Source organism: Acipenser ruthenus, chromosome 28 (genome assembly GCF_902713425.1).
Source record: "Acipenser ruthenus chromosome 28, fAciRut3.2 maternal haplotype, whole genome shotgun sequence".
Lineage (NCBI taxonomy): Eukaryota > Metazoa > Chordata > Actinopteri > Acipenseriformes > Acipenseridae > Acipenser > Acipenser ruthenus.
The window spans coordinates 25,057,792-25,175,372 of record NC_081216.1 but is presented as its reverse complement, the minus strand read 5'-3'; the positions used below and the strand labels follow the sequence as shown (position 1 = coordinate 25,175,372).

Here is a 117,581-nt window from a genome sequence, read left to right as displayed (position 1 = left end):
TCCTCATTTTAAGGCAGACTTTTGTAGCGTGGAACCGGTTATAAGATATGGTCATAACTCCCATTTTCCCCATAATGCCGTTACACTAGCACATGCATTCTCATTATGAGGCAGATCATAAACATGATGCTTCTGACTGCAGCATTGAAAAGGAGGAGCAGTTGATATGCAAAAATCAAATCCCAAATATGAAAATCTTAGACATAAACATCCTTATTTTCAAATTATTTCGTCTAGTTTTTAACTCATCTAGTTTTTAACAAGCAACCTAAAATGTACACTGTAAGAGATTATAATACGTAGATGTTTGGATCTAGGGCTGAAGAGTGAGCAGGTATTTTTTAATCTTTGAAATATTAAGGACTGGAGTAAAAACTGTGAAAATATGGTCCAAGAATGGTTATATCTATTCTAATATTTGGTGTTCAAATATGGCCTCTTTTATCTTAAATATTTTTCATAAAAAATGTACAAAATTCAATTCTGTACTGTCAGTCATCTACAGTGATAGGCAGCACATACATTTCTATAAATACTTTACAAAGCCAGCACAAACAGATGCATTGCTTGTAGGTCAGTATGAACTAATTTCCTATCCTTAAAACCAGGACAGTAAGAACAAACTACAAGGTTTTCTCCAGCTGTTTGGCAAAAGTACATACTTTTAATAAATTAGCCATGGATAATGGGCTTATCAGAAACATGTAAATGAGCTCTATACCTAATTAGTTACAAGTTTAAAATCCCTTTGTGTTCATTATACCGTATCAACAGGATCAACAAAAATGTGTAGAAAAAATGCACTTGAGAGTTAATTATTTGACAGGACAGGAAATATGTAACAAGACTATATTCATTATGCAGTAACCAAAGATATTAAAATGTGTTGGGGGTTTTACAACTTAATATACAAGGTTAATAAATTATGCAAATCCAAATAAAGGGCAATCTACAAATAAAATAACGATGCAACTGAAACTCTAAGGAGCAGGCGAGTGTTGCCCCTCTTCTTGGTGATGCAGTTCCTGCAGTCGCCACATTATTGACTTTGGGTGTCCCCAAAAACAAGATGCTGGTTTCTGTAAAAAAAAAAAAAAAAAAAAAAAATCAACTCTTATGCTTCCACCACAATCAAATTTGCACAGCCTTATGGTTCACAGTTCCTACAGTAATTATTCCATTTTATAATAAACAAGAAAGGAAGAAAGCAATTGAATTGACACCTAAACTAATATGAACACATAATTCATAGTCTAGGAGTGCTTAACCAGGAAAATACACACACACGCACTTGGATGAATTTACATCCTTTATATGTACCTGATTAGGGTTACTGATCTCATTGTACAGAACATAAAAAGGGGAAAAACCCTGATTAAGTCTGTCAAAGGAAAGCTCTGAGGATCCACGTCCATAGATCTCCACATTGTGACTGAAATGAAAGTGAACATAGTCTTCACTGACCAGGCAATATAAAGACTGGTCTGAGGGGATTGACATGTTGACACATGAAATTCCACTTCTGCGCCTTCCGTTTAAGCCACTTGCTTGCAAGACTATATATATTATAATATATATATATATATATATATATATTATTTTCAGATGACACTTATTTCCTCTGATAGCTTCAATTGAGAATCAAATGGAAGTATCAGCCTACAGGGCTTGGAAATTCAGAATGCAAATGTGAATTAGCCCACTGGGCTGTAAGAAGAGAGGGGTTATGCCGCTGAGGTCTCTATCATTCAATCAGCCAGTTTCTTTATTTCAGCAGGTTAGATGCTATTAAGAGCAGGATCTTGTTTGAAATGGGGACCTCGTCAAGAGACACGCGAACGCTGCAGGACTCCATGGTAGATCATAAATGTGCTGTTTGAATACAATGAAACAATTAAGAAAGTTAACACGAGTGCTCCAAGTTATATCCACGCAGTTACTTGTGTTATTTCATCAATACACAGATGTGGTGCAGTTCAGTTTGATAATTGGAGCACATGTTTACTCTCTTTTCTTTCTGTCCTCTTAACATAATTAGAATAATTTGCTTAATTATAACCTCCAAAGTCCTCCAGAACAGCAGACAGCATCCAACCTTCCTCCTATTATTTTTAACATTTTCCTTGACCCACTGTACCATAACACTGTAATACAGATAGGGATAAACAGACCATTTACAGAGACCTCAACAAGTCTACTGAACGGAATGTGAACATTCATCATGATATGCTGAATTGAAACCAGGCTTGACAATAAAAAGCATTAGTTGGCGTTATATTTCCTCTTACAAAACATGATCCGTATCTTTTTTTTTTTTTAACTTAATGTTTGTTAAGTTGTTTCCGTTTTCCTGCTTGGATTGATGTAATCAATAAGGAATTCTATGGTTTATTTTCATCTCTTTTCATGAGATGACATGCTTAAGAGATTTAAGTGTAATTGCTACATAACTAATAGGGGTGTGACTTATAAATCAAGGCTATGCTTCAGAAATACATTTATAAAACGTTCAGGTGCAACGAGTTATTGCACTGTGTGGAATCTGGATAATTGGATGTCCACTGTAACATTGCTCATGACACCTGGTCATGGCTCAGGTAAAATGAGGTCTAATATGTTTTCTAAGTAATGTATATAAAAAAAAAAACATGAATATTATACTAGGCATGACATATTGTATTTGCTTAACAGAAGTGTAGTTATCATGGCCCATTTTGTGTCAGATTTAAAGCTATCATAGCTTTGGTAACTAATGCAAAATGCAAATTAGGGACAGCACCCTCCAGATCGCTGAAGCATCATTCAAAAGTCTCCTAGGGGGAGCCCAATTAATAGACAATTTACATAAACGACTTTGTCCACAAAAAATAAAAGTCTGCATCACAATCTGCTTAACCCACACAATGTCATCCCACCTTTCTGTTGTAACATAAACTACACAGCTGCTTAACAACATGAACCACGCTGTAAGAAACTATGATTTGTTTGGCACTTGCAAAAAAAAAAAATCATGACTATTAATGAAAATGCCACTTTGTTCATTTGCATAATGGTATGGTCTTTTAAGAAGCATTGCTTCCTTTATACTAATTTCTTGCGGCACCATTGTTTCCTCGTATCCTGCCTCATCCTCTGTGGTCACAGCAGGATTCATTTAAAATGGTAGCCATTGGTCAGCATAATCAGACAGCTTTTACCTAGGGGTTAAATGGGGTTTCTGGAATATTTGTAAGAACGATTTATCATATGAATGTTTCCTTTCACGAATAATCAGCAGTCGATCCATGAAGCCTGCATGGAGGAAACAACATGGAAATGTAATTACAGATTAGCTCAGAGGAATGGTATGTGAATGGGTTTTATCAGTGTTTTCCAAATTGTCACAGCATGCTATGCAGTGTCTACACTCATTCTTCATCTTCATTTGATAGATTTACCTTTTTCACCAACTGCTCGATGTGCAGTCAATTAGCAGGCTGTTTAGTGGTTGTGTAAACATGTTCGAACGTGTAGTGAAATGCAGTGAATTATTGTTTTCATTTTATTTATTTTTTTAAATAAAAAAAACCCACCACTAACATTAGAATAAACATTTACTTTACACACATCTTTCTGTAGTAATGTAGTGCTCAACTTCCCACTAGGTCAAAATGCTTTATTCATAAGGGATGGTGGGGTCCAAAAAAAATAGTTAACACTAGTGGGTCTTTTTAAAATAGTCCCCGTTCTTGAATCATTAACATAATATTTGAGACCTGACAAAGAAAATAAAAAATCAGTAAGCAGGAAAAAATGCATAGAAAGTAATGACTATGTACTATAGTATTATGTATTTATTTTAAATTAAAGCATGCTGATGAGCAATAGTAAAATGATTGGCGTGCCATCTGGTGGACAAGAGTTGTAATTGATAGTCAAATCAAAAGTAATGTTATATACAGCAATAGTCTCCCCTACTGCACTACATCCAATGACCTGTGGTCCTAAAGCTGGATTAATCTCTAGTTCATATTCCATTACAGTATTAGTACCAGCAGAACAGCAAACAAACCACAGTCTGCTAAACAGGCTCCAGTCTCTGGATAATGTTTCAGAGGTAATTAAAGTTGGTCTAAAAGGGGGGTTCAAGAAACAAAAACAAGAATGACATATGTACAGAGAATAACTGCCTCCATTTTGGCAATCCTACTCAGACAGTTTTACATGGCAATACTGCATTATAATTCTTGAAATAATGTAAATTGTATATTTGGAACAGTATTGAGAACAAAATACTTAGACTATTCCTCTTAATGGAATACTTGTTCATATTCCAAATACCAGCTAGATCATGGCTTGACTTTGTGAATATATGCTTGACGCCACTGTGTCTGCGTAAGTAGACAACACTAAATATTTTATTTGATTATTCAACGAATAAACTAAATATAATAGCAAACACAGATAGTGTGTCCTATATGTTTACTCTTACAAGAAGTAGTGTAGCCATTAACTAAATGACACTAGATTATCCAAAATGTCACGTTTCATCGCTATGGGAAAGAAATACCCTCAGTAAAAGGTCACACGTTACTAAAAACAAATGGAAAATTTTTCTGCGACATGAACTAAGGATCTGTTCCCAGTGACTAACATACCATTAATTAGGTTTGCAATTAGGCAACACATTTACCTTTAATTCTTTTTAAAAAAAAAAAAAAAAAAAAAAAAAAGGTTTTGCTGCCACCCAGTGGTTACATTTCACCATTGCTACATTACTTGCTCTTCTGCTGCTTCCAAAAAAAAAAAAAAAAAATGAATGACTTGTTTTACACTTTTGATAATAAACTATCGTTTGCAAGGGGAAAATTGAAATTGGACAGTCGGATTTCTGTTGGCTTGTAATCCTCAAAACTTCTTTGATGGAAATATACTGAAAAATGTCAATCCAAAAAATACAATATATAACTAGTTAATGCAACCTTTATTTACAAAACATTTATTACTTCATGCCATGCTTCATGATTCCTTCACAGAACCATTGCTTCAAGTACAGGAGTTCACAAAAAGGAAAAAAAGCAAGCGAACAGTTAACATTATAGGTTTAAGAGCTCTAGACAGAAATGAGATAAAAACATCTTACTAACAATCTTGAAAAAGATAAACAGAAACAGCTAAGAAGTACATTAATATTACAGCGGTTTGCACAGAGAAACTGTACACTAAAACATGACATTTTTGAATGCTCAAGTGGTTAGGAAGCCTGATGTATGTACAAATAATTGTGCCACAATACTTAACAAAAAAAATAATAATAAGTTGTCCACTGTATTATATATGAAACATGTTTGTTTTTACACACCAAGGGCCAAAAAAGGCAGCCAGTAGCTATGAAGGTATCTGCTTTAGGTAAGTGAGCGAGGCTGAAAGCGTTTTTATTTGCGGTTGCTCTTTATTCTTTCTAGCCTCTTTTTCAAGTCATCGAGGTTGGTGGCAGAGGACGTGGTACTCATGCTGCTCTGCATGTGCGATTGGTTAGATTCAAGTTCCTGGTGGTAATGTTCTCGGGACTCCTTTAGTTGTGAGAGTTTACTGTGCAGCATGTCTGTTGAGGAAGCGACAGAAGGGGCCGACGGCTTTGAAAGCAAAGATGTAAGAAGCGGTCTCTCCTCTTGTTGCTATGATGGGGCAGGGGAAAAAAAAAAAGTTTTACAGATTATATTGCGAATACCCAATGAAACTATACAATGCATCTCAATTAAATGTTGAAAGTTAATGGCAGTCAGTAAGTGCAAAATTAGTTCGCTGTAATATTTAAAAGATATTCATTGTCTTGCAAACGCCGCAAGTCAGTTATTTAATCTCTGTAAAAGCCAACTTGGTTTTGATGAGACGATCTGTTGCTCCAGGGCTATAAAAAATGTTGCCACAGGAGGGGAATCAAAACTAGTGAATACCTTTGAATTATTTTCTAGGCCATGTCGTTGCCGGAGAATCTTTAACCTCTCCAGATACACAGCAGGTTTAACCTCCTCTCCGTTGGTAGGGATTGATGGTGCAGTAGTGGTTGAGCTGGGCACAAATGTATCAGCGCTTTGTGGGCTAATTCCTGTTTATAGAGGAAACAGCACATTTAGAAAAGAATCCGACTTTCACAAGAGAACCAGTTGAAAATAGTGCATTTAACTGCATAAACCACCACCTTGTAAGGATGCTACTGTATTTGTGCAGTCATAGCTTTACCTGAACTTGAGGACTGAACTCTTCCCTTGCCCTCTCTTTCCAACTCTATCATCCGGAGACCTCGTTCTACATAGCTCTGGAAGAACTGGGAGGTGTTTTTCAAAAAGGGATCGATATCTGCATCCGAGTACTTCTGCTTATATTCATAAAGCTCTGTTAAACCCTTTAGAAAAAAAAGATACACTGTGTGTTAAGAGTAAGGATTTGTTCAAATGCAATACAAAATAGAAATCTGAAAGCGATGAGAATTTGAGGTTACACAGGTCCAGCACCTCTATGGACAGATATCAATTCAACATGTATACTTCAGGTGCTGAAGCTGGATAAAGTAAATAAACAGAAGCAACAATCAGGAGGGAAACAACTCCAATTTACACCAAAACAAAACACAGACTTAACACATTTCATCCCAGGACAATTTCTGGAAATAGGAATAAATTCTTGCCTATATCCTTACTCAAGATGACCGTGTTTATTTGTTTTTTTGAACTCACCTCATCTGAAGTCTGGGGATGAAAAAATACAACGCAAGACTTATCCGAAAATGTTACTTTTATTTTCCCCCTCAGGACTTAATTTATCAGAAATTGGTTGTGGCGATTTATAATGAATTTTATGCTTGCAGCTATAATAGTTTAATCTTATTTGAACAAATTCGTAAAACACTATAGTAAAATGCCTACACCTCCACGAGTCATTACTTTAATTGTATACTGTCCCAGCTCAAGCTGAAGCAGTGTTTTATACCTTTAAAACAAAACAAATTAATAAAACGTAATACATGTATTATATCAAGTTAATTTCAGAATTCAACTCCAGCTTCAACTAAATTCACGAATCATTAAGTGCACGGATTAGAAAAAATAGATAATACAAGCTGAAGTATGATTGGCATCTGCTGGAAAGACTTTCATAACTGCCCTCTTTGTATAAAGGGATGTTCACAGGACTCTGGATAACAGTGAATTAAATACAGTCCACCAGAGAATCGTTTACTCACTTGCTTGAGTCAACATTAGTTCAAAAACTTGTCCCATATCAAAACAATGTTCACACAGACTGGATTCTCTTCATGGATGAAACAGTGATGGGAATAGCTTCAACAGCCAGAGCAGGTTGACAGAACAAGTATGAAAGATACCTAATGGTCCATTTATACAATTCATTCACTTTACCAACTGAAGTTAAGCAGTGCTACTGCTGGAACACTAAAAATCCAGTAAAAAAAACAAAAAAAAAAAAAACACACCCCACACACACCACAGAAAACTTACCTCCTTAGTATTTTCCTTGGAACCTATCTTCTTAAAGATTTCAGCCAGGATATCACTCACTTTTGATTTAGAAGCCATTTCATCCTACAAATGTAATGGTTATATTTATATTTTTTCTTAGCATCCCAGGAAAAGTGTTTTGTACTTTGAAAGCTTTATATTGTGCAATCAGTAAAGCCAATGGACCGAGTCTGGACACACACAGTAGTGCCCCTCCTACTTTACGTGTCATAAGAATTCTTATCTCTTAGCTATAGGAACTGAAAACCATCTTACTTGTGTTATGTACGTAAAGGGACAGTATTTTCATTTAAATAGCTACTAAGTGAATACAAAGATTGTAGATTGCCACAAAACAGGCACAATGTATAAAGAAATGCAAACACCTCTATAGCTATAGACATAAGACACCAATGGTCATTCTCTATTGGAGGACATAGTACAACAAATTGGCTTCAGTGTGCAATATGAACTAGTAGACATACCATTCCATTAGCTCCTTTTTCTGTTTCTCTGTCAGACTTTGAGCTGGTCTGATCCAGGGAGTGTTTCACAACCCGTCTAAGATGCGTTTCCAGCTCGGATTCATTCTTGTTTTCTATCATGGTCATGTGATCCAAGATCTGTATACACAGAATTAATTTGTATTCAAGAGTAAAACAATAATTCAGGATTAATTAATCATTCATGCTGCTGCTCAAACCTATTTAATTAAAACTCAATATTTATTAATGCTCATCTGTCATCCACTAAACCTTTCAAAAGTAGTTTCTTAAAAAAAAAAAAAAAAAACTTTACAATTAGTTTCCTCGGACATACCTTTGGTCCTGTCAATCTGCAGAGAGTGTGCAGCAGTGTTTTAAGGGTCCTCAGTGGAATATCACTTTTTAGTTGTTTTAACTTATCCTTTGGAAATATTTTCATAAAGTTGTGGATGTCCAGAAGGATTCGGTCTAGATTGATGTTATTAACAGACTCTGGAAGGAGTCGAACCATACGCCACAGACACTAAAAAAAAAAAAAATAAATAAAAAAAGTCAGTGGGGAATATCCTGGTTTAGACAAACTCATTTTAAAGTCACAATACAGCAAATCAGTTTACATTTAAAAAAAAAATTATATATATTACACACACACAATAAAAAAGCAAGCAACAGATTACCTTCATGACCAGTTCTGAAAACTTTGGAGAGCTTGCAGTGGCAAGGAGGCTGTCTTGTAGAAGCACAAGGAGAGCACTATAAAAAAAAAAAAAAAAAAAAAAATGAATGTAAATAATGAAGTGTTAATAAAAATGGCCTTCACATTTATTTTTAAAATGTGATTTAATAGGATTTTCAAAAGGAATCCTTTTTTGGATATTATGCTGTACTTGGGGTGGGGTACAGGGCAAAAAGAAACAAACACTAATCATCTCTTACCTTAATATGTTGGTCTGATCTGACTTTTCTAAAACTTTAACAACAAGCAAATTGACAGATCTGATGAGCTGCTGCCCATCCTCCAAGTCCTCCACTCGAGAATCTAACATTAGAGTAATCAGTCCGTGCATCAAGTCCTTCAGCACTCCCATCGATGCCTCCCGGGCCAGCATTTCCATCTGGAACAGCTTTAAAAAAAAAAAAAGCAAAGCAGGAGCCATCAGTTAAGGCCACAAATAGCTCTACCAGGCAAGCCTTCCAATACAATGCTCGAGTCAGATGGCCCCTGTGCACTTTGGTCTGTCAACAGGGATATTCTGATTGAAGCTGCTGTGCCACTGCACTGCTGCCCCAACAGTCTGTGCAACTCATCACTCTCAGATATATTATGTACTCAAGTATTGGAAGAAAGCCATCTCTGGCAAAATACAAAAGCCTTTAGCTCATATTGCATCAGGTCAGTATTGTCATCAGATGTACTTTAAATTATATTGTGCAAATTGAGTTAACATTACATTTAATGTGTCACTCATTAGGGATAAACTGTTACAACTTACTGAAATCATATTCCCAATAATACAGCTGTAAAGTTTGACAATGTCATCTTTGTCCAGTCTTTCATCGGCCATGTGCGTGCTGTAGATAAGGCGAAGCTGCATAAACGTTGCAATCAGGAACTGATCAATGTGGCCAGACATAGCTTCTGCTTTATCCTCCTGTCGCAAAACCTCATCAATCTATGGGATAATATAAAATACAGAAGTACATCAAATCACTATACATTTTGCATTTCCCCCAACAGAGTCATCCTTATCCATGTTACAGGCAAGTGAAAAATTTTAAAACAAAACTATGAAATGAAAGTGCTAAGAATTGGAGTACAGGTATTCCTAAATGGATACTTCTTATGTTGCAACTAGTGTAGTTTAGGATAGGAGACTGAGAAACAGGTCGAGGACAGAAGAAATCAATTTACACAGAAACATTTCTGAACACTCATCCTCAAGTAGCCCATATCCAGTACAGCTATTGATTTTCTGTGCACTCATGGGTGTAATGCAAGTTTAGTTTCTCTTAAATGAAAAATAAACACATTTGATGGAGTAGTAGCCACATTATTTTGTTTAAACAGGTAACTATCAAGTCAATTAATTCAAAAGGATGCCCTTATAGTTTAAAATAATGGTCTTCTATACAAGTCAGATGGCCCCAGGGCACTTTGGTCTGTCATCAGCAATGATTGAAGCAGCTCAGTCTATGCAACTCTCCCTTTTACCTGCACTGTTTAACAGCATAGCATAGCAGCAGGGGCAGGGGGCATTGCCGTGGTCCTTGTGTGTGTGTGCCTTTATTTTACAGCAAGACCTTACAATGTTATTATTTATTCTAAAACCCATTTTGTAAAAGCTCATATTCACCTACCTGTGCCAAGGCCTGGATACTGGTGTTAATGTCGCCACTAGCTACCTGTGAGATGACAAAATTTATGGTGGAGGCTATACTGTTGTGCATATCATCGAAATGGGGAGAGACAGCACGGATCCTGAAAAACAAAGAAATTACCGGTTTGCAATAACCATAGTGTCTACCTTCTAGGTAATTTAAGCTACTGAAAATGATTGGAAACAATTTCAAAACAAACTTCCTGGGATTGCCAATGTCAAGATAACAAGACCATGGTCCATTAACATACTAAAAAAACCCAGACGTCAACAGTTTTGTACAATTATTGTAATCAAATTAATCCTTATAAACAATGGAAATCCAACAAGATATTCTGTAATTTAGCCATCTAATGTTTTCTTCCACAATATCACTTACTTGGGCTCTGGTATTAAGACAGGCTCCAACAGTTCATCAAGTTTATGCTGTACCAAATCTGGCATCTCACTGACTCTAGTATGATCATTTTCAATGATATCAAGGTCTAACTGGAACTCTCTTGGAATTGAAGGAGAAGATTGCTCCAGATGTGCATTCTGAGATCTAGACTGGCTGTTGAAGAGACAAAACATATTGGTTTAAGATTGCACATTCATTTTAAAATAAATAGAATGTGTTAAGACTGACGGATGCAGAAAAAAGACAGACTTGTTTCACTTTGCAGAAATGGATTCAGCAATAAAAGCACTTAAAGGAAGTTTTTAAAATGATTGCATTAACAAAGCAATATTCTGAACCTTAAAATAGTACTGTATTGTCAAACCGTTCTTATTGCCAGAAATGTCAAAGGGATTTTCCACCACTATAGATTTTAAATACTTACATCCTATAGGTACGATACATTATTCTGTCCATGGGAAAGCAGTGAAAGAAGTCAGAAAGCACACTTAGAAAGAAGCAGATGTGAACAATGTAATGTTAAAAGTAGTGAAACTAAGGCCTAAGCGTAATTATTTGAACTGAATCACTGTTAGGACGAGGGATGTCACGATATGAATTCTAAACTATTATTCTGTGGGGGTATTATCACGATATGGCACAATATTTTATAAATAAAAATTAAGGATTTTAAATGTTAACTATTTAAGCTAAAATGTGTTTCACAACATTGAAATTGAAAAAATTATGGTGCTTAATACAACAGATATTTACAAAACTATTTTAAAAACAGAAAAAACAGATATCAATTACTATAGATAAAGTTCCATTTTAATCAAGATTAGTCCTTTAAAACAATATCTATCTATAGGCATATGTATTGGATATTTGTTAGAAGAATACTTCCAAAATTAAATAAAAATGAATGTTTTTGGAAGGAGAGATTAGTTTGGGTGTTTCTCATAATAGTCTGATTTAAGGAAGTTAAAGTCTTATTCCCAAATCAAATAGCTACTATTAATGGGTTAAAACGCATTTTTTAAATGTAGCTGGTCACATCAGCCTGCCCTAAGTTATAGATAGATACATAGATAGATACATACAGACATATATACATACATAGATACATAGATAGATACATACAGACATATATACATACATAGATAGATAGATACATACATAGATAGATAGATACATAGATAGATACATAGATAGCCCATTACTGTGTTAAGACAACAGATTGTAGGACCATAACAGCGCTAAGAGTCAGGACCCAGGGGGGCTTTGAAATCTGACTTTACAAAATCAACAAAATGTTTTTGCCATTAATGTCTGAAAACACCAACATTTAGTTAAATTAGAACAGGGGGGCAAGGACATAGCGAGTGTGGTGTGCGCCGAGAGTTTAGGGAGTAGCCTTTAAATATATATCGGTGTTCCTGTTCAAGAACACACACACACCACACTCGCTATATCCTTGTGTGTTTTAAAAGTGTAAAAGTGTAAAAATGTTGTTTTTGTCTACATTCTGTCTAGTTGATGCATCTCAGGCAAAATCATAAATAAATTAAAAACCAACCACGATATGAACGATAGAATAATTGTTAGAAATTATATAGCAGTTATCTTTAAGAAATCGGCATATCGCAACACCCCTAGTTAGGACCCAAAATGATAGCCAGAGACCTGATAAGTGTCTTGAACCATTTCTTGGAAACAAAGGGGGAATACTTTTGAAAAAATGACTAGGAAATGTGAAAGTACAATGGATGACCACTAAACTACACATATGGCAAAGTTCTGAATCACCTAGAATTTTAGGATTGAGACATATTATATTATATATACATAAAACCCATATGAACATAAATTTAGATATTTCAGGCAAATCAAATAAACTACAAAATGATATCACAAAAAGTCTACTGGAAGACATAATAGTAGTACAGTATTTTGTGCTAGATTATGAAATGTACCATTTTTTCAATTTTTCAGTTTTTCATAAAGTATATGAAAAACTACAAAGCAGTATGTAATTCAATATGTTAACATAACTATTCAGCAGGTTGCATTCGACTGTAGCAAAATTAGTTAATTATATAGGGTGATGCAAACCCTTTGGCCATAGCTGTAGAAGACAAAGTAATTCTGCTAATTTCCTCCTTAAATGCAAGTAATTTACACATACTTTAATTTTGAAGGCACTTCCTCCGAGGGTGGCCTCCGCATTAAACTGGCATTAGGATTTCCTCCTTGTGATCTCTGTGGTTTTTCCTCTACTTGTTTAACAGGTGCAGCTGCTGGTTTCTTGGCAGAACGTTTAATTCTTTCTTCCAGCATACTCATCTCCTTCTCTGAAAGCTGGTGATCAAAATAATGGAGTTACTGACATGCCTTTTCAGGCTTTGGTATATTTTACATGGACAATTGATGCAGAATTTAATCCTAAACGTAATGGTACTTACATTTCCTATTAGTTTGAAAACCTGGTCTCCACAGACATTATATACAACAACTACAGTGTTGAGGGCGGCATTACGAACAGAGTTGTCCCGATCTCCAATATGAACTGCAATTTCTTTAAGTGCTTTTGCTGCTGTAGGCTGGCAAACATTCATCCCATAGGATTCAATTAAACAGCCCAGTTCCTCCAGACATTCTTTAAAATGAAAAAGGGGTGGGTTCATAGAGAATTGGTTGGAAAACTGTTAGTTTAAAATTTTTGTAGACATGGCGTTGTATGTTTGACAGATATATCCTGTAAGCATATTTTGTTTTTATTTTTCTAAGAGCGAGTTCCAAAAACTTACCAGCTCGTTGTTTTGAGTTCTTTGATTTTGTCCCATCCATTAGAAAGGTGAAAACCTTGCTTGCTGGATAGACCTTACACATCATATTGAGAAGTGCACGCACGTCTTTACGTACAACATCTTTTGATTCTCCAACCTTGAGACAGAAACATTTCGATTTAAAGCCAAAACAGCATGTGATGAATGAAATAAAATCAAACAGAAAGCAACCAAAAGGGTCTGCTTTCACTCGAGTCAGATGGCCCCTGTGCACTTTGGTCTGTCATCAGGGATAGTCGGATTGAAGCTGCTGTGCCACTGCACTGCTGCTCCAACGATCTGTGCAACTCATCACTCTCGTTTGTAGGAATTATACACAGCAAATTAAACCCTAATTTCCACATTTGGATGGAAGCAAAAAAAAAAAAAAAAAAAAACAGACCTTGAGTATAAGGTATGGGATGAAGGAAGAAGCCTCATATTCATTAAGGTGATAGTCCTCTCTGCTCAACATTGTGAAGAGCATCTTCAGGTATTCCAAGGCCTTCATAAGGACACTGGTGTTAGTGTCAAAGAAACGTAGAGTAAACCACTTCAAAACCAGGTCCAGGCAGCTTATAGTGGCATCTTTTTCGTCTTCCAAGTGCTATTTAAAAAAAATATTTATATATATATATAATTTGAACAACAATTCTACCTCTGATCTACTGTACTGTGAAAAGTCAAAATCTGCTTTTAAACAATTACCCAATCTGGGGTATGAACAACACTTAAAATGATACAACATTTAGTATTGATTTTTCCCACAATTAAAGTGGCTGATGCTCAAAAAGCAAAGCCTTTCAACATTTTATTAAAAAATGATCCCTATTTGTGTACTGGGTAGTCCAAAGTGCATTCTGCCAGAATTCAAGGTTATCTTTATTGAAGAATGTTTACAAGTATATTTATCATTATTACACAACACTACCTCAATCATAGCTGTTAAAGCTTTGATGTGATGCTGGAAATCCAAATGGAAGAGCTCGTCCTGTAACCACTTTGCTGAACAGCTTGACATCTGAGTTTTCAACTGCTCAATGTACTCATCTCGAGGAGTAGTAAAGTTCCACTTAAGCACCTAAAAAAGGAAAAATTTACCTTTTAAAAATTCCAACAGTATTAAGCAAATATTTTTCTGAAATGGAAACATTAAACTGTACATTCAAGGAAGAAAAAAAAAAAAAGTACCAATACAATTTTGCTCAGTAATGGTTATTTAAATGTAGATTTACCTTCAATCCTTTTTCATCCTTTATTCTCTGTTCTTTTCCATTGGGAACATGGGTGAAAATGGGACCAGATTTGTCCTCCTCATCCTTGGCATTTGATTTGATTGGTGCTTTCTTACCAAGGACACCCTAGAAACATAAAAATTACACATTACAGATGAGCAAACATGAAAATAACCATGCAATAGGATGGTGAAGATAGTAAATGCACTTCATCGAAAAGGACTTGTTTAAGTACTGTGTTGGCTCTCCACAAAAAGGATAATGTGCCTTCACCACCTACTGGGTGTATGCTGTAAACCAAAGATGGTTGGAAGAAAAAAAAAAAAATTCAAGGGTTAAAACATTTCCCCCAGGTGAAGACAATTCTAAACCCAGGAAAACAATACCAGTATCTTCGTGCATAAAGTGGTATAGACACCCTCTGTTATAAAGTACCTGTTTACTTGACTTTCCTTTTGTCTGGTTGTTGGGTTTAGTGAGGCTTGTATTAGCCTTCCCCATACTGTCATTAGCATCTGAAGATTGTGAAGTTGTCTAGCAATACAAAAGTTACCATTGAATGTGTTATTTGTGACAATGTAGTACTTAAGCTTTGTTAACCGATTTTAGCACATTCTGCAAGTGATGATAAACTCAACCATCCACGACAGTGTACATTTAAAACACACATTCAAAAACTATTGTTTTTGAAAACTTAATTGTAAGTAAGACAAGAGGACAATGTATGTTGTAAAAAAAAAAGTGTCAAAGTTTTAACCCAAAACCTGCAGATGGCGCTGGGAACCTGAGGCTCTACTTGAAACAACTGAACAGCTTGAATCATGTTTCTGGGACCTAAAATCAAATCAATAATCTATTGTATTTATTGTAGTGTGTACCAGAGGGTTACGTGGTAAAAATAAAAATCGGTAAAAAATTATAAAGTTAAAAGTTCATTAAATACATTAGCTGTTGGACAAGAGATTACATTTTCCGGTTTTTACCTTTCCTTTGGCAGCAGCTCCAGCTGATTTGGCTTTCTTGGGATCCGGTTTAGAATCAGGAACACTCTCTTCAGATTCATCACATGCTGGAGAAGGCTGAAGCTTTGCAGAAGCTACAGTTAGGAGACAAGTTACTAAGGTTAAAAACAAAATAAATATGACCCACACCAATGTATATTAAGAGATCCACAAATATGTTCTTTGTACATATGCAGCGATAGGTCAGGTAGTGGAAACATACTCGATGTGCAACTTACTACAAAGCTCCACTGGTAAGACATTTAGAAAACCTAAGGCCATATGTTAACAGCTATTGTTAATACATGAAAGGGTAACATGGACTTTACTGGTATAAGCAAATATTCTTATAAGTTAACTGCTCCTTAGTCGAACCCCGCTTTAATATGCAATTACTTACTGTATTCTCTATTTTTTGCTCTTATTTGAATCTGATCTTTTGCTATTGATTTTATTGTACTTTGTACTTACAAATTATAAGTTGCCCTGGATAAGGGCGTCAGCTAAAAAAGTACCTGGTGTAGACTTTACACCCCCTGCTGGTTTAGAGGCAGCAGCCTTAACAGGAGCAGCAGGCTTAGCTGGCATGTTGGTCCTGGCTTTTTCCAGCAAAGACACCACCTGGTCCTTGGATGCAGTCTAGTTTTTAAAAAAAAAAAAAAAAAGGTGTGTCAGAATGTTTAAGCGGATTCTCAAATCTATATGCTAGGATTTGAAATTAACTGCATATTATGAAGCACCTTTGGTTTTTGTCTTCATATCTCACAGCAGAATTTAAATAGCAGTACCTTTAGTTTACTTGTAGCCTTAAACATCTTTTCATATCCAATGTGCATCATAAATGTTGGAAGAGCTTCCTGAGCTTTCTTTCGTACATCCCCATTCCTGTCTTCTAGACAGGAGTACAGGTGGGGCACACATAGCATGAGGTCTGGGGGCACAGTGCGTAATGTGGGTAGCTTTTCTGCCAGCCAACCTAAAACCTGTTGCAGGGGATAATGTGAACAAATGAGAATTTAATCTAATCAATATTTGAAATGTAAAAAAAAAAAAAAAAAAAAAAAAAAATCTAAGAATTGTAATGCATCTTACCTCTTGCCTCAAGAAGGGGTTTTCCTTCTTCAGTTCCTCAGACAGCTCCTCTCCTTCCAACCACTCCTTCATTCCAGTTTGTTCAACCCAGGCATTGAGTGTTGCGAGGGCAGCAGCTCGAACATTACTCTGCAATACAGTACAAAGCATTGCTTTGAGGTCTTAGTTACATCAAATTAAATTCAACAAATTCAATAACACTGCAGACAAAAGACAAGCACATAATTACATCTTTAGAAGGGAACTGCAGATAAACTACAAAATTGGGTGGTTGTCACTTTATTAACGCACAACAATATTTTTGCAATATATTAAATTGCCTTTGAAGTTGCACATAAGTTACCTTGCTGTCCCCAAGCACTGTAATAATAAGAATCCCAAGATTCTTAACATGTTGTTTGATGTTGGGGCCCATGGCTGTAGCTATCTGTTGCAGGATCGTCAGTGTTTGTTGTAGCTTAAAGAGAAAAGCATTGCATTTAAGGAATTTGGTAAACCTAATCTAAACAGACACAGTGAAAATAACCAACGTGAGACTGTCATGTACTTAGGTACATCCCTAAACACATTTTAACATAGGATTTTATGACTAAGGCAATACAGGCTATATCATCACCACCCAGCACTGTAGCTGTGGTGTGATATTTCATAAAGTGCATGATGGCAAGCTTCCATTGATCAGTTTGTGACTTAACTGGATCTTGCTAGATAAGTAAAAGTTCCATAAATAATGCTAGTGTCTAGTACAGTAAAATCAGCAGCTAATCACAATCATTGCATTTAGAAATATTGCAGATATTGTACCAGAATCTTATTGGAGTCCCCAAGCCGCGCTTTCAGTGCTATAGGAAGCTCTCCGATATTTGGCTGAATAAATTTGGCCTCATTAATCACAGCCGCTACTTCATCCAGTCCCTCCTTTCTGATCTTCCAGTTCTTATCACTCATCTTTGACACCATATCAGATGTAATCTTTTCGCTGAAATAAAAAACGACAACCGATTCAACCCAAATAGTGGTGGTGGGGGGGGGGGGGGTGGGGGCACAAACTGATAATGCTTTATTAACTCCTGCAGCACCAAGTAACATTACAGAAAGATACATCAGTATTTCCGACATACCGACTTCAACACTAAATAATGCATCTGTAAACCCTGGAGTTACTCAGCCAATACATAAAATAAAAAGTGGTACAATTCAATCAACTTTCAGCAGGGGGCCATTACATTGAGCCATGAACTGCGCAAGTAGGTTTGTTCAATGTATTTGTCTGGTTTCTTGCTCAATGTTAGAAAGATACATTTTATATGTATTGAGAAAACTGGGACCGATATATGAAGACTATTGAATAGAATCCCAGATACTGAAAATATAGAATGCATTTTGTCACGTGAAACTAGTGAAATAAGACAAACCCAATATCAGATCTTGGCAAAAGATCCATGACATCATTTCCACCTTCCTCATCTGGTTCCTCTGCCTCCTCACTTTCATCCTGTCCTCCCTTCTTGATGGAACCCCGAAAGGGAGCTGGGGGTGTCTGGCCTTGCATCTGGTACACAAATATACCAACATTCAACATAGTTGCTGGTAAATAGTCACTTAACTGACCAATAATGGATTGTCTTACTACTGTTTATTTAATCTGAATCCCCCAGATATAGCAGCAAAACGGTCAATTAAATTAAATTATTTTTAAAAATACTGCATATCCATTCATAAAGTACTGGAAATTGACAGTGTTATAGCAGCAGTAATTTCACAACAAATTTAGCTGAATACAACTGCACTGTACAAAAAATATCAAGATGCAAAAAGGCTATGCAAGTTATCAAGTCTGCAGACAATTTAACACAGCTATCAAGGGTACACATGAACCTTACCTTTTCAAATTCTGCATCAATTTGCGTTAGCAAGGCTGGCTTTTCATCTTCAAAGAACATACGTAGGGGGGCTCCCATGTACAGGAACATAACACCGAGCAAAGCAATAGCAGAGGTTCGTACAGCCTATAGGAAAGTACAACTTATGAGTTAGTAAGTTAAAAGCACTAACTCACAATTGGCAGAATTCCCTTTAAATCAGCGTGGGTTATGTCAAGGTCAAAAACAGTTTGCATCTGCAAAACATTTTTATCCACATTTAATTAAACACAATTAATCTCAATGGGCAATCACACATGCATGGACAATTCCTCCAGGGCAGTGCCGAGGTATAATGATTAGAATGAGACAGCATTTTCAATGTGGACCCATTGAAGTTTGTAAAGAACTGCACAGAATTTAACCAAAAGTGAAATGGCAGAGATTCAACTTGTCATATAAAATTACTTGTAACCAGCTTCATTAGCATTAAATAAAAGAAAACCTAGTACTTACAGGATTAGTTGCACCCAGGGCAGTCTTGACATTATTAATAAAAGCCTTTACATTGATCCTGTTTAAAATAAATAAATAAAATTACAAGCTTGACACATTTTTTTCAATAGTGTACCAAAAAGTTAGTGTGGGCTTTAGCAGATTTAAAAATCCCTTTAGCTTCAGTACAATTAGTTCCCATTTTTGTCCAGATAACTCCCCCCACCCCACCATGTATTAACTCAATTTTCATGTGTTAAGACCAATACAATCCATTGTACAAACTCTACAAGCCCAAAAAACATTTAACAGTTACTTTGCGTTCCATGAAATCTGTTTTCCCCAGTGAAAATGTTTAGCTTACCCAGAAAAACCAAATTCTTTCATTGCATTTGCCAACCAGTTTAATGTCTCTGCTTGATTTTTTGGATTCTTCTGTGCAAAAGCCATTGACACAACCTGCAAATCATCATAAGAGATTGTATTCTATTTTTTTTATATAAAAAATTGAGCTATAGATGAATTATCTAATTGGTATGCAAATAAAATAAATGGCATCTTTTACTGTAATTACTACTTCAAATGTTTGCTGTCTTAGGAATCTTTCTTCAATACAAAACTACTATTAAAAAAAGAAAGTGCACGGTTTCTTTAATACTAACATGTTCAGCAGTCCATGGCAATGAGCATGCCTCTCCTATCGCAGTAAGGGCCTCTTTGGATTTAATTCCACACTTCACATCCCCTATTTTGTCGACCAAACACTCCAGAACAACGAGCGCAGAGGTTTTAGAGAAGTTTCCTTTTACAGCAATCAGTCCAACAATATGAAGCTTCATCTGCATCACCTACAAAAAGACACCCACATTAATTCTAGAAGCACTAAATCAAGTGTACACAAGGTATGCAAAGATAACCCCACCCTTCACAGTACCTGAAAGTTTGTCTCTTTCCAGCCTGGTTTCTTTGCCAGCATCCGAACCAGTGCCTGGCAGGGCATCTCACTTTTCTCCATCTGCTCTACTGCCTGAGGAATACATACCAAGCAGAACCAAAATTAGAGAACAAATTTGCAGGATTAAAAGTTAATTTCAATCAGATACACAAAGTGTACAAGTTCATATTACACTGGGCACTGAATTGACAAAGCATGTTATAGCACACACAAAAAATGGCAGTTGGTTTGCTTTATTGGGGATCCAAACTTTTGAAGATTTCAGAACAGCATACAGAAAAGACCAATACTGACTGTGACAGAGTGAAAACAAAAGAGAAACACACTGCATCACGAAGGTCGTACATCATTTTTATAACTGAAGGACATTATCCTAAAGACTGTCTTTATTAATTGTTGTTTGCGATTAACATTGAAAATGTAAAATAACAAAAAATTGCTATGAAAAGATACAGTAAGAGTTAGTTCTGAGACCACTGCTGTAACTATCTGTGTTTGGTAATGAACAGGTGCACATATGATTTACAAGGATACAAAGTGTTTCTAGCGAGTTGCTAAAGCTTATTTTAAAGCTCAAGACTTTTTTTTTGTTGGAGAAGTGAAAGCACTTGCACTTTAGAAATTAACATTTCATGTTTGAAATAAATGCAAATAAATGCAAATAAATACCAGCAAGCTGGTGTAGCTCTGAGCGCAGCCATCTTGGGGAACACGCGTTGATGTCAGGCTTTATTATAGCTGTGAGCGCACGTAACAATAGTTAATGTGGGGGGACATAAATCCTTTAGCTGGGTTTTAACTATACAGTATGCTTAACTGGTGAGAGTGGGTATATAATGGTTTTAAACAAAGCGAAATTACCGTAACATTAATAAGTGTGAATCAATTAATGCAGATACTGTAACATTTATAAGACTACACTTTAACAAAGGTGTAGTGGATTAGTCCTGGGGAGGGGCTAGTGATAATGGAGGGTATAAGTACTGGTGTAGAGCTCATTTTAGGTGGACTAGATTTGAGACTCCAGTGAGGCTGGAGTGATTGAGTAGTTGTGCACTTGGTGCATAAAATCTGTGTAAATACAAGCTTGTGGATTTGTTTTTGTTAATTAGTGTTTTGTTCTGCCAATTTTCACCTGAGGCTTAAATAAAAGCTTACTTTCGGCATTTTAATCTCGACTGACTGTTTCCTGCCACCTGCAATAGGGACTTGACCATGACACTTTACACTGACTAAAAATAAAGTTCTTGATTAAGTTAGATTAACAGCTATTTTCACAGAGCCCATTTAGAACAATCCTGTTAATTTAGATAACGTACTCCAAGACTAGAGCTAAAGCAAGGTCTGTGAAACTAGCCGTAAAAATATGAAAATGTATATATGGCCCCACATTATTAAAACTGTACTGCTCATTAGTTCCAGCAGCATGGGTGGCTTACAACTTGACAAATCATTACATTACCTTCTGGAACTCCTCCATACTAGCCAGCCTTTCCTTCCAGTTACTACTGTCCAAAAGCTGCATACAGGAAGCAGGAAGCACAGCCGAAGCCTTCTCTTCACATGCCTCATCCTGTGGAACAAATAAAATGTTAAATGAAAGGTCTTCAGGTCATACAAGGTCACAGGTTTGTTTTCTATGAAAAAAAATAAATGACTTGCAAATGAAAACAAACAAAGTTTAAAAATGACTCACTATAATGTAAATGCTTGAATTGTGTTGTATATAATTGTTCCATCCATTAGCTACTTACAGAAAGTTCAGTCTCCACCACGTCTTTAGTCTCAACGGCTGCTTTCTTCCCTTTAGCACCAGCTCCTCCTGCTACTTTTCCCTTCTTGGGAGGCCCACTAGCCTAACATGGAGAGCAAACAAACAGTTAACATCCATATTGATGCAAAACACATTAGAAAGTACATCAACAAAAAAGGACCCAGAATTAAGCCAAAATGTGTCCACATTCCATAACTTGCCAAATAGTTGTTAATTTGGATACCTGAAAAACACCAAGTTCCATGGTACATTTGAGGTATATTCTTACCTTGCCCACCGGAGCCTTTTTTTGAGGGGCCGCAGGTTTTGCAGGTGGAGCCTCAGCTACCGGTGCAGTCTTTGTGGCAGATTTGGCATCTTTCTTTTCTGCTCCACCAGCCACTTTCTTTCCACCAGGTAACTCAATCTTCTCGGCGCACTCTTTAATCTAGAAAGAGTAGACATGATTCAACCAAAAAGTCTTAAGAGGTTCCAACAGACAATTAAAATTATCATTCCAAGTAAATAAATAGAAAACATAAGAGGTTATTATTTATTACTTAACAGGAAGTATGCATGCATAAATATCTAGAATCTATAAAAAACAGTAATCCCATTTGTATTTAAAGTGATCATCTACAATGGATTTGAGCACTGCTGGGCAGGGTCCTTTACTAATCTTACCCTGTCAAGTTTGAGCTTATCAACATCAGCCAGGAATGGATTCACAGCTTTTTCTCCAACCACTTTCAATGCAGTACCGAGTGCTTCAAAAGCAGCATCTCGTACCTCAGGGGCTGAATCGTTAATTTGCTGTAAGGGATGGCAACGCATTAGAAACGAAATCCTATAGCAATTAAGACCAGTCTTTCACGATAAAAAAAAAAAAAGTTGTTAATTATTACTTCTACAAATTAATGCCATACCTTCAGCAGTGCAGCACAAAATGGTTTCAAAAGACTTTTTGGCAGCGTGGAGGGAGTGCAGTGGCGAAAGCTTCTTGCCAGAAATAAAGACGACTGCTGTTTGATTGAAGGATTCTTGTTGTCCATCACAGCCAGAACATCTTCAGAAACATTCTGCAATGTAGTCTTAAAAAAAAAAAAAAAAAAGAGAAAAAACATCTAGGAGTTTGCTGTTGCTAACAGATGGCCACCAAGTGTTTACCCAAGACACTATAAAACTTGCAATTTACCGATCAGTTCAGACCATAAGGGTCCAGATTAGTCGAACAGCATATTACATATTCGAGTACAAAATAAGCGCCTTACATATCAGCTACTAATAGGAGCAAACTGCGGGTTTTTAAATGCCGATGCTTAAGTTTAAAAGTCAGCAAAATTCTACAGTAAGCATATTTTGTTTTTAATTGTTGCCTTGTTTTCAGTGAATGTTAAAAGATCCCCGCTCGAGTTGCCCTGCAATGACTGCACACAGCAGCTTCTGCGCTGTTGCTGGGCACTGAAACAATTTCTGGAAGCACAGCCCCAGCGAACTAATTTTGTAAACCGAAATAAAGTTAATGTTAGTGCTGGAACGAACACAGGATTTTCATGTTCGGATATTAGTTAGTTTTTCAAAAAGTAATAAATAGGAAACTATTCGAAATTCCCATCCCTAGTATTAATAGTAAAAATAAATAAAAGGTCTCTTGCATATACATCAAAACATTTCTAATTTCGCCCTCACTTACAGTAAGGAAGACCGCATCAATTGCCTCCTGCAAAGCCTGAACCACGTTAGGTTTCTTCTCTTTGAATTTTTCCAAAATAGTTGGCACCACCTTAAATAATAAAAATAACTTGTTTACTTTGACTAGTTACTGGAAATGTACAAAGTTTACTCCTTTAAAATCAGCATACAATGGCACCTAAATATATACATACATTTAAAATATTTTAGATTCTCAATGCTAATTAAAAGGAACATCTGCAGATGACAATTTCAAAATGAAAGCATTTAACTAGATATGTAGAAAAGTAAAATGCATTTAGATGTTTATTTTAAAATGATAACATTTCTATCAAAGGTAGTAATTTAGATTTAAAAACAATCACACTTCCCCTAGTATTTACATAAAGTAAAATGACAAACTACACTAGTCTGTATTACAATGTACTTAAAGTAATAATAGTACAACAAAAAGGTCAAAAAGATGAACTTACAAGGCATGCATATGTCCCAAACTTCTTCCTCAGCCCAGTAGCCAATCCAACAACACATTTTGCTGCTGCTGCAACAAGCATAACATTTGTATCCTTTCCAATAACCTGAAAAATAAATGTGAAAATCTTGAGAACTGTCCAAAAATGAGTCTAGTATGCAATAAGCAGATTATATTTAACCTGCTTGTGTTGCCAAATACATACCTTTTTAAGTGTTCTGACCACATCCCCAAAGTCTCCAGCTTCTATTTTAGGATTTTTTACTAAGACTTCTAAAGCTTCCAGAGCCTCTTTTCTTTCCTGCCATTTCTTTGCTTCCTACATTACAGAAAAAAAAGACTCAGCAAGGCATGTTACAATAGGAAAACAGCAGCTGAATAAATGTTAGCTTACATCTGAACATTAAGTAGATCACATCCTTCTGTTATACCGCAAGTTACAACCTTGGAGAAAAACACTTACTATTCACTGTGTTTCATTAGACATGTTCAAAAGCACTGTGCACAAGTGATTTTCTAGAAATAATTTATTGAAGATGCAGTGTCCTACAATAAAGCTTGTGATTAAAGAAACATTTCAGGACAGAAAGCCCTGGTCTGTTTACATTTTTCAAAGATGGTACAATAGCAGGGTAACAAGGCCACCATTGTCTTGAAACTACAAGTCACTATAAACCAAACTGTAGACACTGCAGCAAGTAGAGACAGGTCAGGAATATTATACCATCACCATTTGGTGAAATAAATGTAAAAGGTCATTTTAAGGGGCAGTCTAATCCCATTCCAATTTCAACATCATACTTACAATTTTTTCATAGAAATCTTTAGGTAATTTCGAAAGAATCTCAACAGCTTCTAGGAGCTCATAAGCATCCACTTGTGGGGGAGCTTCTTCATCTTCATCCCCTTGAGAAGGAACACACAAACCATGTCAAAAAAACAAGTCACAGGTCATTGACTAGCACAATATATTCCAAGGCTTCATAACATGAAGAGTTATCACCATTAAGAATTCACTTGATGGATACACCACAGGAAAAAGCATGCACCCTAGAGCCTTGAAACTTTTGAAGACAGAAACAGTAAAATACAGTGAAAAACAGGAATGGCTGACACCTTGTGTCAGTGGCAGTAGTAGCATTTCTATAGGTGGTCAGTGCTACCACCATAGCATGTATTTATGCAATTCCATTACCCAAAATGGAAAACAGCAAGTCCAAATGAATTGCAACAACTTCATTATAATTTTGACAGCTCTTGTCTGTTAATTGAATCCAGGCCAATATGCAATGGAAATTATATGACAGTAGCCCATTATTGCACAAGGTTTTAACCACGCCACTCTTCCTCATTGACAACTGCCATTTCACAGCTGATTTAGAAAGCACCGACCTGAAAGACAACAAGTGTTTACAGTACATTGTATACACCGTACCATCAACTCCATCTGAACTCGCTGCCTGTTCAAACTTAGTTTTTAGATCTTGTTGCGAGCGGAGGAATCGTGTCTGTTTTGGGGCTGAAGGTGGCAACTTTACCCATTCTTCTTCCAGCTCTTTAAACTAGAAAAAGAAAGAGCAAACAATAGAGTGAATTAACAATTTAAGGGGTGGTGTTGTAAATACAGATATCTGGTACCAGTACCAAATTATTTCACAAATTCTGATATATCCCTTACCTGTACAGAGTTAATGTTCTGGAGTGGAGGTCGCAGAGCATCTCTGATCCACCTATACATCTCCACCGCTAACAATCTGGCCTCATCTCGAACAGCTTTCTCTCGAGATTCAAACAATTTTGGCAACACTTTGACAATTGGCTTCAAAGTAACAATTTTCGAACCAAATTCACTAGAAAGGTGGACAAAAAACATAAAATGAAGCACAAACTATAAAGAAAAAGCTAATCAAAAAAATCACTTAATGTTACCAACAATAGTTTTATACTAGTACAGTTCTGAGGCATATAGCTACTGCTTTTCACAGATTTAACAATTGAATTTTAAACTCAGCAGGACTTGCAATAAACAAAATTAATAATTATTGTGTGGGACAGTCTACAGTTTCAAGTAAAACCAATTCACACAATGTTGAAACTTATCTGCATAGGTCACTGCTCAGTCACATGCAACATGTTTAATGCCACAACAGTAACTCACCTGAGTGCTTTCCTTATTGTTTCGATGCACATTACAATAATTTTGGGATTTTTGTTGTCCAATCCTTTTAATAGTTCTTCCTGAACTGCCTCTGCTTTTTCTATCTCTATGTACATCATGCAGATTTCTAATCCTAGTTCCTTCGCCCTGGCTTTGGGCTGATTAAAAACTTTACATACAACACCAGACACCACCTCTCCAGTAGTTCTAAAATGAAAAAGGAAAAACCATGTTACTTATTACTTTGAGAACCTTAAGGTTAATAACTATGTACAGTAAAACACGATTTGCATTTGTTGTTGTTAGTCAGGAAAATAGATTTGCAAGGTTTCCTTACCTTCCAGCCACATGCGCATTTTCAACATAAGCAAGAACCGCTTCCAGACCTTTCAACTGAGCGACAGCATTGGAGTCCGTAACAAATTTTTTTATGAATCCAAGGTATTTTGACCATTCTGGACTTTTTTCATCTTCAATCCTCTGAAATAACTTTAGAGCTTCCTCGTAGCCATTTAATCTTGCTTTCCACAGCTATAAACAGAAAACATGTTGAGTGAAGGAAGAGGTTTTTTTTTTTTTTTTTTTTTACTAATTAAGGATTAATAAAGTTTAAGACAGACATTTAATTCTTCTCTCCCTCTAAAATTTTGACCAACACCAAAAAAAAAGACAACCGTTTAATATGCCTCTGAACATTTAGTAAAAATAAACACATTTACAAATGCACAGAAACTTCTCTACAGTAGAATGCATTACTTATTTCATACTTCATTTAGCCTATGCATCCTTTGCATAAGGATATTTATTTTTATCATTTAAAATGCAGGACTTTATGGTCATTTTTGCATCTCAATACATTTCAAGAGTATTTGCATAGTAAGTTTTTATCCCTGGGCATACTTGAATAAATTCTCTACCTAAAACAATTGAGTCAGTAGCAACTTAACTGGTTACTGCATTAACATATGAAAAAAAACAAATGTCATATATATATATATATATATATATATAATTTTTTTATTTTTTTAATCACCTTGTGTTCACATTTCTGCTCAATGGGCAACTTCATCCATTCACTGTCGTCCGCCATGGTGGCATGTGTTGTCTTAAATATACACCTAAAAGAACAACAATCACATGTTAAATCTAAGAATCCTGGGGATCTGCTCTTTTCCAAATGCTACTGTGTTTGCGTGTTGTAACAGTTTGACAAAGTATGAATTATGTTAAACACAACCATGATACTGTGCATATCAATTCTCATGGAAGGATTAAGAATCCACATGGAATTTTATTCTGTAAAGCACATTTCGCTGCAAAGAATAAAATCAAAAAACAGGCATAAATGAAGCACGGATCTTATTGGACACATTAAATCTCCCCTGAATGTAAAGTAGAGGAGAGTCAGTATACTGGTTTACCACGGTTTAGGTACATTACGGTTTTGTTATGCTACACTGCAAATATAGTAATTACGGTATACAACTGATAATGCTAGGTTTGTGTGCCTATTAAAGTGAAAGAAAAGGCAATTTTTATATGAGCATATGCAGGGGTTCACATAACTGGTACGCATGCAAACCAATAAAGAAATGTTCTTTAAGACGCAAAGGCGTACTGTATGTCAGTACATTTAACAGGAAAGCATTTTTCATAAAGGCAGCGAGGGTGCTCACGCTTGCAAGGTGAGCCATACCTGCCTAACCTCCAGTTCCAATTTAAGCACTTTGATTGGCTGCTTAATGTTTATTAAAATAAATCAATTTAGATTTTTTTTTTTTTTGTATTAAACAGGGTTGGTTGATTTAAATCAAGTCGATTTAAAATCACTTGATTTTTTAATCATTTTTTTCTTTTACTACCTATTTTACTTAGTTTCTCATGGAAAAGGCATGAAAAGTATCTACATTTTGAGGAACAACATTTGGAAAACACAACCCAAGACAATTGGGTTAAACTGGTAAGAATTCTCTATAGAAGCCCTGATTGTTTTGCAGGCTGGGTTTCACAATTCCTTCAGAATTCAGCCTTATGTGCATTTTATTGTATCAAAGCAAGTGTTTAACACAATAAACGTTGTTTGAGTAAAGCAATTCTGCCTATTGTGCTACTTTCAGCACTAAGATATTTTAAGATGCGATATGTAAACAAGACAAACTGGAAGACTTACAGGGTACATTTTACACCTAGGTGCAAAATATAGCAAACTACTATGTAAATTATATATTTAAAAAAAAAATCAACATACACAGAACACACTAACCTACAAGTTGTAGTAATAATAATAATAATAATAATAATAATAATAATAATAATAAATAATTTCAAAACACTCAACTGACAACTGAAACATTTAAAAAACAACCCCCCCAAAAACTGGTACTCTCGATAAGCAAGGACCACTGCACTGCCGGTCTTAAAATAAAGGGCAATTGAGATAGAGGGATTTTTTTTTATATATACGGTTTGTCTGACTGTAGTGCTGATTAAATACAGTCTCGCTCAGAAAAATTTGCACAGCCACACACACACAATAAAATGCACGTCAGTGTTAAAAAACGGAACCACAGCACTGTATTTGTTATCTATTTCGTACAGTTCTCACCCGGAGCAGAGCATCAGTAAAGACTCAGTACAGGGCCCTGCTTAGCCTGCCAACCTAAACAAAGTAAACACACTGCAATGCAATCTCGTGTAACACTCTACCCTTTAAAAAAAAAAAAAAAAATCTCGAAACACGACCATTCACCAAATTCTAGAAATTATCAAATTGAATATATACCGCAGGTGCTCAAGCTAACACAGAGCTACTGTTGTATTGTCTGTCACAAAAGCACAGCCATCTACCAGGCCCTGAAAACGCAGCAGTGACTAGCTTGAATTAATTAACAGCAAGCAAGAAAGAAACAAACAAACAAACAGACAGTACACTGGGGCTTTATATTAACACCGAGTGCTTTCAAAAGGCACACAAACGAAACAATAGCGTTCATTTACTTACGTTTCTAGTTACCCGGGCAGCCCGATGCTTTTAGTGCCGAGATATGACCATTTCTGAGGTTTGAAACGCCTTAAAGGGCGGAGAGACCGAGGGAGGGGCTCACCCAGCCAAAGACAGGAGTACAGTGGCACAGAACACAGGGAACAGGCTGAAGCTGGCATTTAAACCGCACACACCATTACCCTGTCTCCAGATAGAACGCAACGTTATACAAGCAAAGAAATGCACAACAAACACACAATACAATTTAACTCCAACAACCAAACACGATGCCCTACTTCGTGACAACTCAATGTAGTAATGCAGCTCCAGCAATTATACAGCAAGTTACTCACTGTATTTTCTTCTGTTTAGTAGATCAATTAAGGCAGACAACCCTTTGTTGGACTATAAACTGGCTGTATGGTGTCCTACATCGATTGCATATCTTTTCTGGTCCATCTTTACAATTGTACAGAGTTTCACCCCAAACCATATGACGAACATTTAGATTACCCCTGGGTGAATGCCAATACATACCAAATGTTTCATATCCAGCACAAGTTAATTTAAATCATTAGACTACTTTAACTTCGTTGCCAAAAATATTATCCAGACAGACTGTATGCTGAAGCAATATGTTCCATTTCAGAAATAACCACTAAACGTCTCAAATCAAGTAGTTGGTTTGGCTCGTCAAAAACTTATATGACCACATACAAGTTATAAAAACGTCATAATGCGACATGGGAAAATACTCACTGCAATTTTTTTGTAAAGTACTAAACTGCCATAGGGCATGAATTCAAACCACCGCTCTGTTATTGTATTAACCGCGCAAAAATACTCCTGCCCATGTAAATATTGGTGTTTTGGAAAACGAAACTGAAACAGACTATGGTTTATCATTACTATAAGGTCAAGAATGCCAATACATGAACTACTTGCCATAAAATTCCATGATGGGATACATATCCAAGGGGACGGAGTCAAAGTGACTACTATAACTAAAATATTTTAGTTGTGGGTGTCGGCTCAGGATTCTCAACGGGCAATAGTCTAGTCACTTTCAGTTCTAGTAATCCTATCCAGTGGGAGTGGGGTATCCACAATGCCACTGCATATTATCCACTGGTAAGTGCATTTCACTTTGCAAGCCTTAATTTGGATCACAGATCCATTAATATTATTTTTCCACCGTTTTGAAAACTATCCTGCATGCCCGCATTAAAGACGACTAATTATTTTCGATAGTTGATTTTCTAACTAAAATGTATATGTATTTTACGCACTAGAATACAATTTTAATTTAAAAATACGGAGATAACATGTCACACACTGGTTAAATCTGATTTTTGCTATACACCTGGTTACTATGTTTTTCTTTCACAGCTGCCAAGAAAAAACCAAGGGCGCTTCTTTTGGCAACAGCTAACTTAGACATCAAAACAAAAGCATACGCCTTCATTCATAATCGAAAAGATTAACACATCCGTATACATTACAATAAACCGCACTCTTGAAATATATGGCTACTGACTGTATGACGTTGTTCATTATTTTGGACATTACATATTTATTTATATTTCTTGTAAAATAATAAATAAACAAAAACAACACGTTAGAACGCAGTTTTATCCCATACACAAATATACTTACCTTTAAAATAATGCAGACTAAATACGGTTTTAAAACGTTAAATATAAATACACCGTCTACTCCTTCTCCAGCTTTCCAAAATACGTTACCTTTCCTCCTTCGTTTGAAAAAGATCACAAACCAGTAAGCCGCATAATGATTGGTTTAAAAAGAACGCCGGCATACTACAATGTGATTGGACAGTTTAAATTCGGGCTAAAACTTCCCTCTGTGCTGAGCTGCACCTCTTAAAGAGAAAGCGTCCTACGAATCTTCTGACCAGGCTGCTGTTGCAAGTGATACTTCAAGATTACCTTATTTTTTCAAAATATTTAATTTCTTACCTGTTTAATATCCTTTTTGGTGGGTGTTAACAAATAATTCTCGTGTTGAAACATTTGTCATTGAATTTACAAAGTTTCTTTTAGTATTTCTAGATAATTTACCAGGTGTACTAACTATTCCAAAAGACATCCTTATTGGCCATTTTTTCTTTTAGTAGGACAAATAGAGATCAAAGCATGGAACAACAGTAGAGATTGATATTGAGCACACATTAAAGAAATTGTTATGAACATGGAGACAATATGAATTGTTCCTTCAAATGCAGGTCTAGAAGATGTTTGCTTATATGACTCAAGGCCATATGTAGCTGACACCAGAGTGCATGAAAGATAAATATTGCTGCTAGGATTTGTTCATACTTGTTCTTTGTTTTTATACCAGTGCTAATCTTGTATGTCTTGCACATTCCATTAAAATAATTTAATTTAATTACATTCTTTTAAAACTGCATTATGAAAAGCAACGAATGCCTTGTGTGACTATGTATTTCAAATCTAAATTAAAAAAATAAATAAATCCATCAAAATATGTAGCTTCCTCTTTAAAACAAACAAACACAAAGAGCTGTCTAGCAAACTCTTCATTTTATTCAGGGGCTTCAGCTCAAGAAGACTCTTGAGTGAAGCCACTAGTGCAAGTACTTGAGTCTCACTTGCTTAAAACCAAAGCTTGTGGTTTCTTTATTTAACTAGTGATCACCATTGTGATAACCCAGGCTTGTTGTATAACTCCAGTGGGGTGAACACTATCTATGGCCAAAGGTATGCATCACCCTATAGAATTAACTAATTTTGCTTCATAGTGTTGAATGAAACCTACTCAATAACGTTACGTTAACATATTGAATTACATACCGCTTTGTGCTTTTCCATATACTTAATGAAAAACGGACAAATTAAAAAATGTGACATTTTGAAATCTAACATGAAATACTGTGTGAATTACATGATGTTAAATAAAATATCTAAAGTATGTTCATATAGTTTTTTTGTTTTTTATTTTCTATTAAAAACAAAAAATCTAGGTGATGCTAAACTTTTGTCCATAGCTGTAGATATTAAAGATAACTGTCAATGAAGTTCATTACCATATTTAATAAAGTAGAATATGTGGCTGGCTCTGGCACCTGCAAACCAATCAAAATAATAGGTAGATTCTGCTTTTATATGTCACAGAGAGAGAGAGAGAGAGAGAGAGAGAGAGAGGGTGCGAGGGTGCAGTGTATATATTATAAACCACAACCAGGAAGACTATCTGAATTTAAATTTAATGCAAATCTAAATCAGATCATACAGGTTACGCAGGGAAGAATATTAAAATTGGAATCAGCGACTTAATCCCTCAATGAGTGTATTATTTATACACAGATTTATACAGTCATGCATGATACCACCCTTTCTGAAATAATAAAAAAATACATTAAAAAGGACTCATCCTGCATGGAGAGGTGAAATGTTATTTATAAAAAAAAAAAAATACAAAATTATAAATAAATGATATATACATTTTTAGTTCACTTTACAACAGTTATAATTGACTAGAAGCCATAATTTGTAAATCAAAATAATACTTTGTATTAAAGAACTGGCACATCCCTAATATTTATAATGTTCTGAATAGACACAGTGGTTAAACAAACCCAGCAATCATTTTTCTTTTCCAGTGTGAGTAAAGTTAATAAATTCAAAACAACGGGGGGAAAAAATTGCAAAGTACAAAAAACAGATTTCTTTATACAATAAATCAGTGCTTACAGAGATATATTTTTCAACAAATACAGATGTCATATCTCAATTCTGTACTGCTCGCCTGGAAGTAATGCTTAATCTGAATTATAAAAAGTAGGGCACATTTTTAGCGCTATCACAGAATAGAATATTAACCAACATGCTGCCTGATAGTGGTAAGAAATGTTATTGTTATTCAGTTAATTAGCTACCAATAAAGGCGCACAAATTTAAAAAAAGATACCAGGCAGTTATTAACTATGTAGGATAACCCCAGTACATACCAAATACAAAATGAAATCCAAGTAGACAAATGTTTGAACAAGTCTCCACAAGCATTGTAATAATACAATACAAATATTTCCATTGTCAAATAAGATTCTTAAGTTGAACATATGTCAACCTTGGTGTGTAATGCTTCTGTTAAAGTGATATTTGACTTTTGAAGTTACTTGAATGGTGCTTTCTTTGTGTTATAAATCACAAGCAATCTTTTTAGACAATGCTACGCAGGCCTTTGTTTTGTTAATAGAGAGGTGGCACTTCAAACAACTTTTCAAAAGGCATTTTCATAAATGTCTACAAATTAAGCTGCAGTATGACACATTTCCAACAGTAATCTGCATATTCAGAAAACAAAAACACAGTTTTACATTTTGGGTTAATCATCATTTGGGATTGTTCTTTCTGGTTTTATTTTTTAAACACTTCATACACACTGCTCATTTGTACCACAGAGACAACATGTTATAAATAATTATACCCAGTTGCCCAAGAAAGTTGTTACTATGGTAATATCTAGGCCTTCAGGCGCAATATATTTTGTGATGCATACAATCTACACAAAAGGCTGGATACAGATAGTAACATTGTTGAACCATACAACACAAAGAACATCAGCAATATTCGTTTTGATGGTTTAGAACAGAATGCCACATAAAACATGGAACAGATGTTGGTGTTTTCCTCAAAAGGAAAAATAAAGTTGCTAAGCATTTGTCTTTAATGATAATTAAATTATGCATATGGAATATCTTGACAGTGAAAGCAGGCCTTTTTCTCTCAAACCACCCCCTTCACATGTGGGCTGATTTCTTCCCCAGAAATATTATTTATTTAAATTATTTGTTGATGTACTCTTTGGCTGATTCTGCAACATCTAACAGCCCTCTAACGGATGAGGCAGTATCTGTGCTATTCAGCTGACGCCCTTTGTGAAAACTACAGGGAAATGCAAACCAAAGGGAGTGGACCTTGACTGGATATAAAAAGTCAAGCTCTTTTGGCACAGACACACACACACACACACACACACACACACACACACACACACACACACACACACACATAAAATGCCTCTTTGGGCTGTTTTTTTTGTTTGTTTGTTGTTTTTTTTTGTTTTGTTTTAATTCCAAGTCTCTCGCTGGATTTTTGTTTAGGAGGCCTAGTATGTTTACAAACCACTCCAAATAAAATTAAATAAAAAAAAATATATATAAATAAAACAACAAATCTTCCAATATATTTTGAGTGGCGTATTAGAGTTATTAGTTTAGTGAATCCTCCCCACCCCCGCAAAAAAAAGTCCACAATTAAAATGACCCACAAAAGCAGTCCGATAATGTATTTTTGTTAAAAAATCTAATGGTTTCCAGATAGTTACTTATTTATTCATTCAGTCTTATTATTTTGTCTTCCCCACCCAGTTCTCTCAGTCTCTATCTGAGGCAGCAGTCGCAGGACTAAAGTAACTGAAGCCGGATGCAGTTTGTGGTGAAATATAAAAAGCAGGAGGAATCTGAGGCCTGCTGGCGGGAGGGTGAATCAGACCTCGCTCTCAGTGGAGGGCTTGCACTGGATCTCCCAGCCTGTATCTGGCAGAGAGCTGTGTCGCTCGGGCGTGGTCGCCGTGGTGGTGTGGACGCTGCTGCACTCAGATTGCTGCTCCTCCTGCAGCAGCTGCTCCATCTCTGCATCGTCCAGCGAGCCGCTGCTGCTGGCCTGCAGGGACACCGTGTCCGTCTTCATGCAGACGTGGTCCCGCAGGATCCCACCCCGCGAGGGCTTCATCTGCTTCAGGTCCTCCCAGTACAGCTCGTCGCTGGACAGCAGGCAGATTCCCTCCACGATCTTGATCTTCTCCTTGGTGTAACTGTTGTCAATGCCGGTCTGAGGGGGAAAACAGCAAAGCAGGGACTCAACACTGGGAAGTGGCATCAACTCAGCAATTCAAAATGTGCAGGAAAACAAAACCAGTTTGATATACAGTCAACCTCAGCATATGGACCATTACAAGTTGAAAAAAATTTGAACAGCACCTAATTATAAGACTATTTGTATGTGTATTGTATGGCTCCTCTTTGTCTCTCTTGATCTACGTGGCAAAAAAAAAACAAACATTCAGAGTAAAGTATATGACATATAAATATAGCCTTGGGAGGCCCACATACCTTTAACTGTATTTATTTAAGTTATTTAAAGAAGGTTTCTTCAAGGTTTTGTATGTGTAAAGTTTGGTTTTCATGAAACTGTTCCAGACTGTCAGAAAAGCAGCCAGAAACAGTAGAACAGTTTTGTGAATATCTCTCTGCATTTAATCAATCAAAACATTATTAAAGAACATATGAGTGAATAGGACTCCTAGTCGTTAACAGAACCCAAAACATTGAACTTTTGCAAATGAAAGGCAATGCAATTGTAAATCTGGTTAAAAAAAAAAAAAAAGTGTAGCAGGCTAGGCATTCCATCAGTGATACAGAACATTAGTCAGCAAAACAATACAGAGGAACAGGAGAGTGGGCGTTTAGTAATTTCATGCACAACCTTTTGGGATCTCCATGCTGAAAAAAGACATTTGCTAGAACAAAACAATAGAGGAGTAAGAATAACTGCATTACATTCCCCAGTGTTTATACTAAATTAAAAGACTGTTAGTTCTTTGTATTGGGGGGGGGGGGGGGGGGGGGGGGGGTGGTCTCATTCAATCATGCCACTGGAGTACCTGGGGTAGGAACGTGGAAGAGAGGTCAAAAGAGAAAAGGTGAAAGGGACCCGTTAGGGTCAGGGAGCTGTGGTGGAGAAAGGAAGTCATGAGCAATCACTGTGGATGATGCAACAGCAGCATGTCACTGTGAACCTGGGGTAATCACAAAGACAAAACAGACATACGGTCCGTCTACTCTGCTACGCCTGGGTCCAGGCTTGCTAGAATAATCAATGACTTGTTTCTGATATCAAATGCACAGGAAAACTATACAACTTAGACTGCAGACTACACAATTCAATTCCATATCCGTATGTTTAAAACACCTATAAATAATAATGTTTATATAACACTGTCATCAGTGTAAAACAGTGTAAATGGTTAGACTTGTGCTGTCGATACAATTAAAGAGATTTTAAGCAAGGGGGCTCAAGGGCTTACTTCTCAACCATTAAGAATAGGAGTGCATTAAAAATGTGTGTGCTTTACCTCTTTCTTACATCGTAGCTGGTTATAAATAGGTGGCTTCTGCACCGTTTCTATTTTCACCTCTTGCGTGGAGGTGCGGTATGATGGGTTACTGTAAGTCAGGTTGCTCACTCCTGGATCTGCAAACTTTGACTTTTTGTGCCTGAAAGAAGGAGACCATAACCATATAATTTAACAGGACTGCATACTGTAAAACTCTACAGCAAAGTTGTAATGATAACTGTGATAAATGAATCACTATCTTTAAAAGTATTACTTAGAAAGTTAGTAAAAAAAAGCAGTTCTGCTCTGGAAAAGCTTTTTGTGGGATGTAATAATAAAGTGTTGGATGTAATAACAAAGTCCATACACAAATACAGTAAAGTTCCCAATACAAGCCCAACAATAGTATTTACAATAACAGACAGATGGTAAAATAGACAGTATTGTATCTTAAACAGGCCCTCCTTAATCTTGTATAAAGTGTCCCAAGATGGGCACAGGCTATCAGCAGCCCAAACAGCTACAATATACATTATAGTGGCTTTGTAACTTGAACAAGAATTCCCCTTCTACTCTGGACAAGGTCTTTTTATATTCAAAATAAGTTATTGTTTGTAATAACTTAAAAAAAAAAATACCTGTATATGATAAAGGCAGCAATAAGAACGAGGAAGGCCAGCACGGTTAGGACTCCCCCAATGATGTAACTCATGTGCGAACTTTCTACAGAAACACATTATGATTGGTTATACATTGCTTGCCAAGGAGACATACAGTACATACATCTGTAAAAGCAAAATACCAAAATACATGTATGAAATTCATATTTCAGAGGACCACGTGTAAGATGTTTGATTCCCATTGCAGATGGTAGAGAAACCACATACAAATAAATAAAGACATTAACTTAAATATTGATAAATGTTAAAGAGCAGATTAGCCGTTCCAGCTTACCATCAGAGGGGACTGGACCATCACCCCGCTCAGTGTTACAGTTTGCAAGACCTGCACCATGTACAGAGCAACTAGAAGAAAAACAAACCAAAAATCAGAACACCACCACACACAAACAGTTAAACAGAGTTTAGTCTTGGTTGCAAGGATGTGGATCGGAAGGCAGCCAAGCACTGTCTGCATCGTTCACATACTGTATAAACACGCATCCAAAACAGCTCATGTTTTTAATTGTGAAAACATACTTTTTTCCAGGTGTATGGACAGGTGGTGTGGGTTTCTCTGTGGAGACACCAGGGTTCTTGTGATATTTATCAGGCTGAGTAGCACTTGTTGTAGAAGTGTCAGGAGCTGGCGGTACATAACCTGGAACTGAAAGAGAAATGCACAATGTATGAGAAGAAAAAAAAAAGGATAGTTTTGTGAATATATAGAAGCCGCACCATAGTATAATGTATAATAATTTAAAGCTAAACCTGTGCACCACACGTCTCTTTCCTGTAAATGACAGTGTTCACTTTTTGGAGCGCTGATTTATTGATATACTTACTTGTGGAACAAGGTTTTCCATCACTTTCGTCCGGACAGGCACAAACAAAATCTGTGGTTCTGGCAAAGCAAAGGTGAGTGCAACCTCCATTATTAACTCCGCAGAAGTTGGTACCTAAGGAAATAAAAGTACATATATATTTAGCAACAATTGTTGCTGCAAAGATGGCTACAAAGCTTACACTGAATACAGCTGTCTCTTAACAGAAAGAACTTTGAATAAACTAGGTTTTCTAAACGTTCTAACATTTTTGATATACAGGGAAACGTGTGGCTGCTTAAGACAGATGGCTGGTGACGCTTTCATTGAAAAAACAAGATCCTTTCTGGGTTTTACTGGCCAGCATGAGCAATAGAACAGCAATATAGAAAGACAGATTATTTACAGATATGGTAGAGTGGACAAAATGGACAGTTGGAAACCCGGCCCAGTTTGTTCCTCAGGGAGAAATGAGCCTTTCCTTACCAGTCTGCCGCTGTGGTGACACTACAATAATGTCCATGAGTCCCTCAACATTGGCAAGAATGGTCTCCTTGCTCCTTCCTGTGTACTTGTCTACTCGCTGAATAGACTTTGTCTGCCAGTCAGTCCAATAAATCCATCGGTCTTGCTGCGAGAGGTGGGAGAGAATGGTTAGTTTTGAAGACATTGTCTCCGGTTGAGTACAAAAATAAATAAAAAGAGAGAGAAAAGAAAAAGGAAAAAAAATAAGGGTCAGAGATGAAAGGAATAGGGGAGTGGTATGTGATTTGTGAAGCGGGCTTAAAATGGTGAAAAACTGAAGAAAAAAAATCAAACACATTTCTGTTGTTTGCCTACCTGTGTGAGGGCGAAGGGGTGGGAGACAGGGCTGACTAAGATCTGGCGCAGTTTTCCATTGAGATCAGAACTCTCTATCCGGTCTAAGTGTGCATCGACCCAGTAGATCCTGCAATAGAGGGTTATTATAAATCTCTCATACCGTACAACAAGACATGTTCTGTCTGCCAATTCAGATGGGCAGCAGACAGGACTGCAACATGAACTGAAGGAATCACAGGTGTTAGAATGGCTCCCGAATCCTTCAGTTTTCCCGTCAAATACCTTTTATATCAAATCTCAATTATACAATGTTTACAATGACAATGTTTTGTTTGAATTTGCTCGATGTAATACAAGGCGTTTTTTTTTTTTTGGAAATAAAATAAATAAATAAAATGATTAGTATTTTATTTTGATTTTTACTTGCGAGATTGCAACAGTAATCTGTACTTTCTGCACTGCCACCTGCAGCCACATAATGGGACTGCATCCAAAACTGTACTGATATTTTCTCCAGCAAATCATACCTTCGGGTGTCGTAGTCTAGAGTCAATCCATTGGGCCAGCCCAGGTCAGTATTGATGAGGACCTTGCGCTCAGAACCATCCAGGTGTGACCTCTCAATCTTAGCAATGTGACCCCAGTCAGTCCAGAATAGATACCTGAAAGGATGAAAATATATTCATCAACAGCCGTTGGAGCAAAAGTAATAAAGCTGCCTTCCTAATTGGGTTATGTGTGTAATTTACATGAGTAATTAGGGCAATTAGAATACCATATGAACACTATACTAACAATATCCTCAAACGATAGTTCAAACTGCAATACTGCAACTGTTCTTACCCCTTCCTTGGGAACACAGCGATGGCCCTGGGCTCGTCCAGACTGTTGTTAATGAGCACTTTGCGATTGGAGCCGTCCAGCCGGGCTACCTCGATGGTGTTCCTGCCTGTGTCTGTCCAGTATAGATTCCGAGCCACCCAGTCCACCGCCAGCCCGTCCGTCGTTTTCAGGCCGTGGCCAATCACAGTCTCCAAGGTACTTCCATTCAGGTTGGCGCGCCTGGGGTCAGACAAGCAGTTAACACACCGAGCCGTTTGCTGGTATGCAAGGTCACCGAATCAAGCCGTTATTATTCTTAGATCATAAAACAAGCCCGTGTCCCTGACTAAGGGTTTAAAATGAATGTCTCTGCCATTTGGTACTGAAGATTCTGTATTGTTTTTTTTTATTTTTATTTTTTTATATATTTTCTTGTATGGGTGCTTGTGTCTATCAAAGCTTGTGGCTCTTAAACTTGTGAATGACCTACTGGATTGATTTGAAAATTCATGTGTGGGGGGGGGGGGGGCGACAACACAACATCATTCACTCACTGACTATTAACACCCATTAGCGTTTCTAGTTAAATTGGAATTATTAAATGGTTATACAAGCTGATCATTTCAGTTCAGGGGTTTCCAAGGATAAAGCCAGTCCAGGTTGTACCTGATGACGTCGAGATACACGTCTGTGTAGTAGACCTTGCCGTCCACGCTGTCGTAGTCCAGTGAGATGACGTTGTTGAGCTCAGGCACCGGCACGTAGACGTCAGTGTGGTCGTTGGTGTCCAGGGAGATGCGGCGGATGCTGCCACGGCTAGAGAAGAGCAGGTATGTCTCGGGGGAGTCGTCACATGTCCGCCCATCGCTCTTCAGCTGGATCCCCGTGGGGCACGAGCAGGAGAGGCTGCTGGGATTGGGGAGGCACAGATGGCTGCAGCCTCCGTTTCTCACACCACACTTATTAAAGCCTACAGGCAAGGTAGAAGACATATCCAATGACTTGGCGTTCCAGCTGCGTTCCAAGTCTGCTGGCTCTGCCAACTGCTCTTATAAAATAACTGGAAGCAAACTGTTGCAGTAAAATAGTGCAAACACAGAAACAAGAGAAGGATTTCTTGGCTTGTATTTAAAAAGTGGGGCCGGCCAAATCTAGCATTGCGATCCAGGTTCCTCTTAATCTATATATATTTTTTTGTTACCACAAGGTTTGAAAAAATGGCCTATTGAATTATATAAGCGCTGGATAGGAATGGATGCTGAATCATTAGGGCCAGATCAGAAGACAAGCCTGGACGGGAATAGTCCTTTGATGCCAGTTTTGGCCGGCCCTCAGAAGGCTGGCACTTTGCCTGGCATACACCGAGAGCTCATTGTGACAAAGTGTTTCATTTTCTGCTCCATTGATCATTGAGCCAACAACAGCACCCCTTTGTTGTGGTATCAAACATAAACAGCAGCAAACAATTGCCTGCCAGGATCCGAAGCCAGGACCAGATTCCTGAAACAAACCTAAAACAATATTTTACTCACAGGGACACGAACTACAGTAGCAATCTGTAAATGTACACTACTAGTTATATAGGTAAAAAAATAAAAAACAAACAGTCTTTAAAACATTAATCTTTTTTGAACAGGGGAACACAAAATGCAGTTGGCCATCCCTGCCTGCTCGCACTAGAGGGCAGTGTTGCCACCCTTACAGCTGAAGCTCCCAGCAATTGGTTTTAGCACCCACCCAGGGGCTTGTCCCGGTCCACAGCCTGAATGTCCATGAGGCCAGGCAGGTTTCCACGCACAGTGATGCTGCTGCCGCCCGTGTTCTTGTCTGTTCTCTGGATGCTGCGGGTCTGCCAGTCTGTCCAGTAGATGTGTGGGCCAAGTAGGGTCAGTCCGTAGGGGTGCTGAACCGGGGAGACCAGAGTTCGACGGTTGGCACCGTTCAGGTCAGCTGCCTCGATACGCTATGAGAAGCAAATCAGGGAAATGCTGGCTTTAGAAAACTTAGCAAAGGAAGTTTAAAGCCATTTATTTGTCCTGTGAGACATTCAAAACTTCTAAAAACACAATTAAAGGGTGTAAGCTTATGAATTCAGTAAAAGCCTGACACATACCTCAGTATGAGCATCAGCCCACAGTAACTGGGACCCTGCCTTGTCTATGGCCAGTCCATTGGGCCAGCCCAGGTTGTTACTGATGAGTACCACGCGGCCTGTTCCGTCCATTCCAGAACGTTCCAGCTTTGCATGCTCTCCCCAGTCAGTCCAGAACATATATCTGAAGGATTAAGAGTAAAACCTGAGTAAACACACACTTAACAAGTCAAAAACGAGCAGGCGTTAAAGAAGAGGAAAGGGCCAGGGTGTGACAGACAGAGTCAACTCGTACCCCATTTCATGGTAGAGTGCAATGGCCCTCGGGCTGTCCAGATTTTGCCAAATAAGAACTTTTCTCATTGATCCATCCAAATTGGCGACTTCAATCCGGTTGGTCCCAGTGTCAGTCCAGTAAATCTTACGGCCCACAGCATCCACCGCCAGTCCATCCGTCGTCATTAAACCTGAGATAGGACCACAAGATACCTGTGATTCTGCAAACCACCTTGGAGATACTCAGAGATTTATAATAATACAATATCTGCATCTAGCTAGACTAACACACATGTACTGTAGCTACACATACATACATACATACATACATAACCTTTAATTAAAAAACTAAAAACAATTCTGCCTTACCAGTTGTGATAATATCTTCATACTCTGTTCCATTCAGGTTGGATCTGCTTATTTTTTTCAACGTACTGTCTGACCAGTACACCTTCCCTGTAGGGTAGCAAAGAAAGACTGTAAATACTCTCATTTCCCTTTTCTTTATATGTTAGTCAAAAAGTTCTAGTCATTTGATCAAGACCTGGTTCAATAAGGTGACTTGAACAAGTACATTCTTTACCAGACAGCTTCTGAGTTTGGTTTCTTACCTCCTTTAGGATCCACAGCAATGGCAATGGTATTTTTCAAAGATTCATTGATCGCAAGAACAACATCGGCAAAGTACGGAATGTCCAAAGAAACCATGCGGATGTCTGTCCTTCGTGCAAAAATCAGGAAGCTGTTCATGCCTAAAATTAACAAAGAATATATTAGTACAGTAAATGCAATCTGAAATGGGGGTGTCATGTTTAACTTCCTAAACGTTTTAAATTTAAGATTAAAACACGTTTAAATTTTGAAAAATGTAGGAATGTTAGCGACCACTCAGGTAGCCCATAGTGAGAAGTACTTCAATAAAGTTTTAAATAAATGACTGCAATATTAAATGTATAGGACTACATCCATTACGATCAATGCTAATGTGTACATAGAACAGACTATGAATAAACACTGAGGATTATATAAAAAAAAAAAAACTGACACGGTCTAGTTACTACTGCATAAACAGCATCCGTACTTCACAAGCACATTTCTTATAACTCTTGTAACAAATTCAAAATGTTCTGATAACGTTTAAAGCTTTGAATTCTAAAGTATTAACAACCCTAATCTGAACAGAGCATGCTTCATAAGGACAGATCTATGACTTTTTACAGCACAGCAGCAGCTGCAGCATTCACTGCATTGTCCTTGCTGCAGGTGCATCTCAGGGCACAGTTCACGGAACCAGCAAGACTTCAGGCAGTTCCTGTGGCCACCTCTTACCGTGAGCGCAGGTCTTTCCATCAGACTGGAGGTTGATTCCTGTTGGGCAGGCGCAGCTGGAGCCCTTGGGCAGGGGAGCCAGCAGACAGAGGTGACTGCATCCTCCATTATTCACTTTACACACTGTGGGCACTGCAACATACAACAATTAAAACATTTTTACTGTCCTCAGTCACAGGTTTCCCCTCCCCCCTGTTCCAAAAAGAATATAAACCCCAATATATTCAGGAAGCTGACACAATCTGTCCAATCGCAGATGTGTGTGTGCTTACCTGGTGACCTGTGCCGGTGAAACATGTGAATATCCATGAGGTTCTCCAGGTTCTCTCTCAGAGTGACTCGGCCCAGGCCACTGAGTTTATTAGCACTCTGGATGCTCTTGGACTGCCAGTCTGTCCAGTAGATTTTGTCCAGATACAAAGTCAGCCCAAAGGGGTGGGGCAGCTGGCTTCCAATCAACACCTGCAAGATACACAGTCAGCACGGAACATTCTAGAAGGGTTTTGGAAAGTAAAAGGAGCTACAATCTGCAACACTCGGCACCTAATACGCCTAGAACCCCGGAGAATAGAACCCCCTCAAAAGACCATTCCTTATAACATTACAACTAATTCATTGCATACATTCTTGTGGATTAGGCTGGCTTGTAGCCAGTACAGGATTCCTTTACCTGTCTGTCAGTGCCATCCAAGTTGGAGAACTCTATGGTTTTCATGCCAGCATCTGCCCAGTACAGCCTCTCGGTCTCATAGTCAATCGCCAGTCCATTGGGCCAGGTCAGGTTGGAGGAGATGATGACAATGCGGTTTGAGGCATCCATCCCTGCCCGCTCGATCTTGGGGTTGGCTCCCCAGTCTGTCCAGTACATGTACCTAAAGGAAACCAGCATGGATTAAAGCACATGGTTGGGACACTACCTAGGAGAAATCAGCATGATATATTTGACAGCAGTTTGTTTTGAAATGTTTCAATGTATGTAAATGTTGGCTGCAATGTTACCATGTTACTAACTTAGAGTGCTGTAATCAATACATACATTGCCCTCATGACCAAGAGGTACCTACCCTCCAATGGGATCCACTACTATGTCCCTGGGTCTGTCCAGGTTCTCCCAGATCAGCACAGTCCTCATGCTGCCATCTGCATTGGACACTTCAACCCTGTCTGTACCTGAGAAGACAAGCAACCAAGGTGAAGTTTCTTTCTTTCTCTTAAGTCAACTTTAAACACTTAAAGTCAACAAGCAACTTTCCTCAACAGGAGTAAATCAAATGTTGTAAAAATAATTAGCTATAGGTCCTGTCCACACTATGCCTTTAAAACTGTATTAGTAGCCTTTAAATGTGGATGCTGTAATACCAAACTAGATTTCTTGTGTATCCTCCAATATCCCAAAATACTTTCTGTTATGTTCTGGCGCGTGGACGTTACAAATACAGTATTCAGAACATGTGTCTGAAGGAGTTGAGAACGACTATCAATACTGCTGTACTGTATACAATTTCTGAGGCTTGTTGTAAAATGGTGGATCATGGAGCGACGTGATCAGATGCCGAAATCAAGGAGCTGAATTAATTCAAACGTTTTTGAGTACGGTTCTCGAGATCGGTTATGTAGTGTGGACAGGACCATATATGGCATTACTTACTTCAGGGCATTTTCATCTTTCACAGACATAATTGGAATGCAAATGTAATTTAGTACCTGCATCTGTCCAGTAGAGTTTGCTGGTCACCCAGTCAAAAGCAAGACCGGCTGGACTCTCCAGACTGGTATCCACAACGACCTTATAAATAAAAATTATAATGAAAAAAAGGTTTAAGAGCTATTTAATAAAAAAGCAATTAGAAGTGAAATAATTAATTAACTGAGACAAATCACTCTAAATCCCCTTTTATTTTATATCTGAGACCAGGTAATATGCATGAAGTGCTAATAAGAGCTACAGATCTGTAGCCATGCTTCACGAATGCCAGTAGATGGCACTATGTTATTTAAAAAGGAATGTGCAGGATATCAGATTATCTAGTCTAAATCATTTTACAGCTCAGTGTTAACCAAGTCTTAAAACATATATAAATAATCTGCCCCAAATTCTTTCATTGCTTATTTCTTTCTTCTCTTAAGAGGCTATATTTTTTCATCAAAGATAAAAATAACTATATCAATTTTGGTTTGACTAGTCATAATAAATATAGGGAGCCTGTGACCTTTCTTAAAATGTTTTTCATTATGACATTTAAAATTGCTGCAATCAGTTTCTGTAGACAAGCACGTTAGCTGAGCTGATGTCATTCATTAGAGGTTTTTATCGATTCCATTTGCAGAATGGTGATGTTTCTTTGTTTCTTATATGCATTTCATAATAAAATATTCAGAACAGCAAGTATTCCAGATGACAGCACAATGCCTCTATTGTCCAATACTCTATTCTGGATCATTTCATTGTACAAGAAGATAACCTTGGCATTTACTGTATATTTATAAACCTGTTATCTGTATTAGATTACATAGAGTAATACAAATATAAACGAGAAACAATAAAATGCTGTCAGACAAGAGACACCTGACCATGATTGGCAAAGCAAGTTATGCACCCATAACTTTCACTCAATTGCAAACTCCGAGGTAAGACTTTAAGAACGTCTAGGATGCCAACGTATGAGGGAAATCTTGATTTAAGCAGTACATGACAGGGAAAGTCTCACCTGCTGTCTGGAGCCGTCCCACTTGGCCCTGTTAATAGAGTCGGTGGTGACGTCGCTCCAGTAGATGTACTCATCCTTGGAATCCCAGTCCAGGGCCACAGCGCTGCGCACATCAGCCAGCGGGATGACATCGTCGGACTTGTCCTCTGTGTCGAAGCTGATCCGACGGATGTCCGTCCTTCGGGCAAAAAGCAGGAACTTGTCAAGACCTGATCAAAGGCCAAAGGTCTCTTGTCATTCTTCTATGTTTATAACAAACAAACAAAAAACACAAACACACAAACCCTGCAATTCAACTACACCCATTAAAAACAGCGTTGAAATATGAAAACCTCTAGACAGCAAGGGTAACTTGAAAAATAAAGAAAGATTCTACAGACATGAAAGTCTAACATTACAGTAGGATTTGCAAAGGTGCTTTTGAATGGTCTTTATTGTTTTATAGAAGTTAAAACATAGCAAATCTCTTTTTTTTTAAAGATTTATTTCACCATCAAGTTGTATGTACAATGAGAAAAAGTGTCAGCTGCCTTACAAATTCTAGCAATTGGCATGAACAGCTCCACTCACTTTGAGCACAGTTGAAATTGTCGATCTTCTGGAAGCCAGTGGGACAAGTACAGGTGAATGTTTTGTTGCTGGGCAGGCAGAGGTGGCTGCAACCACCATTGTTGTTCCCACAGCGGTTTCTCCCTCCTAAAAAAAATAAAAAATAAATAACACTCTGTCACAGATTTCATTACAGAGAACCCCTGCAATGGCTTTCTATGCATGTAATTCAAGGGTACCAAGTACCAAAACAGAAAGAAACAAGAAACTTAAAATGTCACATTTGAGAAACCTTAAATTACTTTGAATGTGAAATGTGTATTTTGTTTTTGGTGGAGTAAAAACATATCCCTAGCAGCAAAGCCTCATTCTTCTTCCAGCCCCTCCCCACACGTACCCGCTGGCTGCCGCTGTGGGTGCAGTGTGTGGATGTCCATGGGGAAGTGGAGTTTGTTGCGGATGATCTCCTGGTTCTTGCCTGTGAACTTGTTGGCACTGTTGATGCTCTTGGTGTGCCAGTCAGTCCAGTACAGACTGTCCTCAAAGACAGTGATGGCAAAGGGATGGGGCAACCCTAAAAATAAACCAAAATGAAAATTCATATTAAAGTCAGTCACCTAGTCTTCTGGCAAGAATCATCTCAAGACCACACTTTCAGTGACTTAGCAATTCAGGTTTATCACATGGATAGGGGAAGTCATGAGTCCATCTAATAGCTAAAGAGAAACTGAGTGCAAATGAGTTTTATTATTTCTATTTGGCATACGACTAAATCTCAATGGATGTACAATTGTCATCTAGATGCTCCTATTAAGAAGAATTCCAGTTCCTACAGTATATACATACAAATAAACCACATACATTAAAAACAACATGAATAGTTTTTAAAATAATGTTATTATATTATGCCTTTTTAACGGCACCCAAACGATTTGTCTACGTCAACTCATTTTGACAGCAGGTTTGCAAAAGTAGAGCTTTTTAACCAGCTGGTACTACAACAGGATTGCAATGCTCATTCCGGGTGGCGTTTTCACTCTCACGCAGCACCTCTTTACTTTTCTGCAAGCTGAAGCAGTGGAGTGCGAGCAGGCAGCCTGCGACAGCTGCAGAGAGTATTCCACTCCGATTCGGGGGCCCCTTGAAGCTCCCTGCTCTACAGGTGCAGGTGAGCACACTCCCTCTGCAAACAAGCACTGGGCGTTCTGCTCCACAGCGCTTCCGAGCACCCCTCCCCTCCCACATCAAACACGGGGCTGGCAGGCCTCCAGCTCCCGTCACGGATACATGCTGAAAACACACATCACATTTGTACGGCATGTTGTCTAATCAAACAGTGGGCTTGAGTGGGATCTCTGCATTAAGGTGGGCCTGCTGGAAACACATGTGAGACTACCTTATCCAAAGCAAGGCTTGAGTGAAGCAATTTGTAAAAGCAGCAAACTTAACACTACAATTTTTTTTATGGGCCTACTTTTGACACAATACCCACATCACGTTGCAGTCTGAATTGTGAGAAAGGCACAGGATCACATGTTCTAGGTAAAACCCCTCACTAACTGAAGTAGGAAAAAAAAATAAAAAATCAATCTCACTTTTCACATCATGTCCAAGGCCTAAGCAATCTCTGCTTGTTACAGTCATATTCACAAAACCCTAGTGTACTGTCTGTGTGCAGTAGCTTCTAGTAAAGCGCACCATCACAAGGTCAGCAGAGCCCAACCGCACCATGTAATTTGAGTCCATTTGTTATAAAGTGACTGTCAACCTTTTGACTTCCAACACAATTACATGTCTACAATAATAACGTATTAGTGAAAAAGTGATTGGATGTAGTGGATGTTTGCTTTTCATTCCAGTACCATGGTTCCTAATACATAGCTGTCGACATGATCACAATGACAGTGATATTCCAAGGAATGTAGGGTCCTTTACTGTCTTTAGAATAGTAATTATATATATATATATATATATATATATATATATATATATATATATATATATATATATAGAACTTAATAAAGTAACAATGATAAACCTGAACACTTGAAATAGTAAAGTTTCATATTCCACATTAGAACTACCAGTAGCTATCATTATGTATGCTTTGTAGAACCATTACAAAATTAGATTAAATATGATTAAGTGTAGTCAATACAAAAAAAAAAAATCAATTTAATCAGTGTGTATGCATGTGACCTCAAGGAATATAAACCCTTCAGGATTTCTAATAGCTGCTTCTAAAATTAGATTTTTGAAAATGGGAATCAATAAATAGCTGGGAGAATCACTTTTCATGTCAATTTAAGTATTAATAAAAAAAAGAAATAAAAAAGAAAATGCTGTATAAATTGATTTGAAAAAATGAAAAGACTTTTTTTTAAATGCTTGCTTGCCTGCTCTCTGAATCAGTATTTTTTTTTCAATGATCAGCTTCAGTATCTTCTGTGTTACATTCATCATGTTTAGTCTTAACTAAAAATCTCTCAAGCCTTTCACAGTCCAGTGTTATTACATTGTAGAAAAAAGGCTTTATAGTTGTATTCTTTAAGACAGAAACAGAATGTGTCCGGTAGCATTAAATATGTTGCAGTACCAGCAACATCAAAGTGACTCTTTCTAACATGCAATAATCACATGAGAGAGAGAGTTACAGTGGCAGAAATATTTCTCCTGATCTTTTAAAACCTGGTTTCAATTTGGTTGTGCTCTTCGACAAGTAACTGATAAAAACAGTGAGGTTAAGAGAAACGCATCTAAAATTAACCCCTAGGCATTTAACGGAATAACATTTTATTTTAGAATTCATGAATAATGAATAGTGTTGCTTTGCATATGTACTGTACATACATTGAACTTGACAGTTACAGTCATAAAATAGTAACACAATGCTTCAAAGTGATAAAATAGTAACACAATGCTTCAGTACCCCGAGTTAAACTACCAGCAGGCTGAATCGCTTGATATGTACACTGATATATCCCTAGTCTACTATATAGCAGTTTGCCCAGTAATGAATGTTCCTTGCTTTCAATATATTTCAGCTGCCATTTTGGCAACACTGACGATTCTTCAAACAGCTGCTGTGGCACAGTGCAGCCGTATTGACAGCTTCCCACTGATTTGTGTCTTTCCAATGCCTATCACTTGAGCCCCTTATAGGCCAATAACCTGGATAATAGGGTAGTTAAGCAACCTTCCCGATCTTGACTGATAGAATGCAGAGAAAAATGCCAATTAGTGTCACCTCTCAAGGTGTCACCAGTAGCGGGAAGCTGACAGCTGTCCAATAACAAAAGGGTTTCGGACAGAAGTTATTTCCAATAGTGACCAGATGTAGTACAGATCCCAGCTGGAACTGAACAAGTGACCTTGAGGAGAAACGCTATGTCTTTGAAGATAAAGCTAATAAATCCTTTATGAACCAGGTTTTATGAACGGACATCAACATTCTGTCTTAAAAGAAAAATCATTATAAATCCATCTTTTAATACCCCATCCCCGAATCTAATGGTATACAGCAACTCAAGGAGCCAAAAATCACAAGCTCAGCGGGTAACAAAACCCCCGACCCTGCAAAACTCACTCATACAATAACAGCACGCTTCTATAATCTATAAAGTGAAACTGTTTTGTTTCAGCAGTTAGCGTTCCCATTCCTAACAAATCAGTGCCCCTAGGACAAGGCGAGTGGCAGTTCAATTGCGTTAAACCGAAGAAACGAGTTAGATCGAAAACAGGCACCCACCTGTGAATGATTGCGGCATTGCGTCAGCCAAAACCCACATCACAGAATTACATAAATCATGAAACAAAACCTTATTTACATGGTGCTGTCAGCGAAGAGGGGCCACAGCAACAGGCAGAGACTTCAAAATAGGTCAACCATTCTCTCTAAACTCATTCATGTAAAATATTCAACAGGATGCATGGGTATTTTACAGTTTTGTCTATATAGATATCATAAAGAACTTGCTTTCCTTTGGATAGACATGCATCTAAATAAAACAAAAGGTTATTCTTCTACCGACTGTACCAGTATTGTTTGTTTTAAATCTATCAAGCAGAAGGAAATTGCTTTCTAACCCCTTAAAGAATTGATTCATATTCATATCCTTTACTTAACCAGATAAAACCAAAAAGTGAACACTTTCTTATTTACCGACAATATTCTAAACAGGCTCAAAAGTTGCTGTTACATCACTTGAAAAACTGTAGGCTGATACTTGGCCTCCAGACTAAAACCTTACCTTGGCTGATGACCGCTTTCCTGTTGCTCCCATCCAGATCGGCTCGCTCGATCACATGATGCTTGGCATCCACCCAGTACATTTTGTGGCCAGCGTAGTCGATAGTGAGCCCGTTTGGCCAAAAGAGGTTGGTGTCAGCAATGATCCTGCGATTGGAGCCGTCCATGTTGGCGTACTCAATCCGTGGAGTGTTGCCCCAGTCAGTCCAGTAGATCTTCCTAGAAACGTATAAAGGTTAAAAGAAATTTTTAAAAAAATGCCACCTGTACAAAAAGGAACGCTATGTATGAAGAGTATGTGATGCTGCAATTCAGGCCAAGAACAAGAATGCTTTTTTTTTTTTTTGAGACTGGAGGCTTACCCTTCGATTGGGTGGAGAGCTATGGCTCGTGGTTTCTCCATGTTTTGCCACAGGAGCACCATCCTGTGAGTGCCATCCACGTTGGCGACCTCAATGCGAGATGTGCCAGAGTCTGTCCAGTACAGCTTGTCATGGATCCAGTCAATTGCAAGACCACCTGAGGATAGGCAGCGACGTTAACCATTGATGCCATCAGTGCAAGTACACGTCATCTTGAGTTACCAAAGTCGTAAAAGTAAGTAACTTTCACAGTAGGCTTATAAGAACACAAGACACATTTGGGAATGAGAAAAGGCAATTCGACCCATCATTCTCCCCTACTGGTAGGACCAAATTTAAAAGCACATAATCTTGTCTTTATTTTGATTCTTTTTTAAATGTACCCAGCATTTCAGATCCTACTACGTCACCCATTCCATGCATTTATTTACCCTCTGTGTAAAAAACTTTCTCGGCTTTCATGTATGCCCTCTATGTGCTAAATTTGAAGTTGTGTCTTCTCTTTACCTTCGAGTGAAATGCTGTCTTTTGTATGAAGGTGACCAATACTGCAGACAGTATTCTAGGTGGGGTCTAAGTCTAGAGTTGTATTCCATGCAATATAGCCTAACATATAAGTGAACTACTCTGGAATTTAACGTACTTAGTCAGAGAAGAACCTGATAACTTATTACAAACAAACCCTTTCAGAAACTTCCAGGAGGCTTTTCATATCAAGCACATGTCCAAGGACTGAGCTAAAGCATTGGCTCCACTAACTAACTGTTGTTTCTGTTAAGCCCCTCCATCTCTTTCCTACCTGGACTCTCAAGGCCTGTCGACACCACCTCCTCAACATTGCTCCCGTTCAAGTTGGCCTTCATGATCCTGTCCAGCGTGACGTCCGACCAGAAGACCAGCTCCATGCTGTGGTGGAAGTCCAGAGCGATGGCGTTCTCCAGGTTGTTGAGCAGGAGCGTGTACTCGGAGCGGTGGGGAAGCACTTGTCGGATGTCAATCCGGTTGGCAAACAGCAGAACAGGCTCTGGCCCTGGAAGAAAGTCATGGCCATGAGAACACACACAGGGTAATTACATTGCAGCTCTACTGACAGGGTGCCATCTTTCTATGGACTGTCAGTGAATACAGAAGCAGCTGGACTTTTGCATTTGAATGTCCTGAGAATCAGGAAACAAGCTGCATGTCAGAACATGGCCGTTTCTGTAGCACTTTACATTAAGTGTCTCTAATTACTGTGTATTTCCATAATAGTTACTTGGTGTATTTACATAGTAGGTACTTACAATGTTATTATGCATAGTTACAATGTATTTAATGTGTACATATTTTTGCATGATATATGTAAGTACACGATTGTATCAGAAAAGAGTTAAGGTTATATTGTGCAAGCAGATTTACATATTAAGTACAATGTAACTATGCATCATAACATTGTAATTATGTGTAAGTACACATGTATTTACTAAGCAACTACTATGTAAATACACAGTAATTAGAGAATATTAAGTGTTACCGCATTTTCCAATGAAGTCAATAGTTGGATAGTTACCTAATGCTTTGCAGCTGCGTTTATCAGGTCGGAGTTCATAGCCGTGCACACACCAGCACTGGAAACCTCCCTCGGTGTTAGTGCAGCCCTGACTGCAGTAGCCTTCTTCCGAACACTCATTCACATCTGAGTATGGAGAGGCGGGAGGGACAACAGAGAGATGTATCCATCAGCGGAAAATAAAAACTAGACCTTCCCAAACAAGCACTGCAGTAAAATACAAATAATCTTAAGGCTTAAACTAACTGTATCTACATGTCAAGTTTGGATTTATATACCTATTCTGCAGCCATTCATCTTTCGCTTGGAATGTATTCTGACTTTGTTTTTAAATTCCTCGCTTACCTTGACATGACCTCCCGTCATCCTTCAGCCTGAACCCAGTGTGACACGTGCACTGCACCAGTCCTCGAGCCATCTGGCATTTCTGAGCACAGCCACCATTGTTCACATTGCAAGTCTCCTCACTCGACCTGGGACCTGAGGAGAGGCAGCTGTCGTTACTGGAATGTGGAAGCAAGGCACTTTAATTCTTCCTTCTAAAAACATGGGCTTGTGAGCATAATGATTCAGTGACAAAATGAATGATATTGTTGAATTTTGTATTATTACTTTTGGCCCATATCCCCTTCAGTCACTGTGTGTATAATTGTATCATCTTATGTTTAATTCACGACAGAAAGGGATATACAACTCCTGGACGATTCTATTCTACTTTGTACATCCTTCTACCAATTCCTCAGTATGCTTGGCATTGCGTACTCTGTCTTTTGTTTTGCTGCCATTTGAGAAAGATGACAAATGTGTTCCTACTCGAAGCCGATTCTTCCAAAACCTGGGAATTTGAACCAGGTCCCATAAAACATGCGGAACCAAGTTCCCTCTGTCTCTAGCAACTCACGGCAGTTCTGGTGGGGGCTCTCATCGCTGCCATCGCCACAGTCGCTGACCTCATTACACACCTTCCTCTGACCGATGCAGCGGCCATTCCTACACAGGAACTGGTCTGGAGCACACTGAGGAGAATCTGGGGGAGGAAGGAGCGTGGTGTTACAAACAGCAGGGCAAAAAAAAAAAACAAAAAAAAACCACGCCCATTAGAGAACAATGTGTGTCACTTATTATGATAGTAGACCCAGAGATGTCTGGCTGTTCACAGGAGTTTACCTAACGAACAGTCCTTCAGGTTGAACGCATTTCTGAAATAATTGTATGTCGTTTAAATTCAGATTTAAAAAAAAAAAAAAAAAAAAAAAAAAAACACATTCAAAATGATACATTAGTAAGAAGTTCTGCGTCTTATGTTAGCAGTGAGGTTACCTGTTTTTTCACAGCCTACTTCGTCGCTGTTATCTGAGCAGTCGTCTTCCCCGTCGCATCTCCATGACAACCGCACACAGCGCCCAGACTTGCAGCGGAACTGGTCGGTGGTACAAGTGGAGGTGGCTGGAAAACAGTGGAAATGGGGTGTTAGTTTTATCCTAGCTCTTTGCCATTTTACATATTCAGTAAATTAAAAACTGAACAGATTAAAGCAAGCTTACTGCAGTTTTTCTCATCGGACTGGTCATCGCAGTCAGAGTCTCCATCACACCTCCAGCCAGCGTTGATGCACAGGCCGCTGCTGCACATGAACTCCCCAGATCTGCAGGGCTGGTGAGAGGCTGTGGGACAATGAATAACTGTCAGTACGTGACAGCTAGAGTACTCGGATAAACTTAGTGCTCCATGTGAAACACAAGACTCTAAACTCACACCATCACAAGCCCCTGTTTGTCATATTAACACAACATAATTCAAGTACCGGTATTGTTAACTTCATCATTACCACCTAACTACATACAGTAGTGTGCAAATATATTATAACACCCTATTGCTTCTGTTTTGATTTGTTGTGCATATGAACCTCTGTAACTGAGCATCTTGGGAAATTGTCAAAATAGGCAAATGTTGATTGTCTAATTTAATTAATGACTTAATAGGCCACATATGTAATTAATTTAAAATAGCAAGAGAAAAGGAACACATAGCCACAAATGGTAAAATGCATGCAACTTTTTAGAAGGCTAATTAAAAGCACAAAGATTACTGACCGAAACTTTTAATTCTCACACACAGACGTTTTCATGCAGGTAGGTGCAGTATACAAAGGGTATAGATGACAAATCTTGAGGTGTTAAGTATGAAAACAAGTTTGTGAGATTTTTACGATATGTTCAAGCCAGGAAAAGATTCAGTTTTCTTTAAACAAAGTGCCGTTGATGGTCTCTTCAGCACAGTGCCTTAAGCCAAGGAATGTTTCCTCTTTTTTGAAGATGAAACATCTTCAGGATAAGAATGTGAATTGACCGCATTGTTCAGGTTTAGTTTTTCTTTGTAAGCTGGTTCAAGACTGCACTGCGAGCAACCAAAGCTAATTAAAAGGCATTGTGGCAGAAGTTTTTTTTTTTTATTCCAACATAATTAAACTTAATTTGTTGCTGCCATATTTAATAGGAGTCAGTTTTACAGTGCATTGATTTATTTTGTATTAGTGGTGTACAAACTGTTACTTAGACGCTTTCATCTTCTCTGTTCCTTTTTACAGCAAAGCGCTTTACTATATCAGCAGGTAAAGGCAGCGAACAGCAAAAAGCTATGCCAGAAACCAAGGGTTAAAATAACCACCCAGACATGTTTAAATACATTAACGCTGAAACACCTGCTCTTGCCTTATAAAACATGCATATCAAAATGTACATTATTTGCAAAGGACCAAGAAAGGCAAGCCTCCTGTAATAATATGGTATGGGTTCATACCAATGTTTTACACACATTACCAGCTTCATTGTTCCCATTCCTCAGCTTGGATACTACTGCATATTTAAAGTTATCCATCCCATAAACACACAGTTTTAGTTCATTGCGTTATTACTTCTGGAGGTCACCAGGCAATTTGTACATATAATAATAATAATAATAATAATAATAATAATAATAATAATAATAATAATAATAATAATAATAATATATATTTTGAAGTGTTACGATTCAGAGTGTGGTTGAGTACACATTTTAACAATGTGAGGTGCCTGGCAGTGGACTTGCTGCATACCAACAGTCTTTCAATTCCATCATTTTAAACAGCTGTCCAGCGATGGAATTTGACCTGGGTGTGTTGGGTTGTATGGCGCCGGCAGAGGCTTTGGAACACCAGCTGACAGCAGAGCACCTGGATCCTGTCCAGGGCTCTGGGTCTCCACTCAGGTCAAATACTGCTTTCTATGCAGAAAATTGACATTTCTCTCCCCACCCCAACTTCCTGAACTGGTGGTCCGTAAGTAAACATTCATGCAGTGTTAAAAGCAGTATCAATCGTAGTAGACCCCAGGCTTGCTTTGTGCGAATGTGTGCATGTGAGAGGCTTACAGCAATCAGACTCATCTGACCAGTCACCACAGTCGTCATCGCCGTCACAGTGGTAGATATCGAGGATGCAGCGGCCATACGAGCACTGAAACTCCTCCATGCTGCATGTCACCATGGGAACATCAGAGGCTATGGGAGCGAGGAGAAGAAAAGCTATCAGAACCTACATTAACTTCATCGGCCCACTGGGATTTTCCACTGCAGCGCTAACAGTGCTCGTTATTGGCTTTAAAAAAATATAATATTATTATATATATATATATATATATATATATATATATATATATATATATATATGTATACTGTATATGTGTATATATATATATATATATATATATATATATATATATATATATATATATATATATATATATATATATATATATATATCAACTGCTCAACTCATCACAAATAAACCAAGTTCCAAACTGAAAACAATAAAGTGCAGAGTTTGTATCCCAGTTTCTGAACTATTTCATTTCAGGGGAAAGGAAATGACTAAGCTATCCCAATGTACTGCCCTCGGCGGAATCTCCAAAAGAAAGCGCACTGTCTTCTTATTTCCTGAAATAAAATCTGGCCTCTGATACCCAGTTGCATTATAAATAAATTAATTGTAAAAGCATTATTAATATGTTTCTTTTCCTAGGTCTACATTAATGAAAGGTAGAGATAGCCACCACTATAAAAACCTGTCCATTCCTTTGAAGTTTTGGAGTGGCTTCTATGATCCCTTCAGCTGCTATTTATTTAAAAGACATCGCATGTATTAAAAGCAAATGATCTGTGCACCACCAAACAAACCACCTGTACACAACAAAAGGCTCAGGCACTTTTTCTTCTTTTCTTTTTTTTACCCTTTTCTCTTCCCTTCTTTGAAAGGGTCCGCTTTGAAATCGAATATTTACCTATTGTGCTTTGTGTTCCTATAACTGCTGTTTGCAGAGAAAAGGTGACTGAATGGAAACTTTACTGTAGCTATAGAAGTTCAGAAGTGAAGGCACAGTGCAGACCCTTTTAAGAAGGGCAAAGAAAGGATTTGCATACAGATTGTGGTAGCCGCCTATTTCAATATCGTGCATTTAGGGCACAGTCTCCAAACCCCACTAAAATCAGCAAGGTCTGGAATTCCACTTAAAAAAAAAAAGAATCACCTCTGCCTTCATTCATTGTTTGCTTAAAACTATGTTTGAAAGGGCTGATAGATTTCTACGATGCTTATAGCTCAGCATTGGGATTAAACTAGCTTTACATGTTAGAACCAGTGTCTCAAAACAAGCCAATAACACACCAAGCAAATAAATAAATAAATAGATAAACAATCCACATTCCGCATTTTTAAACCTCACATAATCACAACAGTACCTCCTACTTCGGCAATCGCCAGGATTAAAGACTATATGATAATAGGCTTTTGCTTTAGGCCTTCTGTTTACTAAATTGGTCCATATTCTCTGGTAATCCCACCTGCCCTGGGTATTTATCACTTAAGTACATATGAATATTAATCACACCATTTAACTGTGAATTTTGTGACTCATTGGAATTACTTACAACTGTTAAAACAGTTGCCCTGGTTTGATGCAAAGATACAAATTATTCATAGTCTATTTCCAGCTGGCTTCTGAATTCCAAAAGAAATTGGTTCAGAAGAGAGTCATTGGTAGAAAAAAAAAAAAACCTTCCTCGGTGTTTAGAATACAGACGTCCGAAGAGAGAAATGTAACAATTCCTCCATGTGATGAGCACTGGGCTTTCATTTGCAAAGCTCCATGCCAATACTTATCATCTCCAGACAGGCCCTTATCTGTGGAGATGAAAGGCCTGCCCTTAGCCAGCTGACAGCACAGAGCTGTTTCAGCTCGTCTTTGAAGTCCTCCTGAGACTTAGCTATTTGAAGACTAAGACTGCCAGTGTTAGAAGTCAGCCTTAACTCTCGCTTTCTATACCGGGGCTAATAAAAAGTCAAGCTCATCGACTATTTGTCTGTTTATATTTCTTGAAATCAACTACTATAGTACAGTATATAGTATAAAAACAGGTAACCAATGCAGTGTTCCGGGATCTCTTGTAATTGTCAACTGAAGATAAGCACCTCAATAAGAGATCTTTTATTTTTACACAATCGTAACACAATGCAATTCGAAGCATTCCAAATAAATGTACAGAATCTTTCAAATACAATTTAACCTAGCAGTCTTAGTGGGGACATGCAGTGGTAGCTGCATGGGAAAAGGATATTAAAAAAAAAAAAAAAAAAAAAAAAATTTGGCATGAATTTTTTTTGGCTTGAAACAAAAAATGGCAAAAATGCCACTGAAAATTCATTTGACTTCCTTGTACCAATCCAGCTGCAGACAGCACAGAGCTGAGGCTGTGCTAAAGTATTTAATTGGGCCACCAGTGCTCTGTCAACGCATCCTGTTTTTTTTCAGATTTCACTTCTTTTGTTCTTTTGTCTTTTTCTGAATAATGCATGCAAGAATACAGGTGGGTTTTTATAACAGTTATACTTTTTTTTATTTAGCCATCTGTATTGGATATTTTAAAACAAAAAAAAGCAACCTGGTCTACCTGCTGAAATGTTTTTACTGTTGAGTCCCAATGGGGGAAAAAAAACAGAATTAAAACAACAAACATATTGAAACACCAATAGAGAAACAACATGTTATAACAGCCATATAACAATTGTGAAACTTTATTTTTAACCATGCCTAATGCTGCACCTTGACTTCTGGTGTTTATTATTTACATTCACCAGAACATTACTTACGGCAGTTTTCCTCATCTGATCCGTCTTTGCAATCTGTGTCTCCATCGCAGTACCAGTGTTCAGCAATACAGCTTCCATCAGTACACCGGAACTCCTTGTCTGAACATTTCCTCAAGTCTAACAAAATAAGGAATAGAGACGATCGTAAAAAAAAAAAGGCTTCCGATACAACCACGTGGGCTAATATTTATTTTGATATAGACCTGATGATGGTCTAGTGTTTTAAGACATTCAGGAACTAAAGGGTTACACTGTAAACCACTCCAAATCTCTACTTAAGAAGACATTTCAAGCTATACTGTATATGTGGATGTCTTCGACCCAAAAAACATTAATATTAATGCACATTTTTACAGGCCTTAATTATTTTAGCCTGTGTTGGATGCTTAAATGTTCATCGGCTACGATATGCTGTCAAACCTTCTCAGCTTCCTGTTCTTTTTACTTATTTAAAATATTTATACAAGAAAGAAGCTATCCTCTGAAGGTAAGTCTCCTTTTCCTTAAAGGGCTATCATGTAGCAGAAAACAACACTGTTCAACACATCACTATGGTAAAAAAAAAACAAAAAAAAACACATGTATATTTTAATCTGTACAGAATGCATTACTAAAACCAAATGTCAGTCAGATTGAAATTTGAAGACAATGAAGGGGAACTTTGGTCACACCTGCCCGCAATGCAGAAGGATGAAATTCTGCTGAACACATGCAAAACTAGAAAGAAAACACCACAACATGGGGAATACTGGTGGAAATGCACTCAGAAACCTTGGGGCAGGGAAAGAAACAGTAAAAAGTCAGTTGAAGATAAGTGGTTGTCAAGTCCGTTTCAATCTTCTCTATTTTAACAGCTGTAGAGAAGCTGATCCCACCTGCTTAACTGTATATAGGAAAAGGTCTGGCTGGCTGAAGTGCATTTCCGTGGAAAAACAAGCAGAAGATTAGTGGGTTATAGAAAATAACAGAGAGTGACATCATGGCAGCATAGTTCCAAACCGACTGACGGAGATGCCAACTTCAGCCTCAATTTTAATGAGACACTGTGCATTCTGATGTTATTTTCCACAGATGGAATCAATTAGAACATGTCAATTCAATAAACGAGAGCTGGCGTAGCAGAACTGATCATAAGTTGTCATCTTACTTGGAACAAAGGATGGCATTTGAAACTAACTGCTGCTTACAAGAAACTAGCCAGTTGTTAACAAGCTATAAGGAATGTTGTCCTTGAACTGTTTCTGTGCTTAGGCATCTTTGCACCATTAGCAATGGAGGAGGACTTCAGACAACCTGCAGTTCAGACTTCTGACATCTCAGAAAAAGCTTCTTATAACGGCTCAGTCATGCAACTGGAAACAGATGCTGTTTCTGAGGGACAGCTTCTCTCTGTTGCGTTCATTTTCCAAGGGGGGAAATAGATTAACTCATTAACATTGAACTACTTTTTGACAAAGCTGTCCGTCAAAATCCATGAAATAATAATAATAATACAATGTCAACAATCTGAAAAGCCTTTCACATCTATTCAAAGGTTTTGAACAGCACGCATTTGTTTCAGTGGTTTTAATTTAAAAGGAACCAGCGTGCTGGATCATGAACAGCCCACGTTTCAGGAATAAAAGGTTTCCGGGGATGTTCAATGGCCATCCATATGCTTCATTGGGGACAGCTACTCACCACACTGCTCGTCGCTGTTGTCTCCGCAGTCATTGTCTCCGTCGCAGTGCCAAAGGCTGCGGATACAGTATCCATTCTGGCAGTGGAACTCATCCTCTTCACACTCTCGGGGAGCTGTGATACACACAGGGGGAGAGAGACAGTGAACACTGGCCATATAGCTGCGATACACACAGGGGGAGAGAGACAGGGAACACTGGCCATATAGCTGCAATACACACAGGGGGAGAGAGAGAGAGTGTACACTGGCCATATAGCTGCGATACACACAGGGGGGAAGAGAGATTGTACACTGACCATATAGCTGCAATATACATGGGGGAAGAGAGAGAGTCATTAGCACACAGGGGTTTGCACGATCCCCTCCTACACAGAAGATCAATGTGTAATTACACTACTTTATTTCCTTTAAGGTAATTAGACCACTATTGAAATGGTACATAATGAGACGCATAGGCACTGCAAATGAAGCCACACTGTCAAACCAAAAAAAAGAAACAGCAGTGTCAATAAGCATTTATAATACTTGTTATTATACCAGCGGGGCCCCCAAACTCTTATGTCTACAGTAAGAGGTATTTAGAGAGCAGACGCTGGCTTTTTACAATAGTATAGGTGTAATACTGGTACACAAGTATGTGTTAAATCAAGTTCTAAAAAGAAAATGATTGTGATTGGCATCTCAGAAAAATGAAAATAGCAATGCTGCTTATTATAGGTTACACTTTATTTCCCACCACTAAATGACCACGGTTACCCATTGCAAGATCACACTTGGTATAGGGCACCAGGAGCAAGTTAATTTTAATACAAGATTCAGCATGCCAGAATGACCAACTCTGCCTTGATAAAGGAGCAGTCTCTCTTTGTTCAGGGTAGGCTGTTGTTGGGAGTTCAAACAATAAAGGGTGGAACTGCTGCCTGTGACCTTGAAATAAACCTTTAGAACAAGACTAACCCTTGTGTTGGTTCCAAATGCCAAGGGCTAAGCTGTGCATTATAATCCCAGATCATGTTCTTGACTCAGATACCTGACATACAAAATATGCCATTCCTGTTCCTATAGCCCCCAGCCAAACATGGTGACATTGTCCAGTCAGAGCAAAGAATGGTCAGAGCTTACCGCCAGCCATTCGTTTGCTTGGTCGTTAAGGTTTAACTGTTGTAAATGCTCCCAATTACAGTGATGTTCAGTGGCATGAACAAGGGTATCCTGAAGTGGATTTGCAAAAGAGCCCATACTGTTATTTTCTTTAACTCGAAACATCGATTTAAAGGCAAACTATATCATCTTCCTCCAGACTGCATGCTCTTAGCTCGAATGTTTTGACCACAGGGCTACACTCAGGGCTCATAAAGCAATCATGCATCATGCCTGTTTTGCTTAATAATTTAGGTCACACCGAAGGGAGGGGGTGGGGGCTTTTTATATAAAGATACAAGTAAATAATAAAAATACAGAGAACAAGAAATAATACTGGCTGTGCAAATACATTAAACATTAAAGTAGTGGCTGGTGCCAGACAGACCCCCACCGCATCCCCATTACTGTACATTTCTGTCTGGGTTTATAAAATGTGGGTCAGACACGTCCCTCCACTCCTAAGCTCATAATGTCGAGAATTTCCATTGAATGAAAGTTTTCCATACAAGGCCAGACAACCCGTTCTATTGCTGAACCAAATGAAAAGTGGCAGCTCAGTGTTAAAGATGTTAGAGGCTCAGCAGATAACACGCCCAACTGGGACATGCAGTCGAAGTAAGAAAGCATAAGCCATCACGCACTGAACCTTTTTAGGGGGAAAGGGAATGGGGGGGGGGGCATATACATAGTACACAGAGACCATCTTGACACAGATACAATGTATTTACGCTCCAGTCACAGAACGTGTCTCATAAAGCCTTGTGGATTGAGGTGGGCCAGCCTGCTGCAGATGGCTGATGCAGATAGCCAAGCTCTTAAAACACAGATAGCCATCTCGTCTTTATCTTTTTACAGCACTTACTTCTGCCAGGAAATCCAAGGTCCAATTAAGGGGTTTTATGAAAAGGGCTGGAAATAAAAAGCCCTAAATGAGACACCTAATAGGAGAACAAACAGGGGTTTCCATCTTTTCTTCTTTTTCAACACGTTTGTAATTTTTATTGACTCTGTGGTTTTGTGTTGGCTGAAGGTCTTAGGCAGTTTCTAACACTATGTTAAATCAGCTTATTATTAGCCTGGTGGTACAGTGGGAATGGCTTTAACTTAGTGATCTGTCTGGATTTAAACCAGGGGGTCCCACAGTGAACGTTCTGGTTGTCTCAGCCCAGTGTTTTGTTAGCTGATTTAGTGTGTAAAAATTGCTATACGAAAGGATAATTAATATTAACACACAACTTAAATGTATTAACTAACAGATTATTGGATGCTCTAATTGAGATGTATGATAAGAAGAGAGCTCTGTTGACAGCAATAGAAGCATTCCTTCCACACTGCTGGACTCACAGTCTACAAGCTTCAGTCACTATGGAGACTATTTCTTCACAGGCACACTCTTGGATGCCTCCACAAGCTGGCTCCTACTTCAGTAACAAACACCTGCTGAGCCTTCCTCGGGCAGAGGAGGGGTTGTGAGTAAACAGGAGGGCAAAGGTCAAACCCAGAATATTCCCCTAATTCAGGTGCAGTTACAACAGGGGTCATGACCTCTTGTACATATGCACTCAGACCACATGGTGGCATGTTTGGTAAGGTAAAACCTATATGAAACTCGTCAGGCTTGTTTACTTGACTTAGCTTCTCATAAGCTTTACCTTCACATTTCTGAGTGCGTGAAGTTATTTATGTCCGTTTAATATCAAGCCCTTGCATATTATTGGGCCGCCTACGAAGGGGTGTCCATAGTGTTAAGAAAGAAAAGACTGAAGATGAAATGTAAAAACGATCACTTACGACAATCTTGCTCATCCGAATCATCTTCACAGTCGTTGTCCCCATCGCACACCCAGGAACGGCGGATACACTTCCCGTTGTCGCAGTGGAAATCCAATGGGGAGCAGGTAGGAAGCACTGCAAACCAGACAGCAATGGGTTAACAATAATGAATCTATTCCTTTCTACTGAGAGCAGTCCAGACCACCATATGTTTTAGTTATATAAGTTACCCGACAGCTTCATTTTAGACACATCATTCAGCATTAATAACTGAAGAATACCTCACATTCAGCATAAACACTTTCTATCTCAGGGAAACTGGCAAACTCTGTGGTACACACTGTGCCCAAATTATAAATTAATATAACCCTTGGAGGTATGAGAAACACAATGCTATCTTTTGAAATTGCATTTCTACTTTGTTGTGCCCAACTATGCAGTTATATTACCATAAGTTATGAATGTTGAAAAATTTAAGGGCTAAATTCTCTGTCATTATACTATGCATAGTAGCCATTATACTGTCCAGTCCCCCGCCTCCCTTATGATCAAAACAACATTTCTAAAAATTGTGATCTTGACACAGGAAGTCTCTCAGGAGGATGGGGGGGGGGTTGATGAATCCCTTATTGAGTAAAAAAAACTCTGAAATCACTGGGTTTGAAGAAATCACGGGTTTAATGTAACACTTCACCGTTTCTATGGCAATGCAAAGTACAAGGCCTAAGGGGGTAGGCCTCAACTTCCTCCTGCACACTCAGCCATGAATAGCCCCATGGAAGATAATGAGGATGTGTTTAGTAGGACCCTGCTATCTCTCCAAACAAACAATGGCAAGTGGAGTTACGAAACAGCGTTGTTTATTGTCAGGACTGTTAAGCTTGAGTAGAAATCCAGCCATTACCATAATCCCACAGGTGTCCTCAGGCGAGGCACTCTGTGGTTATTTCTTTAGAGTTTGACATATTTATCATTCCCAGGTTCTAATACAAAGCAATTAAGGGGCCCAGAGTTAGCAGGCTGGATCCTAAGATCTCCTGCTGATTTATTAGTAATGTCTGGTTCTTATCTTAATAATGAGTGAAAGCACGAAAAATCTTCCAGTAGACAAACATTTGTCTTTTTCAGTGTCTGTTTTGTCTACTGTTTGTATGTTTATTTAGTCTGACACAGATTTTATGATTAATCTATGGGTGTATCTTTATAATATACAAAATATCTGGACGAGATGTACAACATACTGTGTCATTACAGTACAAAAGCAGAACCTCTCATTATTCATCCATAAAGCAGCTGTTGAAATCGAATCAATCTCGTATCTGGTAGTAGCAATAAACTTGAACAGCTGGACTCCTTGGGTCACATAACAAATCGGTGACCGAATTGGGATTCTAAACCAGCACTAGCTCTTCCCAGCACTATACCTCATGGTGATCAGGGCAATGGGAAACAAACCATTAAACCAGATCCTCTCATGCAACTTCAGACATTCTAAGTAGCCTCCCACCAGCAGCTGCTGTTCACCAAGCACATATCACAAGCCTGGTGAATGTTTCTTTTCTGACCTTTGATTAAAAACAACCTTTTCAAGTTCAAAGCACATACATCATGAAAACTGAGAAATCTGACACAAATATTACTGATGCCCTGAACAGTGTGCAGCTTTCTTTGATCAAGCCCAGCAATACTCATCCCCCTTTTTTTAATGCACAGTCCCTCAGAGGCCCAATTTAAGCCCTTGATATAAAGCATTTAAACCCAGATGACACGCAAAGGTATTTTTCTTTTAAACTGCGGATGTCGTTATATTTTTTAAATATCTTCATTAATGGGGATAATTTAGTTTCTTCCTTGGCCAAGTGAAAAGTCTGTTCACAAAAACAACACATAAAAAGAGTGACCTTTTAAGCATCTGTTCCTTCTTGTTTTCTCTTTTTTTTCTTCTTTGAAGTGTTTTAATTTGATTGGATTAGACTAATGCCAAACTGGAATGCATAACATGAGTTGAATAAAAAAAATCCCAAAGCTATAAAACATTTTCTTTTTCTTTCTTGTGACTATATATATATATATATATATATATATATATATATATATATATATATATATATATATATATATATATTTAATCTGGTGATTACACAAAAAAAACAAAACTGCAATGTTTTCATTGTGAAATACACATGGATAACCTGACCCATTCAATTTCTCAACAATTACCTTCCTTAGCTACTTATTCTTCATTTTTCATCTTCAGATTTGCTGTCTATGAGGCCCCTGTGTGCATGGGAAGGGGAAGCTTTGGAAATGTAACACACTCAATATAAAGATGACATTTCCAGGGAAATGAATGCTGTAACCCTATACTTTACCAATTCCGTTTCTTTAACTGAACCTTGGGTAGAGAACGTCATTTTTATTGCAGCATATTATTTGCAGTTAAAACTGGTGTACTAGACCCTAATAAACAAGGTCTTGGTTTCAGAAAGGAAAAGCATAGACCACATCTGAGGGGACCAATATAACCAGCAACATACAGCTTATCATAAACCTCAGGGAAGTCGAAAAGCATCTGTGCATACACGACAGAACATTTCCACACAGCTCTAAGGAGACCTATTAAGAGAGTGTGTTTCTTGTACTCCCCCCCCCCCCCACCCCCACCCCCAGGTCAATCTTCTGAATGAAAAGGCTAATACGTAGGCATCCTGTATCACAAACCCCAAGTCACTCGCTGTGTTGTCCTTCAGTGTTCAACAAACTTGCTTGTCCTCTCCCTAACACATAGGCATTAGGCTAAAGCACACCAGCACCATTGCAAATTAACAAAGGTTTGAGGAAAACCTGATTAGACACAGGCGACATTATCCTTTTTGGTAGGTTTATCCTGTCAACCCGATGCAAAATGAAGACTCTGTGCTAGCTGTAACAAACCAGATTGTGATCCTGTGAAGACTGTGGACATGTAAAGATCATGTGCGCAGCTCTCAGGGGTACAGTTTATTTTATTTTTTTTAGCCCATGAGTTGTTTTGATAATTAGCCAATACAGTACTCTGTTAGTTGTATGCATCGTTGGGCATCTTCGCTAGTATCTTCATTCTTCATCTTCATACAGTAACCACTAGGTGTAAGGGTTACAAAAATATCATCAAGGTGTTGACGTTCATAACAGCAACCAAGAGCCACATTTTATTTTCACTGTTTCCACCAATAAGGGAAATTCTGGCAATTGTTTAATTTAAACAAAACTTTTGCTATTTACTTAAGGATGGAGAGCCTAGGAGAACTGACAATCTTTTTTTTATTTCTCAAAGTATTGTTCAGCAGCTATTGGAGAAACATGAATCTTGTTTACATTTTGGTCAGGCACAGCATCAGACGGATAACGTTTGGCTGGCAGAAACTGCTAAAAGGTCCAGTTCCAAGGCCAAACGCATGAGGTAAACAGATCCCTTTAGAAATGAATATCAAGGGGGCTCCGGAGTGGCGCATCCAGTAAAAGCACTCGCTAGAGTGCAGGATGCGCTCTATAGCCTGGAAGTCGCGAGTTCGAATCCAGGCTATTCCACAGCCGACCGTGGACGGGAGCTCCCAGGGGGCGGCGCTCAATTGGCCGAGCGTCGCCCGGGAGGGTTAGGTCGGCCAGATTTTCCTCGGCTCACCGCACACCAGCAACCCCTGTAGTCTGGCCAGGCGCCTGCGGGCTTGCCTGTAAGCTGCCCAGAGCTGCGTTGTCCTCCGACGCTGTAGCTCTGAGGCGGCTGCACGGTGAGTCTGCAGAGTGTAAAGAAGAGGGCGGCTGACGGCACACGCTTCGGAGGACAGCGTGTGTTCATCTTCGCCCCTCCCGAGTCAGCGCAGGGGTGGTAGCGCTGAGCTGAGCCTAAAAATAATTGGGCATTTCAAATTGGGGAGAAAATAATAAAAAATAATTGGCAACGACTAAATTTTAAGAAAAAAAAAAAAAAAAAAGAAATGAATATCAAATAATCCTGCACAGTAAGACTTAAGGGATTCAAATTTCACACTCTGGAAGAGAAATTGCCTCAAAGTTACTTACAGTGAATATGGACTGACATGATCTATACAATATATCATTATTGTTAGCCTTGGGGTTGGTTCATACGTCTGTCGCAGATTAATGCGACACGTCAGGCGCAGGAAGCTGTAAAAGCTGTGGAGCTTCACTTGGACCATGCATATGTGGACATTTTTCAACATCATCCGACCCTATGTGAATTCAGGTGGCAGACACATGAGAAAAGGCTGTATGACTTTCCAAAGAAGACGCATGTCACAAGAGCGTGGATGAAAAATAATTACTGAAATAATCTTTAAAAATAAATGCTTCCCAAGCCTTGGTTGGTTTAAATTGATTGGGTTTTTCCTTTCAAGATTAGGAATTCTTTGAAGCCTCTTATTAGCGCAGAGTCATCCTTTGTGCAGTCACATTTATAGATGAAGAAAAGTCACATTCAAGGAGGATTCAGACAGGCAGCGCCACACACTGCTGCTTTTTGTCAACTTACTGTCAAACACAATCTCCCACTCAACAGACAGAAAAGGGAACTACAAAAAGTTTGGATGAAGAGAGCCAAAAGGCTCTTCAAACCATTAATGATTATTTCATTTACTGAAGTCTACGAACAATCCATGTGACTCGCAGATGAAACCCATGCACCCTGTCAAGTGACTACATATAGTATTTACCTTACATCTCACCCTCTCCACCAATCACCAGTCATTGTTCCTCCTGGGGCTTAAATAGAAGTGTGAAAAGCATGTGGTGCCAATCACCTTTTAGTTTTGCTTACAGATTTCACAATAAACATGCAAATAGGGAAAGACAAAGGAAAGATAGAGAGATTCCATTACTCAGATTTAGACATGGGATACTTCTATTTAACCAAATCTCTCAGTGGAACCGGGTCTGTGGTCTCATACATTTCAACTTTTGAAATCGGTTCTAACAATGTCACACTTGACCCCAAGTACCATTCTCTGATCCGGATCCAATCCGCTCTAACCTTGCCAGCTCAGTTATTTTTATTTAAACCCTTGTAATTACCATCGCTGTGATCAGCCTATAAATAACTGTCATGCCAACGGCCTTTGAAACCAATACTCTCACATGATCACATTACCAAAACCCCAAAGTGACTATTAGCTTTAAAACATTGCTTCATGGATTTGAGACTAGATTCACTGTGGCTATTTTTTTATTTTTTTTAAAGATTACTGGAGGCCTCTGTCAAGCATTCTACTAATGATTTACGAAGGAGGAACCCAGCATAACATGATCATTCTGCTCCCTATCGAAAGTAATCATACTAATAGTCTTTGGAAGGAAAATAAGTGGATATTACTTAGAAGATGAAAAAATCTAGTAGCAGCTTTCTGGTATTACTAATGTCCTATCAGAACGAACTCTATTATTCACAAGGCTTTTACTTACCAGTTGTTTAAAGACTGGTTGCTTGGGTGAATTAAATATACTGGTACTCATAAAACTCAATAGAGAATGTGAAAAGATGCCGACAACAAGCATATAAGCTTTGCTAATGTATCAAAACATAGTCTTTGAATAACAAATAAAGTTAAAGCTTTGCGAGTTGGGACCCAGAATATGTAAAGAATAGGAATTCCTTACTTTAAACCTACACAACTATATTGTGATCTGCTGCCAGAAAGTTTTCTGCTCAGATGGGTTTATGCAAATTCACAATAGAAATACGAGATAAACCCTGGGACAAAAACAAATTCAGCATTCCCTCACTGTTTGGTTCTTTACTTCAAATGGAGATAATGGCAATATCAGAAAACAGATCCCCCGAGGTGAATCTGATCAATATTGCCTGTAATCTTCTTTTAAGAGATGTTCTTAGCTCACGCTGTTTTGAAAGTATACCCACAGGAAGGGGAATCTTTCTGATTGGCTACGCTCGATAAACAGGGGGGATTATGAGCTGCAGCAATCTAGTCTGGACAAGATGACACCAGCAGGGTCCCACTGTTGCAGTCGAGACTGGGTTAGGGGTAGTGTATGTTTATCAGTTGCTTGCTACCCCCTTTATTTGAAGAGTATTACATTAACTTTCATCATAGTTTGGGGCTTTCAAGTTAAAGATCCATTTTATCTTATCACCCCCCCCCACCCCCCACCCCAAAGTGTTGTAATGCCAAAGCCTTTAAGCTCAGCAGGGGTATTGCATGGAGTATAAATGAGGCACAGGGGCCTTAATTTAAGAATATTAGAAACTTGAGGAGAAAAAATAAATAAAAGACAAAGAAACAAAACCAGAACATATGGGTAAGACGCTTGTTTTTTTTTTCTTTTTTTTTTGTGGCAGCTTAAGTTTCCACACATACTAAAGTAAGTTATACTTTACTTCTCGTAAGTAGAACACCAGCTCCAATAGTGCATAGTGCCTCCAGGTGCTACAGTGAGGTGTCGACAGATGGAGTTGTCATATTAATCCCCAATGAGGCTAAGAAGAATGTGTGATGTTCTGGTCCAAAGGCAAGGGTGCTATTTTAGGAGTCAGCAACACCCTAGGACTATGATAGGTGCATTATTATGTTGCAACAAATAATAGAAAATTGTGATGGAAATGAACAAACTTGAGCAGATATTAATTACATTTTACACCCCAGAGATATTACTGATAGAGACAACGCTTAAGCACCTTGATATCAAGCCTCCTTATCTTCTTAAAAAAGTCTATTGTAAAAATTAAAAAAAACCAAACTTTATATTAGGGTTGATATATAGGCATATTAAAATGCTCTGCATCGTAATGAGAATGCTGTCCTTGAAAAACTGGAAACTGGCCTGCTTTAAAAATACTTGCTGCCACAATAACCAATACAATGTTAACAGAGAAATAACCTGAATATATCTGAGATTAACACATAAATGAAAATAAAAAAGTAAAACTAGTTTCACAAAATGATTTACCGCAGTGTTTGAAGTTATGGATAAAGCAGCATTTACATATAGTATTTCATTTGTAACAGTTTTTCCTGTGCAAAAATGTCTAAGTACACTTTAAAAGGACCTCCTTGGGGGGAAAAAAATAACATTCATTGATGATTTTATGAGACGTTTGTGTTTGTTGGTATTTAAAATTAGGGTGGACGTATAATGTAATAAGATATTAAAGTTTCTTCTCATGCACTCTGAAATGTACGTACTGTAGTTTAGTCACAGCAATTTAAATAAGCAGAGACTGCTTTTATCATTATCCAAGATATATGATTGGGTTGGATTTCAGCCAGTCAGCCCTAATAAATACAGTTACTTTAAAATCACAAAATCTTGCTTTCACCCTAACCCAGAAACGCTGTGTTAATAATTCACACCCCTTCCAATGATATGCATTAAGAACCACCACATTACCTCCTCCTTTGTTTAAATTCTGTAGTTACAGCAGGAGAGACTAGATTTGTAAATGAAAAAAGCCAAAGTTTTAATATTTATTTAATGCAATATCTTATGTTATTTATTTGGAATTGGACCCCATTTTAACAGCACATAAAGAAAACATGGTTTGGGTGGGTGGATAATTTCACCACCACCTTATATATTTTTCAGATACCTCAACTATAATCCCTGTTGGGCCACCAGTTTGAGTCCCTTCCGAACTCCAAACTACTATATTATAATAGCAGTTGCCTTGAAGGTTCACAGTTGCCAAGAATACTGACTGATAGTAAGTTTCCTTTCCAAAGCTATTACAGGATCCGATGCGACCTTAGACAATTGAAACAGACCTCACACCAACTCTGTATTGAGAAGTATTCAAACAGTACAGTAGTGCAGCACACATGCATAGTTTCCATGTATGTAATTCAAAGGCTGGGGAAAAATAATAATATCACTCATTCTGTGGCTTACTACATTTTAGCTTCCTAAAGAAGTTTCTAGAATCTTCTCATGGGCAGCCACACAATAATTATTAAATTAAAAAGCTGAAAATAACTACAAAGTTGGTAAAACCTACACTGGCTACGAGTCCAGTCCCCAGTGTACAGCTTGCATGTGGAGTCACTGGATCAAACATTCCACACAAGCACCACCAATCTCGGCTGGGGCCTGACCGCATCTATTGAAATGGCAAGGGTCCAGATTTTTCATTCATCCAATTAAATCTTTCACTCCTGCGGTTAATTTAATAGTGCAGTCATCCAATATGTAAGAGACTCCCGATGTCTTAAATATCTTTCCATTATTTTCTCTTGGACTTGGAAGAAATGATACCTGTGCTGAGAGATTTATTTGACTGATTTCAGGATGGGGTCTAGAAAGAATAAAATAAGGTGATACACTAAAACGTAAGCTTCTGGAGGTGGAATAGCATTACTTGGCCATCTTCTATCTGCATTTATTTTACAGTCATTCAGAGACTTACTGCACCCGTCTTCATCACTGTGATCCCCACAGTCGTTGTCCCCATCGCACTGCCACGGAGCTGGAATGCAGGTGCACTCCCCGAAGGTATTCACCGCACACGTGAAATGATTTCGTCCACATGAGCATTCCGTGTTTCCTGCAATGGCTGCGAAACAAAAACAGACAAGCTTGGTTATAGGGAATCGTGTTTTCTGTATGTCCAAAAACAATTCCAGAATGAATCCAGTGTCGTAACCAAGCAGCATCCAGTAACATCCTGTAACATCCTGTACTTCCCCCCCACGAATTCCCATGGTGACCGGCTTATGAAACTTTGGACCGCATTCCTTTATCATCATGTCACTGCTTGCCAGCCTGTCATAACTGTTTAACTAGCTAGCAACTCGACAAGTAAAGTGAAAGGGATGGTTTTTGGCAGATACTGAATAGGAATTGTGGGTTTAACAAGCAAGCAGAGGGAGAAAAAAAGTGCTCCATTTACAACTTAACATCTAGGTTATAATATTAAAGTAACACATTTGCTCCTTGAGTTTTGGACATTATTGAAGCATGCTGCATTTGACATTCCCCAGGTCGGGAGCATTTTGCTTCTATGCTACAAATTTAAAGAGTGTGCTTTGACAGGACACCATGGACTGCAGCTTCCACTGCACAGAGGCAGAATGAAAGAAGCCAACAGCAGAGGTTGGAACTTGTCTCATTTTACTTTATAGAAATGGACAATAAGTGAGCAGAACACATAACCTAGTAACTTCCTGGAATGGAGACATGCAGAGGCATTTAAACTCTTTCATGGTGTTCCCATCGATCTACATTACAGAATAAGCATGTGCATCTCATCCCAAAGGTTACACTGAAGATAACATTTCTACAGCCCAGTTTACTGAACAATTATTCTCTGTACCAAGTGCAAACAGCCTTTCACAGATTCTGCAAACTGGCAGATTTTTGTATGAACAAAATGCCAGGGGGCTTCCGAGACCCCTGACCCCTGGGCAGAACAAAGCTGCAGAAACATCCCCTGGCTGTGTGAATCCCATCGCATCTACTGTACAACTGGATACCAGGCCATGGCTGTGCTGAAGTCCATATGACCAGACACTACACTACAGCCTAATGGAGAATATGTTTATCTAATTTCATTAGTATTTTTTTTTTTTTTTTTTACTTGGAGTATGGGCAGACACTTTATCCATTTTGGTTATTTGGCTCCTAAACATTCTAAAATGCTTTAATTAGTGTCCTGTATCAGTTTCCATTGTGCTACCCAATATACAAATTTATCAAATTACATTTAGGTAAAAGAGGTCTTAAAATTAGCTTTTTGGGGACTGCTGCAATCTGGGTTGCTGCTACAATAGAAGAACAAAAGCATAAAAGCAAATAGTTGCGTGCTGTCTTGTACATTTCTCAGGGTTTTGTTCAAGACAAGCTCTATGCATACAACTCAATGTTAAATGACAAGAAACGTACTGTAAGAATATCGTTTTTTCTCATACAGTGACTCATCAGTACAGAGACAGTGAATGTTCTTAAAGTTCAACTGCTTGTTTTATAATCCCGATTACGTTTTTTTTGTTTTGCTTTCTAACACTGACATATGGCAAACCAGGGTTTCTTTAGGTGAGAAAGCATCACTGTTCACAGCAAGCTTCTCCCTACGCTGTAAGAAATCTATACACTTCACATTAATGCAATTTGTTTTTAAGCGGTAATAAAATAATGTCTCAATTAATCACAACTGAGTCCAACCACTTGAACGAGAAACTAAAACCCCCACCTGCATACTTTAACTTTTCCACACATGCACGATTTCATTCCTTCGTTTCATATGCTGATTTTACTGCAAGATGAGTAATGACTCCTTCTCATTAGTTTTCAGAGCCAGTAGTATTGGTTTACTTCTGTATTTTCTCAAGCTCAAGGACTATTACATTTTGCTTATGTATTCACATACACTTTGTGAAAAAAATGTCTGCGTCTATCACAAAAAACGCAATTCATCAATAAACCAAAAAAAAATCTAAAATAGTATCTTTCACTTATAGTGAAAAATGACCAATATTTGCCAATTAATCATCAGCGCAGTTTCAAAGGCTTGTAAAGGAGATCCATGTGGAAGCTTCTTGTTTTGTAAGGGTCTTGATTTCTGGACTCCAAACAAAGGATTAACTCATCACAGGAGGCCTGGCAAAAACCCTTCAAAACACTCAATCCTTAGAAAATTAATGGTCTTTTCACCCATTCTCACTATTCTTAAATTTTTTTTCTCTTTTATGAATTGTCCAAGTGACAAAGGAAATTTTATACTCTAAAGTATTCCCTTCGTGTCCCCGCTGGGGTCTTCATTACAGCTAGACCCAAAAGAAAATCTCGCTTCTCCTCAGAAATGAGGCCCGTTTCTTTCATACTGCTAGGCCCAAGCCTGGGGGCAGATTTTTGGCAATTTCTTCTCATCCATGGTTCTATCTACATAACACTGAAAGAGGATTAAGGAGTAGTACGCATATAAAACATAACCTTTCTGAGGGAAAAAGCGTTAACTGTGAAAAGCAAATTCCACTAGGAGTGCTTTGGGAATTTGTTGCTATGCGGACGGGGAAACCTGACCGAATTGGGGTTTTCTTTGAAACTATGAGTGTATACAACAACAGTTGCCAAAAGTACTTAAATTTGCAAGCAGGCCTGCCATTTTTAAACAGAGGTTTGACTGAAACAACTGGTTTATATGCAGCTTTTCATAAAACACAAAATTAAAGCCTTTTTTTTTAAAGATTACTGCACCGTTGTGTCATACTCAGCCACAAGAAAGAACAGAGTTGCCACACATGCAGCGGATCAAAAAAAATGATAATTAGGATGGAAAGCTCATCATCTCTAAAATCGAACCCCATGACATCCTTTTCGAATGTTTAGAACACAAGCAATACATGGATATTATTTTTTTGCACACAACACCAAATAATTATTTAGGTACGTTAAGCTTTCTATCATAGCTCTGAATACAAGAATCAACGATACCACAATACTTGATACTGTAAAGGCTACAGAATTGTAAACACATACAGCATTTGAAACAAAATTGACATGAGATAATCTATGTGTGTACAGTATGCATGTACGTATGCACGCATGCAAATCTTTCCCAGCAAACCAATAATTATCTAAAGGGCTAACTGACAAATATGCAAATAATATAGGCAAATATTCTACCTCTTACAGTATCAATTTTAGAACCCTCTTTTCCCCCACTTAAGACAGATCAAACAGTCACAAAAATGCTTAAAAAGAAAAAAAAAAGATCTCAGCTGGATTTCAAATTCTCCAAATTCCATAGTAAACTGTAGTCTACGTTTTGTTTGTCATCTTGCGGTGGCTACCTTTTAATAATCAAGCATGGTGTTGTAAAGCGCAGGGTGTGTAAGTGATGTAATTACTCTTCCTTCACCTGTGTCTTGTGAAATAGGATTCCTCAGCAGGAAGCCCTGTTGTTTAAAGTCTTTTGTCTCAGGAGGCTCAGATAATAAGGTATGACTAAACTATCAGGGGGAAAATGATATTGCACTGGAGGCTCACAATAAAACACTAGGCTTGACGAATCAGACTGACGCTGCTGGTCAGCAGCAAAGGTAACAGATCCATTGGTTTTGAAGCCTGCACTTTCGAATTTTACAGTTTCTCAGTTTAGTTTGGTTTCACGACCAGGCATTCCTGTCCGCAGCTTTTCTAAAACCTATGTTTATTTATTGAAAAATAAATACTATTTCGGTTTCTCTCCAAGATTCCTTAAAAAATAATGTAAGGCTGCAGGTGCATTTTCGGTCAGCCTTATCAACTTACAGACTGAACAGTAACCTGAAGACTTGTCAAAATAATAAGGTACAAAAACAAGACTGACAGGCCAAGACTGACAACTGACATCATTGGCAGACACGGAAGAAAAACAGATATTGTGGGAGCCGGTGAACGCACCGTTCCTCTTAATTACTGTGTCAGACTTGCGCTGGAAACACTGTTGTTGCATGAAAGGCTGAACCCAAATCAAAATGAGATTACACTTGTTTGAAGTCAATTGTGTTCAATTTGGCTAGACAATCAGATTGAATTATTTGAAAGTAACTAAGTGACAGAAAGGGCCGGTGGAACTGTGAGCTTTCAGGATTAACTTGTCAGCAAATTGACAGAAATGGTTCTTAAAGGCATCAAACCACTACGAGGGGATAAACTTGATGGCAAAACCCTGCAATCTGAAATTCCATTTCCACAAGGATGAAGTGTTACTTCTTTCTTATGATGTGAATATAATTGTGTAATGGCCTTTTCAGATTTATACACCAAATACGGAAGAAGTCCCTTCCTTTACAGAAAAGAGTTGCTAGATTGATAATGAAGCAGAATTACTTTTAGAAACTACCATAGCAACAGAGTCCAGAAGCGTGATATGGGGGTAGATGTGAGGACCACAAATAAATGACCAGACAACACAACCTGAATAGGGGTACAGGTGGTCCCCACAACAGAAAAAAGACAAATCTCATGGATGAAGACCCTGTCTACAACTTTCACAGCTTGCCTAATGACAATTACAGAATGTGAAATAGTTCAGTTTGTATTTGCAAGCTATTAGGGAGTAGAAGCTGAAAAGAGGCAGCCACAGGCTAGGATTGTGGCCAAGGCTGTAGTTGGGTAAACTACATGGGTGGCCTTCATCCCCAGGTGTGTTTTTATATTGAAAATTAAAGCCAGAAAGGAGACCCCTGCTTTGAATATCTAAAACATGTTGACAGGACTTCTTAAGATTCCCTTCAAAGCCTTCGCACAGCCATCAAATCACTCTTGAGGGACCCAAAGCTCAATATCTGAAAATGTAAAGTCCACACACTAATTGGGACGGACTTTCCAATTGACTTAATGGGGGTCCTTTCCCCCATCCCTGGATTGCACACTTCAGAAACTAAGTTATATACGAAGTGTGACTCACGAGGGGTGGAGGTCCAGGGAGGCACTGTAAATGCTGCTTACTTACATGCAGGGTCATATAAATCAGCATGGTTTTAATAACTCCAAAAATGTGGCAACGATAGTAAAGCACATTACAGAACATGCAAGGTAAAAATCCCAGAGAACAATGACAACTTTGGGCAGTTATGGATGCCGTATGGGCGGGGTGAATATGACTATTTAGTGGCTTGAATAATCCTAAATCAGCCTGTGCTGCTCTCCACCAATCACATTTGTATGTCACAATTTGTCCCAGATGTATTTCTGAGTAGTATTAAATATCCAGTACTGGATTCCTACTGTACTGTAGCAGTGTCTAATGTTTCCTGTGCTACCACAGACAGGGACTGTTTTGCAAACTCATGAGTTGTTTTTAAAAAATGGCAAATTAATGTTTTATACAGGATGCGTGGGTGTTTAAATGTTGTTGTTAAAGTTTCATTACTAGCAAACGTTATTTAAAATGTTATCTATCAAAACAGACTTGTTTTAATAACACATGAATTGAAGGATTTTGAATAGGGCCACAATGTCAAACGACAATCACAGCGTTTCTTATATATATATTGGGTTCATTTTATATTATTATCTCAATCCTAAAAACTTTGGCTATAGGTGTACATATATTGCATATCTCCACCTCCAAATAGGAAAGCTTTGAAACAAAAATCCCCAGCAGCAAAATCTCTTTGGTAAAAATAAACATGCATCCATTTATTTCTGCAAAACTCATTACTGTGCAAATCTTAAGCTTTTCCAGTACATTATATTAGGATATTATTCCCTGTAACCTCCAGTCCCCATATGGAATCAGTGAGCCTCCGCTCTACATGCATGGTTAGTGTGGTTTCTGATTAAAATGACAATAATTTGTCCTTTAAGACTTAGCTTTCCCATGTCCCCTATTAATTATCCATTTGCATTTTGAACTCATGTCATTCCAAGATTTAACTGGTGTGGTTCTGACCTAAAATGCACATGTTGCACGCAGCTGACGGAAAGACAATACAGTTCCAGCCTATAGATTTGTTGTGACTATAACATAAAATAAATAACAAAACTGAAGGGGGAATACTGACTTGGAATTTAACAGCTGTACAGAGACATTCATAGCTTTCTTTTTCTCCAAATGCATTATGCAACCCAGCCCTCTACTATACCTGAATATCTCAAGCAGAAATCATGCATGCCCACTGTACCAGCCCTGCTCTTCCCTCACCCCAACATCAGCCCTTTCCTTATCCTCATTGCTATGGAGGATAACATTTCAGTCCTGTTCTCGCCTCCTCATCTCCGTACTTTATTAAACCAGGTAATCTGATTATGGAATCAATTCAATCACGTTCTTAACTAGAAGGGGTGACAGGTGTGCAGGGAAGCACAGTGCATCACTGTCACAGCGTATTAAAAATCACCAGACTCATCGCAATATCATGATAGTTACTGCACTCTCAAACACACACACGCACACACACGTTTGCATTCCTATATTTGTGGGGACTTTTCACTGACTCTCGCTATATTTTATATATTGCCCACACACGCCCACACACACACATGCACACACCTAGTCATACCAGTACTGCATTGCAAAGGTTATTAAAAGAAAAAACTGAGTTCTTGGCAGCTCACTTGGATTTTGGTCAAAACTGGGGCGGAGTGGAGAGGGTAAGAACAAGGAAAATGTGTCTGACTTGACTTGGGTTCAAATTTGTTGTGGAGGAAACTACAATAACAGGGGATTTAACTAGAGTATTTTTAGTATAATATTGTGATAATTTGGTGCTCATTTAGTACAGATCCCTTATCAACTAACCATACAGTACTAATGGAAGGCTTAATGAAAGACAAATATTGGATCAACATTAAAAACATCTTCTTAAAATACCTTTTTTCTTGTGGTATGTTAAAATAGGCATAATACATATATTTTCAGCCGTGGCTGAATTTGCAGCCAGAGGCTGTGTAGTCCAGTGGTTAAAGAAAAGGGCGGGTAACCAGGAAGTGCCTGGTTCAAATCCCACCTCAGCCACTGACTCATTGTGTGACCCTGAGCAAGTCACTTAACCTCGTTGTGCTCTGTCTTTCAGGCGAGACGTAGTTGTAAGTGACTGCAGCTGATGCATAGTTCACACACCCTAGTCTCTGTAAGTCGCCTTGGATAAAGGTGTCTGCTAAATAAACAAATAACAATAAAATGGTCATTATTTCTGTTTTTATGCACATATCTATCATTCACACACACCAACTCTCAATAAAAAATAATGTCTACCTCATATTAAATAATGAATAACTAATCTGAATTTTTTTTTTTTATAAAGACATTGCAGTACAAGCTGTGTATCATCATGGCTTTAGGCAGGGAGAAAAATAAAAATAAAACAGAAATCAACACCATGTAATTAATACACCTGTCTACTCTGTGAGGGTCAGACCCTCACTGTAATATTGAATTGCCTGTTTTAGTGATTGCTATTCTACTGGCGATAGAGCCGTGGGTTTATTATGTATTGTGCATGCTGTTGATCAAGCGTGTTTAATATATTAAGGTGTATTGCTGTAATTAGATTAGGGCTCTTCCATTAAGGAAGTTACCGTAGCTATATATGTGGAACAAGTGTTTTGTTATTGCTATATGTTTGGTAATCTTCCACTAGAAGGAATAATGCTCATTTTCAGTCTTTACTGGTAATAGTTCATAATGACAAGGATAATAATAAGTAAGCAATATAATAGTTTAATGATCGTTTGTAAACAAAGACGCTACGCATGCAGGTTAAAAAAATAAGTATAAATGAGAAGAAACATGTTTAACGTAAAATATATGAATGTTTTACTGTAAAGGTATAAATGTTAAAAAAGAGTATTTTTGTATAAAATCATTCCAAATCCAAATGTTTATTGAATAATGAATCCTGTTAGGAGTAGGCGGGGTTGGGGATTATATAATGTTGTGTCTCTCCTTAGGAGGGAGAGAGAGGATTATTAGGTCAGTCATGATCTTGTCTGTTGAATGTCAGTTATTGATGATACAACCTGCTAGTCTGTGTTAATCATTGGTGATTTATGTGCAGTATCCGGTACAAAAGAATTAAATAAACATGTATACCTGTGAACGCAACCAGTGACGTTTTCCTGCGTTTTAAATACCTCTGCGTTCCTGTGAAGGTCAAGTGATTGAGGGTGGGGGTAAGCTCGCACCTTTCACCCCGTTACATACCCACACTGCCAAGATAATACCCCTGACTAGGCACTGAAAGATTGGATTTGAAATGCTCATTAAGATCGGTGAATCGGTGTCCAAAAACACAGCCTCTGGGCCTTAATAATACCAACAGTGTCCTCTTTCTACTGACAAATGTATAGAACTAGATACAGCATACGACACAGTACAGTAAAGCTGACACAGGTGGCATGCCAACAGGAAAATGGAATGACGGTTTTTCTAGGGAGACAATAAGCCATTAGTCAGGCCACATACTGTATATTCCAAGAATGTCAACCATTTTAAATGACTTTGGCCTCCCATTGGGTCAGAGTGGTTTTGTGCGGAATTGAGCTGTCGCCATCAGAAAAAGAAATCAATGGAACTGAGACCTCAAACATTCAGCATCTGTACGGGGGTCTTTGTTAACTCTGCTATGGACTGAATTTGAACCCTGTCGTAGACACGGCTCAGCACAACAGTTTCGGCTCCCCATACGATCCAAAAGCCACTAGCTAGTTATGACATTAATATCAAAGCTCACATTGTAGAAGTGTAACAGGGGGGCTGTTGCTCATTCATTTTCTTTGGGATCGGAGTTGCCAAGTTTTTGTGCAAAGAATGAGAGGGAGCGGTGGAGGAGAGTGAAGAACTCAGTCAGTGTTAATTAAACAATTTAATACTTGTACATCACAGGATGCATTCTCAAGAAGGGTCAACGCCAAATATGGATTCCTCTGGATGTTCTAATCTGAGCTCCATGGCAATTAGGAATTCATTGTTTACAAGGATTCCCACTTTAGATACTGCAGACTAAACACTACTTTATTCATACCTTTCTAACAATTGAACCTTCCATATATCCAACCTTCACTAATATAAATGTTTGTTGGAGTTTCATCCTGGGGGGAGAGACTATGTTCTCAATGTTCACACCCCTCACTGTTAAGCCGTATCAAGGAATGTTAATGTCAATAGCCAGAACTCCATAAAATTACGCTGACCTATGACAGCTTGTCTTTATAATAGCCCTACACACCAGTACGCAAAGATGAATGTTAGTGGCGGTTTGTGGGTCTGAAACTGTAAACAGCTGCTGTGTTAAACAAGGGGCTTCTTTGTGTTGCTGCAGTTCAGCGTGGAAGAGTTATCACTTAGCTGGGTGGCCAAATGAGCTTATGACCTCCGATTCCAGGAGCGAGCGTGGCACCGATCCCTAAACACAGAAACACCCACAACAGGAGTCTCACGCCTAAATTCATGGGGAAGGTTTTTCATCTCCCTGGTTTTCACTATCCTCAGGAATGATTTCAGGAACATCTATAGCATGCAAGGGAGGCATGTTGGCAGATTGCCTGAAGCTGATCAGGAATGTCCCAAATTTCTAAATTCTCTGCTAGTGTAGGTACAGCGTTTCTTCTTGGTATTAGCAGAGCCTCATTTCGATCTGATAATGTGCCTTAATGAATGGATCATTGTGAGATGCTGTAACAATCAACAAAGCAAGCTGAATCTGTCTGCCCGGCACAAGGCAAAGAAGCCTATTGCAAACATCCTCCCTGGTTGGCTTTGGGTTTCCAAAGGAAAATTGTAACCCTTAGTAATTTGCTGACCGTGCAGCGTCCCTGCATGTAATCCCTGATCACTGTATTCTACGTGACCTCTTCAGCCCTCTAAAAAGGAATAATGTGTGTCACTTTCTAGTGCCCTGTTCAGTGCTGAGGTTCACAATGCCTACCTTTCACTTCTGTAAGCAATTAAGAAGAAACAATAAAAAAGCGACATTTTGTCAAAACATTTGTCTAACACAGCTTTGAATAAACTGAAATTAAATTATTTGAATTGATACTGGACTGCATTTAAATAGTGTTTGAAAAACATGTGACATTGTACGGAAAAACTGAAATAAAAGTATTCAAGTATTACAAAAAATGTAATCTTTTTGCATTCTCACTCCCCACCATCCAACCTTTCCTCACACTGGAACAGTCGACTAGACTAACCACAAACATGTTCTAATTTCACAGAAACAGCCAGGCCACAATTAGAGAGAGCGAGGGAGGTCTGGTACGGAACAGAATCGACTCGCTGGGGTCAGTGGCGGCCGAGGCAGAACTCAAAGCACATCAAAGCACGCTGTTCAGGACAACCAAATCCCTCCACGTGAGGTAGGGCACTCCACTCCAGAAACCACAGTCCCCATCATCAGTGAAACTCAGCTATAAGATTTGTAGTTTGTGTTATGCTTGCCAGAATGAAGAAAAATAAACGTAGTGTTTCTTCATGTGTATTATGTTTACTAAGATTTTACTTTATTTTGAACCTAAAATATATAAACCCGTTTTTTATTGGTTCCAAATACATGTCCCCTTTAACTAGTCGGCTGCATACCATTTACACAGGCAGTCTGTGCTCAGTAACAAATTGTCTTAACTAACTTTGGTGAAACCCTGACCTGAAACCTCACGCTATGGTTTGTGTAACTATTTTGTGTTAAATGTGCCAATTATGTATTATCTACTATTCCTGAGACAGATTTCCAAAGCTCCATTTTTTTTTTTTTTTTTAATTTAAGAAAAAATAAGTTCAAAACTAGCAGGAAACAACAGCTTAAATCACTAACAGTATGATATTTGAAACAGAGTGGAGTAATGGTTAGATAATATGTACAAAATTAAGCCCTTGGATTACATTTCGTGTCTCCCCATAAAAAAGCAAACACAGGCTGTCCTCTGGCAAGTGATCAGCCTGCAGTAAATCCTACTGGAGACCACATTCAAGTCCAGTTATCTGGACTGTGGATTCAGCCCACAGTGCCAAAGGAATCCGGTGTCTTAGGTACTGTGTGTCCCTTTGAGACTTTTTATTAAGCAATTCTCAACATCAGGTAAAGAAAGATTGGACTACAAATAACAATAAATGTACGATGGCAGTATAAACAGTTAAACTGCAGCAAGGCAAGCAAAAAAGGAGAGAAAAAGAAGGATGAACCTTAGTGTCCGCATGTGATTTTTACAGTTAAATTCAGACAATGGAAGTCAAATAGGTCTAATTGCAAACATCTAAATCATAGCCTGCCTTCAGCCCAGTACTTACTTTAGTCTCGATTTCCACAATAACATTTAGAAGAAAAAATAAATAAATAAATAATAAATACTATATAAAATTGCCTTATTTCGACAAATCACTTTCCAGTTCCTTTTTAGTAACTGCCTTGAAAGTATCTAATTAGGTAAACAAACCTTTTAAACTGAGAGAATAAATAAGTGGCAATTAGAGATCAACGGTCTCAATTCATACCAACTGTTTAAATTAGATTTTTTTGTGTGTGTGTGTACTACAACATTCAAAATAATGCTTCTTTTAAAAAAAATGTTTTAACAATTTGGTCAACATCTGTTCCAACAAGTCTTTGCTCCGCGCTGGTGACTACATGGATTAAAGAAATCATTACAAAAAGCCAGTTATCTATACTATAAATTTTATAATATTAATCCACAATTTTACAAGCTCTTGTAAAACCTGTGTCCCAGGCATTGTTCCAAAATGTTAAAGTACTGCTGTCAGTCTGTGTGCTGAATTACTTCTGGATGTGGAGAGTTTGTAGTGATCTGGAGCCAAAAGAAACATTGAAACGCATACAGAGCACTAAATATAGCAGGTTGTTCTATGTGTAGATGGGTTACTAAATCAGGAAATTGTTCGGTAGGTGTTTTTTTTTTTTTTTTTTAATCCTGTACAGCCTAAAGTTGGCCTAAGGGGACTACAGTAAGTGCTCTTGATCTTTCTCTCCAGTTGGTCCTTAACTCTGACACAAAATACTTGTACTATGAAGTCAGTAATTGATAATGACTTTCTAAACTATTGTGCCACATCAATATAAAAACTGGAACTGGTAAAATATGGATTACATTATCTATGAAATCACTATTAAATACTATTCAAAACACATTTGTGCCGTGAGTAACTGTAAAGGGTTTGTTAAGGTACTCTGAACACCAGACCAGGCTCTAGATGAACCACAAGGAGTCATGGAAATATCTAGAGAAGCTCTCTCAAACCTATCTAATATTAGTTTACCAGTTGCGTGACTCAAATCACACAGACCAGAAAAACAAGTGCAGTACAAATACAGTCGTGATAATCAAAAGTAAAGCTTAGAAGCAGACCTGCTTGGTGGTTAGACTGGTTAATTACACCAGTCAGGGGGGGGTCTTTTTAATTTAAGGGCAACAGTGAGTTGTTTCATTGGTAAGAAAGATGTGCATTAACAACAGGTTGGCATGGCTTGTGCAGGCTGTTAATGAGAAGAGCAAGGGGGAAGGTCACACACACACACACACACACACACAAACACCCCAGCAGTTTTCGTTTTTTAGCTGGGTGCTTCAAACCTCAAATTACTTTTCTGCCGAAATCTGGTATACTGCTCCCCTCTCCGAACAGATTTTCCTGGATTAATACTCCCATTGTGCGCCTCATCAAACAGTCAACAATCCTGTGGCACCCCCGCTATTCACAATCATGGTCTGCAATTAAGAACAGTGAATTTGTCAGCTAATCAGTCACTTTTTTATGAGCTTCTGCTTGACAGAAACCCCTCTTCTTTGTTTTTTCCGGCCACATGCACAGCTCGCCATCTGAATGGCATGTTCCATGAAAGGAACTGGTCAGTACTGTTGGTTTCCGTAAGGCAAAACCTGACAAAGAAACATTTGTTATCATTGAACTTGTCTCCCTGTCCATTCACTGGGACGAAGCAGCTTCATTTTGGAAGTGAAAGCCTAAGACAAGGGGGGGAATCAGCAGGTTGGAGCATTGAGGAATCCCTGCCTGTTTCAACAGGCCTCTTTGTGCTCAGACCCTCGTTAAATGCTCTTAATGAGCTCCAGGGGGGTTAGAAAAGATGAGCTACTTGTAGAGTTAACTAATTTTATTCCAAACCCCAACAAGTGATTAAGACATCGCAGCACATGGACCGCAAACTGATCTAGTTACAGTAAAATTCAGTGGGCTATCAACCCCTCCAAAGCCATCGTGTTCCAAGACCAAGAAAAGGAAGCCGATTTAAAGAAACGAAACAGTTAACCTGAGGATTTGTTTTTTGTTGTTGGTTGTTTTTTGGTCTATTCACACTAATGTATCTGTATGGCCAAATCTTATTGACCAGCTTTAAGGCCCCCTTCCTAGCCTGCCCAGCAGGATGCCTGAAAATGGCGTGTGAACATTTCTCTCTCCTCCAGCTCAATGGGAAAGATGAACAATGGTCCCTGCCAACCGGGTACACCGAACAATTCATCTCTCCCCGCGGCTACCTTCCTCCGCACACCCTCCTTTTTTTAACTTTGGCAAAGCAACACAACAAACAATTAAATAAAAAATACAACAAAAAAAACATTAAAAAAAGGAAATACCACACATTTTTTAGGGTTCTCAGGACCTCACTGACCTTGCTTGCAAATAATCAAAAGGTGAATGAATCTAGCCGATTTCTTTTCCCACCAAGAGCTGCGTATTGCGTGTTGACGCCATTCGCTCTGAATGAGAACAGCTTTTAAAGCTCGAAATGGTTGATGTTTAAACAAATCATATGACCATTTCCTTGAATTAAAAAAAAAGTGTAACTAAATTACTTATTACTGTACAATTCTACTATTTTTAATTATTTCAACAGATTGTTAATTTATGTTCCTGATAAGCTATTTGTATGCAGACACCCAACAAGCAGATTTGTGAACCAATTTTATGTCCCCCCCCCAAAAAAAAAACACCTCAGTCTTAGTTTTTTTTCAGCACTTTGAGAAAAGCATTACACATATTATATTAGCCTATTCCTCATGTACTGGTACCAGCTTATTCACCATATCTTGGAGATGTATATTCATATAAATAAATAACGGATTTGCTTTCTGGGAACGTGCTACAGGGGGCATTTGTAAGCGCGCACAAAACCAAGTAAGAAACTTCCACCCGGTTTATTTCCAACCCCATGAACACCACCACCACCACAATGTATTTTGTTTGATAGCTGCTTCCTACAAGGACACTGAGCATTCAAAACATACCTCCGAGATTCAAACAAACACCATTAAAAAAAAAAAAAACATCCCTGCAGTTCCCACAGTATTTCACCTGTCAAACATTTACAAACAATTCTGCTGTCGAACTAATGTTTACCTCCTGCTAGGCTAGGTCCAATAGAGACATTGTCACTTTGGTTTATAAAGACACAGTATAACTGTTTTTTTCTTTCTTTCAAGCACACACATTATGTATTGAGTAAGCAAACCTTCTTAAAGGCTTCATGCAGGAAACACTGGGAGCTCTTGTGTGGTGCCGAAAAGATTTCATTGAAAAAACGTAGTAGTACAGAAAAAAAAATAAAAGTTATGTTGGTGTTAATTCAACTAGTTTTTGAAATGCCCATGACATAGTCGGCCTGGGTTACATGAATATCCACTAAACGTATCAGTCTGATCATTATTTGAATTACTTACTGCATATACACAAACATGGCTTTTGTCACCATGCAAGACACACCACCAGTTAGTCTTTTAATAAAATAGTTTAAATAGATTTTATAGAAGCGCCAGTTGTCACAGACAGCTGACACCCTGGGATCCTTCAAGAAGCTGCTTGATGAGATTCTGGGATCAATAAGCTACTAACAACCAAACGAGCAAGATGGGCCGCATGGCCTCTTCTCGTTTGTAAACTTTCTTATGTTCTTATAACATCACCTGATCTAAAAGAAATGCAGAAATAGTTCTGTAAGTTACTCCAGTTTTGAAACACCAGAGCATTAGATAAGTTGCAAGGAAGCTAATAATCAATTGTCAAATTGGAATCTGAGCTGGAAAAGAGTGCTTATCCTTGTTCCAGGAGCTCTTTATACACTACATAATGAATTGCCCTATTGGAGAAATTCATTTCTGCAAACCTTGGTATGCATCAGTTATAAATAGACAACTTTACTTTCTCACTTGAGGAAATAATACCTTTACCTAGAGTGACATGAATAAAGTAGATACTGAGTGGTCCCAGGTTGAGAAGCATAGCCTGTAAATTGAGATCATTCCTTAAAACAGAGCTTTCAGGCCCAGGCCCTTTCGTAAACCAAAAGCATGGAATGCTGCAAACGAAATGATTTTTCAAAACTGTGCTTCCTCACAAAGTGCAGACCTGAAGACCAGCAACAGGGAAATATTATGAATGTAAATAATAATAATAATAATAATAATAATAATAATAATAATAATAATAATAATAATAACGATAAGCAGATCAGCTGTCTTGTTACAGGGAACAGTCAGGTTTATTCTGCAGCTTTCTGATGTAAACAAATACAGCACATGGGTAACTTTTAATTGTACAGGCATTGAATCCACTCGTACTGGAACAAAATATTTACTGCCAGACTTTTCATTTTTTCATCAGTGATTATAAATTAATAATTTTATTATTGACTCTGCAAATTAATGAAATGCATTTTAAAAAGAGGCATTTCAAATGCATGTAAAACATCACCATGCTGTCTTTGATCAGAGTTGAAATCTACATTCTGGGCCACGAGGACCAATTATTTTCAGACTTGTGTGTCAGACACTGGCAACAGTGATTACCTGACAATGCAGAAAACTGATAGCAGCTTCTGACATCTCCAAAATTATTATTATTATTATTATTATTATTATTTTTTATCAGGGATGTTCGGGCATGTCACATTAATGATATGCCTCTTTTGTAATTGCAGGTTTTCTTCCCCTTCTGTTCCTGTCTGTGTATCGTATGGTTATTTTAAACAATGGGCTGAGTGCCAGTGATGTTTTATTATTATAGTTATCCTTATTTTCCATCTCTACCTTCCTAAATCAGTAAAGGGTACACTCCTGGGAAGGTCCTAAGCAAGCATAAGCATATTTTTTATATACTAAGTTAGACAAGCTACTGTAGTTATTTTGAAGCATCTCATTCCTCCACTGTAACATAAAGCATTACCTGTCGAATAGCTCCATGGAACGTTATTCAGTTAATTCAGCACTTGGCAGCTAAATAAAAATAAAAAAGTAATTACAATGTTACCTTTCTTCTCAAGCAAACATTAGCATAATTAGTTCCTGTGCAATTGCTGAAACACATCAGCCTTCACATTGTGTCATCTTATCTAATTCACATGCAGAGAAAAAACAGGATCTCCACCAATTTAATTCAGCTAGAACCATCTCCTAAAATGAAATCATCCATCACAGTACCGTCATGTCAGTACTTCAGAGAATGATGCATATTACAGTGAATAAAGGACAAGCCTAGGCTCCATCCATCAACAAGGGCTTGGGAGTGTCAAGGGCGACCATTTTTTAAAGGAAGATTATCCTTTTCCAAGGCCTGTTACTATGATTATCATGTTCTATCTGTAATTTTAAACACTTAAATCATACAAATAGAATATCATCCTCATCTACTGTGCTACGGTACTGTGCACATACTACACTGAAGAAAAATAATATGATCTTTTCATTGTACATTGCATTGGCCTTTAATATGCACTGACCTTTACTTCCACAAGTAAGGTGGCAGGTTATTCCATAAAGGTTTTAGGACATCTGTTGATCCCAGTCCTCCACTAACTCAATACTGTCCCACTGTCCCAGCAGTCTCTGAATGCTAAAAATGATATACAGCTCACCAGCTTGTGGCTCATTAAATGTGAATTTAGTAAGACTGCAAGATTTACCAGTCATAACCAGAATCTCCAGTCTGTCATCTATATCTAACAAAGGGATTAGGCTTAGTATGCCTGGCATATACATTGTGGCACCTCTTTTTTTCTAGTGAATATCATAGCATTGGCAAGCATTCCGTACAACATCATGGGTGTAGATTCCAACAAAATGTTTCAGCAAAGCCTTGGTTTACATTTCCCATCACCGCCAGCCATTGTCAGCTCTCTACAGCTGCGAAGATTTTTTTTTTGTTTTTTTGGAACCCTCAGTTGGCATTGTAAAGTATCCTAGAGGCCGTATCGTTGGTGCAGGTTGAAATGAATCAATAAGTGTAACATCTGTCTTGGCAATGATAACTCAGAAATTAGTTGGGAACAAATCAAGACTTGGATTAAGCACTTCAACCATTGTAAGCTCCCCAAGCTTTTTTGTCACATGTGCACATTGAATTATTTTTTTTAAGATATTGTCTACAGCAATATTGTGGCAAAGACTCCAAAGTTTTTCACTTTTGTGCATGTGGGTCCCAAGAACTTAGAAACACATTTATTTAGCAGAAATACTGTAAACGAAGACAATGTATGTAACTTAAACTGGAAAACCATGTCATTCAGACTAGCCTGATAAAGTCAACTAAATAACCTCCATTCAGTTACTCAGTGTTGTGCCCAGCCCTGATCTACAGTAAATCATGCTTTTCCTTTTACCCTACTTTTCCATTGATTTCCCAAATGAAAGAGCCACATCACGGCCATTCAATCTAATGATGGCAAGAACATTTAAAGCAAAACGGATTTCGCTGAAGGAAAAACACAAACCTCTTTCCTGTACGAGGCATGCCAGAGCTAGTGGCAGGAGCCCACATGAAACAAAAGACAGCTGTAAGGATCTTCGCTGCCTGGCTTTGGGACTTCAAGACAGTTGGCTGCTATCGGAATACTCTGTACTTTGATTAAAGCAGGATGAGACAAACCTGCCCTTCAGAGAGGAGGAACATTTCAATAAAAGAAAAAAAAAAAACAACAAGATGAAAGCATCTGGGTTTCATGACCGTGTGTTTTAAAAACTGTAGCACAGGGATTGATGTGGTTTAGCAATACAGTTGTTAAACGAATCTGACTTGAGCATCAGGTTTCAAGAAGAAACGCTGTGTTGGCAATCATTACATTATTATTATTTTTTTTTTTTGACCGAAGCAAGTGCCTAATTTCCAAGGTCCAACTTCTTGCTGGAGCCTTATTTTGAACGTTTGAGGATTTTGTTTTTTAATCAGGCAGGTCATTTAACAGAAAATGATCCTCTTTTGTCACTGTCTCCATACAATTTACAATCCCCCTCACTAATAAATACCAGCAGAGATGAGGCAACTGATCAAATAAAATTAAAATTGTAATGCATCATGTAAACTAAGGAAATGAACAGTGCAAGGTGATACATTTAATAGAAAGAGCCTATAAAAGTATAAATGCATGTGCTGCTAATTTAGCAGTATGTTTATCCATTCTCAGAGTTGAGTTTCACCGCAGGCTGCTCAACTGTGCTCAAGTCGGTTCCTAATGCTGGTGGCAACTTTTAAACAAGCATCTGGAGTGGAAATGACTCTGCTGCTAATAGAAATATGGCACTCATGATCCATGCAGGATTAGCAGTCTGAATGGAGGTTGGGGGATTTTCAGGAACCAGATAAGAGAATTCTATATTTGTTTATTTATTTATTTATTTGGTTGCCAGAGGCTGTTTCTTTCCGAGGAAAAATACATTAAAAGACTAAGTAGCGGGGTTCCGTATAGCATTATACGTCCCCACATGTTGCTACAACTGTTTAAATAATGTACCTGTAATTTTTCTTTTCATTGTTAACATCCGGACAACTTTTGCACTGGGGTTTGAGATCTGTCCTCTGAATCACTGCAGTAAGAGCGATTAAAAACCATAACATTACAAGTGCTCTGGCTTTTCTGTCCTGTACCACTTCATGGATTGTTATTGCTGCGTTACCTGTTTCACAATGTGGGCAATAATCCTGACACTATCAGTGTACTAGAGCAGACATTTTGAAAAGAGCTTTGAAACAGACTTTAAAGTTATAAGTGTAATAATTTGTCAGGATGTTGAAAAGGAAAAGAAATTACAGGTACATTATTTAAATAGTGGGGATGTATAACACTATATTTTTCGGAACCCCACTACTTACTCTTTGAAACACTTGACACGCTGGATTTAGCAACTCCTTTTAAATAACTTAGAGAACACATATCCACTTGGGGGTCCAGTGGAGAAAGGGGCTTGTTACCAGGAGGGTCCCAGTTCAATCCCAGCTCAATCCCAGCTCAGCCACTGACTCACTGAGTATATTATTATTATTATTATTATTATTATTATTATTATTATTATTATTATTATTATTATTATTTCTTAGCAGACACCCTGCAGACTCTGAGCAAGTCACTTAACCAACTTATATAACTGGCAACTCCTCTCTAAGTCGCTTTGGATAAAAGTGACTGCTAAATGACCAATTAATAATAATAATAATAATAATAATAATAATAATAATAATAATAATAATAATAATAAAAAATATCCATTAACATGTCATGCAAATAAAATTAACTTCTCCTGACAATTCAGGGAATTGGTGTTAAGTTGCAAACAAGAGAACTGTGATTAAATGCAGAGTCAGTGCAGTACTAGTTAATTGCCTATGGCTGCTAATTGGACCGAGTAATGACTGTAGTTCTAGACTGCAAAGCTGTAAGTCAAATGAATGTGCAACGATTAAACTGCTCTGCCATGTTATTTAGCACTCCCCAAACAAAAAGACTCTTGTTTTACAAATAAGCAGCTCATGATTGCTAATGCTGTTAACATTAAGCAAAGCAATAGAAAACAGTTTTAATATAATGGATTGCCAGGAGTTCCAGCAATTTGAAACTGACACATCTATAGAGGTTGCCATGCAAATACAATGAAGAAGCAAGTACAGCGAGACATACTAAAAACTGCGGCTGATTTGAAATGCTTAAGAAATTTATGACTATGACTATTTGTAGAACAGGCCTCCCTCGTTAGAAAAGGCCACTGATCAATTCCTCTTTGGAAGTTCACTTAACCTCTTGTGTGGCATAACCAAGGACTGACTCATTCTCTTCTGTATTGCAGTGTTATTGATAGTATCCTGCAGGAAGAGCATCCCAAGCACATGGTCCATTCACAAGGCACGATTAGGAAGAGGAATACTAATGACACCCTAGCAGTGGCCAGCGCTTCATGCTGTAGTTGTAAAGTTTCACGGCAAACAGTCCCAGTCGTCACACATCCAATGAGAATGTCTAAAAACAGCCACTAAAAACATAACGAGCAAATGGACTTGCAGAGGGTCTTCACAAGTAAGATGCACACTCCCAGAACAGCCCTCACTCATGGGATACTGCCTTACACTGCTAATGATATAAAGGGATTTAGAATCTAAATTCTGGCCTGTGGACACATAGCATTCTTCTAGGTTGCCTGCATTGACAAGGAGCAAAACGTAACTTTAAAAAAAAAAAAAAAAATGTAACAGGTTGTACCTATAAAGTTACTGGTTTCATGCTGATGAAAACAATTTCATTTTAAATGTTTCTACGGGAGGAGGAAACAGCCATATACAGTTACAAATTCTGTAACCTACGTTTGCACATCAAAAAAAAATTGAAATTGCCACAATGCACAGTGATCCAATGTGAAATTCACTGGCCTCGGCAGAGCTCAAGCATCCACTTAGAAACCCCAGGGAACAGCCTATTGGAAGTCTGGCCTGGCATTAGTCTGCTATTCATAAGGCCAGCACAGCAGTAAACTTAATAATCATCATTTCAGAAGGGAACAGGAGTGAATGCAGGAGGGAGGGAGTCAAAAACACAAAAAAACCTGAAGACAAATAGGTTAAAAATAACAGAAAGAGAAAATCTCACAGCCAATTTTAAAGCAGCAAGCCACATCCACAGAATCTCTTATTATCTTCAAAGGCCCGTTCCCACTGTTTCTCTGCACTGCTGAGGCAGATTCCTGGGGTCTCAGTTTGTGAAGGCCCCCATTGATTTGTCAGCAGTGATGAGTGTCCAGAGCCATTCCCACAATCCCCTGCAGAGGGAAGATTCTCCCACAATGCCCGGCAGGGTGCAGGCTAAACAAAAGATCTTTGCCAAGTTGCACTGTTGTTAATGTGTGAAATTGTGTGTTTTTTTTTATTTCAATTGAAAAGAACTATTCTAGGAAGAAAAAAGAAAAAGAAAAAACATTGAAAATAAAAACAAAGTCATTACAGCTCAGCGGGTGGAACATTTTTTGTTTTTCATCATTTCTATTTTTTTGTATTTTTAAGGAGGATACATTCTTTACAAAGTTTGCCTTTCAGTGAACAAAATCATTTCCCATGCTTTAAATGTGGTTATTTCTCATGGACAGAAAGTAGTATAAAGTAGGCCATTGAAACAGCAAAGAAAATATCTTACTGTATGAGCACGTGTTCCAGTAGCTTGTTAATGCACAGGACTACGGAGCAAAGTCCCAGTTCTCAGTTCTCTGTTATACAATAGAAGAGCTACAAGGAGGACGCATGCAACACATTCCCCGTAACACTGTAAACCTGCATTGCCTATTGGAGGGGTTTGAGTCTTTTTTTGGAGGGTGAAATGTTCTTTGGAAGTAGTGACTCGTTTTATGTTATGAGCTACTTTAGATCACAAAGAAACCTCAACAGGTGAAAAGCCCTAATAAAATTCAAGGGCCTGCATTTAATTGTCCTGGAGGGTCAATTATTTCTAGATTTAGCTCCATGACAGATGTCCCACCTCCCTCCTCTCTTTTTCAGACACACAATAGGCTAGGACTCACACAGGATCCCTTTGGCTGGAAAGTAGATTAGGAATTCCTGACTGGACGGGCAACCTGAGGCAAGCAAGGTCTGGAAGGAGACATTAGGAGCCTCCAGATACCAATTATCAGAAGTCAAATTCTACGTCTCGCAGCCTGCCAGCATGGATCGTCTGCTAAGAAATAAATAATAATAATAATAATAATAATCATAATAAAATGCCTCTCTCTGGCTCTCAGACTCTTCGGGGGGGGGGGGGGGTCAGTACACCAGGGTTACATTTTCATGAAGCTGGTTTCATTTTTGCTTCTGTTATGCCCTTATGTGTGTTTTTAAAATCATCATCCATTACTGTTTATGCACGCGTGGATATTTTGTGTTTGAGGCAAGTCTAAGCAGATTAAAAGATTCTTTTCTGCTTGGTTCAGGGTTACATTCAGAGTTACATTCAGGGAAATCTAAACCTGCATGCTACGACTGTCTTGTAATATCTCTAGTATAGTCAAATTAGCTGGACAAACACTTGTGCTTCGACAGCCAAACGTTTCCAGCAAGCTGCTTATCATCTCAAGTGTGTTGCACAGATTGCAACCCTGTTATAATATGGCTTTCAAACCACCTCTTGCAAAAAAAGATAATACAAATGTATAGTGGTTATTGTCACTAGCAGGATTTGAAAAAACATCAGTTACATTGTAAATACAATGTTGTCTTGAACTGATTCAATCATTCTTTTAGTTAGAAAAGAAGGAGAGTTTGCTTTTGTCTCTGCAGAAAGGGGATGGAATTAAATTTCTGTAAAAGCAACAAAGCAATGTGTATGGATTGCAAATCAACTGCATGTTTCTTCACTTACAACAGATGCTCCACAGATACCTTCTCGTGACAACGTTTGCCATTTACTACATATATTCAGTTGCCCTCTGTATACCGTTTACACTGCTGGGTCTCTCCTATGAGGGGTGTTTTGGGTGTAAAGTTCATAAGCAGATGTATAAATGTAATTCTAGTAAGCTTGGATTGAGGGAATCAATGATGATTTAATGCAGCTGTAGTAACTGAGAAGCTGAAGTAATCCTTTTTGCAGCATGAATTTATCAATTTATTAAATCAATTAAAGATTCCTTTCGTAATGTGATATAGAGTACTGAATTGTAACACACACGGCTGTCATGACATTATGCTTGCAGATGTATTGCTGCACATGACACCACAGTACTAAACAGCTTGCATCAATGGTAGGAGTTTGGCACATTTGTAAGAACAAGACTCAACTAAATGCTTATACTGGTTACTATATCTGTGCATGCGTGCAAATCCCAGAGGGCATTACAATAAGCTTTTGGCTACTCTTCTAATCAATATGACCAATGGAACAAAGTGGCCAAGTTCACTTAATTAAATAGCGTATGTGAATCCCATAAATCACACGTTTAAATAAGTAGTCAAAATGCTATTAAATCTGGCTGATGGAATGCATTTGTTTTGTGTGGCTGGTTTATCTTACTGTAACTAAACAGCATTGTGAACAGAATCTATTTTAAATAAATTGCTAAACACTTAGAATGATAAACCAAACTTTCTTTTGATATTGGACTTGTATGAATCTGTTTTAAAAAGAAGACTTCAAAATCTATTGCAATAAAATCTAAAATTCCAAATGTGTTATAGATGAGTTATGATGGCTCAAAACCGGCACTTATGTGGCATTTTTGTCTGTGAGAACTGCCTATACCGTCACAGAGCCGTCATATTTTATGCCGTATCTGAACCACCTCGCGAGGTGGATCTGTCTTAACTCCTGTGTGAAACGCTACGCCGGCACTGAAGCGCTACAGTGGGCTTGGATTGAAAGTCAACATCCCACATGACTGCATGTATAACGGACGTGTTGGGTATTTCTGTCGTTGGTGTTACACACTTTTTTCCAAATACAATGGCTGATCAAGAACAAGGGAGTAATTGGTGTCTGGAATAAGTTAAGGAATTGTTAACTTTACGAATGTCGAGGAGGTGAATTCACAAATAGAAAGGACAGTGCATGGTGCTGTAATTTATGGGCAAATCACTGTTGCCATGAAAACAGTCTGTTGACTGGCAGTGTTGAAAGTTGTACTCACATGATCCCTTTGGCTGCGTGAAAGGGTGATGATGGTATTATACCGGCATAGATTGAGCAATTTCGTGCTGTGTGAATGGGTATTTTAAAGAATTTTTAAAACGTCTCTGAGATGGCTCAGTAGCGGCATATGTGTGTGTGAAAGGGGCTTTACTGTGTTTTTTTTCTTTAAAAGAAATAAAAAAAGGATGACTTCTTTGATTACAATGTTTTTTATTCCCACAGGAGCCCTCTCTATGAATCAGGCTATAAAACAACAAAGGCTCACGTTTACTGCCTGTGATCTGAGGTTTTACACAAGGCCCAAGGTCCAGTGAGAAGAGGTCACTGTTGGACTGCAACCAATTGTCAGCGACAAGGCTCCAAGCAGCAATGATCGATTTGCCTGCCAAAACCATGAATTACCAATTGGCATTGGTAGCTTGTCTTTCACAGACATGCCGAATAATAGCGAAGAGGGAATAAAGTTCTGTTCTAATTTACAGTCCAACAATGAAGTGTGTGGGGGTTCTTTATAGGCTGTACTGAAACAGAAGGCATGACTGGAACTTTGTGGCAAGATCCGCTTCAATGGACTTGGCAAGACGGACAGGTCACTAAAAATGGGACACATCCCGAGCCCTCCAGAGACCTTCCCTTTGAGCCACAGACAATGTCGCTGGCTGTGTTAATTCAAGGAACTCTCCATGGACAGGTTCCTCGCAGCTGTCACCAAATGCTAAGGAAGTGGGCAGCACAAGATCCTCTTTAAAACGTTCTTTGAGGCCTGACTAAATGATCCCTAACAAGAGAATTACAAAAAAGCACCTTTATTACTGGACTTAATGGGCATGCACTGTCAAAAGACTCTTAAGGATCAATATGATAACCCTGCCTTCCAACTAGTGCCCGATTGTTACTGACCCAAAGTACGTCTTATGGACAGAATATGAATGTCAGTTGGCAGCTACTAGCACCCCCAGGTTCAGGATGGAATGGGACCAGATTCATTTGTTCTCAATCAGGGATGCTGGTACAGGGCAGACTGCAAACCTTTGTCAAGTTTCTGTGTTAATAGATACGCATACTGTATGATTGAAAATAACTGGTTAGTATAGGCCTTAATACTGGAACTGGTAAACAGTGACCCTATTTGGGCTGAAATAGATGAGGAACCGATATCTGCTGCTAGTGGTCTTGCCAGAGAATATTGTAATTTATATACAGTATAATGCACAGAACTAACACTGGGGTTTAATTATGAGAACTGTTTTATTGTTCTCATTACTATCAATAATGGTCAGATGGGACTGCAATTCTGATGATGATGATAATGATCCCACCATTCAACAGATGTACAAACTCATAATTATCCATACCACTAAAAAAACTGCTAACATTGTTCAATGTATGTTTGTATCAAGAATATTGGGTGACCCATTGGTGACCCTTCACCTGACTTCTCACTGACCTGGAAATAATGTTCCCTTTAAAGCCCACTACTGTTGCCTCTAGAAAAAATCTTAACAGAAAAGAAAAGGTTGAAAGGAAATAGGAAGATCATTAGTTCCAACAACTTATCCTGGCTGCGTTAAACTTTCTGTCATAGTTCTGTCTCAGGTCTGTACAAACTTTCCAATCATTGCAGTGCTGCTGAAACAGTTTCTGAAGTGACATGATTAGCATTGTTCATGCTAAACTTTTCTCTATATTTGATACTGTAATTGTGCTATTTAACTTGTGTAGCATTATAAGAGTAATGAGTGTTATTCATTCAAGCATGGCCCCTTTCTCAAAATACATATTTATTTGTACAATACAATAACAATCAATATTTCTAAACAACTTGATGAAGTGGGTTGTTCCATTTTAGCAATGTTACAAAACAAAAAAATGAAAAACACAACAACCGTAATCCAAGCATTCATCTCGTTGTTCCACAAGAGCATCAAATTAGCTAGCTAGGTAACTTGCAGTGCAGCGTGTAAGCAATCTTAAGACTTCCAAAGTCCAATAAGAAGATGATTCTCTTCTATTCAGAGACCCTGGAAGCCTCATCCATGCAGTACAGACAGAACAGCTCCACATATAATTATTATGTGCAAATGCAACCACTCCAGAAAGAAATCTCTTTATCTGACTCCACCTCAGCCACCCCCTTACTCCAGTCACGGCTGCAATCTGCAAAAATGCAAAGTATTAACTGCTCAGTGAAAGGGCAATGCACACGGTGAGGAGAAGGATGCCTAGACAACTGATTCAAATTGCAATGCCAGAAAGCCAGAGTCACTCAGTCTATGCATGGAGTAACAGGAATTGCAGACTGCTTTCTGAACTGCAGATTTAGAAACAGATGCAACCTAGTGGTGACTGAAGAAACAGATTTCTATTACTGCTAGTTTCATTCAACGGTATGGTTCTGACCGAGAATGCTAGGAATTAGAAAATTAAACAAAGCTTGTGAGCCAAAGCAATGTTAATTAAATATAATGGGTTTGAATAACAACATTGTAATTAAACATACATCGTATCCTTCTAAAAAATATTTAAAATATTTCAAAAAGACAAATGCTTCAAAACACATTAAATAAATCAAAATGGTAATTGAAGGACTTTTTTTGCAATTGTTTTGAACAGATTTTGTAATTTGACCATGTTTTCTGTTTTACTTTTTATTTGAAATCTAAATTCATTGACAGTTTTACACACAAATCAACACCACATGGTACACAGACATAAGACCTCACACAAACACGCAGATACGATTTTAAAAGGACCCCTGCTGTTACAACAAACGGATGACACCCTTACTCTGCAAAAACTGAAACACAGCAGCAGTTTTACGGTCTCTAAATTGAACTTGGCAGGTTGTGTCAGTTTAATTATGATGTGAGATCAGAATGAGGAAAGAAAGCATCCGTGGCACATCCTCTCCTGCTCTCACTCAAGCTGCTGTTTTTATCATTTGCAATCCCACCAAGCATCTGTTAACAATAAAAAGAGATTCCCAAAGCAACCACACTCGCTCAATTCCCAACCCCCCCCCCCCCCCCCCCCACATCCCATGATCACAGTACAGAACTACAGATATCGGCTCAATATAAACTGTATCATAACTCCAAAATATTTATATCTCTGCTTACAGTTCTATTTCTCTCTCACTGTGTGCATTTAATAAAATAGGTGTTTTATTTAGATGTTCACGTCTATGATTTTGTACATGGAACAGCAATTAAATGTTGCTTTCTGGGGGAAAAAAAAGGTGATTTCATGAAAAATGTGTGGTTCATTATCCATTATAGATTTAAAGACAACATGTATAATCTCTATGCCATTGTCTCGCCACAGCAGACAGAATCCAGCCTGCCTTTTGGTCTAGACTGCTTATTTGCACAGAGACCCTTGTCTTCACACCTGCAATGGGGAAGAGAGGTTCTTATGGAGCATTCAGTCACAACACATAATCCCCTGCCATATATAATTCAATTAGAGGGATCCATACTGACAACAAACAGCTGGATATCCCTGTGTTAAATCCAATAAAACACTAAAGATGTGCTGCTATTTCACATATAATTATTATTATCAGCTTTCAACTGTCGCTGCTAAAAGAGATACATTGTGGTGAGCTTTGTTCCCAGAAAAACTGGACACTCCTACAAATTGTCATTTAAACTGGTGAAAGTCACTTGGCTTCAGGTAGTGCTGACTTTAGGGTAGTCAAGCTGCATCTCCAATGGTAAATATTTATGACTGGTGTAGTCTGGCACAGAACCAGCTAGACAGATGTGTTACTCGGCTTTTTCAAAACACTTTCTATATAAAAAGTAGTTACAGAACTTTCTGGGCATCAAAATGCCGTACTAATGTTCTAACTCGTGCAAATAAGTTACTGATCTGATTGTCGTTTAAATTCTTGCCTCTCAGACCAGCTTCAATGAATTATTTATCCTAGTATACACTTTCCAAGCAGATGCCACAGTTACAACATGAATAGAGATTACACAGGCAGACCCTCGGTCAGGATGACACAGGCTGAATCGCTAGGTCGTCTGAAAAGCAAAGGTTTCTTACCCATGAATGCTACTCAGTGTTGCCATCTGCTATTATAAAGTGTTCTATAGAGCCTGACTGACTGGAATTTTGGAATATTGTTTTGTCAGGGAGAAACATGGTTTTAAAACACTTTTGTCCTAAATTCAAATCAAAGTGTCTCTTTTTTTCAGTAAGAAAAAAAAAAACAGGGCTCATTTTTCGAACTAAGCTTATAGTTTCACGGTTGATTCATATGGACATGTATTCCACTTCCTAGCTGAGTAATTTCTATGAATTCACAGCCTTAAAAAACCTCTCTCAATGGCTCACTGCTGTTAAGTACTATCACTGTAAACAGCTGTTACAGGACTTTCCAGACTGCAATAATTAGCTAACGGTTTATTGGACAGCTACACAAAACTCAAATTGAAATCAAGCACTGAATCACAATTTTCATTGTCTACTCTTGGGCAGGGGGGTGGAAGGGTGGATAAAGAGCGCAAAGTAACACCAACTGCGTGAAAGTTCTGCCCCAGATTTCAAGGAGTCGTACACTCCGAAATCACACATAAAACGGCGATCTATAAGTTAGGATGCACGCTTGACCCCGTCACCTGCGGTAGAACAATTCTTTTCACTTATCCCCCCCAAAAAAAACCCTCATCATGTGATGGGTTTTATACAATTAGGTCAACTGTACATACATGTATTAGCTTGCACAGAAGCCATAGAGCTTGCATTGTGAAGATTCCAGAGACACTGGGAGTCTGGCTGTCATGGGCGTCCCCCTCTCCGACAAGGCATTCTGGACAAGGTCATGGGCTAAACAACTTTCAAATTAGATAGCCACTGTATTACCATGAGCTTAGGGAATTAAAAGTTACCATGCTGACAGGGGGATGGTAGGACAGTGTGCCAAGAATAGCTGTCACTGACACCACAGGAAGGCAGAGCGACATCCAAACCTCTGAAAGGGCCTAAAGGGGACTTATGTTCCAGTTCCGATATCCATAAAGCACTTCCTGCAGTGCACCTGGAAGAAATGCTGCCATTTCTAGGGCTGCTCACATTTTCAAGATCACCTCATTGCAGGTTCAGTACTGTTCTTGCCTTTTCAGAGGCTTACACAGTAAAGCACTTTTCTCACAAAGTATTTACAAGCTGCTACGTGTGGACTGTCTTTCCCGACAAGCAAATGTTTGGCACCACGGCACCTGTCTATTCACTCCAGACACAAGGGCATAGTAGAAATACCGTACATACTCTAGTTTAAAATGGTATGAATATTTCACGCTCTGGTTATATTCAGAAAACGTGTGCCAGATTTGCTAAGCTTCTCATTTAGTACAAAGTTTACTATCAGAAGTGAATATATATATTTTTTTCTTTCTCTTATTTAAATACAGCGGGTCTTTTATCAGACTGGATTGATTAGGAAACGACATATTTCCAGTAAGTTTTAAAAAGATCAAAAGGTAAATAATCTGTTAGATCAATCGAAAAGAGATGAACAGTGACATTTACAAGCAGGTGGTTGACATGATGAAAGAAGAGAGCCTGCTCCCGTTATTGCAATAAATGTGACAAGGTCAGACAGACTTCAATGACATAGAGGGTACATAAAACAGACATGACATGTTATATGGACTGATAATATTCTTATAAATGCTTACAGTATTAAATCTGAAGAGTCATTTTGCAGTTTAAACAGTGCTTGTACAGTACATACCCTACGATTCCTATGTGCTTTATGATTTACAATGCTTTCTGTGTTCTCTCGATATTCTATATCTTTCAGTTTTCACTATGTAATGTGCCTGTATTGTGTTTGGAATGCTTAGCTCCTAATAGCAGTTCTTAATGTAACAGTTTATTTTCATTGACAAACATTACTTCTGGTAGTTTTTTTTCAATAGCATGATTTACTGCAAAGAATCTTGCCTAGTTATGTGCCTTAAGCAGCATAAACAATAATGTTGAGTTTTTTTAAGCAGTGCAGTGAAATTTCAGTCAGTATAACATATAATACATCGGTTTACCATTCACATGCACCACCCCAAGCTTAGATTGTGGAAGAATAACTAGATATCAGTTTCCCTCAAATCGACCTCACGATATAAACAAGTGAAATAGTGTGTGCAAGACATCTTACTAACCCTGCCAGTTTTGACCTCAGCTCTGCCCCGGGATGGTTTAATTGGTCCATTTCCTGCTTCTGAAGTGTGGGGACAGATTTAATCAGCCAGGTTTTTTTTAGTGCCATTTCAATTGAAACCAGCGGCGAATCCACACAGCCGAGAGGCAGAAAGAGAAACCCGGATTCACATGCTTAACAAGAGGTTCTGGGAACTGTGATTTAAAAAGCAAATGAAATCTGCATTAAAACAGACAGGCATTGTGAGCTTAATGTAAGGCTAATCTTCATTGTTTGCCTGAGCTCTGGGAATATACAGTACAATCCATTACTGCTAACACTAGTTACTGAATACTCCACAAACTGGCTGAAAAGAAACCCCATCTGCCTAGCAAATCAATGCACTCTAGATGGAATAGGGTCAAGGAGGGTTATCCAATCCTTGTGATGTTACAACTCCTATTCCCCTCCCCTTCTCCCATATAGCAAATGTTTCTCATTCACCATGTAATCTTGCCATTTCACATTGTGAGGGAGATATACTACATGACTTACAGTACAATTAAAGTGGTTTATTGCAGGTATAAATCAGTTTCCAGGGATGATGACCGACCATGGAATTAGTGGTGCATTTTACTAACAAGGTAAGGACTTGAACAGCAGATTACAGGATACTGGCCACTCAGGAGTTGATGCTGCTCTTTTGAAATGAACTGCAACTTTCCTTAAGCAGACCTTTTTTGGAGTAGCCCCTGACGGCCCATACAATACAACAAGGCTGTTTGCAGCCGCAGGGAAAGCAAAGTTGTTTTTTTTCTTTTGCTTTACTAAACAGCTGCACAACAGCAGTTTCATTAGAGGGCTTTACTTTATCTCTTTTATTCCAGACAATTATAGCATTGCTTGTTGTGCTTATATGGGTCAAATAAATGCTTGCATTTTCAAACTATAACCACCTGTTGCCATGGGAGGAAAAAAAATGTTACCCACCTGGGAAACAGTTATTGTAACTTACTGTTTTCTATAGAAAGGGGTTTAAAAATGGGGATTGGTGAGGCACGTTTTAAAGCAGGTGTTGAGAGTAACCAAGACCGCAGGATATGAAAATAATTTGAAGATTAGGGCTAAAAACCTTTTCCCTTTTACTGTGTTACTGTTTACCTTTGTATCTAATGGACTTTCATAGCAACGATAAAAAAAAACAGCATTAAGCAAGACAAAACCTATGAAAATAACCATGACACACTGAACCCTTTTGTTAAGACGGGACTTGTTTTCTGAAATAAGTTTTCAGCCACGTTAGATTCAATTGTCCCGAGATATTCTGTTGACACCTACCTACACTGACTTCCAACTGTTATTCAATATTCAGACCCTGGTTCTTACAGCTCAGAGACCTGTGTTGCTTCGTATCCCTCTAATGATTGTTGCAAAGCCCTAGCTGCCTTCTAACCAGGAACAGACAGATGCACGGCACCCTAAGATGAAAGGTGGGAGTGCAGGTGTTTGAGAGGTAGGATCAGACTGTCATTTTGCTCAAAGCAGTTGTGTCAATGGATCCACCATAAGGGTGATACCCCAGGTGTCTCAAAGTAGAAGAGATCATGGCGCCGTTGCTTTCTATTATCTGCTCCAAACAAAGAAATGCCCCCCCCCCACCCCCCCACCTTCTCACAATGTAAACATATCAATTTGTCAGCGCTGTCCCCTACCCACCCCAGGGCATGCACCTGCATGTCGTTTCACACAAATCTATTCCAGGTAAGCAGCCTGTGGGCAACACCAGGAGGAATAATTAGGAAAGAGCGACAAACTGGGGTTCTTAAAATGTGCATAAAAGACTCAACACAAGAAGTCATCTTTCGGCAGCTCATAAAATTAATCTACCTGGAATAAAACAGGGGTTCTAAAGAAACAATTAATCTTGTGTGGTGTTGACCTTTTCCTTAGCCTGTAGTGAGACAAACCAGCCAACCATTTTACCCGAGACAAAATCAATTACATGCCACCCTTTTACCTCGGGAAGAAGCCCTTATGCACTGCCTCTAGCAACACTGCCATTGAAGCTACTTATTGTATAGCTTTTTTTTTTTTTGTGGAAAGCCTTTCATGGGTCTGGCACCACTGCTTAAGACAGCTTTAACTAGCCCCAACACCCAAACACCAAAACCTCATTAGTTAACGATTTTATCTGATATACATCATTCTCTATTGTGCATGAGATATTGCATTTATTTATTTGAAATATTGTAATATTGGTGTATTATATATATATATATATATATATATATATATATATATATATATATATATATATATATATATATATATACACACATACATATATAAACTGCTCCTGGAGCAAGTACAATTTAAGACACATTTGACTATATGAGAGGATACCGAGGTGTGAACTGGTGATGAGATGTCTTTGTTCTATAACAAAAGACTTTGGATTTCCATACACAGCCAAAGGTAATGCCACAGGAGCTGCCATGACTCTCTGGCCAACAATGCATGGATATTAATGAGGACCTTTTAAGGACAAGCAAAATGGGTGTAATGTTTTTACAGGTGACTCATTGGTATACCTTTCAAACTCAACTATCTGGAGTTCCATTAAGAGATTCAGGAATGTGCAATGTGGGACCATTGGTATCTAGATAGAACATCAAAAGTAACACAGCATTTCTTCAATAGGGGTTGTTTTGCCCAGGGGTGTGAATTGTTCAGGTGCTGTAAATATATGGGTGAATCACATCTGATGTGCTGTGCAAGGGGCTGCAACTGAAAATGCCACAGCACTGATTCATCAAAATCTTTAACACAAAACCCTGTATAAAAAATAAAAAAAAAGAATTATCCTTGTCAATCAATTCAATATTTATTAAAAAAAAAAAAATAGTTTGGCAGACTTTCATGAAACATGATTACAATGCCATAATAATTTTGTTTTATTAATAATACAGTAGAACGGCACTTTCTATTACCTCATTTTAGCACTGCAGAAATATAAAGAATTTGTTGTTATTTGCATTACCGGTAGTTATCTTAGAAAACAGCTCATAAAAATATTGCCTTTGGTTGATCTGGTGTTACACGAACAACTCAAGAGATGTGAAGACCGCTGAAGGAGCTGCTGGAGGAGGTTGCAAGGAAAAGAAAGGATTTCTGGAGAAGAAAAAAGAAAAGCACACAAACAAATAGGAAAAGAGGAGAAAGGAATTGTTGAATGACGGTAACCTTTAACTACACTGCTGTTTTCAACAGCGGACCCCAGTCTATCTCACAGGGCTAAGCTGGGTACATATTTTATCAATAAATAAATACAGTGAAGTGGTACTACTTTTATTATCTGGAGTGTTAGTGGTACTTGAAGAATAATGAATACCAAAATAACCCCATGATAAAGACCTTTATTGTGTTACAATGGTTTGAACTACTAGAGCAGCAGTGTTCCCACTGGCTCAAACACGCTGTTCACCCTCTCACCATTAAAATGTTGTCAGCGTTGACAAATAAAAGCCTTTAAAAATACGAGGTTGTGCATTCGAGGGGCATTGTTTCTGAAAAGCCTATTCCTCCCCCTTTTCACCCTTCCAACCCACAATACTAAAAGTCAAAAGCCACCATTTATACATTTACAAACAGTCGGAGGTTGAGTTGTTTTGACACTTTATCCACTGTAGCCTGGCTGAATGGCCTAGCTCCAATGAAGTACTTGAGCTAGCTGACTTCATTAGGAAGCAGTTCTTTCAGCGTGTTTGCCACTCCAGCCCTGCGTTTGAAAAGCCTATTTGGGAGCAGATATTGTTTGTTTAATGGAGCTTGTTGCTTAGGCCCCTTCACTGATTAGCACTCGGAGAGACAGGCTCATGAATGTGGATAAAGATGGCTGGAAATCGTGACACTGCTATACCATGGGGATTTGCAGTTCCAAAATAATAATAAAAAAGAGATAAGTGTGCAATCCAATCCAAAAGAACAGGCTATGAATCCTAATGAGGGATGCAGGAAATTTAGAGCCATGTTAAAAGTTGCTTTCAAGAAATGCATGTTCAATGACTATCTGATTTAAGGCAAACACGGTTGGGAAAGTTTCTTTCAGTTTAAACAATTAAGGATATTTATAAAGTACCGATGTGCCAGTAATTGTGACAGCCACAAAAGCATTCACCGTCACGATTATGATCTGTTACGATTATGCTTTATGATTTCTTTAGAGGTACGCAATAGGCATATTTTTACTGGGCAACCACACTAAGTAGGAAGTGAAGGCATACCATGTAACCTTAAAACTTGTGCCGCAATCAATAACAATACACAGCAAATTCTAACTAAACTTTCAACAAGTTTGTTTGCTGCAAGTCATGCATACAAATCTGTAGTTTTAAGTCTCAGTCGCATCAAACTATAAAACTAGCTCTTTAGTTCCTAATGAGCGTGTGTGTTTCTCTTTGTCCGAGTGTCACTAATTTAGTTTATATATGGTCACGAGGATTAATAATTTGAGTTTTTAGAAGCAACGAGTTGCATCTATGCAACACCAGAGCCGAGTTACGAGACTCGTACAAACACACATATTGTTTCTACACTCTCTCTTATGGAGGGCAGCACGCTTCTAGTTATAGGTGCAGAATGAACAAAAGGGGTTCAGCTTCAACACCAATTAGAAAAAAAAAATCACCTTGTCAATTTCTACAGATAGTTTCATATTAGAAGCAGTCTCTGTCTTGGAACTTTTTTTTTTTTTTTTTTTTTTTAGCTGATCAAAATTGTCTAGCGTCCAGACATGCAACACACTGGGGTGGTTAAACTTCGCTGTATTTAAAAGGCAATCAATCCTTTTAGACTCTGTCGCTATGTTCTGCTTTGTTCCAGTTTTATCATATTTGTTTTGCAGAGGCAGGGGATACCACATCATTAATCTTCTGTACGAGAATCAGAATGAAATGCCCTGTGCCTATCCTATGCAGACAATATCTAAATTCATTCATGATTCATGGCCCAACACTTATTCAGCTGTCTGCCCTCATTACTGTAAACTCCATATCATCAGGGTTCAGAATGACGCTGCACCTAGCAGTTGTACAAATAAAAAGGCACCACTACAGAGGACCACCCAAAAATAAATGCAGTGAATGCATGACTTCCAGAGTCCGCTTAGCTTATCAGCAGCACACTTACCCACACAGTACACTTTTCTATAGAGAAATGCAGAAAACAACCATTTCTAGTTTGCTAGTTTGTTTGGATTTTATCTGCAAACTAAAGTGAAATACACAGTGCTGTATCAATGCAAAAATAAATCAGGATTGTTTCTATTTTGGCATATAGTAGCAGTAAGACCTTATATATTGTCAATTATCAAGGATTACAGTCAGTTTTGGTATTAGGCTTTCAGCATTGCCTTGGGCCCATAGTTCATTAAGCCAGCTCAAAATCTTCTGGTAATTCCTTCTGGTCTTCCCATTTTAATGACTTCCCTTCCCCCTTTGGGGAAAGGTTTGTTTTATATGCTGTCTCCATAACATTGTACTATCCTGTGAGGGCAATGACATGTCGCTCTTTGGTACAGAACAAGTGTTTTCTGTTAATCTGAATATTAAAAAGGAATACAAAATAACTTAATTAAATTGGACTAACTAAGAACAGGGACTGTGTTGTTTTGACTGGTGCTTGCACAGAGAAATAAAACAAAGGCAAGAGGAATTTGATACTAGAAGATATCAAATCAAACAAAAACCATGTACATTTTTTTTTTTACTGGCTCACAATATGCCTATTAGATGGAGGCATGCTTATAAGTATATGAAATGACTGTTCACTTAAAACTAAATCTTTAGTTACAGCCATAGATCAAATAGCAAACAAAAAGCCTGAACCCATCTTTAACAGCCTGTTTAATGAGTGAATGTCAGCACAAGCCTAAGAGTTCATGCCTACAGATAAAAAATACAATTATCGGGCCTGTCTGAGACAGCATCTATCACTTTGCTGTAAATATAGCAGCTAGGCGGGCCAAATGCTTTAAGTAATTGCATCTTTAATAATATCACAGATGTGTGGCGCCCTTGTCATACCCTATCTCAAATATACCATACCGTGCCTCAAGAATAAAAGGAAATGAATAGCATTGTGCAGCTGGGATTAGTACAGAAGTGACACAGAGGGAAATGGAAAATGGGATCTAATGCACATTCATGCAGCTTAAGTCACTAAATCTGCAGCCTTGAACTCCAACCCCACCTATCCAATTTACTGAAGCTTCAGGGCTAGAAAACAACACGTTTTAAAATAAACACAAGATACAGTTAATGTCACAAGACCACAAGGGATTTATTGGGTATACAGGTGTCAGTTCACTACTTTCCCTTCCTCAGATTAGTAATCAAAATGATTCACGAATGACTCCCTGAAGGAACGAAAGTGGGAATTCTACATTTAGATTTTGCTTATCAAGCAGATTTAAGCTGCTGCCTGAAGCTACATTGTACAAAAGCTACAGGATTATATTTAATTTAAAGGGTGATATTGTATTCTTTAACAGACAGGTAGTGACCATGGTATAGTTTTATAGTACAGCTTTGTAAATGAACAACACGTTGTTTTCTCTCTTTTAGGTGCAGAATAACAACCTCAGGATTTTTTATATTTATCTGGTAGAATCAATCTTATTTTTGAGTGACTGACCACTCGATTAACTCTCATACGGTATCAATATTTTACTTCAGGCCAGATGTACACCTAACCGCTTTAAAAAACAACAACATTTTTATTTTTCTCCTAGCTTCTCCAAATATAGTAAACTGGTGTATTCTGCCGATTAATTACTGTAATGAAATATTATATTATATAGTGCTGTGAAGTACTAGATGAGCCTATTGTTAATGCCTCATACATCCATTATATTGTAATAAACCATGCTTCTTGGAAACTAGTAGGACAGTAATCAGTCTGACTTTCTCACAACGGCATGCTCTTGGCCTTGCTAAACTTTAAAACTTCTCAATCCGTCTGTCTTTCAGTGAACCTTTAACTCACACATGCCTATTATAGCTCCTGTCACACAGATCTATAACATCCTTGAGCTACCAATGATCAAAGATATCTGAGCTGCTTTAATCAGCAATAAAGGAAAACTCCTGGTCCAATAACCACTGACAGGGAAACTCAAAGCCCCAGCAACGGTTTAGGATCAACAACCAGAAGAGACCTATTGTTCTCCAAATAAATGTATACTTGTCTTTCTTTTTTAATACCTAATCTTTATTAATATTTTAAAAGTATTCGTCTTCAACAGGTCATATTGAAGAAAACCCCATCTCTGCAGACATCTGTATCTTACCGATAATTTATCAGTATAATTATTGTATTGTTGCATCTGGAGAATTGCATGTCAAAACTAAAAAGCGAATCTTCAAACTGGGTTATAGAAGAACAATTAGGGGTTCCATATAAGCATTGCATATTGAACCCAACCTAATTAAAGCAAATGGTTCTATAAAGAAAAAGGAAAACTTTTTTCAAGAAGGCATTACAGTGTCCTGACACAGAAGTGACACACAAGACAAAACAAGACAACCCCCCCCCCCCCAAAAAAAACAAGCACATACTGAATTTATTTTGTTGTAATTCCCTGAGCAGCCAACCCCTGCATTATTCAAGACTACAGATCACAGTAAAAGACTTCAAGCAGAATAAAATATAAGCAATAAATTATGGATCATCTTTTCGTGTTGGAGGTTTAAGGCTAAAATCCCTTTCTGGTATACCTTTTGTAATCCCAAGTGATTAATGTTAAAATCAAAGATAATCTTAGTCAACTGGGTTAAAGAAGAAAAAAATGGCACCCAATAGGCACTGAAATACATAACATTGTTTATCACAAAGAAATAATAAAAAATGTCTGCCTAATTGAAAACGTGTTACTTATTGGTGACATGAAAATATACTCCCTACCTGGACACAGTATAGTTAATCTATTTGTGTACTATTCACCCTTATCATCATTAGATTAATTGAATTTACAGCAGAATCTGTGTAACACTTTCTGTCAACTAGTCAAAATCGACTGCTCCCATACCTATGTTTTATAAATGTATGTATGTATTTATGTATTTATCTTCAATTATTTTTAAGTCATTAATATAGTTCAGTAAGTATAGGCAGAACTGTCGTTTTTGAAAGTAATGTCACTTGTTTTGTGTGCTGCAGGCAACCTCAGCCAAGATAAATGACTATGTTATAATCACGTTCATATTGAAGGATTATTTTTGAATTCCAGAATATGCGCTCAATGGTACTATTAAAACACATACGAAAAGTTAATGTATAATCTGACAGGCAACTGCCTTGAGTGATCATATTAGAATCACACACACACACACACCTGACATAATAAAAAACACCTTTGCAGTAAATTATATTTTGTGTATTACTAAGAAGTTCCGAATCCAGCCACCGAATCCATCTTATGATTTGACAGGTTCTAAACTGGAATGCCCGAAACACTACAGCGCTGTCTCTTTAAAAGGCTGTCCGCGCAGATTGCTGTGAATACTGTGCTCGAGTTTCCTGCATTCCAGCACCAATCGGGCTGCTGTCCCAACACGCTTGTAGCTACTGTGCGAGTTATCTGACGCGATTTACAGGTGAGTGCAGCGGGCTGACCAGTACTGGTAATACAGCAATTGAACAAACATAAGAAAGTGACCGTACGCGAGTTAGGTTAACAAGTCCCTTGTGTGGATCAAGATTCGGAAAATAAACTAAACCTGTCTGAGGACACGCACTAACAACCACAACAGTGACAGGAACAAGCAAAGCGACCACAAAGCCTGCTGCATTCGTACAGACGCACAAATACACTTTAAACATCATGCATTAAAAATAAATACAAATTCTGTGCTACCACATTTACAAGTACGGTGATTTTGTTGTGCATGTTTTGGTTACATCATGACAGCATCAAGGTAAAGCAGCTCTATCCATCCCCAAACCTTGTACCAGAATCGAAAAAGTAAACTCAGTAAATTGTAACTAGTGTATGCTAAATTAAATCAGATGTATGGAGACGCTTGTTAACCTCTGTGGTGGATACTGGATATTCAGTTATAACAGTGTTTTAAATATATCAGTGTAATGTAAGGTGCAGGAAACGTAAGATAACCAACTAAGTACGTTTCTAATAAGACTATTTTTGTTTTCTCAAGAGCAGGTACCGATACAAAAAAAAAACGTCAATTGCAAACAGTTCATGAGCACGAATTATAAATCTCTTAAAAAATAGTAGGCGGAAGGAATTGTGCCGGGCTCCTGCCGAAATGCTCCATACCGTGAAGGGGAGCATCGTAAGGGTCTTGAGGAATCAATCACACATGCAGAAAAAATACACGCAATACGCCGCGTTTAAATGAAGGCGATCGTGTTAATATACAGGGTTACAAATTCATTTTAATTATAATTCAGTACCAACAACAATGGAAATAATGCACATTCAATAATGTTTCACTTACCTTGAATTAAAAGCACGGAAGCTATCAGAGTGCCACAAACCGCTGCAAGCTGCATTTTAAGAGTTTGACCCCCCACCCCCTGCCCCCTCCCGCCCCAAGACCAAAAAGTGTGTTTATTAATATTGTTATTTTGACAATTGGATCCTTGCAAAACGATTTAACAGTAGGTAATGATAATCGTTACAGGAAATTCAAACCATGATTGTAATAGTTCTTCGGTTTAGGCTGTGCGTTTAGTTCCTTCTTTTTATTTATTTATATTTTTTAAAGTCCTGTATTGAAGTTTGTGAAGTTTCGCTGCTCTCGGTGATATTTTCAATACTGTTGCCACTAGGTCTGCTAATCTTCTAATGCTGGAGTGATCAAAAAGAACATTGGAATGTACCACGTTTCTCATGGGGGGAGGAGTAGGAAGACAATTACAAAAAAATGCAGTTTACAGAACTTAACGTGAATATACATTGCCAAGAAAAGGTTTAATTAACTATTATAGTCAAGTTAATTATTTTCTTTAAAAATGTATTGACCTTATCAATGTTATTTTTTTTTTTTTAGAAGCTGAACTCCCCCGGGGGTGTGTCTGAGTTTTTCGAGTCCTGGACTGTTCACTGTGTCATTTTGAAAGTTATTGAATCTTTTTTAAGGGGCTGTTAGTCACAGGAGAGTAGACGAGGATTGGGGGGAATCGGGAAGAAAAACGCTTGAATGGTTTATGCGTTAGATTTGCATTTGATCATGCTTGTGTGAGAACCGGATTAACTATAATAACCGCAGGAGAACCGAACTTTTACTTATTACATGCAGTAAATACGACGATTGTATTTTGCTGTGATACAGGGCACAGATTATTTTCTGAAATTTATAAGCAATTGCTGCTAAATTGATGTTGTTGTTGTTTTCTAATTTACAGCCGAATTAAATTGTATAAAGTCAACGATATAATAATAATAATAAAAAAAAAATCAATTTGCATTTGTTTTATGTGATATATAAGGCTATTACTTGGATGCTCGGTGTCATTTGAGTTGGTTTCTATTATTAACCACGGAACGCTTCTGCTAAATTAATGCTCCTGATCTAGATTAAATTAACAGCAGTACAATAATTTATTGTCTTAACACTGTCTGCTAGTTTGTTTGTTTTTTTAGCATCACCCCATCACTCCATGTTACATAATGAAATACAGAACTGTATATAGTATACAAGTTAATTTATGTTCTGTTTCATATCTGTAAGGCAACATTTTGAATTAATAATAATATTATTATTAATAATAATAATAATAATAATAATAATAATAATAATCATCATAATAATAATAATAGTACCTGTGTATTATTTCATTTAGGGAAGGTACCTGCCAGCTTGACTGTTAATCATTTGTTGTTGACATGAATTTAACGTATGGCACTGATGAATAATCACAGTGGATAGGAATATATTTTTTCTAATAATGATGGGAAGAATGCCAAAATGAAATTTCTTTGATGCTGGTTGGCAGCAGTATTGGTTGATGTGGTCTGTTTTGTTAGCCACATTTGATATCTGTTTCTAAACCAATCTGTTTTTCAGACCTAACAGGTGTTTTAGCTCTGTGGTTCCCTAATTTATTTAATAAGTCCCATGTGCTGGATAATTCTCTTGTGTGTGAATGTACCTACTCTATGTATGTTACTTTTTAAAAGTCTGATATTGCACAGCATACAGATTTACTGCTGGATTGCCTTGGGAGTGCCTTACTGAAGTTTTAATTTTCTTCTTAGTTTATTCAATTACAGCACAATGAGAATATAAACCAATGGAGCTGAAAAAGCATTCTGCAGCTATGTTTAAAAACCCCTGCTTTACCTGAGCGGGACACTTTATTTTAATGAGCTCTAATGACTGGCAGAGATGAACAGCTGGTCTTTAGCAGTGAAGTCTAAACAGAGAGAGGCTTTGGGCTGACACAACTTGTGTTGGACTCTGTCCAATGAGCTATGTTTGCTATCAGCAAATCATAACACACTAGACTGAGTAAGTAATGTAAGCTTGCCTTTGTCACCCTGGAGAGCTTCAGAGCATATCCAGTGCACTTAGCCTCTCACTTTGAATCAATGGGAAAAGTGTCTGAAAGCCTTTATTGGTAAAAAAAAAAAAAATGTGACCAGCCTGAAATCAACCTGAGCGCTTCACGCGAAACCTCCTGATGTCTTCTGCAACTCCACCCAGACTCTGAAGGTGCCTGAAGCAAATGGAGCTTCAGGGTGTGCCTGAGGAGAGTGAAATCATCAACTGTGGCTTGGAGATCTCATTTAAACAATCAATGTCTTGCCCACCACCAGAGCCACCTCTGTTAAAGCACAGAAACCTGGGTGGTGCTGTGAAAACGTCCTTGCTGAGGACAGCTGGCCTTCCCCTCAATAACCTGTGAACTTTTACTCCAGCTCAGGCCTAAGTAAACAGAGTGCTGGTGGTGGTCTCAGCCTGGTTCTAAGTGGAGCCACTCAGCTGTTCTGTAAACACTCTGAGGTATTTTATTGCGAAAGAGAGAGAGAGAGCTATTTAAAGGTAATTGTAGAGATTGTAATTGAATGGGAAAGTGTGGAGAGGTCCTACCTGACAATGAGTGGTGGAGACCAACAAGCCATGGGAGCCTGTGTTCTTGCTTTTCTAGTTTTTAATCATAGAAAACAAGTTACAAAACCAAACCTTTTTACACTCAACGGAAAGGGCTTTAACACTCAACAATCCTGTCCATGGGTGGGTCTCCACCATCAATCCTCTGCAGTTGTCTTTCTACCAAGACAAATAGCATGTGTATAGTACATTAAATTAAATTACTTTTGACGAAATATTTCATCAAATCACTTTTTTTTCTTCATTATTTCACTATATGAATTAGAAGAAAAAAGATTAAGCATATATTGATTTGTTCACACAGTTCCTTTGAATTTTCAGTTAGTAATTACAATACTGTACAGATTTTTTCATTTCTTTATTAACAATGTTACCATCTTACGAAGATAATGTTTAATTCTTGGTGTACACTCAAATGCAGAAACAAGATTACTCCAAGTAAATTTACAAAAAGCAACTATCCACAAACAGACAAAGAAATCACCATTTAATCTTCTTTGAAGTTTAATTGGCTGTTACTCAAAACTGACTTGTAACATATAAAACCCACAAGACAGAGGGAAAGAAAATAATTTAATTTTTAAAATTGCTGAACATTCTCTTCTACAGCTTGGCTCCAAGTGGCAAAATAGAATGTGGCTATGCTTGAAAATATGAACTGTGAACAATTGAACTATTAGTAGTATTTTTATTAGTATTATTATTGAGATAAATACTTTGAAAGTGATTGATGAACAGACTTTATAGCCATAGATTCCCATTTTGCTAAGGATGTGTTTAATGAGTGAGAAGTATGTCTGTGCTTTTATTGGGCCATCAAAACAAATGAGATTCAGATGACTTTTGGTGTTAATTTACAATAAAAAAATAAATAAAAAAAAACTGCAAATGACTGAATTTTCTAACACTTCAGTACTACAAAGCCTCTGTTTTCTATCAGGAATAAAAACAGCATATGGTTAGGAACTGTAAGGTCAGGTTTAAGGGCATTTAGACTGCTAAGATGGGCTCATTCGTGAGGGTACAAGCTTCACAAGAACAGAATGATTTGGTTAATTAGGAATCCTTTTTTTGTCTTAAGTGAAACAAATCCTTTGACAAATATATGATGATATATGAAGAGGCAAAAGCTGAGAGGTGAGAGTGTTGTCTGAGAAACAGCTGTGGGAAAGGCATTAAAATTAGAGAAGATATAGGTTGAATTGGGTGAATCACGTATCATTGTTAATTGTCACATACCTATTTCTAGCAAGTGACAAGGCTGAAACGACACATATCCATCAGTACTTGGTCTCTGCTGTTTCTCCACAGGAAAGTTAGGGTAAAGTGCTGCATTTTATTATTACACCTTTCTAACACTTTAAGGGAAATAGCAGTACAAATGTTTCAGGTAGTATTAAATCTTTACATACTGTAGCTTAGCCTTTAAAAAAAAAAAAAAAAAAAAAAAACTTTAACTCAGAAGGAGCAATTCTAGTTACATTTAGATGTAAATTGACTCCATTTATGTACCGATAGTTATTTGTTTGATAATTACTTTTCTCATTTAATTTTTTCTTTTAGAAAAAAAACACGTCATTTCTGGCTCTGAAGTCTTTCAACTACACTGACTACTGCAAGAAAAAAACTGTCTTCTGAAAAAGCTAATCAAATGGGCCCCTATAATTACATACCATTTCCTGTGCCTCCATTGTTAATAAAGTTATTTTTTTTCAAATTCTTTAGTTTTCCTTTCAACGAGAACATATTAACTGTCTCCTTGTCAGCATTCAGGGTTTGATTCGATTGACTTTTAGCCCTGGGATAAATCACAACCAGATTTTTAGAGCATTTTACAGTGCCAAGGAATCCACCTGGTTTGTATTAACCACTATTGGGTAATCCCAGGTTGTGCTGTAAAATGCTCCAAAATGTTTCTACCATTAAAATTGCTTTATTCTTTCAGAACAAAAATGGGGGCAGACTTTTTAATCTCTTCAAAATTGGACCTTATCTCTCCGGTTATTTCATCCTCGGAAAAATCCTGTTGAATAAAAGTTTGCATTTCCTGTTACCTTCCTGTATAAATTAAATGACTCAGACTACTCTAAATGCAAATGAGCCTGTGAGCTATAGAGTTGCCAGTGCCTACCTTTTAAGTACAATGGAAATGGTGCCAAAGCCTTGTCACACTGCCAAACCCAATGCCTTCAAAACAACACACGCATAATATACTTGTGCCACGGTACATTTTATTCGTCTTCTCTTAACTGAGCTATACTTTTTAACATACTTTTCTGTGTTACAATACCTTATGCATTTTTTGAGTTTAACATATTTACAGTTTAATTACCTGCTGTTATCAGGGCAGCAGTGTGGAGTAGTGGTTAGGGCTCTGGACTCTTGACCGGAGGGTTGTGGGTTCAATCCCTGGTAGGGGACACTGCTGCTGTACCCTTGAGCAAGGTACTTTACCTAAAAATTGCTCCAGTAAAAACCCAACTGTATAAATGGGTAATTGTATGTAAAAATAATGTGATATCTTGTAACAATTCTAAGTCGCCCTGGATAAGGGCGTCTGTAAAGTAATAAATAATAATAATATCAGTTGCACCCCAGCCTGGTATGTGTGACATATGATGAAGGTATGCTGATCATATCTGCTTATCCTCTCTCTCAACAAATTTGGGTAGATTATGCCGAATCCTTCTATTTCACTGCTGTCAGGCTGGTATATATATATATATAAATTCTGAATAGTTTAATAGTCAAGGTTGCTGGAACAACTTCAATGGGGTGATGAATGTCTTGTACCTGGAAAGGGGAGAAAGGAGGTTAAACTAAAGAGCCAATTCAATTAGAACACTGCTAATTTTTTTGCAGCTCAATCTACTATGTTAATTCTGTGTTTTAATTATATATCGTGCAATGGGGACAATAAGGTCTTATATAAACATATTTTTTCCTTGCTTATTTAAAACCTGGTATTGCACTTGTTGCTTATACTGTTAATACAAAACAATATCATGACGTTTCAAGGTGTTTTGTGTGTGGGTTTTTTTTTTTTTTTTTTATAAACCCAAGTATTAAAATCCCTTCTAATATTGAATACATGGGGGGAAGGGGAAAAAGACATAATCCATAAGGTAATGAGTCATATTTCATAAAAAATAATATTGTGTTGAAAAAAAATCCCATTAAAAGAGCAAAGCTTTGACTCTAGTTTGAAAAAGAAGTCATGTTAATTTTTCAAGTTGCTCTAATTCTAGTTTCTTTTTTACTTCAAAAACAAACAAAACAACAATGCAAAATTATTTTAGCGGTGAAGAAATCAAACCACATTATTATTTCTATATACTGTACTTTATGTATGAGGTGAGGAGACAGCTGTCACCAGACATGAATAAACGTACAAACTAGTAATTTATCACAACCTGTGACTACTGCTGGTACCCCGCTGGCAGAAGTATGTCAGTCATCATATACCGTTGCAGGTGGCAGACTCAGTCAGCTTATGAGCCTGGTAAAAAAAACTCAAATGATGACAACAAG

At 38.0% G+C, this 117,581-nt stretch overlaps 2 protein-coding genes and 3 non-coding genes across 12 annotated transcripts; all 5 read right to left on the bottom strand.

The window, feature by feature from the left end:
- Nucleotides 1–4,946: 4,946 nt before the first annotated feature.
- Nucleotides 4,947–31,051, bottom strand: LOC117434571 (cytoskeleton-associated protein 5-like). 6 transcript variants are annotated; one of them, XM_034057140.3, is made up of 46 exons: nt 30,921–31,051; nt 27,315–27,399; nt 26,619–26,812; nt 26,282–26,488; nt 25,802–25,973; nt 25,559–25,685; nt 24,929–25,029; nt 24,329–24,442; nt 24,125–24,229; nt 23,653–23,742; nt 22,886–23,050; nt 22,644–22,772; nt 22,249–22,407; nt 21,961–22,062; nt 21,669–21,779; nt 20,186–20,278; nt 19,914–20,099; nt 19,616–19,710; nt 19,273–19,330; nt 18,778–18,903; nt 18,310–18,446; nt 17,699–17,873; nt 17,238–17,351; nt 16,895–17,023; nt 16,591–16,785; nt 16,318–16,441; nt 15,785–15,897; nt 15,237–15,335; nt 14,802–14,927; nt 14,498–14,647; nt 13,970–14,173; nt 13,549–13,684; nt 13,204–13,397; nt 12,927–13,099; nt 11,184–11,207; nt 10,739–10,912; nt 10,340–10,460; nt 9,475–9,654; nt 8,918–9,105; nt 8,659–8,734; nt 8,316–8,504; nt 7,982–8,119; nt 7,497–7,580; nt 6,223–6,385; nt 5,937–6,088; nt 4,947–5,657 (listed from the first exon to the last, which is right to left on the bottom strand). In XM_034057140.3, the coding sequence occupies exons 2-46, from the start codon at nt 27,369–27,371 to the stop codon at nt 5,415–5,417; spliced, it is 6,192 nt and encodes a 2,063-aa protein (XP_033913031.3). In that variant the 5' UTR covers nt 27,372–27,399; nt 30,921–31,051; the 3' UTR covers nt 4,947–5,414. The 6 variants fall into 6 exon arrangements, with proteins under 6 accessions (XP_033913031.3, XP_058859252.1, XP_033913032.3 ...); XM_059003269.1 differs by having other exon boundaries at nt 31,010–31,044; XM_034057141.3 differs by lacking the exon at nt 30,921–31,051 and adding an exon at nt 29,283–29,424.
- LOC117435203 (small nucleolar RNA SNORD67) lies at nt 9,187–9,299 on the bottom strand. The gene has a single exon (XR_004549136.1). It is a non-coding gene; the product is annotated as a small nucleolar RNA SNORD67 (small nucleolar RNA).
- LOC117435205 (small nucleolar RNA SNORD67) lies at nt 10,111–10,194 on the bottom strand. Its single transcript, XR_004549138.1, has one exon. It is a non-coding gene; the product is annotated as a small nucleolar RNA SNORD67 (small nucleolar RNA).
- LOC117435204 (small nucleolar RNA SNORD67) lies at nt 13,777–13,889 on the bottom strand. The gene has a single exon (XR_004549137.1). It is a non-coding gene; the product is annotated as a small nucleolar RNA SNORD67 (small nucleolar RNA).
- A 1,898-nt stretch (nt 31,052–32,949) lies between the features above and the next one.
- Nucleotides 32,950–111,788, bottom strand: LOC117434572 (low-density lipoprotein receptor-related protein 4-like). 3 transcript variants are annotated; one of them, XM_059003271.1, is made up of 39 exons: nt 111,432–111,788; nt 71,858–72,004; nt 63,463–63,579; nt 60,528–60,641; nt 58,848–58,964; nt 56,075–56,203; nt 54,211–54,330; nt 53,987–54,112; nt 53,568–53,693; nt 53,012–53,146; nt 52,667–52,792; nt 51,917–52,147; nt 51,118–51,274; nt 50,757–50,974; nt 46,904–47,080; nt 46,528–46,653; nt 45,958–46,166; nt 44,954–45,035; nt 44,314–44,419; nt 43,920–44,121; nt 43,522–43,711; nt 43,250–43,381; nt 42,532–42,672; nt 42,290–42,376; nt 41,940–42,111; nt 41,666–41,828; nt 41,290–41,515; nt 40,219–40,522; nt 39,574–39,792; nt 39,258–39,392; nt 38,749–38,857; nt 38,395–38,539; nt 37,930–38,043; nt 37,625–37,751; nt 37,380–37,450; nt 37,064–37,148; nt 36,444–36,585; nt 35,973–36,039; nt 35,035–35,140 (listed from the first exon to the last, which is right to left on the bottom strand). In XM_059003271.1, exons 1-38 carry the CDS (start codon nt 111,484–111,486, stop codon nt 35,998–36,000), a joined length of 5,424 nt encoding a protein of 1,807 aa, XP_058859254.1. In that variant the 5' UTR covers nt 111,487–111,788; the 3' UTR covers nt 35,035–35,140; nt 35,973–35,997. The 3 variants fall into 3 exon arrangements, with proteins under 3 accessions (XP_033913037.3, XP_033913038.3, XP_058859254.1); XM_034057146.3 differs by lacking the exon at nt 35,973–36,039 and having other exon boundaries at nt 32,950–35,140; XM_034057147.3 differs by lacking the exon at nt 35,973–36,039 and having other exon boundaries at nt 34,998–35,140; nt 36,455–36,585.
- Nucleotides 111,789–117,581: the final 5,793 nt, after the last annotated feature.

Excerpts from the sequence above, each read along its gene's own strand:
- LOC117434571 (XM_034057140.3), bottom strand. The coding sequence starts at position 27,371 with ATGGCGGACGACAGTGAATGGATGAAGTTGCCCATTGAGCAGAAATGT. Across the intron at positions 25,030-25,558 it reads GAGTTCAGATGGAGTTGATG|GGGATGAAGATGAAGAAGCT; the intron begins GTACGGTGTATA and ends TTCCTTCTCAAG. Across the intron at positions 14,928-15,236 it reads AAGGAAAGTCAAGTAAACAG|GGTGTCCTTGGTAAGAAAGC; the intron begins GTACTTTATAAC and ends TTATGTTTCTAG.
- LOC117434572 (XM_034057146.3), bottom strand. The coding sequence starts at position 111,486 with ATGCAGCTTGCAGCGGTTTGTGGCACTCTGATAGCTTCCGTGCTTTTA. Across the intron at positions 60,642-63,462 it reads TTCGGATGAGCAAGATTGTC|CTCCCCGAGAGTGTGAAGAG; the intron begins GTAAGTGATCGT and ends TGTGTATCACAG. Across the intron at positions 47,081-50,756 it reads GAAAGCGGTCATCAGCCAAG|GGTTGCCCCATCCCTTTGCC; the intron begins GTAAGGTTTTAG and ends GTTTATTTTTAG.